At 39.6% G+C, this 144,179-nt stretch overlaps 4 protein-coding genes across 15 annotated transcripts; 3 read left to right on the plus strand and 1 right to left on the minus strand.

Moving 5' to 3' along the window:
* The first annotated feature begins 11,987 nt into the window (after positions 1 to 11,987).
* LOC6505400 (caltractin) lies at positions 11,988 to 13,196 on the plus strand. Of its 2 annotated transcripts, none has more exons than XM_032453259.2 (2): positions 11,988 to 12,364; positions 12,428 to 13,196. In XM_032453259.2, the coding sequence occupies exon 2, from the start codon at positions 12,458 to 12,460 to the stop codon at positions 13,010 to 13,012; it is 555 nt and encodes a 184-aa protein (XP_032309150.1). In that variant the 5' UTR covers positions 11,988 to 12,364; positions 12,428 to 12,457; the 3' UTR covers positions 13,013 to 13,196. The 2 variants fall into 2 exon arrangements, with proteins under 2 accessions (XP_032309150.1, XP_001966893.1); XM_001966857.4 differs by having other exon boundaries at positions 11,989 to 12,369.
* Positions 13,197 to 33,738: 20,542 nt separating this feature from the next.
* Positions 33,739 to 104,007, minus strand: LOC116655386. Of its 11 annotated transcripts, none has more exons than XM_044716079.1 (5): positions 103,740 to 103,904; positions 103,299 to 103,595; positions 70,193 to 70,850; positions 65,806 to 66,328; positions 33,739 to 37,049 (listed from the first exon to the last, which is right to left on the minus strand). In XM_044716079.1, exons 3-5 carry the CDS (start codon positions 70,763 to 70,765, stop codon positions 35,158 to 35,160), a joined length of 2,988 nt encoding a protein of 995 aa, XP_044572014.1. In that variant the 5' UTR covers positions 70,766 to 70,850; positions 103,299 to 103,595; positions 103,740 to 103,904; the 3' UTR covers positions 33,739 to 35,157. The 11 variants fall into 11 exon arrangements, 9 of the variants coding, with proteins under 9 accessions (XP_044572014.1, XP_044572013.1, XP_032309135.1 ...); XM_044716078.1 differs by lacking the exons at positions 103,299 to 103,595; positions 103,740 to 103,904 and adding exons at positions 83,445 to 83,585; positions 83,643 to 84,373; XM_032453244.2 differs by having other exon boundaries at positions 103,303 to 103,904.
* LOC6502487 lies at positions 41,091 to 47,950 on the plus strand. Its single transcript, XM_001966856.3, has 2 exons — positions 41,091 to 41,121; positions 46,564 to 47,950. Exon 2 carries the CDS (start codon positions 47,367 to 47,369, stop codon positions 47,886 to 47,888), a length of 522 nt encoding a protein of 173 aa, XP_001966892.1. The 5' UTR covers positions 41,091 to 41,121; positions 46,564 to 47,366; the 3' UTR covers positions 47,889 to 47,950.
* LOC116655387 lies at positions 80,973 to 83,019 on the plus strand. The gene is made up of 3 exons (XM_032453248.2): positions 80,973 to 81,063; positions 81,123 to 81,510; positions 82,727 to 83,019. Exons 1-3 carry the CDS (start codon positions 81,021 to 81,023, stop codon positions 82,845 to 82,847), a joined length of 552 nt encoding a protein of 183 aa, XP_032309139.1. The 5' UTR covers positions 80,973 to 81,020; the 3' UTR covers positions 82,848 to 83,019.
* Positions 104,008 to 144,179: the final 40,172 nt, after the last annotated feature.

The raw sequence follows: 144,179 nt of genomic DNA on the forward strand, positions 1-144,179 counted from the left end.
ATATTAAGACTTTCCAGCTTATAACTTTGATTTTTTGTATTTATAGATTTGTGATTGCATCCCAGATTATTTCTATAGACGTTAAGGTATAAAGGTAGTATTTCACTTGGTCTGACAAAAGCTTTTTAGTGTCACATGAAGTTGAGTTTTTAGCAGATTTTTTAAAGAATTGTACCTTTTATTTCCCGTTGCTTAAAAGTTACTTAATTTCTGGAATAACATGAAAGACTTTTTTATTCACTTTATTTAAAAGATGATTGATACAATGAATATTGTAGTTGTTCCTCAATGCGCTAATTATGTTGAAACCCCGATCAGTAAAGATAATTGGTTTGTCTTAATCATTTTCACAATTAAATTTCCGCAATATATTAGTACTTTACTTAGTATGTAAAAAATATAAAAAAGTAGTGTATTTTACCTGTGGCTGAGGCACTTTTCATAGACTGCGAGCAAGCGGGTGAACATTGTGCCTTCTCTAATGTAGTGAAACATACCTTACGTTTAAATGGAGTATCCAGAGTTTCTTGCATTTATCATTTCTTTCTTCAGGATTTTCAGTAAACAGCTTTTTTAGCCTACTGTGCTAAATTGTATTGAATGGAATGGATAGTTTTGAACTTTCCATTCTATGACAGCTTCAATAATTTGCTTCTTTACTTGAGAGTTAACAATATGTTCAGGATCAGCGGAAGATCGTACAATTTGTATATTTAAGAATCGTACGTTGTGAGGAAATTAAATCTCCCACACGCCAAGACAGGTGGCAGATAAAGTCCGGTGCTTTGCGCTAAATATGAGTCGTGGGCCCAAGGGGAGCAAAGGGGGTAAGAAACGGAACCCATCAATGGGAATGCGACGGGAGTTCTGGAAATAAGGATTAACGACGAGAACAGAAGCCAGATTTACAATGATTAACGGACGTCTCTGGCGCTGTATAAGGAGGGCCAATAGAGCGAATCAGGACCGAGTCTTCTAGGGAAGCTGGAAGTGTTGAGTGGAGGACCGCCTTTGGAGAGTACGAAATTCAAGCAGGAGAGTTTTCTTATCGGAATTATCTCGTGGGTAAGTCCGACAGTCTCAAGTGCGGGATTTAGAGCGAATGCTCACGGATCTGTGATCCGTGGCACAAGAACCCCCAGTGGGTAAGTCCGCCGGCTGTACGCGAGTCATAACTCGACGATCGAACAAGGAGCGAGTGTGAAAGGATCTTGGATCCTCGGCTAGTCTGAAGCCCAGTGTAATTCGAGTCGGGGTGGTGCATTTCCCGGACACGATAGGTACTCTGCTGTCGGATCATAGCGACAGATCGGTCTGGCGTACGCCTTATCGATTCCTGACCGCCATGTCCAGGTGTGATCCTGTAAAGCGAGGGGTGATCAGCTCGGGAACTCAAGCCCACAGATAAAACCAATCAGGAACACCCCGGTCAAGTCAAAAGACTCCTGATCCAGGATCGTATGCACTGCCATTACCTGGAGTGAAAGAGGTGCGACGCCCAGACTCTGGTCGGCCATAGATCCTGTGGGGCGTATGCACGCAGGTGTTTGGTGGCGAGAGGCGAACGCAACCGAGGGTGAGTCCTGTCTAGGAAGGCCTTCGTGCCTTGATCCGGCTGCCAGGCTCCAAGAAAGCGTATCCTGCCTGGCGTATGCCTGGGAGGTGTGCCGATTAGAGGTGGAGAACTATCGATAGTCGGCGCCATCGATAGCCGGCGATTGTTTTTCTTAAACCCTCGATAGTGTCGATAGTGCCATCGATAGTCACCGGTACTATCGTCCATTATTAAAATCTTTTTTTTCAAGGCATTTGACAAATTTTTGGCCGTCGGAATTTTTGAAATATTTCCAAACATGTGAAATCTTACTCCTTTTTGAGTTACTCTGCTTATTGGGAACAAAATCCTTTTCAGAGTCTGTGCTGGTGCAATCGCAGTCTTGCTTTTATGGACTTGGCGCAATAGGCTTTGCGGACCTCCGACGTGTACCTTAAATTCGCCACGTCCATCAAAATACTTATGTAGAATACATTAAAAATACCTTTTTTTTAAAAAAAGCGATCCATATTTATTAGTTCCTTTTTAATTGCCGTCAATTTTACACCAAATTATTCAATTTTTACACAAGCGAATGTTGAAATTATTTTAGCGAGTGAGACGCCATCGATAGTGGTTGGGTCACTATCGAACGTGTCTGACACTATCGATTGCGGCTCGATAGCGGCCAACCATCGATAGTTTCGATAGCGCCATCGATAGTTCTCCACCTCTAGTTTTAATAGGATTGCTTAGACAAACAACTTGTCTAATAAACGAGCGTCAAGAATGCAAAGCTATAGTGTGATAATGCGTTCATATAATTGGATAATGGGTAACTTACCGTCTGACCGTTTACATCGTCCATGGCCATCCATGACCGTCCATCGTTTACAGTGTGCAACGCAGTAAAGGAGACATCTCCGACCCTGTAAAGTATATATATTCTTGATCAGGATCCCCTCCTGATTCGATATAAGCATGCCCGTCTGTCTGTCGGTTTCTACGCAAACTAGTCTCTCAGTTTTAAAGCTTTAACTTTGCACACATCCTTCTTTTCCTTGTAGGTAGTACATAAGTCGGAACGGCCGGGATCGGGCGACTATATCCTATAGCTGCCATATAACTGAACGATCGAAAATGGCACAACTGCAAGGGTATATCAAGGGTTAGGCTCCGCCCGAAGTTAGCTTTCCTTTCTTGTTTTTTATTATACTATTATTGAACATATCATATAGCAAACAAATTTGTATGCTGTCCAAAAGGATGGCTCTGTCTTCGTTTCGGGCTCCAACCTCGGGTTGAAGGTCATCCAGTCACCCAGGTACTAAGCCCAAGCTCGTCCTCTGTTGACATTTTTTGCCAGTCGGGGGCAGCCATCTGTTTTGCATGACTTTGGTTTTGTCTGCTTGATTGGCCTTTTTTCCGGCAGGCAACCTCAACTTTGAAATGCCAAGCTGCCAGATTGCCAGGTGACAGCTTGAGGTTGTTCGCCAGCATTCAGGGCATTGGTCCTGTTATGTTTATCAAGATTTCTTGGTCGCCGGGCCCCTTACAAAGGGTTTTTTAAAACAACGCGACAAACAGAAGTCCAGAATGATTTCCACTACGAAGAAGTCATAGCATATGCTACAGCTTTGGAAATCTGCCGTCAAGTCAAACACTTGATCGGAGGTGCATTGCTCAAGAAGGACAGGAAACAATTATCATCCAGATAGAGTAAGTGCTAAATTTGAACCCCTAAATGTCGCCACCAACAATACCAGCGACGGGGACATTCTGACGCCCGCTCACTTGTTATTCGGAACCGCAGCTACTTGCAACAATGGCAGCTCGTGTCTGCGATCAAGCAGAAATTGGTCACTTCCTCTTGAGTCTTCAGCAACGCGCAAAATGGACAATAGCGAAAGATAACCTGAATCACTAGCCCAAGTTGGTTTTGCCTTACCGGCAATTTGGATAAAGTTTATCATTAACATAATCAAGGTGCTTACTGTTATTAACATTTTTTAAGCCACAAAATATGTTATTAAGCACCTAATAAAAAATCAGCTTTTTTACAATAAAGACAGGCTCCAACTATAACCGAAAGAAGTTCATTTATCAATGCCTTCATGTACGGTACTTAAAATATCCTCAGAGTGCCGATCCCGCCAGAAACACCACCAGCAGGATCTAAGCTAGCCTCATATTCCTGTTCCCGCCAAAAGGACCACCTGCAGGATCCCAATTAACCTCAGAATGCTGCTCCCGCCATCAGGACTACCAGCAGGATTAATAATTGAAACACAATATACGCACAATCGAGACCAGCTATCCCTAGCAGGATCGCACGCCTCCACTCATCCTGGCCTCAGCGAGCCATACCTAACTGAGAGCGGTTCATAGGACAATCCAGGAAAATATTAGTCAAGACTTAAAGACGTAACCAAGATGTAAAAATTTTTCCGTAGAAAAATTTCTTGACCAGATGTTAAAACAAGTTTTTTTCAGTTGTTAATCCCTTGCAGAGCGTATTCTAATTTTGGTCAAAAGTGTGCAACGCAGTGAAGGAGACATCTCCGACCCTATAAAGTATATACATTCATGATCAGGATCATATCCTGAGTCGATATAAGCATGTCCGTCTGTCTGTTTCTAAGCAAACTGGTCTCACAGTTTTAAAGCTATCGAGTTGAAACTTTCCACACCGATGTGTGCACGGAACGGCCGGGATCGGTCGACTATATCCTATAACTGATACAACTGATGGATCGGAATTGGCATAACTTTGGTGTTTTTTATGTTAGAAAGATGGGCCTTGGCACAGATTGCATTTGGGGCAATATAATCCGGCCAAATCGGCCCAATTTCATAAGGAACGGCTTATTATATCCCATAGCTGCCATAGACCTGAACGATCAAAAATTGCACAACCTTGCTATTTTTAAAGATTCTTGAAAAAATAAAAAATATTCATTCATTATTCATAAGTGATTTTTAAATTTTTTACTCAGAATTTAATGGTTATTCTTGATTTTTGTTTTTTTTTCAGAACATAATGAATATTTTTTATTTTGCGCTCAGAGAATGAAAATTTTTTAGCTCAATTTTTTTTTAGCTCAACGAATTGTGATCTGAGTGAAAAAATTCAAATCAATACATAATTATTATTGTCGCCGCTTGGCCGATCACGGGGAATGCCTTTAAAACAAACACTCTAGTGTTGGACAATAGTTATTGTAAACGTTTTATTCTGGAAGAGTTACATTGATTACTTAGCTCTTACAACTACTTAGTTTTTAACCTACCGCAGTTTCTCTTCCCTCTTATTGTGATGGCGCAAATCGGTCTAATTCCGCCAAATTGTTTTCATCTGTTTACCCTATTTAGTGGGACCGAATAACCTGAACTTAAATACCAAAGCTATCGATACATATAATACTGCGGCGCTAAGTTTAAACTTGACTAACTATCGATAACCCTAATCCATTCCGCGACAATTATTTTGCAATTTTTACATATATTTAATAAAATAAATTATGGTCAGCGCAAGTACACGGGCTTACATATGTAATACAAAATACATACATATGCTAAAATGTTCTTATTTTTCTTATTGCCGTTATGTTTTAGATAAATTTATATTGTCGGCCTGTATTTTTGGAAGTAAATCAATTGAAAACAAGAAAGGAAAGCTAACTTCTGGCGGAGCCGAAGTTTATATACCCTTGCAGTTGAGTCGCAGTCCGTGTATTTCGCAAGATTTTTAACTTTTTTTGTTTTAAGTTTTTTCCCAAACTACTGTAACTATTTCTTTTATGACCTGTGTGTGTACATTTTCTGGATTTCCCCATGACAGGTATAAGTTGAAAATTTTCCTGTTGCCCATTCTGAGCATAGATTTGTTTGTAAAATTTTTAAGTTTTAAGATTAGGGCCTTGCTGAGCATTGATTTTTTTGTCAAATGTTTAAGTTTTAAGATATTGGCAATGGTGGCATGATTTTATTTATTACATTTTTAAGTTTTAAGGGATGGGCAATGGTGGGCATGATTTTTTTTGTAAAATTTGTAGGTTTTTAGATGTGGGCCATGATGGGCATAGATTTTTTTGTTATATTTTTAAGTTTTAAGGGATTGGCAATGATGGAAATACAATTTTTTTTTTTTTAATTAATATGTTTTAGGCTATGGGCCATGATAGTCATCTTTTGGTTTTTTAATTTTTTTATTTTTAAGACTTTGAGAATCAAGTATCTCGGAAAGTAAATGTTATTTTAAAATTTTAATAGATGGTCATTGTCGGGTCAAGCAGCCGACGGAAAGAAGTTTGGCCGGCAATAATTTATTGAGTTCGTGACGTCACTTTTATATTTATGTTCCCGTCGCCCGCTCTCGTGCATTCGATCGGCCACCTGCATCTGCCGTCCTGCACTAGCGTTTGTCTCGCTCTCTCCCGGGCTCTCTCGATCGCTCCACAGCATCAAGCGTTGAGCCGCGCTCCCGCGTTTGTATTCAAGGAGGATTGTTGTCCTCCTTGAAATCAGTGGAGACATTTCCGGAGGCGATGTTAAATGTGCGGCTCAGCGAATTGGAAGGAATCGTTGCGGATTTAAAGAGCACACATAAGGAGCTGTCCGAGATGGATGTTGCAGAACTCAGGAGCGAGCTGCGCGTCAACTTCAACGATGCAGCGAGGGATCAGGAGATTATGAGGCGCTCCAGTTTGTTGCCGGCGAGTTCGACGCTGATCAACGCATCTTCTGCCACCAATTTCGATCCATCGTTTGGCAGAACATTTCAGGCTTTGCCGCCACTGCCACTGCAGTCGATCTTTGGAGCTCACGGACAAAAATTATGACGTCGCATTGGAGCTGCTAAACAAAAGGTTTAGTAATCGCTGGCTCATTTTTCAAGCTCATGTTAATGAGATAATAAATCTGAGCGCCGTAGAGTCCGCATCGGCGACGAGGCTTCGCGAGCTTTCGGACAAATTTAATTCGCATATGCGAGCCCTGGCAAGCATGGGCACGACGAAGTAGATTGCTAGCTGCATCATTATCCAAGTGCTGTTGCAGAAGGTTGATGATGCCACGCAGTCTAAGTGGAAGGAAATGCAAGCTGACTCGGGTTCCTTGGATTCCATTCCAACGTGGGAGTCCATCGCCAGTTTTCTTGAGCAGAGATGCCGGACTTTGGAGAGCATAGATTTGCCGACGACATCGTATGCACCAAACCTTGCGGTAAGCCGGCGTAGACCCTTTTGTCCAGGTAACTCTGCTCGTCCACATGCATGATTTGTGATGGCCATTCTCATATAATAAACTCATGCCTAAGGTTTTTAAGCTTGTCGCCTGAGGATCGTTTAGGCGAAGTTAGGCGATTGGATTTATGCCGGAAGTGGGCACCTGGGCAACTATCTCGGCATTGCAATTCGTCAAGCTGCCGTGCTTGTGGACGCAGGCATCAGTTTGCTGCATTTGGTGGAAATTCGCCAGCTCAAGGCCAACACTCCTCTCCCGAGGTTTCTGCATCTAGCGACGCTGTTTCTCGGTCAGCGTCCGCTCCCGTCAATTCTCTTGTAGCCAAGGATCGTTTTGGCGATGTGGTGCTGCTAGCCACTGCCAATATTTTGGTCAGGAACCGCTCCGGAGTTCCAGCCACCTCAAGGCTGGCAAATCAGCTGCAGCTGCGGAAGATAAGGTCTCCGGTTTCTGTATCCGGCATAGGTGACGCAGGGTTTTCCACTGATGGGTTTTCTGTGCAAGTCAGCTTGCAATCCCAATGCTCTGACTACTCGGCGCAAGTAACTGCGATCGTAGCCTCCAACGAGCCTCATCACGAGCTGCTTTGTGTCGGGCAAATTCATTTGTCGCCTGGTTTGCCCTCAATCCAAAAAACTTGGCTCGGTTGGGTTGTTTGTGGAGGCGGAGGTCCTGACAATGGCAAGGTTCTCAAAGCTGCTGAGCGGTCGGGACTGATCTGCCCAAAGGGGCCTTTAGATGAGCGGCTCGATCAACTTCTTCGACAGTTCTGAGAAGTGGAAACCTGCACCGATCCGATTGTGAAGGCGTCAAAGGAAGAACTGGATGGCGAGAGTCACTTTGTTAAAAACTTCGTGCGGTTAGAAGGTGGTACCTATTTAGTCAGGTTACCAATTAAACACAACTCCGGTTTATTGGGTGATTCGTACTCACAGGCTCTACGTCGCTTCCAGTCGTTGGAGAGGAAACTGTCCCGAACTACGCACTCAGTATTCGGCCTTCATAAAGGAGTATCTTAACTTAGGTTATATGTCTCTGGTTCCGCCGGAGTTGCATCGAGATTGCAAATATTTTCTGCCACATCACTGTGTGCTAAAGAAGGACAGCACCACGACGAAACTTAGAGTGGTGTTCGACGGTTCCGCTGTTACCACCTCCGGTTATTGTTCGAATGACATATTAATGGCTGGGCCGGTCATCCAACCTAAACTTTTTCACATCCTGCTGAGGTTTCGTTCGCATCCTGTAGCGCTGACTGGCGACATTTGTAAGATGTACCGTTGTGTGAGGATGGCTTTTTCCGACAGCTTCTTGCAGTAAATTCTGTGGCGAGATTCCCCTCTGGATGAGCTACAAACATATAAATTGGACACTGTTACATATGGAAAGCCTGCGTCCTATCTATCCGTGCGAGCGATGCACCAATTGGCTAAGGACGAGGTGGAAGACTTTCCAGTGAGATCCGAAATCTTGCTTCGAGATTTTTACGTTGATGATCTCATTTCTGGTGGCAGCTCCAAGGAGGAGGGTGTTGGCATTTTAGGGCAGATTTCAGCGCTTTTGTTCAAGGGCGAATTTCAGCTGCGGAAATGGTGCTCCAATATCTCTAGCGTGTTGGACGGCGTGCCTAAAGAGGATCGGAAGTCTTATCTAACTTTTGATGACGGCAGCAACATCACGAAAACGTTAGGATCAGCTGCTGCTTTCGTTTTCTTCTCTTCAGTCCACTTCGAAGCCGTGTCCACATTCTGTCCTGTCATCAATAGCACGGTTATACGATCCGCTGGGCCTTGTTGGTCCAGTGGTTACGAAAGCAAAAATATTCTTTCAGAAGCTGTGCCGAGAGCATCTTTCTTGGGGTGAAAGCTTACCTCAGGGTTTTTACACCGAGCGGCATGAGATCTGCCGGAGCTTCAGTCACACCCAACGTGCAGAATTTCCTCGGCTGACACTTACGTCTGGAGCACTTGTGGAGATTCATTTGTGACGCCAGCTCAAAGTTTCCAGATCGCCAGAGGCTGAGAACCGCCTTCTATGTGCGAAATCTCGAGTATCGCCTCTTAACTCGTTAACTGTGCCGAAGTTGGAGCTGGCTGGAGCTGAGATGTTGGCGAGAATGATGGCAGAGGTTCATAGTCTAGGCGCTTACAGAGGCAAGCATTTTTGTTGGTGCGACTCTTTAACCGTGTTATCGTGGATTCGAGATGAGCCTGCCAGGTTTAATGTTTTTGTCTGACGAGTTCCATGGAGTGGCTATATGTGCCTACGTTGGAAAATCCAGCAGATATCTTGTCCCGTGGAGCCATTCCTACTGAGTTGATCGGATCCAGGTTATGGTGTCAGGGTCCGCCCTATCTGTTAAAGACACAGGAGCACTGGCCTGTGACGGTTACAGCGTTAGAGCTTCGCCCTTCAGTTTTATTGGTGAAGTCGCCATATACAGACATTGTGGCGACATGCAAGTACATTAACTCATTTTCAGCTCTTCAGCGAGTGTTTGCTTACGTCTATAAGTTTGGCAGACGAGTTCGGCATAAAGAAATTACCGTTCATGATCTCAAGGCGGGGACTCGCATGCTTTTGTGGGCAGTTCAGCGCGCTCATTTGGGTGAAGAAATAAGGATGTTGCAGACAAAAGGAATGGTTGCCTCCTCCAGTTCGCTGGCTTCGAATTCATCCTTGAATTGCGATGATCGTCATCCAGTAATCTTGCCCAGGAGCCATCCTGTAACGCAAAGCATAATCCTTAGCTTTCATGAGCGCAACCTGCACGCTGGACCTCGATCGTTATTGGCGATGATACGTTCTCAGTATTGGCCGATTGGGGGCAGAAAAACTGTGCTCAAGGCGACAAATAAATGTGTGAGATGCTTTCTGACGAAACCTCGTTTTTTGGAGCATGTAATGGGCGATCTTCCGAAGGAGAGAGTGGAAGGTTAACAAGTCTTTGATGTAACCGGCATCGATTTTTGCGGTCCTTTCTTCTATAAGTCGGAGGTTCGCAACAAGGCTCCCATAAAATGTTACATTAGCGTCTTCATTTGTTTCACGACACAGGCCGTCCATTTAGAGCTGGTGAGGGATCTGTCCACCGCCCCCTTTCTGCATGCACTGAGGAGGTTTATTTCTATCAGGAAGAAGCCTCGACAGATCTGGTCCGACAACGCCACCAATTTCGTTCGAGCCAAAAATCAGTTGAGCGAATTAAAGAGACTATTTCTTAGGGACGAGCTAATCCATTGAGTGGAAGTTTATCCCTCCCCGTTCTCTCCCACTTTGGCGGCTTGTGGGAAGCTGCTGTTAAGATCGCCAAGTATAATTTTTTATAGAGTCGCGGGCTCGGCTGTACTAAAGACCGACGATTTGCAGACGCTGGTGTACAATATTGCTGGAGTGATTAATTCGAGGCCATTAGTCCCTCTCTCTGAAAATCCTTCTGATCTGGATGTCCTGACTCCTAATCATTTTCTGCACGGAGGGCCTCCTTCTAGTTTCAGTGAGCCAGACCTGACGAAACTCAACATAAATCGGCTAGATGCTTGGCAACGCGTCGTCTTTCTTCAGCAGTGTTTCTGGTCCAGATGGAAGGAGAATATTTAACCCTGTTGCAGCAACGGTCCAAATGGCGCATCCCTGGTCATGGTATAGCAGTAAATGACATCGTGCTGGCGAAGGACGAAAACTTGCCTCCAATGAAGTGGCCCCTGGCGAGGGTGACGGAAATGGTCGTTGAAGATGACGGAGTGTGTCGGGTGGCGCTGCTGAGGACGGCGCCCACAGCTACGAGACGGCCCGTCAACAAATTGTGTCTGCTGCCCCTTCATGATGCTGTTGAACGCCCATCTTCTAACGGGGGGAGTATGTCGGGTCAAGCAGCAGCCGGAAAGAAGTTTGGCCGGCAATAATTTATTGAGTTCGTGAAGTCACTTTCTTTTATATTTATGTTCGCGTCGCCCACTCTCGTGCATTCGATCGGCCACCTGCATCTGCCGTCATGCACTAGCGTTTGCCTCGCTCTCTTCCGGGCTCTCTCGATCGCTCCGCAGCATCTAGCGTTGAGCCTCGCTCCCGCGTCTTGTTTTCTAATTCGGTCTTTACCCCCTCGCAGTCGCATCTATCCATATATCACTTTGTATAAAGCCAAAACATTTTAAATAAATTGTATGAAATTGAACTGTGCTTATTTTTACTAAAACCAATATTTAGAACATTGAATATACATAGCTCCCGAAAACGCTTGGTAACTAAACAGTAATTGTTTATCACCCTAATGGAAAACGAATTCATGAGTTTTTTTTGAAATTTTTTTTTACCTCTCCAAAAAATGACCAAAACTAAAAACTTAAATATTTTAAAACCGAAAAGTTTTTTCAAAATTCTAAAAGATGACCATTTGTGGTCAATTGCGTTTATTTCGATATTGAAAAAATAAATTCAAAAAGTAGATTTTATAAATTTTGAAAAATTTTTAACTTTGTTCAATTTTAAATAATTTCGAAACGGTAGGTGGTCATTTAAAAATATTGATGGTCATTGTTTATCACACTATTGGAAAACGATTTCAGTAGTTTTTTTAAATTTTGTTTTACCTGTGAAAAAATGAGCTTAACTGAACACTTAAATATTTAAAAAACTACAAGTTTTTTCAAAATTCTAAAAGATGACCATTGGTGGTCATTTTGGTTTATTTCGATTTAAAAAAAAAATTCAAAAAGTTTCGAAAATTTTCATTTTTGAATATTTTCATTTGTGGTCATTTGTGGGAAATCGATTGCACCCTGTTTTTCCAAAATATATCATTTCACCCGACCCAACTTCTTATAGCTCGGACATGCTCATATCGACTCAGGAGGTGATCCTGATGAAGAATATATATACTTTATAGGGTCGGAGATGTCTCCTTCACTGCGTTGCACACTTTTGACCAAAATTATAATACCCTCTGCAAGGGTATAAAAAAGTGACTGGCTTTGGGTGTTCCGTTTCCACTGTTCTAGATCGACTCAAGTTATAATTGCTAATGTGACGGATGTTGTTTTTAATGAAATTTGCATTATTTTTAGTGTATACTTTTATTCAGTATTTATGTTCAATATTTTATCAAAAGTTATTACATTTTTCTTATGGAGATTGATTGAAATCTATTGATCTAAAATACAATTTATGATATTTCAAAAATCCCGCTCAGAAGCATTGTATATTTTAGGCTGTTATCGAAAAACGGCCATTCTCACCTCTAGTTAAAATAACAAATATGGCAACACCGCAAAAGTAAATAATGTAATAAAATGTACATTTTTTATAAATTGTAAAGCGTACGAAGTTTGTATGAAATCACAGGACAAAAATCGATTATATTTAACTTCCTAAATGTTGTTAAATAAAAGTATAAAGAGCTGTGAAAACCACTATGCCACTACCCTACAACGACAACACAACCCTGAAAATATTTTTAAATTTTTCCAAACCTAGTATCTATTAGAAACAATATTTTGTTCGTTTACAACTAGTAAACAACTACTGAAGAAACAACTACTGAAAGTGTGGCCTAGTGACGGAGAATTAAACCTTCAGCTCAATATTAAAGTTACGTGAGTACATAAACTTAAAAAAAAATTATCTGTAAAATCTTTATTTGTCGTATTTTAGTTAAAGAAAATAATTCGTTAATTTAAAAGTATGGAGTCAACAACAGTAGCTTCCACCGTTCCCAGTGCTCCAACAGCTGCCGCGAACACTAAGCGCAACACACAGCAGGGTCGAAAAAAGTCTGGACCTAAATTTGAATTGTCAGAGTCACAAAAATCTGATATTAAGGAAGCGTTCGACTTGTTTGATAATGAGTGCTCTGGATTTATAGAGGTAAAGGAGTTGAAGGTCGCTATTCGAGCCCTTGGATTTGAGCCCAAGAAAGAGGAAATTAAGCGTATGATTGCTGAAATCGATAAGGATGGCAGTGGACGTATTGCCTTTAATGACTTCTTGCACTTGATGACCGTAAAAATGGCTGAAAAGGATACAAAAGAGGAAATATTAAAAGCCTTTCGGTTATTTGATGACGATGAGACGGGAAAGATTTCATTTAAAAACCTTAAACGTGTGGCCCGCGAACTTGGTGAGACGTTATCAGATGAGGAGCTGCGCGAGATGATCGACGAAGCCGACCTGGATAACGACGGCGAGGTAAACCAGGAAGAATTTTTGCGTATTATGAAAAAGACTAGTTTGTATTGAAAGTTTGAAATATCCTTTTCTGAAATTACTTTGTATACCACAGGCAGAATTGTATACCACATGTATTTATTTTGCTTCTGTGAGCGGTTTTTATCTTTATGTTGCTCATAAAGTTTTTTATTTATTTCCAAGAATAATAGTATTTTACCTGCAATCAAATAAAATAAATATATATATAAATGTACACATATTGGTGTGTTTTGTTAAGTATTAGAGAGGCCTGCAAATTCACAAAAATGTTCTTATTTTCCAAATGAATTGAAAGTGTGCTACGCAGTAAAGAGACATCTCCGTTCCCATAATGTTATACATTCATGATCAAGATCACCTCCTGAGTAGATATAAGCATGTAGAGGAATATATACATATATTCATTATAGGGTCGGAGATGTGTCCTTCATTACTTTTAACTAAAATAATAATACCCTCTGTAGGGTATAAAAAAAGCCACGTGCAGGTTTGACATCGGTATTTTACCTCGTCAAATGGTTTTTTGTTTGATTTGTAAATCAAGAAAGGAAAACTAACTTCCAGCGCACCTTTGCATGTATTTCAGATATTTATCGCAAAGATCGGATTTAGTTGGTCAATCCCGAGCCTTCATTATAAAATTGATCACTTTTTATAAAAGTAATTCTGAAAAGAGTCAAAAATACTTAAATACCTGTGAAACTAGAACGAATTATAGAACGCATTAGTTGGCCAAAAATAGAATCTGTGGAAAGTCACATATCATATAAAAAAACCTCTTGACGAGGTAAAGTACCGGTGACGAACCTGCATACGAAACCCAAAATATCTGATATCAATTTTAGTGACGAAAATATGCTATATAGGTTCACAAAATTGCATATAAAAAATATTCTTGTTCGGCACGTGACTGATTTTTTTTTTTCTTGCACGTGCCGAACAAGAATATTTTTTATAATTGTTTCGTTGTTACCAAATTGTATTGTATAATTGTTGTTACCAAAATTGTTTCGTAGTTGTGGGAAACCAAATTTTTTAAGAAACAAGAAAGGAAAGCTAACTTCAAGCGAAGCCGAAGTTGATATACCCTTGCAGGTAAGCAGAAGCTTATATTATTATTATATATATAGGATCCTATATAGTTGTCCGATCCTTATGAGAATTTCACCATCAACAAAATTTCTAATAAAAATATTGGAAACAGCCCCAAGCATCTTTAAAAATAGAAAGATTGTGCCATTTCCGATCTTTCAGTTATATGGCAAGTATAGGATATAGTTGGCCGATTCTTATGAAACATAGGATTATATTGCCCAAAACGGAAACCATAGATAGTCCCATCATTCTAGCTTCAAAAACAACAAAGTTAAGCCAATTATCCTAATAAAATTTTGCAAATCGGATAAGATTGCTCAAAATGCAATCTGTACTAAGTCCCATCCTTCTAACTTATAACAAAAAACAAAGTTATGGCATATCCGATCAATCATATAATAAACATGTATTATATCTAAAATAAATGCGCAAAGATAAAAAATTAAAAAAAAATTTATTTTGGGTGTGTGATATAAAATAATAAATATTAGAAAAGTATTGGCGGAGTTGGTTTGCCTGGTTTTTTTTTAGCTTTTAATCCATGATTTGGCCAAAAACGGTGGTGGCTGTAATTTAAGTAAAGCAGAGTTTTATTTATATGCATTATATGCTCAGTGGGGGCATATGCATATAAAGCTTTCTACTCATAAAATTTTGCATTCTTCGCATTAAGACATGAGACACTGAAACACAAAGCAGAATTACATCAAAAGTTGCCATCAAGCAACAAAGTTTGAGGTTAGCCGAGTGGAGAGCGTCGTGGTTCCTAACACGGAGGGCGCCTGGGTTCGAGTCCAAGTTGAGTCAATGTTTACGTTTTACTTTTTAAGCCCTTTTTTATTTGGATTTTATTTTTAAATAAATAAACTAAAATCTGAATAGATATACTCCATATTTCTTGGGGTATTGACCAAATATATGCAGACTCCAAAAAGCAAAGTTGCCAATCAAATACACACACATGTATAAGTAAATGCAAGCTTCACAGGAGGCTGTACAAAATGGGTAGCTGCACTTACAGGACTATATCTTGAGTTAACGGATTTTGCCAGATATGAGCGATATATCAAAAGTTGCGTCATCTCAAAAGCTATCTTCACGTGCAATATAAAAAGGATCAGTCGACCAAATTTTGAAAAATAATTTTTTTTCTTAAAAAAAAGTTTATTTTCAGTGTATTTTTTTTGTGTACTATATAGACGTTTGGTCTCAAAGTAAGTGAAATAGATATTTAAAAAACCATTTCAACGGTGTAAAGCTCTTTTTAATATCTTTCTTAATTTTAAAGTTATGAATTTCATTAACAAAGTTTTTTTTAATTTTTTGACGTAAGCTTAAGGTATTTCAACATTTTCCAATTTTTTTCAGGATTTTTAAGAAAAAAATAGTGAAAACAGACAAACCGACAACTGGCTTCATTTTGAAGAAGAAGAAAAAATCGAATTTTTCGAAAAACTTCTGAATGAAATGTCGGATCGGGTCGACGCGTATTTAGCTCTAGAATGCGAATATATAAAAATATTCTATCTGGGGACTAAAATGTGTACACCACCCCCACTTTAGTGATTAAAAATTTTTTTACTTTCACCCTAATTTCTCCCAAACCAAATTACTTTTGGAATATGTTTCGACAAAAATTATCTAATTGAAACAATACCTTTCGATTGGTATATCATTCATTTAGATCGGTTGCCTACAGAAAATTTTTAATTCTTCGGCTATATATAGAGTTTCCTCGCGTACGCCTAGGCATGCAGGACTTCCGTCCACAGTGATTTCGAACTTAAAAGCAAACAAAGTCATGGCATTTTTGATAATCTAGTTATATGACAGCTGTCGTTTTAGCCGTTTTAGTGTAATGGGTAACGAATAACAGGCTCGATGTTGTCCTCCCGATATGACCCGCACGTTACGTGGTTCCGGCTCTGGCTCGTCGGTGGCGTGGTGTTAGGGGGTTTGGCCAATATCGGGTGCCTAAAGAAACGTGCGAACAAAATAGGACGAAATAAGCTACCGGATGACCTAAGACCGTAAACTGAGACATACTACAAGAAGAACAAAAGAAACAGAAGACACAAATTTGTAAAGTCGGTCCGAATCACTCCTGGATGTTTTAGGAGCTAACAATGCCCTCCCTTCCGTGATCATGACTTTTCCGCATTCTTAAGGGTTTTTCCACGATCCCTTGTTTGGCAAGCGCTACTGAGGCGGGTTTAGGAAATCAAAAAAATTCGGTTTTAAGCAGACATTATAAAATAATTTATTACTATTAAAATGGACATATTAAAATTTTGAGGGTGCTTAAGCTTCTTCGCATGGAAAAATTTAAATTAATAAAATGATATAAAAATGCAAACGTTTATAACTAGGTTTTCAATCCAAAGGAAAAATCGTAAAAATTATGGTTCATCCTCAAATATAGGGTTTAAAAGGTAAAAATGGTAAAAGTGATCGCTTGCCAGGTAATATTAAAAGGGTTAAGGTAATATTTAAAGGGTTCAATGGGGTTATTTCAATTTAGAATTATAAATATAAAAATGTTTGGAATTATTGTTGGTTAAACAAACTCACTCATTTTCTGCATCCACCGTCGAAAGCTTTCGCTGGTTGCTGCGCTGTGAAAAAATGTTTATCGCACAAAAAATAATATTTCTCTAAAGTGAAAATAACTTTGTAACCGCGAATTCCTGACTTAGGAAATTTTTTGTTGCTTTCTGGTTTTTATCTCACTCCACCATATTTACGATTAATCCCTAAATTCACTGTTGGGCCAAGCAGCCACCAAAGATTGCATATAAAATAATAATAATATTCTAAGCTGCAGCTGTTGTTATCCAGTTTCGCATGCGCTTTATTGTTATTTGTAGCGTATGCGCTTTGGGGAGCTTTGGTTGAGCTTCTGCGCAAGCTCTTGGTTTGGCGTTTGTTGTGATTTGGAGGGTTAAATTGAACTCAAAATAAATATATTGAAAATATAATTTGAAACGCGTGTAGTTATTTGGCTGCTTATAAAAACTATTAATAGCTCAACATTCACAATATTTCTTTTCTTTTAAAAAAATAACATTTTAACTTAATATAAGCTCATTTCAGCTATTTAGCAAATTCTTATGGCTATCCCTTTCACCACTCTAACTAGAGTTCAATGAACCCTGGGGAGCATTGGGGAGCTATGCTCTGTCACTCCTTCTCCTCGGTGATTCTCCACCGCGTGTTATCGCCTTTTCGCTTTTTTCCGCAAAAACTGCAACGGCTCCCTCGCTACCTCTGCCTGTCTCCCTTACTCCTTCACTTAGGTTAGGTTAGGTTAGGGCGGCGATGCAAGGGGGACATAGAAGACCCCCTCGCTTCCACTTGAGCCGCTAGGGCTCCTTGTGCTGCCGCTGGAGCAAGGGTTTCACCGAAATGCTACCCCCCCCTTCCTGTCTACCAGGGTGCATATATATGCCTATACTATCTGTGGCGGTCCATGGTCCCAGCCTGCTTTTTTTATGAAGGCAACCAATCCACGTGGAGAAATCTCTGAGAGATCGTTAAGGTCCGAGAGTTCTTCGGACCCGAAGTGTTTGAGTCTGCTGCGTCGGAGTGCCGGGCAGTAGCATAAGAGGTGCGTTACCGATTCTACCTCCTCTTCATCCTTGCAGCTCCTGCATAAATCATTGTGGGGGACTGCAAGCCTGGCCGCGTGTTCGCCTATCAGCCAGTGCCCAGTAATTGCCCCAATCGCTAGGCTGCATTCTGGTCTGGTGAGAGCAATAAGTCTCGCCGATCTTTTCTGAGAGCGTGTCGGCCAGATCAGACGTGATGTTCTACAGGTCTGGAGATAACTCCATTTCCTATTGGCTGCCAGGTCGAAAAACTCGGTGCACTTTAGCCTGCAAGTAGCCAAGGGTATGCCCACAAGTTCTTTCTCCGGTAGGAGAGGGTTGGTAGTCTCTGCCCTAGCTAGTTCATCTGCAGCACAGTTTCCCTCGTGGTCCCTGTGACCGGGAACCCAAATGAGGTAGATGTCATGCTGTTCAGCCATCTCGTTGAGAGATCTGCGACAGTCATTGACTGTTCTGGAGTTGGATGAGAATCCGTCAAGTGCCTTGAGCGCTGCCTGACTATCTGAGAAGATACATATTGTACCCCTATTGCCCCTTAGAGCTGGGGATTCCAGTGCTTCCTTAATGGCTACTACCTCAGCCTGGAAAACACTACAGTGGTCGGAGAGTCTGAAGCACTCCTTTAGGCTCAGATGCTCACAAAAGTAACCGCCTCCCACCTGGCCGTTAAGTTTTGATCCATCTGTGTAGATATGAATGGAGCCCTCCGGTCCCGGTATCCGGGCATCCCATTCCTCCCTCGAGGGGATTAAGATTTTGTAGTTAGTGGTGGGTTGGTCGACGGGCCCACAGTAATCCGTACCCACCTCAGGCATGAAATGATTTAGGTCCAGTCTGGTATGACCGAAACTATTCTTGCTCCATAGATTTGCCTCTCGCAGTCTTATTGCGGCCAGAGTGGCTGTCTTTACCCCCATCAGTTCCACTGGTATTAGGTTGAGGTTAGTGTCTAGGGCATCACTAGGCGTAGTGCGTAGACTGCCTGTTATACAGACTTCCGCCATGCGCTGCGACTTCCTGAACTTTTCCCTGCATGTGGAGTTGTCCAGGGCGGGCCACCAGACCACAACACCATAGAATAAGATTGGTCTGATGATCGTTGTGTATAACCATCTGACCATCTTGGGGGACATTCCCCATTTCAGGCCTACCGCCTTGCGGCAGGTATAGAGTGCTATTGCCGCTTTCTTAGTCCTATCTGCGGTGTTCAGCTTCCAGTCCAGTTTCCTGTCTAGTGTGATGCCTAGGTACTTCGCACTATCACTAAGAACTAATGTTTCTCCTAGGAGCTTCGGAAGTTTTAGGTTAGGTATTTTGTACTTCCTGGTGAACAGAACGAGCTCTGTCTTGGACGGGTTGACTCCCAGCCCGTTCTTTTGCGCCCAGGCCGACAGGACTTCGAGCTTCCCTGTCATTAGGTCGCATAGCGTCTGTGGGAATTTCCCTACGAAGCCAATAGCAACATCGTCCGCGTATGCAATGATCTTACAGTCGCCACCCTCTAAGGATCGCAGTAGGCTGTTAACCGCCACGTTCCAGAGTAGTGGTGAGAGTACACCTCCTTGCGGGGTGCCTCTCTTGACGTATCTTCGAATAGTCGAACCTCCAAGAGTAGCCTCGACACTCCTGTTAACCAGGATCTGCCGTATTAGGTGAGTTGATCGATTGTCTATTCCAAGTCCCGTCAGTGCGTCGATTATTGAGCACGGCAAGATGTTGTTGAAGGCCCCTTCTATGTCTAGAAAAGCCACAAGTGCGTATTCCTTAGAGTTGATCGCTCGTTCGGCGATCATAGTGATATCGAGCAGGGCTGTTTCTGTTGATCGGTCCCTTTTGTAAGCATGCTGAGAGCATGAAATGTCATTTGGGTTAATGTTTAGTTGTAGATGGAGACTTAAGAGTCTTTCCATAGTCTTAAGGAGGAAGGAAGACAGACTTATAGGTCTGAAGTCCTTGGGGTGCAGTGGGATGGTTTCCCCGCCTTGGGTATGAATACAACCTTCGTGCACAGCCACGCCTTTGGTATCATACCAGTAGTGAAGACTGTGCTGAAGATTTTCTTAATCCATTTCCTTAGGTTAATACCGGCTCAGGATAACTGAGCCGGTAGAATACCGTCCGGTCCCGGAGATTTGAAGAGTTTAAAACTATCTATTGCCCATTTAAGATTTCTGTTCTTGACGACGAAGGTGGGTTCTGAACCTCTGTTACCCACTAGAAGCTTAGAGCTGAGGATAAAATCGAAGATTGACTCACCCCTCTCGTTTGTGTCAGTGCTTCCCCACTGATTGTGATGAGCATTGGCATCGCATCCTATTATTAGGTCGATTTCCTTCCTTTCGCTGTCTTCCACAAGCCGTCTGAGTAGCGAGTGCGGTGGAGGTCTTAAGTGGTCATGACCCATATATGCCGAGCATATTCTTAGATGGCCGCCTGGGCCCTCTATCGATGCGGCTACGTGATCTTCATTGCTGAAATTTGGTAGCAAGAAGGTATTAAGGCTTTTCTTTGCGAGTATGCATGCTCGCTTTTTACCTGTTACATCGGCTGTGTACAGCCTGAAGTCCGAAGCCCCCAAACCGAGCCACCTTGCTGTGATGGAGGTTTATCTGCAGGAATGTCAGGGACATCCTTTAGATTCTCCACCACAGTAACCTCCGCCTCGGTGTCGTAGCCCAGCAATGAGTCCTCTTCCATACCGACGCCACCAAGAGCCCTCGCCAGGTCACTCTCCTCTGAGGTGTACCCTTCCAGAATGTCCTCCTCCACATCTGACATTCCTTCTGGGCGGACCTCTTCGGTCGGTTCCTCCAAGTCGATGCCTCCAGGCTTACTTTTCGCATCCGACTTACAGATCCTCACCGCAACGTGCTCGAACCCGTATTTGATACGGCTACCAGCACCCTCCAGGATCTTCGCAGTCTCCTCAGTTAGAGTGAGGACAACCTGCCTTCTCAGTCCCACTGCTTCCTCCACCTTGGCGACTCTCCAGTCCGCCGTAGGGAGTGTGGGATTACACATTTTGAGCATGGCCAGAATGGTGGCAGGGTCCGCCGGCTTCTCTGTCAGCCATATGCGGGCCCTCGATGGGGATCTTGTCCCAGTCCACCGCCTCCAGACTGGCTCCTGGGTAAACCTCCCCAAGCGACGCAATCATTCGCTTGTAGAGGCTTACAGACCTCGCATCTTGGCACGCTATCACCTTGATGCTACCCTGGTACCACCCTGCGTCTTCGCAGTCCGGTGGAGGTCCTCCGCTCTTGAGCATCTCCTCCATGAAGCGCCCATGCAGCTCGTTCACCACCTTCCGCCAAAGCTCTTTGGGGATCAGGCCATCTTTGGAGCCATTATCAACGACCCCAATGATGGTCCTGCCCTTAGTAACTTCGGCGAAGGATCTGTTAATTTGCTGTGTCTGCACCTTCTTCTTCTTAGCTAGGGGCGCTCCACCGTCGGTCGACCTCTGCCTTTTCGCACTTTGTGCACTCTCCTTGGCAGAGTCGCCTACTCCTGTCGGCTTCTTTGGGTCCAATCTGGCCCCCGCTCTTGCTGGCTGAAAGTCAGGCAGGACTTCCCTCGCCCACTTTATTATTTCAGCCTGATCGGGATTGGATTCCGCCGATGGGTCTGCCCTCATCAGGATGAAGGCCGCTCTCCTCCTATCCTTATAGGAGCCCTTCTGCTGCAGGGGGCCAGCAGTCGTCGGACCGGGGCCTTCCTTAGGGGTGCCGCCGGTGCGAGAGGAGCTCGATCCTGGGATCTTGCCCCCCACACCGTTCGGTGGTCCCATAGTGGGCCCCGTTTTGGGGGCTCCCCCTACACCGGCGCCGCTCGCCTCCGGATGTTGTCCCTCAGTGGGGAGCTTCACCATCCCAGCATCTCTTTGGCCTCTATCTGCCTTGGAGATTGACGGATCCGTGATCCCATTTTCGGACTTTCTTAGGGAGTTCCGTTCTCCACTATTTGTTTTTGTTTTTATATTTTTGCAGTTCATTTTTGGACCCACGAGTCGTCCGTCATGACATAGCCCGCTTGTCATGATAAGCCTGATTAAAACTGAACGTCGGCCGGTCCCCCAGAGTCCGCATATTAACGTCCGTTCATCCCCCGGACATGCATCCCTCGGCATATGCTGTTCCACCTTGGATTGGGGTGATTTTAATAGACAGCTGTTACATTCTTACACTATTTAAATAACACGACTTAAACTAGAAATTCTCTAAATTTATATTCTAACACTACGTTGGGGACAGATTAGGTTGATTGAGAGTCACAAATTCCACTATTTAAAGACCGATTTTTGGGTTTTTTCCCCTTTTTTTTAACTTAGCTTAATCCAAAAAAAATTGTTTTTTTTTCCTTTCTCTGATAATCTTTCGCGGCGAGGCAGAACTCCCTGTACCCGCACCAGGGACCACTTCACTCCCGGGCTCACGCCGACTCCGTTGCCTTAAAATTGCGAACTGATCCAGTCCCGGAGCTTTGCTGCTTTGCCTAGGGTTCCTGACTTTGGGAGCGGTGTTTACTCCAACCTTGCCAAAGTACGCGGAATTAAAATCCTCCTCTCTTATATTCCCTCAGCTAACCCCCGCACGCTTACCTGCCGAGACTGCGCCAACCACACGAATTTCTATTACTTTGCACTAGGTAATATAATTTTACCTTTATAATTTTTTTCCTTTTTTTTTTTTTTTTAAATTACAACTGTTTCACAACTTGTCTTTTTTTCACTAAATCTTTTTTCCCTTTTTCCTGGGTTTAGGTCAAGGTACCTCTCTGGATGGTGTCCCGATGGGAAAAGAAAGGGCTTTCAGGCGAGAGCTACTAGGAACCCAGGGCCCGCTATTCGGGAGATTCTAACGAGTTTACCCGGTTCTAAATTTCTCCATTTCTCTCGCTGGGGAGCAGCGCTGCCACTAAAACTAGCCCGGTTCTTTGTGACAGTTTGACAATAAGTCGCTACAAAACCTCCTAAGCAAAACTATTTGCTACAAGCCTTTTTCATTAGTTATAGTCGTTTTAGCATACATATAAATTTGTTTAAAGGAAAGAAGATAACAAAGTCAATAGCTTTAAAACGGAAAGAGGAACCGACAGACGGACAAGCGTATATTGTCTTGCTGATCAAGAATATATACATATATAATCCTTTGTTAGGGTATAAAAAGTTTTATTAATTTTAAAGTAAGTATTTTTGAGCACGAAGGCTTATTACTATTACTTATCATTAAAAGCACAGGAGTCGGTAGATAGATTATTAACTAGTTCCAGATGCACCGCCTTGGAGTAAAGCATATAAACACGATGACATAACATTTTATGGAAGCTTTATCCCGAGCGTTCGGCTTGTAAAAGAATGGCCCACAGCGGATACCATGGAATACTTGGACATGTTTCATTGGTAGATCAGCTATGATATGATTTTGAGTGCGCGGCTTGGTGCGAAAATATCTGATACACTTGCTGACCGCCTTTGTCCTCTCAATGGGCCCATACGCTTTTAGCCAAAAAAATGAAGGCTGATATTACTGGGTGGCTTCGTGGCAAGATAATCGGATGCATTCACTGACTTCGTCGATGAATGGAGACAGTACGATGGTGTTTCACGATGGTGATTCAGAAAGCTTAACCGCAAGGTTTCCTCTGGACAATATGTCTACTGGATTGGATGGCGTGCCACTACATAGCCTTATTGAGTTCTTCAACGGCAGCAATGCATTCTGCGGCAAAGATGTTGGAGCAAGCCGGTTCATCTTGTATCGACGAAAGTACAAAAATCACACCAACAACAATATGCTCCATTACAAACCCCCAAATCGGCCACCTCGGCCATTAGTCTGGCTAACAACTTAATACCCAAATTCTCTTGCTTTGCGATGGTCGAAGTCTTTATTGGGGTGACGCGAGACTTTTAACACAATAATCGTCTTCGTTCCTTTGAAACTGTGTATATTAATACATAAGCGTTGACTGTCGCATGGCCAAATCCGTGAACCCGTCGCCAAATCCGTGAACATGAGTGAGTACTACATTTTTTTACTTTCGTCGATACAAGATGAACCCTTGTGACAAACGAAATCCTCCTACGTCTGCTTCATTATTTGACGGCTGAAATGAGGTCATCCTCATAGGACTACAGGAAACAAGGGAAGGTCACATCGAAAACCATCAACATGCTCCCTTGACAGATCATGATATACCACGATCAGCTCCAGAATGCGCGGCTAATACAGTTGCTGATAGCCTTTCTCCTCCCAATGGGCCAGTACAAGGATCTGATTTTAGCAAAAGACGCTAACGGGCCAGAATGAAGTTTCATTTCGTGAAAGTGAGTTCTGATGGCTGATGTCACGGGGGGGCTTCGTGGCAAGATTTTCAGATTCCTACCTTTAAAGTTTAATAAGGAGTTCCCAAGACGACCATCAATGCGGAGTAGCCCGACTTCGTTGATAAATAGAATCTGTGACGTAAGTGGGCTATTTTTTTTTTCTTTGGCGATCCAGAAGTCATCAATGCTCGTATGGGCTCATTCAACTTGTCTGACAACTCACGGAGGGTTGCAATGGTGCCGGGCCCTAATGAGGATATCAAAAAAAATTATGGAAAATTTATCGACGATTATTAAACCTTTTGCACAATAGATTAAAAATCACACCACAATCCTCATCTGAAATTTTGGAACGCGGACCGTTTAAAATAAAGAGTTTCGCAAGCAAATAAATAGCCTGCAAAGTTTCTCTATTTCCGTAAGCTGATGGTGCCTATCGGTAGCAGTCATGAACAGTGAGAAAACGCAACGGTGGTAGCAAAGCAGCGGGCTTGGACCACAACACACAATGGGGACGCATCGGCACCCTAAAGAAACTTTGTGTGTGCCGACAAAAAAAGGCAATAACACCTTTTCTTACCAGTGGCAAAGCGGTTGAACTTCCACAACAATGGGCTGCCGATTTTCCTATTAATTTGGTTCTTTCGATGTACCATGAAGGGCTGTGAATTTTGCGGTAAGAGTTTTCTCCAGCGGCTCTAGTGGAGGGAGCTGCGAATCCTTATTTAGTACAGCAAGTACCACTCGAGCATGCAACTCTTTCAACTCCAAACACACAGTTGCAGCCATCATTATCAAATATTGCTCCCTAAGCGGAAACGTCAGCAGCTCTAAGCTCAGCTCAGGCAGAATCTTTAATCTTAACCAATGCAAAAAACCAAAAAAGCCCGGGATTCAACATACGCGGTTTGTACTCCCCACCATTCTCCCTGAGCTCAGCAATTTGATGTCACACCGAAATTGAGAAGCTGAACATGCAGTAATACGACTTGTATTGTTCTTTGAAGCTCCCTCACACTTATGCCCTTATGACGGAGTCGATAGCAACCCTCTGCAGCGATGAAAATGAATTGCCGTACTTTAATGTGGCAGTGAGAAGAACTGACGAACAAGACACTGGCCCCTGACTGGCGTTTTAGCAGCATGAAGAAATTGAAAGTTCCTCTAAACAATATGTCTGCTGGATTGGATGCAGTGGGAAAGTAACGCCACTCTATAGCCTTATTGAGTTCTACAATGGCAGCAATGCATTTGGCGATTGTTGAAGCAATTCGGTTCATCTCGTATCCACGAAAATGCAACAGAAGAATCACACCAACAATAATAAGCTCCACTAAAAATTCCCAAATTGGCGATCCCGGTCATTAGTCTGGCTAAATTCTCAGTACCCGAATTCTCCTGCTAAGCCATAGTCAAAGTTGCAAAGTTGCAAACTTTTGCAAAAGTATGTTCGCACTATGGAAAACCAAATGGATTTCCCGGTTTGGCATGCGCTGGTCTGACGAGACTTTTTTTTTAAAAGGTGAGAGAAGAGAGTAGATGATGCGTGGCAGAATCCCAAGCGAGTCCAAGTTGTTGTTTATTTTTTTGTAACTAATAATTTTGTTCGAATAATTTTAGCATGGAACGTGTCACTTTACGTTTCATCTTCAGTTTTTGACAGGGACGATATTGCTGTAATAAATAATACTTAATTTAGCCAGTAGTTAGAAGAAATAGTTAGATGCAATTAAGGAAAAAGGATATAAATCAAAATTAAGAAATTTTATTTAGAATAATTTATTAATTGTCAAACGGAGAAGCAGCGGCTCAAAATAAAACATTGTAAATTGAATTGAAATTGAACTGTGAAATCGTCTATTTATTCGGCCACTATTAAAAAAAATGAACCGCGTAATACTTTGGTGACCCCGACGCGATTTCCGGGTTGATGTTTGTGATCAGCATTAAAAGTGCCTAAATTGCCGCTGTTTATGTTGTCACAAAGTTTCATTATAATTGCACAATGGAGTCGGGAGCTGAAGCTACTGGATCTGCTGCGTCAAGTATGGAGAGGATACTGTGGAGACGTGCAGAGGTGACGTTTCAGGAAATGGAGGTCCTGCATCGGAAGGTCAAGGTTGCGGTGCAGACCGACGATTCTACCATTCTGAATCAATGAAGAAGCGTCTGCGCGATCCATTGCTGCAGGAGTAATTGGAGGAGCTAAACTATAGTGAGATCGGAAGCGATTTATATTGTAAATTCTCTCAGCTGGTCACGGACGAGCACGTTGACATCCAGGTGGATGTGGCCAAGCGCACCATGAGAGTAGTTGCGTACTCTACGCTTTTAGATGGTACCAGTGGTGCTGGGATTTCACCTACTCCATACAGGTCTGTTCCCTTATTGCCCCTGTTGCCGATGCCAACATTTAGCGGCGGCTATGCCGAATGGCTGGATTTCTGCGCCCTGTTTAGAACGACTATTGACAGTCATCTGCACTTAACCAAGATGGAGAAGCTCAGGTGGCTTATTTCATGCCTGCGGGATTCAGCCCTGGAGACTGTAAGAGCGCTGGAGATTACTGACGCTAACTATGATGTTGCCCTTGATCTTTTGCGCAACCGTTTCAGTAACCGACGATTAATTTTCTAGGCTCACATCAACGAGATCCTACAGCTAAAGGTGGTTGAGCCGGAATCTAATACGCTTGTGACCCAACATTCTCGTCCGTGGCCGATCAGGAGCTTTTCTTCCTTGTCGAGCGCTACTAACCTAAGCTTTTCCATACCTCGCCTCGGTTTCGGTCTCACCTTGTAGCTTTGACTGGAGTCATTTGAAAGATGTACCGCTGCGTAAGGGTCTTTCCGGATGATAGTTTGATGCAGTGCATCCTCTGGAGCTCGACACCGTGACTTATGGCACAAAGCCAGCGTCTTTTTTATCTGTTAGCTCAATGCACCAGCTGGATGAAGGTGCCGGTTTTCCCGTTGGCTCACGTGTTGTCCTCCAGGACTTTTTGTCGACGACCTCATATCTGGTACCCCAACGAAGACCGAAGCGGTCGAGATAATAGCCCAGACATCGACCCTGTTGAACAAGGGTCAGTTTCAATTAAGAAAATGGTGCTCCAACATCCCAGAGGTTTTGGAAGGAGTACCCGAAGGTGATAGGGAGTCATACTTAAAATTTTAAGTATGGATTAGCTTTTCTTGGATGAGCATATGATCCTTCTGCTGTTTTCGTTAGAAGCTCTTCAGCCCACCGCCAAACCAACCAGTAGATCTATACTATCTTTCGCTCGGTTTTATGACCCGATGGCCTTGTAGGTCCTGTCGTCACCTGGGCAAAGATCTTATTGCAGAAGCTGTGCAGAGAAAATTTGTCATGGGATGAAAGCCCTCCTCAATCCCTTCTATCCGAGTGGTTTCAATTATGTTTCACTTTTGACTAAACTCAGCGAATTAAGTTTACTCGCTTAGACATTCCCTGCCATGAAAGGTTGGAGGTCCTCGGATTCTGCGACACTAGCTTGGATGCGTCTGTAGCTTGCGTATATGTATTGACAGGGTCTGATTGTCGGTTGTTATGGTCAAAGAGTCAAGTGGCACCCATAAAAACTCAGACAATACCGATGTTGGAACTATCTGGAGCTGAGTTACTAGAAAGACTAATGGCTGAAGTTGCTGATCTTGAAACATATAAAGGATATTATTATTGTTGGTGTAACTCCTCGGTTGCCCAATCCTGGATTCAAGACGAACCTACTGATTTAATGTGTTTGTTTCAAATCGCGCCTCTTTCATACAGGACCTCACAAAGGCAATGAAATTACGTCATGTTCCTACTGCGTTTAACCCAGCCGATCTAATGTCTCTTCCCACTGAGCTATTTAACTCCCAGCTTTGGTCCCAGGGCCCTATATTAAGGCCCTATCAAATTTTATGTGAGCGTATTCATCTGCTTCAGTACGAAGGAAATCCATTTGGGGTTAGTCAAATACCTTTCCACAGCTTCGTTTCTGAGCAGGCTCCAACAGTTTGTTTGTACGCAAAGTAAACCCAGACAGATATGGTCGGATAATGCTACCAATTTTGTGGGTGCCAAGAATGATCGAGTTGAAGCGAAGATTCCTCAGCCAGGATCACCAGACTTCTCTGCACGATTTTTTCCTGTCGGAATCTATCGAGTGGCGGTTTATTTCTCCACGCTCGCCCCATTTTGGCGGTCTGTGGGAAGCAGTAGTAAAGACGGTGAAACACTACCTATATCGGGCAGGTAGTCCTGCAATTCGAGGCTTGGAGGAATTAAGGACTTTGTTATGCCGCATAGCCTTAATCATTAATTCTAGAACCCTGCTAACACCGGCTAATTTCTAAATGGCGGCCCGCCCTCAACGTTCATCGAACCGGACCTTACTGCCCTAAGCTTCAACCGTCTGGATGGGTGGCAGAGAGTCTCCTTCTTGCAGCAAGTTTTCTGGACTTGTTGTAAGGAGGAGTATTGCAGCAGGGTTCCAAATGGCACACCCCTGGCCCTGTAGTTTCTGTTGGTGACACAGTCTTGGTGAAGGATGAGAATCTACCTGAATGAAGTGACCTTTGGCAGGATACTGGAGCTGGTTCCTGGGAGCTGGTGACGGAGTGAACGGTGTAGCCATAATTAAGACAGCGGTTGGAACGACTAACCGTGCGGTGTCAAGGTTGTGTCTGCCTGCCCTCAGGGATTCTGTTGAAGGTCCAGCCTTCAACGGAGGGAGGATGTTGGGCCAAGCAGCCAAATGCGAAGCTATTTAAAATAATTTATAAAATCTAAAGCGGAGGAGCAGTGGCGGGTTTATCAGCAGTTCTATTTTTGTTTTTTTTTTCCCCGTTCGCATGCGCTTTACTGGTATTTGTAGCGCATGCGATTTTGGGAGCTTTTTTTGTAGAGCTGCTGCACACTAGTTTATCGTGCATTTGTGTACGATCCCCCGCCTCGCCTCTTGCCAACGAAATGATAAAAAAATTCATTACTTGCAAATACTTGTATTTTTGGCACTGAATTGAGTTTAGGGTTAGATTGAACTCTAAAATAAAACATTGGATAATGTATTGAAATCGTCTATTTATTCGGCCATTATTAAAAAATATTAATAGCGTAACAATATAAGAATGAGGTGCTGTTTGTTAGTCTCGCTAAAACTCGAGATCGGCTGAACGGATTAATCTTATCTTAGTCTTGAAATGTTCGTTTGGGCTTAAAAAGGTTTAAAAGGTGAGAAAAAATCGAAAATTTGCGGTTAAAACAGTCCCGATGTTTCTCCCAAATGTATTATATCATTTTAAATAGTAAAACGTTGCTTTGTTGTCAAAATTTCTAAAATCATTTTAGACAGTAAGCCACTGCTTTACTGTCAAGCAAGTGCGAAATTTTCTCATTTTGATTACCCAGGCCAACATCAAGAAATCTCAGCACATAATTTCACCTGCTCCACAACCTTTATGCTCCACTGAGCCAAAGTCCTGAACAAACATAGGCTTCATCACCCACAGTTTCCACGGTACACCCAAGAGAAGAAATGGATAAAATTTTACCATATATTGAATTATGTAGGCCATGTAATTGCGTGACCATCATTGATTTTAGTACATATCATTTTTGAAATATATGTGTTCCAACTAAAATAAAAAAATTACATCTACCAGATTATTTGTTCGACTGTCGTCGCATGCAGACGTGTTTTTTATTGTGCTCCGGGAAAAAAATATTCAATAAAATCATAAAAGTGCAGTGACTGGTCTAAGAAATCTACATTAACGCGAAAATACGCTTTTTGCGATGAAATCGCTAATGTTTATATTGATTAATTAATTAACTAATTAATATAAAACACAACTCTTAAAACTCAAACTAAATCAACCTCGACTGCAACGAGCTTTAACGACGTTCGCACACAACGTCAACGTGAGCAAGACGAGAGACGGCTCTCAGTACAAAGAAACAATGCGTACTTCTCTTTTAAAGCAACCGAAAACCATGCAAGCTCTGATCAAGCGCGGTCAATTACCCCCAAATTGACCGAATTCCTAAACGTAGAGAGCGAGAGAGCGCGTTCCTGCTCCCCCTCGATACCATCGATGTCTCTGCAGCCAAAGAGTGCAGTAACTAGCACCTCAATTTCTTTGACAACGTCAACAGTAACAACAAAAACAACCGCAACTGTATCGACAGCGCGTTTAACGACGTCATCAGCTAGCAGCGCAAATAGTAATTCGTCCGCGCTGCCCGAAAACCAAAACAAAAACAATGACTATATTAAGCAGCTGTGCAGACTGGCTGGATCGCTACATCCAAATCAAAAGGAAGCTGAGCCCCCTGAATTCCAAACGCAAAATAAACCGTGGCAATGCTAGCCTAGCGGCAAAAGAAACGCCCACTAACTCAAACTGATTCAACAAAACAAAACAAAATTATTGAGCTTATTGGTAAGGATAACTTCCACATAATACCCCTTGTAAAGGGCAACATTCGAGAAACAAAAGTTCAAATGAAGTCTGAAGATAACTACAGAGTATTATCAAAATATCTTACCGAGAATAAAAAGAACTTCTACACGTATCAGCTAAAAAGCAGCAAGGGCCTGCAAGTCGTACTTAAGGGCATACAGCCCGAAATAACGCCTGCAGAGATAAAAAAGGCGCTACAGGAGAAGGGTTTTAGCGCCAAGACAGTCTTTAATATCCTTAACAGGGATAGAAAGCCGCAGCCACTCTTTAAGGTTGAGCTCGAACCAGAAACCAAGCTCCTGAAGAAATACGAAGTGCACCCAATATACAATCTTCAGTACCTGCTGCACCGCAGAATTACAGTTGAGGAACCGCACAAACGCAATGGCCCGGTACAATGTGCGAACTGCCAGGAATATGGCCATACAAGGTCATACTGTAAACTGCGCCCGGTGTGTGTAGTTTGCGGAGAGCTTCATGACTCCGCACACTGCCCAGCGAGCAAAGATGACAGCAACTCGAAAAAGTGCGGCAACTGCGGTGGCAATCACACTGCTAATTATAGAGGATGCCCAGTCTATAAGGAGCTGAAAAGTCGCATCCACCAGAAAAGAATAGCTGCCCGCACCCAAAATGGACAGTTCACGGCGTCCAGATCAAACCCTGAAGTCTTCTTCTCGACTGCAGCCAGATCCTCACTAGGACCCATTAACTCTGACAAAAATGTGACATACGCAAGCGCCTAAAATCAGGACTGGCGACACCTGCCTCAAGAAGCTCATCTCTGCAATCAGCATACCAAGAACCGAACACGGCTCAGCAACATCAACCAACAGAGCAGCCAAAAAGCAACTTTGAAGCTATGATATGCAGCCTACAACAAAGCCTGACGGAATTTATGTCATTTATGAGCACAACTATGCAAGATTTAATGCGAAACCAAAATCTATTGATTCAAATGCTGGTTTCACAACAATCCAAATAATGGCTTCCCTACGGATATCTACGTGGAACGCTAACGGCGTTTCGCAACATAAACTTGAGTTAGCGCAATTCCTACTCGACAATCATATCGATGTAATGCTGCTTTCGGAAACACACCTTACAAACAAATACAATTTTCAACTACGAGGATATTCATTCTACGGAACAAATCATCCAGATGGTAAAGCACATGGTGGGACTGGAATTCTAATCAGAAGCCGCATAAAGCACCATTATCAAAACAAATTTGCTAGAAACTACCTACAGGCCACATCTATAAATATACAACTAAATACTGGCAACCAACTTACACTAGCCGCCGTATACTGCCCCCCTCGCTTCAATATAGCTCGTCCTCGAAAAGCGGCGTTTACGTCGCGAGTGGCAATTCCACAGATCGCCATCTGCTAAGCAAAGCTTTAGACATGCCTCACGTCAACTTACCAAAGCCCTACAGCAAGAAGAAGCTTATGTCCACCGCCGCTATATAGAGCAATTGTCAACTTCTAGTACAAAACACTCACTATGGAAAGCTCACCCAACTCTAAGCTCACCGAAAGAAACCGTGATGCCTATTAGAAATCCCACAGGCGGCTGGGCGCGTAGCGATGCAGACAGAGCCAGCACGTTTGCCAATCACCTTAAAAATATCTTCCAACCAAATCCGGCCACTAGTGCCTTTACTTTGCAGACTTTACCATATGAGCCTCAGCTTCAATATGAACCAATCGATTTTCGCCCAAACGAAATCGCCAATATCATCAAAAACCAACTAAATCCGAAAAAATCACCAGGCTGCGACCTCATAACTCCCAAAATGATCATTGAGCTTCCATATTGCGCCGTCTGCACTATCACCCAACTCTTCAATGCCATCGCAAAACTTGGCCACTTTCCAGCGAGATGGAAAAAGTCAATTATAATAATGATAGCAAAGCCGGGAAAAGACCACACAATTCCCATGTCGTATAGACCTATAAGCCTACTTTCATGCTTATCTAAACTCTTTGAGAAATGCATTCTGACTCGAATAAACACATACCTAAGGATCCAGGAAGGAATCCCGTCACATCAGTTTGGGTTTCGTGAAAAGCACGGAACAATTGAGCAGGTCAACCGGATAACAGCAGAAATTCGGAATGCATTCGAAAAACGCGAGTACTGTACCGCAATATTTGTAGATGTCTCTCAAGCATTTGATAGCGTCTGGCTAGATGGTCTAATGTACAAGATCAAGACAATGCTCCCTTGTAATACCCACAAGCTTTTAGAGTCTTACCTTTACGACAGAAAATTTGCTGTGAGGTGCAACACTGATATATCTGACGAATTCACTGTTGGAGCTGGGGTTTCTCAAGGAAGTGTACTAGGACCAACATTATATGTTCTCTACACAGCAGACATCCCGACAAGCACACGACTAACAACATCTACGTTTGCTGATGATACAGCTATTCTTAGCCGCTCAAAATGCCCGATGCAAGCAACTGCGCAGCTAGCTCTTCATCTGGTGGATGTTGAAAAATGGCTATCAGACTGGCGAATTAAAGTAAACGAACAAAAATGCAAGCACGTTACGTTCACCTTGAATAGGCAACACTGCCCGCCCATTACGCTAAACAACATCCTACTCCCGCAAGCAAACGAAGTAACATATCTAGGAGTACACCTCGATAGAAGACTCACATGGCGTCGACACATAGAAGCTAAAAGAACCCACCTTAAGCTAAAAGGCAGCAGCCTTCATTGGCTTATCAACGCTCGGTCGCCCCTTTGCCTTGAACATAAAGTCCTGCTGTATAACTCGGTACTTAAACCCATATGGACGTACGGCTCCCAGTTATGGGGGAATGCCAGCAATAGCAATATTGACATAGTCCAGCGAGCTCAGTCGAAGATCTTGAGAACAATCACCGGGGCACCGTGGTACGTTCGCAACGAAAACATACATCGCGACTTAAACATTCTTCCAGTCAAAGATGTGATCGCAGAACAGAAGGAAAAGTACCTTAGCAAGCTATTGTCGCACCCTAACCACCTGGCGAGAGGTCTAACAAGGTTGAGCAACCAATCACGACTTCGTCGCAATGACCTACCCACCCAGCGACCGTCTTGAGGAACGTGCAACCAGAATGCAGTCTTAGTCTACTGTTAGTTAAATGTTAATGTTAAGATTTGAAAACTTATTGTTAGTCTCAAAATTAAGAGAAGATCCAATAAATAAAAGCAAAGTTTAATAAAAAAAAAAAACACATCTACCAGTTACCATATCTTTGGAATACTCACCCAAAGTTGAAACCTCGGATTTTCTACATTTATTTTTGTGCTTTTATGATTTTCCCTCAAAAATTTCCCAATGGGAGATCATTGTTTTCTTATTGAAATTATTAGTAGAATATACCATGTTTTAAATTTGGATTTAAGGGAAAACTCTAAATAATTTTATTGAATTTTTTATAGTTAGTTAAACAAGATTTTCTTCAAATAAATAGAAGTTTTTAATCTCATATCTGCAAAATCTGTAAAGTTTTATTGAACCTGCTGACACTGCAAGAGAATCTTTCGAACATAGAAACAGTTCTAGATAGCTATGACTTTTTGAAAATATCAGATTTTGAAAAACTCCTATTTAATTGAAAAAAATCTTCTTTAACTAACTATAATAACTATAAAATATATCATATATACTTTATGGGATCGGGGATGACTACCTCAGTGCGTTGCACACTTTTGACAAAAATTTTGAAAGGGTATAAAAATTCGATCATGTAAAAAGTTTACAACTAAAAAACCCACAAATTTATAAAGATAATCAGGGGTGCAACAGAAATCGTTGAACCTCGAGATTTCCCAAATGTCATTTAGCCCTGACAGCATTTTTTGCCTACAAGTTTTCAGCTACATGATTAAACTGTGATTCAGATTTGATTCAGTTGGCATACAATTACGTTAATTAAAGTTTGGGTGAAAGAGACCATACAGTTGGAATCTCGACTTTGGCTGTCCTGCCCTATCTTGTTTTTTTAATTAATTAAAAACATGGGAGAAAAGTGTGTTTTTTTTAATTTTTTGGGCTGCATGGTCTCTACGTTTTTTAAGCTCATCTGATACCGTACTGGCAGATTGGGCCACTTCGCAGAAAATTTATTTGTTAGATAAAATACATAATTTGTCGAGGATTAATAAGGGACAATAAAAAACTTAATTTTGTTGTATTTTAGTAATTGCTGTGCTAAATATATGAAATTTATTTTTATTATTTACTTTTTTGTATTACAATTTGTTCCCCTTTAAAAATGTTCTTATAATTTTGTTCAGTGAACGTGCATTGTTATAATTTTGTACAATGAAAACTCACGCAGCAATTTTTGATTAGTTCTACTGATCGGGGGTGATCATGAGCTAGAATTTTTATTTTTTTTAAGTTTTTATACTATTTACCGTTAGAATATTACGGTACATCGTTATGGGGATTTTAATATGACTTGGGTTGCACCCTTGAAAACTATCTACTTATTTAGCTACCAGGTATATTTTCTTAAAGTTTATGAACTATTGAAAATTTGCAATATTTTAAATGCTACTAAATATTTTTCTATTTAATTTATGTATAATTATACAACAAATAATTACATTTATTTATAAATTAAATTCGGTCTATAATTTTTTCTTCTTGAAAAAATTTGATTCTCACACAAAAGGTGCATTAAAGTAGATCTTCCGTTTGCAAGGTAAGGGCTTTATGCTCATGTCGGGTCCTTTAATAAACTTTTCGAAGTTTTCCATTTTTTTTAGCACTTGAGTTGTTACGGATAAATGAGTTGACGGTGCTTGAGACTTTGAAACTGTACCCATTAGGGGGTGTTCCTCATGTTGAAACTCCTCGTCCAAGTTATATTCGTCGGCGGGATTTTTGGAGCAGAGTTTTCTTCCACTCTTTGGTACGCATTTATCCATGGAATTCTTATTCGCTTTTGGTGTACATTTGTACTCGTCGTCTAGATTATACCAATCAAATTCCTCTTGAATAGGCAAAGCTCTTAAGGGGTCTGGTAGCTTATATTTTGTTGACTTCATTATAGGGATATCAAGGGTTTCTGAAGTAGTGGGTGTGCTTGGACATCTTGGCGTTATTATGCGCTTATTAATTTCGGAAGTGGTTCTGGGAACAATTTCTTGCTTGTAATGCGTATTGGGTTGGGATGTTTTTAAAGATTGGGAAGGCGAATTGAGGCATAGTGGGTCAAGGGTGGTCATCAAATAATTGGATGATATCTGTTTTGGTACAATAATAGCCGCCACATTGGGTAATTTTGGTATGTCGGCGAAAATCTCTTCAATTTCGTCAGTCTTTTGTAATTGAATATCGTCCAAATACCTACATTGTGGGTCTGTTTTCGTGAGATCTGTTGGGCTTTTCGGAGAAGGCGTTGTCGACTTTGGTTCTCGATGAACGTCTGCCATAGTTTGTACACGAACACTGGCCACACCCAGTTCGCAAATAGAGCAATAGTCAGGCTCGGAACTTTCCGCAAAGTCGCGATCATTTTTTAGCTGATCGACCGGGTGAAATAATTTCTTAAACTTAAGAAGGTTGGCTGGTTTGGGAGGAAGATCGGGTGGTATTTTCTGCGTAGATTTTAGTACCATATGACCGGCAGCTGCAGCAGACATATCCACGTAATGGTTGGAGGCGCTTTCTGAGCCAATGGGCTCATAATCATTGCTGTACACACTTTCGTAGTTAGAGGTATCAGCGACAGTGGGCAAAACATTGTAGAGAGAAATCAATGGCTGCGATAGCTCGTTATTACCATTAGCCTCTTCATTGTTACGCAGCAAGTGTACCATGCTGTTTTTGGTAGAAAAGTGAACTCGTCTACGCCCAGGGATAACGTTAGATCTGCATGGTCGGATAGATGTGGATCCAAAGCTATTATTCGTTTTGCACTTTGATGGCTCTTTAAATGTATCTTCCATAGATTGCTGCAAGAGGATTTGATTGACGCATTCCAAAACTGGATTCACAGCGCCTAGACTATAAGGTTTAGACGATATAGTTGATCCCTCCTGATCAGACGCAGTAGCATACCAGTCGTCACCAGTAGTCTCGTAAATCTCTTTCGGAGACGCTTCCGAGAAATCTGAACAGCGTTTTTTAACTGTCCCCAATTTACCTTGAATAACCTTTAGCTCCTGTGTAGAGTAAAGTGCACCATGATCTTCAAAGCCATTCTTAATTTTTGGAGTCACTAAAAAGTTGAGGGGCCCTTGCTGAGAGACTGGTTCCAAGTTAGTTTGCTCCAAATAAACTGGCTCCAGGGCCGAAATTTCACCGCGCGTTTCGTTCATAGTCCCGTTAGGGTGTAACTGTTCGTTACTTGTCTGAGAGTCTTCGTGACTAATGCTGCTGGTGTTTTCTTCCGAATGCTGCTCTAAAGTAGGGTCATTCATGTGTATCGACCGGGAACGTATATAGTCTCGGAAAGTGCTCGTCGTGCGTTTGGTAGTATAGCGCTCGCTATGTCGTGCTCCATAGAATGAAGATTCAATGGTGTCATCACTAGATGAGCTGGGATTGCCTGCGAGCAAATGAAATAAAAAATATTTTTAATTGTTATGTGATAATTAATTAAGTAAAAATGGTTTATGTAGACATTTTCACAATATTCGATAATTTAAATACCCCAGCAGAGCTAAACTATAGTTTTTTCTACATACCAAGCATACCAAAGCGGATGGTAGTCCGCTAGGTGGCGACACGCATGCCCTAGCTTTTAGCTAGCGCGTGAAGTCACCATCACTGTGGACGGCAGTCACCATCACTGTGGACGGCAGTTCACGAGATGACGACCTGCATGCCTTGGCGTGCGCGCAGGAGACTCTATATATAGCCAAAGAATTACAAATTTTCTGCAGGCAACCGATCTAAATGAACTATATATAGCAATCGAAAGGTATTGTTTTAATTAGATAACTTTTTCCAATCATTTTCTAAATGTTATTTGGTTTGGGAGAAATTAGGGTGAAAGTAAAAAAATTTTGAATCACTTAAGTGTGGCTGGTTGGCCCATTTTAGTCCTCAGATTGAATATTCTTATATATTCGCAATCTAATGCTGAAACTTACTAAAATTCTGTCATTTTTGCCACATATCAATATTGTCTCATTCATTCTGAATAAAACGAGACAAATTTCATCAAAAAATAATGAAAATTGGTGAAGTTATAACGCTTTTCCCAAAAAAAGTCAATTCAACCTTGCGTACGCTCCGGAGTACCTGTGTGTATAAGACAGGAATATGCACTTCTTCTTATAGTGCTCCCATGGTTTTATTGACTTTTTTTGGGAAAAGCGTTATAACTTCAACAATTTTTATTATTTTTTAATGAAATTTGTCTCGTTTTATTCAGTATTATTGAGACAATATTAATATGTGGCATAAATGACAGAATTTTTGTCAGAAGAAAGCAATATACTCTTATTTTTATACACATTGTTCCTCCGAAGCGCTCGCTAGGTTGAGTTGACTTTTCTTGGGAAAAGCGTTATAACTTCACCAATTTTCATAATTTTTTGATGAAATTTGTCTCGTTTTATTCATAATGAATGAGACAACATTGATATGTATCAAAAATGGCCAAATTTTTGTAAGTTGTACCGAAAAACTGGCATCAAAATCCGAAAAACACGAATAAAAGTCGAAAACTTCAGTTTCAGGTGTAAAAATTTTGTCCTTTTTGTTCACCAAAATCGAAGATATATTTTTTTTTCAAAAGCTACAACATTTAACTATTGAAAAACACCGAAAATTTTGAAATCGGTTGAAAAAAACGCGTTCAGGAATTTTTAAGCGCAAAAAAGTCCCGAAAAACGGTTTTTTTTAAATAAATAAAAATTGGAGGGTTCCAAAAATAAAAAAAAAAATATTTTTGAGTTCTCTTCGACCAGATTAACAACCTACACTATCTCGTTTCACAAGTGTTTTTTTACTGTCGCACCGTGTAATGTATAATAATGGATAAGCATAAGCCAATATCCAACTTACTAACCCGGCACTAGTCGACGGCACCGGAAGCAGAATCAGCATTATCAGCGGGAAGAATGACCGACTGACCGAAGCAAGCAAAAACCAGCCAGCGAAGCCGAAATCCGTGTGGAAAGCAGAACATGAACAAACAATCTGAGTCAGCTGATTCAGAGGTGGGTGACCCTGGCATTAACCTTAGTTTTAGCACGTCCATAACATTGACCTTGAATTGATGTATAATTTAGCGTCTTATATAAGAGTTGTTCTTCTGAAATAAAGACAGTTGCGAGATCAGAGTCAATAGTATCGTTACTCAGTGTTGAAACTACGGCACTTAAAATTGACATACTTCATGTGATCCTGTGTAAAACGATTCACAAAGTAGGACTCTCTAAAACCTATCTACTTCGCGTGGCTCCAGTGTAAACGGACCACAAGTAGAATCCGCGGCATACCAGTCTACTTCAAGTGTTGCTCCCGTGAAACGGACCACAAGTAGACCCCGCATTACCTAACCACTTCGAGTGTTGCTCCCGTGAAACGGACCACGAGGAGATCCCGCGGCATACCAGTCTATTTCGAGTGTTGCTCCCGTGAAACGGACCACCAGTAGACCCCGCGTTACCTAACCTACTTCGAGTGTTGCTCCCGTGAAACGGACCGCCAGTAGGACCGGCTGATAAGGAATCAGCCGAACCACCATACCACCGGTACTTGAGGAAAACCATCCCAGGACTTCAAGCATATCAACTCCAGCATGATCACAGCAAGCGTCTGGCCAATCCGAGCAGTCCCTTGCAGAATCCAGGTAAATTTAGTCAAGAATATTTACGGTCTTTGACTACGACTCCGGGACTTACCGTTACTCCCGTGAGTTCAAGTTTGTCGTAGTTGCCGCATAACGCTCTACGGACGAACAGAGTAAATACTTTCAATTTTTACTTTATTTGTCTATCGGACGACTATATTCTATAGCTGATTGATCGGAAATGCCATAACATTGGTTGTTTTTTAAGTTGGAGGGTTGGGACATGTTATTTTTGGTCCACAAATCTTATGGGCAAAATTCATAAGGATCAGCCGACTATATCCTATAGCTGTCATATATTTATGATGTGGCATGTTTTTAGAGTTAGAAAGATGGGACTTAGAACAGATGACATTTTGGGCAATCTTATCCGATTTGCAAAATTTTTTTAGGATAATTGGCTTAACTTTGTTGTTTTTGAAGCTAGAATGATGGGGCTATCTACGGTTTCCGTTTTGGGCAATCTAATCCTATGTTTCTTGAATGTCAAAATCTATGAAGTTAAAAAAAAAAGAGTTTTGGTGCTTATCCTAACAATTAAAGTATTGCTAAATGTATGAATCGCCTGTCCAGAGGTTACTTTAATATTCTATATATTATGTGTTCTTTTTTAAATAACACAGGCCAACAGCAAAAAAACCTCCACGCATAATTTCACCTGCTCCATAACTGTTGAGCTATCAGCGTTTTGATAGCTACCGAATTAATAAAGACTTCACAATTCAATTTCAATAATTTTATTGGGTCAATTTAACCCCAAAACAACGGCAGCGGCCGATCCCAACAAAACCGAATATACAAGTGCGTAAACCTAAGAGCTTGCGCAGAAGCTCCATCAAAGCTCCCAAAGTGCATGCGCTACAAAAGACAACAAAGCGCATGCGAATCTGGGAGAAACAAAGAATATGGAACAGCTGATAACGGGCCATAAGTGGACCGCTGCGGCTAGTTACACCGAGAGAATTAAATAGAAATAATTATGTTATTTGATGCTGGCACAAATCCTAACAATAACCTTTCAGCTCCCCTGAACCAAAGTCCAGAACAAACATAAGTTCTATCACCCACAGTTTCCGCGGGACACCTAAGAAAAGAAATTGATCCAATTTTACGATATATTGAATTATGTAGGCCGTGTAATGGCGATGACCATCATTGTTTCTAGTACATATCATTTTTGGAATGTATGTGTACCAGCTAAAATTAAAAAATGCTTTCTAGCAGTTACCAAATCTTTCGAATACTTATCCAAAGTTGAAATTTCAGATTTTCTACATTAACTTTTGGTCTTCTATGATTTTTCCCCAAATATTTTTCTATGAAAGACTTTTTGAAAATATAAGATTAAAAACCGAATAATTGCCGTATAAGAAAATTTTTTTATATGCAATTTTGTACACCTATATAGCATATTTTCGTCACTAAAATTGATATCAGATATTTTGGTTTTGCATGCAGGTTCGTCAGTACTTCGCCGGTACTTTACCTCGTGAAGATGTTTTTTTATATTATACATATATAGCCGAAAAATTAAAAATTTTCTGTGTGCGTTCACTCTAAATGAAAGTGTTCAAGCATTCAACACGATAAAAATTCCAAAGATAGAAAGTCAAGAGATCGGACCAATGGGAATAAGCAATCAACAGCATGGCTTAAAAACGATCTCCTGCAGTCTAAACAAATACTTATGTGGTGCACTTGAAGCACTTAAGAAAGGGTCACATAGCATGTCAGCGTGCAGTTGATAAGGAGTTTTAAATAGATTTAAGATTTTCATGTATCTTTCTTGTAAGAGAAGTGTATGAAATAAGTATAAGTAAGTATGAAAAAATTACTTTGGCTTGGGAGAGATTTACGTAAATGTAAAACACTTTTGATACACTTGAAATTGGAAATAGGGAGGATTGGTGTTACTAGAAAAAATATACACAGATTCTGCTTGAAAATACGCATCGATTCTTACCTTAACCATCCCGATCCGATCTATTTCTTTCAAGTTATTCAGGAAAAACGGAAATTTTTTAAAACGGAAAATTTTTAAAAATTTTCCCAAATGAAGGTGGTTCTAAAATTTTTCTCCGCGTTTGCCCTTTTTATTTCTTTTACAATTTTGAAAAAATTTGAGTCTATTTTTTACTAAAATACTATACAAGCAACGTTTGTTCTATAACACAGCCACACAAAAAAAAAAAATTTTCCGGGTCTGGAGGTCAGACCATGTTTACTATATGTTTTCGGGGTCGCTGAATCCGAATCCGAGGTCCAAAAAACCCCAGCACGTCAGGGTTCTGACATAACCTCAAAAAACCTCATACAAAATTATATTCGAGTCCGTGGGTCAGACCATGTTTATTATATGTTTTCAGGGTCGCTGAATCCGAATCCGAGGTCTAAAAAACTCCAGAATGTCAGAGTTACGACATAACCTCAAAAACATGATAAAATTTGTATTTTCCGAGTTCTGGGCTCAGATCATGCTTACCATATGTTTTTGGAGTCACTGAATCCGAATCCGTCGTTCAAAAAACGGGATATTTTAAAGGTTACGTTAAAAACCTGACATGCTGGAGTTTTTTAGACTACGGATTCGGATTCAGCGACCCCAAAACATATGGGGGATTGATCGGAAATGCCATTACTTTGGTTTTTAAGTTAGAGGTTTGGGACTTCCCATAGTAAGGCATACCTTTGGTGTTTTTAAAGTAAGAAAGATGGGGACTTGGTACAGATTCCATTTTAGGCAAAATAATCTGATTTGCGAAATTTAATAAAGATTGGCCGACTATATCCTATAGCTGCCATATAACTAAACGATCGGAAATGGCACAACCTTGCTATTTTTAAAGATGCTTGGGGCTGTTTTCATCATTTTTTGTAGAAAACTGATTTGAAACTTTCATAATGATCAACATGTGTGGAATGTGCGGTCCGATATATATATAATAATATGTATATAATAATAATACAATAATAATATAATATAATAATAGAAAGTTAGCTTTCTTTTCTTGATTAAAATTAATTAGGGTTTCCTTAAAAAATAAAAAAAACTCTTAAACTTAAAAAACGTGTAACTTTTAAACCAATGCACCTAACTTCACATGCTATAATTCGATAGAAAGGTTTTTTAAATATCTTATTCACTTTCTTTAAGATTAAATTTCTGAATCGTAAGAAAAAAAAAATTCACTGAAAAGAAATTTTAGAAAATATTTTTTTCAAAATTATCTCTAACGATTCTATTCATATTGCATGTGGAAAAACCTTTTGAGATAACGCAACTTTCGATACATCGTTCATATGTGGGAAAAGTCGCTTACTCAAGATATATATATACTCAAGGTAAAATCAAAAGAGTTTGGTAACATAGAATTTCTGCGCACTAAAATCATATTGTCCGGTTTTGTCTTATTGAGACCAGCTGGTAACTCTGGGTGTCTTTGATATCAGAGAACTAATGTGGTTTAATGTTGATAATTCACTGTCTTTATTATAATTTTGGAATTTTATTGGTCTGATCTAATGGCATTTGAAGATATAAATATTGTCTTACATAAATTGTATTACACTTTTAACATATTTTTCGACTACAAGGAACTACAAGGAATAAAAGGATCCTATTAAATTTAAAAAACATCAAGAATAGACTCTTATATAAATATAAAATAACTCTCTTAATAATTGTTATATAAGATACTTAGTAGCTGGGTCGAGCATGAAAGCAAAACTTGAACAAACAAATACAGGAGTCAATTAACCGCTGCCGGATTCAGTTTACTCAGGATCCAAAGCAGTTTTATACCTTTAACACTAAACTTCAATACATGTAGCTTAAACATTTATCAACTCCTCTTACGTTTGAAAACTTATCTGCGAAAACTGATCAGGCAATAACCAATCTTTTTGCAAAGTTTACAGACAACGTATTTACCTACCAACATTCCGGCTTAGCCTTATAATATCCAATCAAAATAAAAGTTTTTATCGGATCTTTTTAAAGTGAAAACCGTGTATTTCTCGCGTGAGAAAGGAATCTTACTTTATTCCTCTGGTTAAAAAAATTTTCAACAATTTCAAAGCTTTTTAACTAAAAAAATGCCAGCATGGCTTCATGAAGCGCCGCTCTTTTGGAATTTCCAAGCAATCCCAATCTTTGGCCCTTACTTTTTCACTGTTTATTAATGACTTGCCCCTTTTCAAAACTAGCTCACTGGTACTTATAAACGCAGATGACGGTAAAGTTAAGGTAATGCTCAATATAGACTTCAATCTGATTTAAAGAACTTTCTAAAATTATGTTTTGATAATTACCTAAAGATTAATGGATCCTAATGTTCACTCATGTTATTTTTTCGATCTACCCCAACCAGGCTATGTCCTATAAGATTTGAAACTTAAATTTTCTGACCATTTCAAACATGCTTACTAAAGCAGAGAGTATGCCAATTCCATAATTATTTTCACTCTCCGATCGCTTCGAGTGCCGAAATTAGACTAAACTTAGATACATATAAGAATAGAGAGAGGCGGTAATAGAGAGAAGAGCTGGCTTAGCATCTTGCTGGCCGGTTCCCATACATGGTTTTATAAAAAGATGGCTTACAATTTAAAATATTTAATAACCACTACTTAACCAAAACTTTATATAAATCTTTGGTCCTTCCGATACTTAAAAATGAAGTAAAAAACAACTTTTAACAAGAAAGAAAAGCTAACTTCGGGCGGAGCCTAAGTTGATATACCCTTCCAGTTAGGTAGCAGCTTATATTATTATATATATTTCGGATGGTATATATATAATATAGTTGATGGTATAGTTAGCCGATCCTTATGAGAATTTCATCATCAAATCAATTTTCTAATAAAAAAAAAATGGAGGAAACAGCCCCAAGCATCTTTAAAATTAGTAAGGTTGCGCCATTTCCGATCGTTCAGTTACATAGCAGCTATGAGATAATATCGCCCGATCCTTATGAAGTTGGATTGGCAGATCGATATGTCAGATCGGATCAAGTTGCTCAAAATGGAGTCGATATCTATCTATCTAGCTACAAAAACAACAATGTTATGCCAATTCCGATCATTCCGAGCGAAATAATAGTACAAAAATTAAACGATGGACAGCTTTCATCGAAGAACACGGTGTCAAAGTGTTTTTTAAGCCTGGAAAGGAAAATTTTGTCGCTGACGCCTTGTCCCGACAACATATTAACGCTATGCAAAACAAACCCCAATCTGACGCAGCCACTATCCACAGTGAACTTTCATTGACCTAAACGGTCCAATCTACCCTTGACCCTTAAACTGCTATAGGAATCAAATAATTCTGGAGGAAGCAAGGCTGTCTTTACGGCGACAGTTTATAGTTTTCGGAACCAAAAACCGACACATAATCCACTTCCATAACAAAGACTCGCTGTTCGAACTGAGAAAGCTGTTAACGTGGATCTTGTTAATGCTATTTACTGCGAATTCCCAGCAACCAAGTTTTGGCACTGCAGGAAATTCGTGAGTGATATTACAAACGCAAATGAGCAGAAAAAAATAATCACATGCGAACACAACCGCGCCCACAGGGCTGCCCAGGAAAATATAAAACAGGTCCTTCAGGATTACTATTATCCGAATATGGCCAAACTCGCTAATGAAGTAGTCATAAACTGCAAAACATGCACCACGACTAAGTACAACAGACACCCAAAGCAGCAGGAGTTGGGTGTCACAACTATCCCTTCATACGCGGGCGAAAGACTTCATATAGATATCTACTCTACGGATAAGAAACTATTCTTAACCTGCGTAGATAAATTTTCAAAATTCGCTGTGGTACAGCCATTTCTTTCAAGGGCCATAGTTGACGTAGGCAGTCCCATATTGCAACTTATACATTTTTTTTTCCAAACACTAAAGTGATATACTGCGATAATGAGGCGTCCTTTAACTCAGAGACCATAACCTCATTAGTGAAAATTCAGTATACCATTGACATTGCTAATGCGACTCCTTTACACAGCAGCTCCAACGGGAAAGGGGAGCGATTTCACAGTACCCTAACGGAGATAGATAGGTGCATTAAAATCGACAAAAAGATTGTAGACACCGTGGAGCTCATTATGAGAGCCATGGTAGAGTATCATAAAACATTACACTCAATAACAAAGCTGCAATCCAAACATGCCTTGCACTCAGCCAACGACGAGCAGATTTAGCGATAAAAGAATAATTCGAAAAGGCACAACAGGCTAATCTAGATAGGTGCAAACCTACTAGACAAAACCGAATTTTTGAGGTAGGAGAAAAGGTATACCTAAAAAATAACAAAAGGTTAGGAAACAAACTGACCGCCCTGTACACAGTAGAGCGTGTACAAGCAGACATGGGAACGTCTTTCCTTATTAGAGGGAGGGTGGTCCAGAACGACAACCTTTTTTTTTTTTAGTTTTTTCACATTATTCTCACACACACTTTACCATAGTTAGAGCCAGAGTCGCATATGCGAAAATTGCTAGACGTCGACACCGACCATTTAAGAAGCTTTTTGTCCGTATCAAAGGAACACCATAGGATCGCCAGGAGCCTAGACTTTCTAAGCACTGCACCTAAAGTAGTAGCGGGCAACCCGGATGCCACTGACTTTGAAATGTTAAAAATATCCGACTTACGTTTAATAGAATCTAATAATAGACAGGTGATCATTAATACGCAAAAGCAAGACAAAATTAATGAATTAACAGAGGCTGTTAAGAGGAGCCCCTTAAATAATGGTGTTACTCCAATGAGTTCCGTTTAAAAACTGTTTTTATTTCTTACAATTCTCTTACAAGAAACATACATGAAAATCTTAAATATATTTAAAACTACTTATCAACGGACTGCACGCTGACATGCTATGTGACCCTTTCTTAAGTGCTTCAAGTGCACCACATAAATATTTGGTTAGACTGCAGGAGATCGTCTTTCAAACCATGCTGTTAATCACTTATTCCCATGGGTCCGATCTCCTACATTCTATGTGGAAATTCTTATCGTGTTCAATGCTTGATCAGAGGCGGTTAACAAAATTATCAAGGCAAAGCAAAATAATGTGGTTGAAACTTGTACGGGATCCTTTTGGCTAGAAATAGAATATTAATAATCGCATTTAGCATTTAATGCTTACAGTCACTTTAGCTAAAGCCAACATTATAAATCCAACTATTTTTAATTACATTGATTTGAAGTCTGTATTGATTCTCCCATCATATTCTGACATATTTAGGAACAACGCTAAGCGTACCAGGCCAGCGCAACAACCGGAGAAATTACTAAACTACAACTAAATCTCCTCCACGGCACCCAGCAGATCAGACGGCTACATCGATGTCGACGTCTTCACCCCCTTCCCATCGGACTGCGGCGTGGGATCATACTTTTATTATAATTTATGTTCTTTAGCTTTCATAGCTGCCATACTTGATGGGTCGCATATGATAGCAGTCCCAGAACTAGTTTTCTACAGCGTGCGGCTCCCGTCAGAAAGACCACCAGCAGGATCTTTTACCAAAACACAATCAACACATACCCGAGGCCAATCATCCAGGAAAATATTAGTCAGGACTTCAATAGTTTTTCACTACGACACAGGAACCTACCGTTACTTCCGCGAGTCCAAGTTCGACGATACTGGTCGCAGATCGCTCTACTACGAAGTCTACCTCTCTAACTAACAATATACATTCTTCATTTCGGTTTCCATAGTGGGCAAAAAGATTGTGGAAGATAATTGCTTCTCCAAGTTACATTATTTACTAGAATGCAATCTCTATGAGAGTATTACTGATTACTGGGTATAATAACTAACTGAATTATAGGATTTTTTACGGAAAAATGCAATTATATTCACTGACAGTCCCATATATGTTAAGTTGTCTTGTGACCTAAAATGATATAACTTCGACCTACATTTCTACAAAACTCATTTATTATTTAACTAGTCACGTAACTCTCTTTTTATTTAAGGCCATGACAAGTCTAGGTGTATAAAACAACGAAAATCGAAAAACTCATATCATTGTTGTAAATATGGCAGTACAAGTATCTTTACTTTTCGCTTTTCTATTACTTACCAAAAGCATACTGAGTGACGAAAAAATTCCTTCTAAGCGACTTATTAAGTTAAATGAAGTCATTACGTCGAGGATAAATGAAACTTTGTTAGAGTATAGCCATGAGGATGTTAGCTCGTACTATAAGAATCTTGAAGCGGCTTTAAAGCTTCCAATAACTCAGCTCGATGAAAAAATCATGGCTTACAACGTCTTCGTGTCAAAAAAATATAAGGGTTCTTACCTTTATGAACAAAATGTGATTCAGCTCGGAAACGAATCTTCCTCTCGGGAGAACTATACTAAGATTGAAAAAAAACTTCTTAAACTTCTCATGAAGTTGGGAATTTATGATGACTTTGCTGTTCGTGTGTTTAAAGCAATTTTTAGTGATGAGGAACAATTAAAAAAACTAAAAATAAAACTTGACGAATTGGGTGAAGATGAAATCAATTCAGAGAATGATTCTTTATGGGATTTTATTTTTTATTTATTTTAACAGGCAGTTATAGATACTTTAATGTTGTGTTTAAATAAAACTTTGAAACTTTGACCCCCAGACTGACTGGCTTTTTATATAAAGGGGCTGAACAAAGCAAATTAAGGTTTCTTTGGATTCAACTTTAAATCATTTTATTAATGTCAGCTCACCATCAGCTGGGATTTAAAAACCAAAAACGGCCAGAATTCGAAGGAGCAGGGTATGTCAAGCCAAGTATAATCTCTAACTTTCATATTCAGATCCTGCATACTGGACCACAAGCTCTGTCAGCCATTAGCTGATCCCAATATTGACAAATCGGGAGAGGAAACCCGTAATTAAGGCGATTAATAAATGTGTAAGGTGTTTCCGGGGTGCTGGAGCCGCAGTTTTTCAGGTTTTCGATGCCATCAATTTTAACGGCCCTTTCTTTTAAAATCGCACTATGGCCCCTCATAATGCTACATAGGCGTAGTTGTTTGTTTCGCATTTGCCAAGAACCCCGCAAGATGTGAGGCGGGGGGCCGCATACAAATCGAAAACTGAGTACTTTCATTAACATTGACTTGCTAACCATGGTTAAGCCACAACATATATATGTAATTAAGAGTCTTATAAAAGATCACCTTCTACACAATAAAGACAGTCTCGACCTATAACCGAACGAGGTTCAATACTCAGTGCCCATAAAAACGGCACTTAAAAAATCCTCAACGTACTGCTCCCGTCACAAGGACCACCTCCTGCTGGTGCACCTCCTGCACACACCCAAAGCCAACCATCAGTAACAGGACCTCAGCTCTCATCCCGCACACTTTCCCTCATCCTGGTCTCAGCGACCCACGTCTATCTTCGTATCGTTAAATTAAAATTTGAAGCAATTCGGTTAAAACTGAAAGTCGATTTAGGAGTGGACTGGAAAGTATTTTTCTTGATAGTAATGCTGCCTTATCTGCCATTTTTGGAACTTATGAATAAGTGTATTTCAACATGAACATCATGTGTAAGTGTATTTCAACAACAACATCATGTTTAAATACACATATTCATAAGTTCCACAAATGACAGATTAGACAGCGAAACTATCAAGAAAAATACTTTCCAGTCCACTCCTCAATCGACATTTAGTTTAGGTCCTTAACGACGAATCTTTTTGTAGTTCTCCGTGCATTGGTGCTCACGTACAATTTTCTCGTCAATGAAATAATTAAAAGGGACATCAGCTCAAAGCGAATTTATAAGCAGCTCTGAGCCTGGCTTGATCCCTATTGGTTCCTCAAAAACACAAGTTAGCATCAAGTAACAAGTAAGCATCAAAAACAAATTGTGCCTGAGGCATATTCACTAAATTTGTTTTGGAGGTCTGTACGCACATTAAACATCGTTGCTTTCTTTGACTGCAGATCCATCCAATGGTCTTGCGAGATAAGATTAAATCGAGATCCGTAATCGATTACACTGCCCTGCATGGGTCTTGCGAATAAGATGGGAAATAGTGTTTGCGAAAGGTTTTTGTGCGGATCACGAATTAGGAGTCAAAATATTCCCATCACGTTAAGTGTGCTAAAAAATCGTGTTTGAAAAGTGAATAATTACGTTTTTGGTCATTTTTGAAAAATTTTACCTCAAAGTTCTGAAGTACTACGAAATTGACTAACTTTGGAAATTAAAGCTTGATTTGTGATCTTTAAAAGAAGAAAGGAAAGCTAACTTCGGGAGGAGCCAAAGTTGACATACCCATACCCATAGAAGCTTATATTATTATATCGGATCGTATATAGTTGGCCGATCCTTGTGAGAATTTCATCTTCGAATCAAGTTTCTAATAATAATGTTGAAAATAGCCCCAAGCATCTTTAAAAATAGTATGGTTGTGTCATTTCCAAGCTATAGGATATAGTCGGTCCTTATGAAATTTGGCATATCGAATAAGATTGCGCAAAATGAAATATGTACCAAGTCTCATCTTACTAACTTAAAAAACACCAAAGTTATGGCATTAACAGAAAGATGTGTGAAAAGTTTTAATTGGATAGCTTTAAAACTGAAAGACGGACATGCTCATATCGACGATGATGATGATCCTAATCAAGAATATATATACTTTATAGGGTCCTTCACTGCGTTGCACACTTTTGACCAAAATTTTTCGTTAATCAGATTTTTGTGTTTTATACCCTTGCAGAGGGTATTATAATTTTGGTCAAAAGTGTGCAACGCAGTGAAGGAGACATCTCCGACCCTATAAAGTATATATATTCTTGATCAGGATCACCTCCTGAGTCGATATGAGCATGTCCAACTGTCCGTCTGTCCGTCTGTCTGTCTGTCTGTTTCTACGCAAACTAGTCTCTCAGTTTTAAAGCTATCGAGTTGAAACTTTGCACACACCCTTCTTTCTGTTGCAGGCAGTACATAAGTCGGAACGGCCGGGATCGGTCGACTATATCCTATAGCTGCCATATAACTGATTGATCGGAAATGCCATAACTTTGGTGTTTTTTAAGTTAGAGGTTGGGACTTTCCACACATGTTATGTTTGACCAAAATATCTTATGTACAAAATTTCATAAGGATCGGCCGACTATATCCTATAGCTGTCATAGAACGATCTATGGTGTTTTTTAAGTTAGAAAGATGGGATTTAGTACAGATTCTATTTTGGGAAAAACAATCTGATCTGCCAATTTTCATAAGGATCGGCCGACTATATACGATCTTCTATATATCTAATAATATAAGATGCGTGGCGCCACCTAGCGGACTGCGACTGAACTGCAAGGGTATATCAACTTCGGCTCCGCCCGAAGTTAGCTTTCCTTTCTTGTTTAAGTTAGAAAGATGGGATTTGGTACAGATTCTATTTTGGGGAAAACAATCTGATCTGCCAATTTTCATAAGGATCGGCCGACTATAAGCGATCCGCTGTATATCTAATAAAATAAGATGGGTGGCGCCACCTAGCGGACTGCGACTGAACTGCAAGGGTATATCAACTTCGGCTCCGCCCGAAGTTAGCTTTCCTTTATTATTTCGATTGCTCTCATCAGATGGCCCATATCTTTGATGTTTGATACAAGCTTCCACTTTTCGCGACAAGCTACATATACTGTATCATTTTTGGAGTATATTTGACCTATATAGTTCATTGAACCATACACTTCGTAATTACAATATTATTCGTCAATATTATTTCTACCGCGCTTGAAGAATATTCATATATATACTCTCTTTCTGAGTTCTGAGTTGTTACTCTGAAGCGGTAATTCATGTCTACGGCGTTCAGCCTTACACGAATATCTCCTTTGTTACGTGTTCTCTTCGACTTGCCTGATCCGAACGTACCTTTCTACCACAGAGTTTCTAGCTAAACTTTTCTTGCTCTTACTACAGTGGACAAATCTCTTACAATAATGAGTCTAATTTGCACTGCTAAAAAATACGAGTTTGGAGGATCTATTACCTGTGACTCTTACCTATGGTGCCGGCTTTGCAATAACTGCACAAAAATTAAATATGCTGGTGGTGGACACAATGGACGGATGAGTGATCTCACAAATTGGCCTGACATGGTCTTGCATTGCTTGTATAGAAATTGAAACAGAGATGCGAACCTTAATGAATCAGACTGGACTGAAAATGGTTTTCTAGATGTCCGTAAGCAATTTTCTGCACTTAGTGAGAAATTTCTTTACACTTGACTCAATTTCTTGGACTCAAGTTATTAGGTGAATATATCAGGAAAAAAATTCCAAACCACAATCTGCTGGCGGTCAATTTATTGGGTACCCCTGCTTCTCACGCGATACATTCGGATACATGTTTAACGCCTAACACATCATCGCCTACTGATGTTCCTGTGGAAGTGATCCGTTCACCAAGTCAGTCAATGGAATTGTCAAGGAGTCTTGGTTCACCTATCGTCTTGGATCCTCCATCGTTGGAAAACCTGGAAGTTCTTGTTGTACCGTATCCTAGGCCTCTCACTGGTGTGGCGCTTGAAATAAGATCTTCTGGGCTTACGCTTACCGGTGCACAGAATTCATGAATTTTTAGCCACCTAATAAAACCTGGCTTAATTGCTCTTCTCTGATTATGACATTTTCAAAGTATACTGTGTTTCGAATGGATATGCCATCTTTTGCAGGAGGTGTCCTCGTTTCTGTTCGTAATGAATACTCAGCTAAACCAATCCCTTTACTGAACTGCACTACTACTGTTTGGAATCGAGTTCTCTGCTTTAAAAATTTCTGTTGGTCCGTCTCATATTTTTCTGACCTGTTCCTATATACCTCCATCGGTTGAGGATACTGTATATTTTCATCACCTTGAGGCTATTAAGTTTGTTTTCGGATTTGGTGACTCTGATTTTGTCCTAATTATGCATGCTGTTATCACAACGACTTTATTGATGAATTAATTGAATTGCTCTTTTCCAAATTAACCTCATCCTTAACACACTAACACATAGCAGATCTCTAGACCTTATTTTCTCCAATATATACCCATTTCCCATTTTCCCTTCCTGAGGACTTACACCATCCTACACTATTGGTTTCTGTGTTAATTGATGTCCCTAATATTCATGCTAACTATAAGGCTTAGCCTCGAACTAAATGTTTTCGAAAAACGGATTATATTGCTCTTCGCAATCATTTGGCTGGAATTGACTGGGAATATCTTTCATCTAACTCTATCGAAGCTGCGTTCTTTTTATAATGTAATTCACAACGCGTTAGACAAATTTGTTCCTGAAGTCTCATTGTCATCATCAATAAAACCGCCTTGGTTTAATAACCAAGACCATACCTTTCTGGTCTGAAGAACAGGATATCAAAAGCTTACAAAATTTTTCTTAAGTCTTTCTTAAGTTTTTGTTTCATCCGACAACATTTCTTTACATTCGCAAACTGTTTATCTCTCTTAATAATCAACTTTATAAGCGTTACATCGCGACATTCCAATTCTCTTTTAACCATGGATATCTTATTTTGTGCTGCTCCTGATAATGTCCCGAGCTGTATTCTATGGTACTGCTCCGATATCCTATGCTATCCTCTTACTACCCTATTCAATTTATCTTTGGACCTTTAATGCCTTCCCAAGATATGGAATGAATCTATTATTATTTCGCTTCATAAGAATGGTTCTAAAATATTTATAGAAAACTACCGCGGAATTACTAAACTTTCTGTGATTCCCAAGCTGCTCGAGAAACTGGTAACATCGCAACTGCAACATCTTTGCAAAAGCATAGTTTCAAGTTTGCAAGCATCGTTCGACAACCAATCTGCTTGCATTCTCTTCCATCGTCCACAAGGGTTATCTAAAACGAATGCAAACCGACGTTGTTTACACTGATTTTAGCAAAGCGTACAATACTGTAAATCATCGTCTCCTTCTCCGGAAACTGTATGTTATGGATTTTCCTTCAAATACCATACAGTGGATGACTTCATTACCTATCGAATCGTACGCAGCGAGTTTTGTTCGAGAACATCACATCGCAAGTTATAAACGTAACATCTGGTGTTCCGCAAGGCAGTCACTTAGGAGCCTCTTCTATTTATCCTTCAATGACTTACCTAGTGTCGTAAGCTATGCTATTATACTTATGTATGCTAATGATGTTAAGCTCTGTTTTTCTTTCTCTGACCACTTCCTTCATATACATCTGCAATTTGACCTTGACGAAGTGTTCTTGTGGTGCTCTAATAATCTCCTTTCACTTAAATGGTAAAAGTGCACGGTTGTGACGTTTAATTGTAGCATACCTCATGTCATCTCGTACTCATATGGAAATTACGTTTTAGATCGGGTTTCCCTAATGGAGTTCTTTTCGACAAGAAGCTGTCGTTTAATGAACATATTTCTATAACAGTTAATAAAGCCAGAGGATTACTAGCTTTTATCAAGCGCTGGTCACCACTAAAAAACTGTATGTTTCTCTGGTTCGACCGATCCCTGAATACTGTTCTTGCATTTGGAGTCGGCAGTACATGGTTCTATTCTATAAAGAAGTATCTATACAAAAATCTATCTATCTATACTGTCGGATTCAGTTCACTCAGGATCCAAAGCAGTTTTATAGCTTTGTAAACACGATGCGTATACATGTATCTTTTCCTTCCCTACTTACGTATAAAAATTTATCAGCGACTTCAGATGAGGCCATTGCCGAATTATTCGCATACTGTGCTAGGGCTCTGTGGAAACCTCTTCAAAAACTTTTCAACTTATCTTTGGAATCTTCGATTTTCCCCTTTAAATGGAAGGAATCTTTATTAATTCCTCTGCACAAAAGGGGAAAAAATCCGATGCTGCCAACTACAGAGGCATCTCAAAATTGTCAGCGATTCCAAAGTTATTCGAAAAATTAATAACTCCTCATTTGCAACACCTATGTCATCAATAATTTCTCCATGTCAGCATGGTTTCATTAAGCGTCGCTCAACCACCACTAATTTATTGGAGTTGACATCCTTTGTTTTAGATGGCTTCCAAAAGGGACTTCAAACTGATGTTATTTACACAGACTAGTAAGTTGAGTAAACTAAATCTTTTGGAATTCTCAACCGACGTGGATCTCCAGCTATTTAAATGGAAGAACACAGAGAGTCTTATTTAAAAATCAATACTCCCGCTTAGTCCGTGCCACATGTGGAGTCCCTCAAGGAAGCCATCTTGGTCCAAGCTTTGTCTGCAATATAAGTTCCCGTCTGCCTAAAACAGACTCCAGTCCGATCTCGACAATTTTCAAAAATGGTGTTTAGCTAATGACTTAATACTTAATGGATCAAAATGCAAACTTATGTCTTCTTACCATACTAGTCCCCACCAGGCTTCGTACTATCTCTCTGGGATTGCCTTAGAAAAATTAACTCAGGTTTATGATCTTGGTGTCCTTTTAGACATAAAACTTAAATTTTCCGACCACATTTCTTCAATGGTTAATAAGGCTAAAGGTGTTCTCGGTTTTATTAAAAGATGGGCTAAAGAATTTAACGACCCTATTACTACCCCTACGACCCTTATAAATAAGCATTTATATCCTTGGTCCGTGCGATACTGGAGTACGGTTCATGAGTCTGGTGTCCCCAATACGGTGTTCATCAAGACTGCATAGAATCCGTACAAAAGAAATTATTATTTGCTCTTAGAGGACTTGTGGAAGAAAAATTTTATATTATTGTTATTTCGAACAATTATCTCAAGTAATCCTGCTGAGGCCTCATTACCGCTCGTGTGTACATCTTGCACACGAAGTCTACTTTTGGTCGCTGCAAAGCGGTGGCTACTATTGTGGAGTAATCCAATAGCGATAATTAAGACAAAAAGAGTGTTGGTTTTACGGATGGCGTAAGCGGGAGGTCGTTAACAAATTATTCTGAACACTTTTGGTTCTAAACTGAAAACTATTGATATAATGGAAGAGTCATCTGCTCGCCCTCAGCATAGCAACAGGTGCGATAAATTTGATAAGATGAGACAAATAGCTGACGCAGACCCTAGAGAAATAAGATCCCAAATCCGCGACCGGTGCTCAGATCTATCTGCCTACCTTACAGGTATACCTGAACAAACAGCGACCACCAGCTCAATGGGGACAATTAGCAGTAACACTACTACCAGTGTAACCTGCACCATTTCAAACGCCAATACAAGTTTGGGCAATACTTCTACGTACACCGTGGCTGCAACTACAGCCAGGTGCATTTGTTCAACTACGTCTCCGCTGGCAAAAGCATTACCTTCGCTGGTGAATAAAACAAGCAATTCAAACTGTCTGTTTCAAGCTCCTGGACGAAATGGCAGCCGAAAACGCAAAGACGTGACTCAGGACTTTAAACTTCAATTAACATATTTCATAAATAAACTTTATCTAAAAAAGGCAAGAATGTTATTCGGAATCATCGGAATCATCAGAGAGAGGCATATCCAGATGTTTTATTAGAAGCAAACTCTTAACATCATCATGGGTCGACAATATCGAGTAGATGAAGGTCTATTGTTTTTCCATAAAACTTTCAGTTCTTTCTGCACTGTCAATGGCACTATACAAATTTAAAATAAATATTGATCTATCATGTTTCCATCAAAGTCATCAAATTTTTGTCTGTACGTTGAATGGCCGCTGCTGCCATCACAGCCCCATTTGTAGGTAGCAATTAATTGGGTGTCATTATTGTTTTCAATATGGGTTGGAAAACTTTCTGGGTGTGCTTCAATAATCCTAGCAATCGTATGGTCCAATAAGCTTTGTAGTGCTACCTCAGCGAAATGATCAGTGACCGTTAAGACACTGGGATAGCATTTTTTTTTTCGCACAACGCAGTTTATCATAACATGGATATAAATCAGCGTTTTGCCCTTTGGCAGCTATTTTTGACAAATTCCATGTGTACTTGGTATGTCCAACATCTACAAATAGGGCCAGTGCCTTTTCATTTTTTTTGTCGGTCAATTTTGTCGGTAGACGCTGTGGGGTAGTCAAGGTTTTCATTATATTTCCGGTAAGCTCTTCGTCGGCGTTTACCATTGAAACCAACTGTGAAGCACTGCGTCTTCCAGCTTTATACAAGCTGCTACTTGCAGCTACCAACAATGCATCTGATGGGATATCTTCAGTAAGGTCTGACAATTTGTTGACTTGCTTTTTTTTGCAACAATTTTTTACCAATCTCGCTCTGCTCTGCCAGAGTAAATGTAATGTTTTTAAAAACAGTACCAAATACAAAGTTTTCCATGGCAGCAAACTTCTTCGTTGGGATGACTTCTGAGTGCCATTCCAAAAAAAGCAACCTTATTGCTACTGACATTTTTCCTAAAAAGTACCATAGTTTGAGGGCTAGCAGGTAATAGCAGTTGATATTACACATTTTGAACGGCACTGATTCACACTTTCGGCTAATAAAAGAGTTTGACTGAATCCACTTGAATCCGGTAAGTTCTACTCCACGAAAGACAGGTGTACGCTAATCCGGGCTAGTTGTTAATACACTGAATTACCACTACGTTTTATGAGCTACACATTTATAGACCGGTCACGAATATTGACTTTTTTTGTATTACATACCTTGAAGATAATAAAAAGCCAAACTTAACTAAAATTCAATGCGCGCAAAAAGAAAAAATTGTGTAAAGCTCTTTGCAAAATCATATGATGTGTTTGACCGCTCACAGTTGATGATCAGCTGATCGTAGAGCTTTTAAAAAGCTTTTAAAAATCTAATCAAATCATTTGCTCTTGATTTGTTAAAAATATTAACGGTTTTTTAAATTTGAAAATTTGAATTAAATGCCGCTAGCGAGACCAAATCGCCAACTGTGCATCAGCTTAAAGAAGATAAGGCATACAGAGTTGTGTTCAAAGGAATCCATTCAAACGTACCAAAATCACAGATTGAACAGCGATCTACTGACAACGGCTTTTAACTAGGCAAAATTTATTTTTTGTCTACTTAAAGCAGAGTGCTAATGTAGCAGAGTCCCTAAAAATAACTCAACTTGGGAAATACTGTCGAGCGTGCTTCTCGTAGAAAGGATCTACTTCATTGACAAAGATGTGTGGTAAATGTAGTGGCTCCCCTGATACTGGCTCCTTACTCTGTGTAAGCGATACATACTTGTGTATAAACTGTGGCGGTAACCACGTCTCAACATGATAATAACTGCCCAGTCAGAATAGATAAAATGAAAAACTAAAACCAAGGCCTAGACTCCCGATAACCAATGATCCACGACAAAAGTACCAGTATCTTGGCTGCCACATTTGCTTTGCATGCATATCTGGATGCGTTTCACCAATGGGCCATGAACTGGAACATCCGAATAAATGCGGACAAATGTGCTAATGTAACATTCACTAATTGTAGAAGTACCTGCCCTGGAGTCAATCTCAACGGAATTTCAATAAGAGCTTTTCCTGCGTATAAATACCTCGGTGTCACTTTGGATAAAAAACTTACTTTTGGCAAACATATAACTTGTATTCAAAATTCTTTCAAAAACAAAATGGTTCGGATGGCTTGGCTACATGCACCACACAATAAGCTTACGCTAGGATGTAAGCTCCAAATTTATAAATCAATTTTAGCGCCAAGCCTTTTCTACGGGTTACAGGTATATGGTATCGCTGCCAAAACCAATCTTAATAAAATCCGGGTTTTGCAAGCAAAAACCTTTAGAAGGATCTCTGGAGCTCCAAGGTTCATCCGAACAAGAGACATTGAACGTGATATCAACGTGCCCAAAATCGGAGACAAGCTCAAAAAACTTTCTCAAAAATATATGCAATGTCTAAACGATCACCCCAACAGCCTAGCCAAAAAGGCACCGCTGCTATTAGCAGCGCCGATCCAAGAACTAGAGTCAGGAGAAGACTAAAACGATTCCACCCTCAAGACCTACCAGACAGGATTTTGACATAATAATTTCATCAACCACATTTAATTTCCATTTATGTAATCACTTCTTGCCCTAAGCATCGCTTAGACGTAGTTTTATTATTAAATTGTTAAAGACGATTAGATTAAGGTGCCATTTGGGTAGCAGTGCTCTAATCATAAAAATAAAATTTCTACATATATAAAAGTAAAAACAAAAAAAAAAAATGTCATCTATAGAGGTTGCATCTGGCCACCTCGTTTACCGATCCATGACGGTGGAACAGTACGTGTACAGGCCAGATTGAATAAGATCCAGCTTGATGACCATAAATCTTCGATAGTGTGAATGGTTGAAGATGTAAAAGAACGATGATGATTTTAAATCTTTGGCAAATAATGCAGTGTTTTACAAACTCAGTAGATCATAGCATGTTTTAATTTTGGATTAAATTTTTGGAAGGGAAAACTGTTTTAATCTACTGATTTCAATAAGAAAATAAAAATCTTCCATAGGAAAATGTTTGGGGAATCATAGAAGACCAAAAATTAATGTAGAAAATCTGAGATTTCACTTTGGATGAGTATTCCAAAGATATGGTAACTGCTAGATACCATTTTTTAATTTTAGTTTTTTTTTAGTACTAGAAACAATGATGGTCATCGCCATTACACGGCCTACATAATTCAATATATCGTAAAATTGGATCAATTTCTTTTCTTAGGTGTCCCGCGGAAACTGTGGGTGATAGAACTTATGTTTGTTCTGGACTTTGGTTCAGGGGAGCTTAAAGGTTATGGAGTAGGTGAAATTATGCGTGGAGATTTTTTGCTGTTGGCCTGTGTTATTGACTGTTGTGTGTGAGGAATATTTACTGTTTTGAACTAAAGTGAATGGGTGATGTAATTGAGTAGTTTTTGGAGTTCTGGGCAGCTGTCCTGGGCATTGATTATTGATTAATTGATTAAAAACAATGCTATTTTCTTCGACGGCTTCGATGCGGGAAAGGTTGCGGTTGGGTTTTCATCACCTGCTACATACATGCATTATGGATATAGTGAACCGTCCTATCCAATGGCGAACTTGTCGCTGGAATGCTTTTTCAGGTTTTTTATCGAAGGCGTAATTTAAGTGTTTGTGGTCAGTATAGATGTGGGAAATCCTACCAGCAGCATGTGGCGAAAATGTTTTATAAATAGGTACTATTGACCTATCAGCGTCTTGATAGCGGCTGAATTAACAAGACGAGGTTCAATTTTTATATTAAATTTATTATGGGTCAATTTAACCCCAAAACAAATTCCGCGGCCGATCCAAAACAATGTCGAATAACAAGTGCATAAAACCTAAGAGCTTGCGCAGAAGCTCCACCAAAGCTCCCAAAGTGCATGCGCTACAAAACAACAACAAAGCGCATGCGAATCTGGGAGAAACAAAGAATATGGAACAGCTGATAACGGGCAATTAGTTGACCGCTGCGGCTAGTTACACTGAGAGAATTAAATAAAAATAATTATGATATTTGATGCTGGCACAAGTCCCAACAGGTATATTTCTAAAAGTTCCGGTCATATGTGCTATACTTTCGTTGCGATTCTGAGAGCTTATGTTGAAAAAAAAATCATAAAAACTATAAAAGTTTATGATCGCGATGAAAATTCGTAGTTCCTTGGCCACTTTGGGTGGGGAAAAATTTATGACGGATCTAACCTTGGTATGCAGAGGCTTAATACCCTGGTGGTACACTGCTGGAACAAATAAACGATCTCGTAAACAATCCACCCGACACAGATCCTTATTCTACATTATAGGAAGCGATCCTCTTAAAGTTTATTTATTCGGATATGGTACGCTTGGACAGAGTCGCAACTTGAATTCAACTCGGCGATAGCCACCCAAGCCACTTATTCTACCAAGGTAACCAATGAAGAAACCGTAGTACGATGCTACTATATCAAGCATCTGCATCCTCCTGTACGCGCGATGATTGTCGGCATGATAGGAAGCTCACCGCAGACCAAATTCTCACAACTGGCAACGCAGCCTATGCAGTCATGGACTAACAAGCAAAACAACAACGATAAAACTATCGATAAAAACGCGTCATAATACTAACCAAAATCAACGTTCATAGAATTACATACTGCCATCGACTTTTGTTACGAATCGCCCAATCCGAATTGGCCCAATTCAATATTGCACACAAGTGTATTTGGAAAAAAAAGTTTTCCTAGATCGGTATCCGCTTCCAAACATTCAAGATTGCACACACGTGTATTATGGAAAAAAGGTTTTTCCTTAAGATCGATTTCAACCCCGCAAATAATTAAATCCTAATAGATCCCAAAAACGGTCATAGCAACTACATTTGTTCTGTTCACACACATGAAATTTGGACTGTGTAATGCAACTTTGAACTATGTAAAGCATACATAGAACTAGACTTCGTGTTTGTCTACGTCGATGATAAAATCAGTTAAATCGGCCAACACACAAATATAGATCAGCGCAAAGTTTGTGATAAACTGCGGAAGTAACCCCTAGCAAATGTACCGTACCGTAACATAGACCGTTAGATCCGTCATAAATTTTTCCCTACCCAAAGTGGCCAAGAAACTACGAATTTTCATCGCGATTATCAACTTGTATAGTTTTTATGATTTTTTTTTCAGCATAAGCTCTCAGAATCGCAACGAAAGTATAGCACATATGACCGGAACTTTTAGAAATATACCTGTTGGGACTTGTGCCAGCATCAAATATCATAATTATTTTTATTTAATTCTCTCAGTGTAACTAGCCGCAGCGGTCCACTAATTGCCCGTTATCAGCTGTTCCATATTCTTTGTTTCTCCCAGATTCGCATGCGCTTTGTTGTTCTTTTGTAGCGCATGCACTTTGGGAGCTTTGGTGGAGCTTCTGCGCGAGCTCTTAGGTTTTATGCACTTGTTATTCGGCATTGTTCTGGATCGGCCGCGGAATTTGTTTTGGGGTTAAATTGACCCATAATAAATTTAATATAAAAATTGAACCTCGTCTTGTTAATTCAGCCGCTATCAAAACGCTGATAGCTCAATAGTACCTATGCATAAAACATTTTCGCCACATGCTGCCGGTAGGGATTTCCACATCTATACTGACCATAAACACTTAAATTACGCCTTCGATAAAAAACCTGAAAAAGCATTCCAGCGACAAGTTCGCCATCGGATAGGACGGTTCACTATATCCATAATGCATGTATGTAGCAGGTGATGAAAACCCAACCGCAAATACGCTTTCCCGCATCGAAGCCCTCGAAGAAAATAGCATTGTTTTTAATCAATTAATCAATATTCAATGCCCAAGACAGCTGCCCAGAACTCCAAAAACTACTCAATTACATCACCCATTCACTTTAGTTCAAAACAGTAAATATTCCTCACACACAACAGTCAATAACACAGGCCAACAGCAAAAAATCTCCACGCATAATTTCACCTACTCCATAACCTTTAAGCTCCCCTGAACCCAGGTCCAGAACAAACATAAGTTCTATCACCCACAGTTTCCGCGGGACACCTAAGAAAAGAAATTGATCCAATTTTACGATATATTGCGTAGTGTCTTAAGCATCAGCGAAATCTTCGTTTTCCGCCAATTTGTGTATCTTTTGAAATGTTTGAGCGTAAAAGAACTTTGGCGTGTTTGGCAGTTGTCCTAATTGTCCTAATTGGACAATTATTTAAGGTATTTAAAATTTTTGTTAAGTACGGGTCATTAAATTCTTTTAAGCATCGTTCAATAAAACCAAGCACACCCATTTCTTTATTTACCATAATGGATATATGGTCGGTAAAATTAATTTTCAAATCTAATAGGACACCCAGATTGTAAACCTGAGTTAATCGTTCTAAGGCGTTCCAATAGAGAAAGTACGGAGCCTGGTGAGGGCACATTTCGATCCATTGACCATGTGCTAAGCACCAATTTTGAAATTTATCCAAGTAGGATTGAAGTCTAGATTGGACACTAGTGAATCGATACTGAAGACAAAGCTTAACGTCATCAGCATCAGTTGCGATTGCCAAAGGACTGAGTTTACTTAAAAGACGTGAATGGTTAACAGAGACATTCGACGTTTAGTGAAACCATGCTGGCATGTTGATATTATTGAACTACATGGTATTACAAATGAGAAGTGATAAGTTTTTCAAAAAATTTTTGAATTTCTGACAATTTAGAGATGCTTCTATAATTGGCAGCGTCGGATTTTTTCCCTTTTTATACCCTTGCAGAGGGTATTATAATTTTGGTCAAAAGTGTGCAACGCAGTGAAGGAGACATCTCCGACCCTATAAAGTATATATATTCTTGATCAGGATCACCTCCTGAGTCGATATGAGCATGTCCATCTGTCCGTCTGTCCGTTTCTACGCAAACTAGTCTCTCAGTTTTAAAGCTATCGAGTTGAAACTTTGCACACACCCTTCTTTCCTTTGCAGGCAGTATATAAGTCGGAACGGCCGGGATCGGTCGACTATATCCTATAGCTGCCATATAACTGATTGATCGGAAATGCCATAACTCGTTGTTTTTTAAGATAGAGGGTTGGGACTTTCCACACATGTTATATTTGACCAAAATATCTTATGTACAAAATTTCATAAGGATCGGCCGACTATATCCTATAGCTGTCATACAACGATCGGAATTGGCATAACTTTGGTGTTTTTTAAGTTAGAAAGATGGGACTTGGCACAGATTCTATTTTGGACTGAAATAATCTGATTTGCCAAATTTCATAAGGATCGGCCGACTATTTACGATCTTCTATATATGTAATAATATAAGATGCGTGGCGCCACCTAGCGGACTGCGACTGAACTGCAAGGGTATATCAACTTCGCCTCCGCCCGAAGTTAGCTTTCCTTTTTTGTTATGTATGATTCCTTCCACATGAGGGGAAAGATCGAAGTCTCTAGTAATAGATTAAAGAGTTTTTGGAGATATTTTTCCACAGTGTATCGGCTCAATTTTTCAAGATACAATCGGGGGCCTGGCGAATACAGGAGCTTAACCTTAAACCACTCTTATCAAAGGATAGGCAAAATTTAAGGTTGGCTGATTGATTACTATAAGTGTAAGGCTGAGCTGGAATAGTGCTAGGTGAATAAGTTTTTTGAAAAAACTGTGCAAAGAGATCGGCCATTGCCTGATCAGTGTTTGCTGATAAGTTTTTAAACGTAATCAAAGGGGGAAAAGATGTGTTTACAAAGTTATAAAACTGCTTGGATCCTGAGTAAACTGAATCCGGCCGCGGCGATTCAGTTCCCCCCTAACTCCCTTCACATTTTTATACCCTTGCAGAGGGTATTATAATTTTGGTCAAAAGTGTGCAACGCAGTGAAGGAGACATCTCCGACCCTATAAAGTATATATATTCTTGATCAGGATCACCTCCTGAGTCGATATGAGCATGTCCGTCTGTCCGTCTGTCCGTCTGTCCGTCGGTCCGTCTGTCCGTCTGTCCGTCTGTCTGTTTCTACGCAAACTAGTCTCTCAGTTTTAAAGCTATCGAGTTGAAACTTTGCACACACCCTTCTTTCCTTTGCAGGCAGTATATAAGTCGGAACGGCCGGGATCGGTCGACTATATCCTATAGCTGCCATATAACTGATTGATCGGAAATGCCATAACTTTGGTGTTTTTTAAGTTAGAGGGTTGGGAGTTTCTACACATGTTATATTTGACCAAAATATCTTATGTACAAAATTTCGTAAGGATCGGCCGACTATATCCTATAGCTGTCATAGAACGATCGAAATTGGCATAACTTTGGTGTTTTTTAAGTTAGATAGATGGGATTTGGTACAGATTCAATTTTGGGAAAAAAAATCTGATTTGTCGAATTTCATAAGGATCGGCCAACTATATCCTATAGCTGTCATATAACTGATTGATCGGAAATGCTATAACTTCGTTGTTTTTCAAGTTAAAAGCATGGGAGTTTCAATGGATTCCTCTTTTGGCAAAATAATTCGATATGCCAAATTTCATAAGGATCGGCCGACTATATACGATCCGCTATATATCTAATAATATAAGATGCGTGGCGCCACCTAGCGGACTGCGACTCAACTGCAAGGGTATATCAACTTCGGCTCCGCCCGAAGTTAGCTTTCCTTTCTTGTTATGTCTTTACCTCTTTTAAAAATCATTTGACTTGGTTGATTTTTGTTTTGTACTTATAAATTAGGCATTGCAATAGTCCAACCCACTGGATCTTCGTGGGTACAAGTCTTCATGAAAAATCTTATAAATCTACGTCTTATAGTATCTAAGATCCACGCATTCATACAGACAGACACACAGAAGGACAATAAGACAAACGAACATGGCTATATCGACGCGTCTGTTGATGCTGATCAAGAAAATATGCCTTTATGGTGTCGGAGATGATTTCTTCTCCCATGTTACATACACGAATACAATATACTCCTGTACTCTACGAGCACTGGGTATAAAGAAACATTTAACAATGCAGCTAATGGTATGGACAGGGACAACACGCATATCGATAATACATTAACTCTTTTAAGCCAACATCGCGCAGGCTCAATCAATCAAATATAAATAAAAACTTAACAGCCGAAGGCCTCGCTACCACTGCTAGACCCATTAAGTTTCTTTAATTTTGGAAACTTTTCTGCCTTTGAAAATAAAAATATTTTATGACACAGTGTACATATTTTTAGATCCATTTTAATAGGTTTTTCTCGGATCGGGCGACTGTGTATAGTTTACCTAATAAAAAGTAATCTCGGTCGATGGTGGGCACACACATTTTCCCATGAGCGATCCTGGTGTTTGCAGTGTTATTGCGATTTGAACAATAGCTGAATGGCTAATTCCGCGTTAATAGGCTCGGAATGGCCCGGTTTCGACTCCTTGCACATTCAATAAAAATCAATTCAATAAAAGACATTAAAATAAAGAACCAAAAAATATAAAATAAAAAAAAAATTAGGAGATGTGAATAAAAAAATATCATCTTTTATGTAATTTAGGTAATTATATTTCTTATGAGAAGAATTTGTCCCAAAATTCGTTCTCAAAATTCTTGAATTCAATAATGTCGTTCTTGGATGACTTTCAAGTGCGATCCTACCTGGTACTTGGTAGCGCAGTGAAGAAGATATGTCTCCTCCAATTCAATATGCACGCAGTATAAAAGCCTGGATTGGTCAACTATATCCTATAGCAGCCACATAACTATTTGATCGAAAATGCCATAACTTTGGTGTTTTTTTACAGGGTTGAGGCTTTCCACAAATTATTTTTTTGGCCAATATGTCTTATCTACAAAAATCCATAAAGATAGGCCGACTTAACTGAATGATCTGAATTGACATAACGTTTTTTAATTATATATGATCCGATATATGTACATATATTTAATAATATTAGCTGCTACCTAACTGCAAGGGTATATGAACTTCGGTTCAGCCCGAAGTTAGCTTTCCTTTCTTGTTGTTTTATAAATTCGGAATTTTTTTTGTCAACTTACCGTTTACGCTTAGACTTATCTCCTTAGGAAAATAAAGCTTGTTCTCATTGAACTCGACTTCATAAAATTTTTTCCGACATGTATTACATTGCAATGCTTCTAATACCATGCAATTTAAGTCATCCTGATCCTGGTTGGCGATTTTAGTTTGTTCCTGATGATGGCTTTTAAGACGTTTTCGCAAAGCAAAATTTAGACGAACTAAGCGACAAATTTCCATATCTCTCTCAAGTAGCCTTTGCCTAGCAGTTTTCATGTCCTTTTTTAGCTTCGTCTCAAAAACGAGAAGTGAATCGATCACACAGTTCAGCTCAAAGGTACGTCGGCGCTTCTCATTGGCCAATTCTTGGTGCAAAGACTTATTTTGTTGGTCATAGCTAGATATTAAATTTAGAAATCGACGTTGCTGCAAGATCTCGAATGGTGTCACCGATTTTATTCTCTGATTCCCTCCTTTTGTAATGACGGGCGAAAAGTTTTGAGCCTTAATTCCTTTAGTGGTCTGAGAAAAACGGCCTGAGCTCTGTAAGATTCCAAAAATTTCAATCATGTTTTCATTTTCTACTAAATATTTCTCTTTAAATTAATGATACCAATAAAAAGTAAGTTACTCATTTTTTTTTCAAGAAATAAACAAACAAAATAAAAAGCTAAGTAAGAACGAATCCTGCTAAGGTTTAAACTCGCGCCACCGCGTTCAAACCGACCGCGAGTCGGATGCTCTAGCCACTCGGCCAGAGAAACCGTGGTTATTCTTATTTAACTATTTGTTTAACAAATAACTTCCTAAGAAAACACTTTGCATACCTTTTAGTTTGGCATCAGTTTAAAACATATCAATTGTCAAAACTTCTCTCAAGATCGCCGGGAATTGTCTAATTTGGCTAATTTGTCTAATTTGGTAGGAAGTGGTTATTGAACTTGTTTTTTGAGATTAGGCCATTAAAAATTTCTCTTTATCCAATTTTTCGTATTTCGTATTACATTACCTCTCTATTGATCCTAATGACCCACTTAAATTCATCCAAACTAAACCAACAACACACATACTTAACTACATACAGCAAAGTCTTGAAAGGGGTCTATGAGAGAAAAAAGTTTGGGAACCACTGCACTACACATTTGATAGACAAAGCCGTCTATTCTGAGGATACTTATTGAAATGTGTGGCATTGTCTGAAGTTGGGAAGGCCAAGTTCAATTATTGAACTTTAATAATGAGACCGAAAACAAAATATCGGAAAATATCAATATTTATATATTGATATGACCGCTTTAAAATATCATGATAAAAATATTAATTTTTTTCAAAAATATATCAATACTTTGACACATTTTCAACATCCCCAGCAATGATGCCAATTTGTCCTTTTTCCGGAAAAATCTGTCCTGTTTTAAACGCTTCATCCGGAAAAAATTAAAAATCAGCCGCATACCAGAAATCTGTTCTTTTTTTTAGATTTCCCATCCGGAAATTTATCCTTTTTTTAAATCCAATAATTATTCTTCCAAAAAGGAAAATAATTCAAAATTTTGGTCAGAAGTGAAGGGGTATCGGGATTCTGCAGGCTATGAGGACCTGGTGAATTTTGCTCTCAGCCTGCTTTTATTGCCATGGTCAACTGCTGAGGTAGAGAGAGTTTTTAGAACCTTTTTTCTATTCTTTTTTAAATTTTTTATCATATTTTTCCTGTTTTTTTTTTTCTCAATCTGTATTTTTTTCGAAATAATATTGACATCACTGATCCCCAGTGTTATGGAAAAAGGGAGATGCGGGCACATTAGCTGCAGAATTGGAAAGTCAAACCTATGTATATCTTAGAACAACTTTCGGTGCGTATTTGCATCAGAGAGTTGGAAAAAGCCGCACGTGTCCTTAATCTGAACCCGATGCAATGTTTGTCGCTAGGGATCCGCCTCATATGAGGAACAGCAAAATAACATATGATGTACGAAAAGGTTTCGTTAAGGAAAGAAATGAGCGTAATACTCAAATCGGTGTTTGAAAACCGCAACTCAAACCCCAAACAATAGGTAGCAATGAGACTGATGCACTATTTCATCACAATGCGGAACATCGCCCAGTAAGGCAATTTGGACGAAATGGATGTCGTCAAGTATATCTTTGATGGATTGGAGGATCGTGCTGACGAGCATCTCCGCTGTACAACTGTGTTGGATGCGCTGCGTCAAAAGCTGATGCGGTATCAATCTGTACGTCTCGAAAGGAAACGTAACGTTGCTCCTTCGCTTCCTCGTGGGGGAGCTTACGACACAGGGCATTAGATACTTTAACTGCCGACAAATGGGGCATACCGCCATGAAGTGAAAAGACCGGAGGACGGATGTTTTATCCGTTTAAGGTGGTCTATGAAAATCGCCAGTGCCCCAACCTTAGGCTCAACATTGCCGGAACCCGAAGGAACCGTGGAGGATAAATCGTTTATACAGTTAGTAAGCCAGTTAGCCAGCAACATTATTTGACCTAGTCAGTCTAAATACGCCTCCCCTATCGTTCTCGTTAGGAAAAAAATCGATGCACCTCCGGTGAGATCCGGAGGTGCATCGATTACCGAAGGTATAAAAATTAAAAGTTAGAGACAACTTTTCTTCGCCGCTGATTGAAGATTGTTTAGAATATGTCGAGGGAAAAACTGGTTTTTCCGTATTGAACTTGAAGAGTGGGTTCCATTGAATTGGAGTGGATCCGAAGTCAGTAAAATATACCGTATATAAAATATACCTTTTATAACACCTAATGGAATGCCATTTGGAGATGCAAGAATTATATCCAATGTAGTCCGTAAGCTCATCCAAAAGCGTCAGATTTTCGTTTGTATGGATGACATTATTCTAGCTACCCGTTCAGTAGTCCGGTATACAATGACACCCATATAAAAGATATCAGTGAAGATCCCGAGGCTCCAAACTGTATATCTCTTCATTCATTCTTAGGACTATTTTCATATTTCCGCAAGTTTGTACCATCCTCTTTCTGCATTGCCAAGCCAGTTTATGATCGACTCAAAAGGGGTGGTCTCTTCCTGATGAGGACACCTGAGAAAAAGTCCTTTATTAATTTAAGAAACGTTTTGTCACATTGTGCCACCCGTCCTAGCTCTATATAATCCCCAGCGCGAGTCCGAATTACCCAACGATGGAAGTTCCCACGGATAATATACGCTCTTCGTCGTTTCTGTGTGTATCTAGGGCATCCTGCGATTCTCTCGCTCAAACGCTGAACAAGAAATCAAACAACCCGCGAATTGCCCGGTGGTCTTTGGAATTATAATTCTACAAATTAAATTATAAGTGCTACATAAAACACCGACTTGGTTCCCGCATGACAAAACGAATTATTAAGTTCCGTTGAAGATGACGTTTCCTTATGTTGCCTCGACAAAGCCGAAATTCGTGGTTAGCCGTTTCAGTGAAATGATGAACTCTTGTGAAACCACAACACCGGTAGGAACAGAAAACCCTACGAATCCGTGTGGAGCCGTAACACTGTTGGAAGACGTATACCCTATGAATCTGTGTGAAACCGAGGAATCCGAGGGAGCGAAATGTCTCCGAAGATCGTACCGTTGTAAAAAATGCAAGGAAGAATGCCTTGACCGAATCGGATGCCACTTGTAGGTATAGTTGGACCTAGTCCAAAAGATTTAATTTACTGTTGCAATCCGAACAGATAAGAGACTCAGAAATTGTTGAACTCCGGGACAACCTAGGAAGAGATGCCGTCGAACGTTTTGAGCTTGTTTATGGAATAATTAACTGTAGGAATCACGCCGGAAGGTTATAATTGTATGTCCCCATAAAAGGCCTAGCTTGGTGTTGATAAAAGCGTCAACGATCTTAAAGATATTGGTAAGATATTAAAGTATTGGTTTCTTGGTAATGAGTAGGGTTGATTAATTTCTCTGCCTTTCTCAAGGAAAAAAATATAGAGTATAAAATATAAAGAAGCTGGCTAAAACACAAACTCGACCTGCCCTAAGACATAGGGCACCGCCGCAAGAATACCGCTGTAAGAAATTCATGCCAAAGTATCGTGGACCTTATAATATTAACCGTGTGTTACCGAATAATCGATACGAGGTTACAGACATAGAGGATTGTCAGTTCACCCAGCTACCGTATAAGGGAATCCAGGAAGCAGCTAGACTTAAACCTTGGGTGCAATCGTGTATGAAAACCGTTAATTTATGTAGTTGAATAAGTTAAAAAATATCTATAGATGCGGGAACATTAAAAGTGATTGGCAACGAGAAAGCGCGTGAATTTTTTTGAATAAAAACTAAACTGAATAAAAACTACATTATTATATTTGTGGTACACATCGAGTACAAAGGTCTATTTAATTCATCATAGATTTTTTGCCTACCTCGGTTGAGTTCTGGTTTTTTAGATGGTCTCCTTCACAGAGTGTCTGCAGTGCTGTTGATGTACCACTTATTTTTTTGTGGCATTTTTGTGGAATACTTTCAAATTCGTTTATGAGAAAATTGCACTGTGAGCGCTTAGCTTGTACCATCTCGTACATTTCCCCGTCGCAATGGTGACGCCCTGAAGGATTACGGCTGTGAAGGGAATTAAGGCCATTCCTGTCCGTTTGCCAGTTTGTATAGATCGGAATACTATCCGGTAGGAACTTCTCGTTCGTCGATGTCAACTTGCAGCCTCCCCTTTGACATTTTAAGGAATCGTATCCACTCCGTAGATCGTTTCGGAAGAATTTATCGATGAACTTGGTGGGTGACTTAGAGCTGAGGTGCGTAAAGAACTTGGGGTTTGTTTCGTTCAGGTTACCTGTTGACCAACGATACCGAAAATCACTTAATGACCCCTTATTGATGTGTGGCAATGTGTGACTCTTTTTCTTATTGCCACATGAATTCTTTTCTGCAAGATCTGGTATTAATTCATACATTTGAAAATTGTTTCGCCTCCCGATCATATTATAAAACTAAATTGGAAAAGTTTAATGTGCCATTCTCATTGGATCCTTGTTGATATCTGCTTATCTATATGTGGAAAAGTGTCTGAAAAAAATTTTAGAAGGTTTATATGTTATTATATATACTATAACAACAAGAAAGGTAAGCTAACTTCTGACGGAGCCGAAGTTGATATTCAGTTCCAGTTAGGTAGCAGCTTATAATACAATATTATATTATCGGATCGTATATAATTGGCCTATCCATATGAGAATTTCACTATCAAATCAATTTTTTAATAAAAATATTTAAAACAGACCGAAGCATCTTGAAAATTGGGTAAAAGTGGGTAAGCAACTCAAAACCCGATCAATAGGTAGCAATGAGACTGATGCAATATTTCATCACAATGCGGAACATCGCCCAGTAAGGCAATTTGGACGAAATGGATGTCGTCAAGTATATCTTTGATGGATTGGAGGATCGTGCTGACGAGCATCTCCGCTGTACAACTGTGTTGGATGCGCTGCGTCAAAAGCTGATGCGGTATCAATCTGTACGTCTCGAAAGGAAACGTAACGTTGCTCCTTCGCTTCCTCGTGAGGGAGCTTACTACACAGGGCATTATATACTTTAACTGCCGACAAATGGGGCATACCGCCATGAAGTGAAAAGACCGGAGGACGGATGTTTTATCCGTTTAAGGTGGTCTATGAAAATCGCCAGTGCCCCAACCTTAGGCTCAACATTGCCGGAACCCGAAGGAACCGTGGAGGATAAATCGTTTATACAGTTAGTAAGCCAGTTAGCCAGCAACATTATTTGACCTAGTCAGTCTAAATACGCCTCCCCTATCGTTCTCGTTAGGAAAAAAATCGATGCACCTCCGGTGAGATCCGGAGGTGCATCGATTACTGAAGGTATAAAAATTAAAAGTTAGAGACAACTTTTCTTCGCCGCTGATTGAAGATTGTTTAGAATATGTCGAGGGAAAAATTGGTTTAAAAACTGTTTACCATGGTACCATCCTTTTCCTGCATTGTCAAGCCAGTTTCTGATCTAATCAAAAGGGGTGGTATCTTCCTGTGGAGGGGTGTTCTCTACCTGAGAAAATTGCCTGTATTAATTTAAGAAACACTTTGTCACATTGTTCCACCCGTCCTAGCTCATTATAATCCTTAGCGCAAGACCGAATTGCTCACCGATAGAAGTTCCCACGGTTTCGGAGCTTTATTGTTACAACATTAAAGTGATGATTAGTTTCACCCAGTCTGCTTCTATGCCCGGAAAACAGCAGCTGACCGAAACTGCCAAGCTGTTTTCCCGCAGTAGTCCATTGCGTCCAGTAACCACCCAGCCCATAATAGTGTATTTTGGGCAATTGGAAGGCAGTGACCTAAATGGATTTGTCCAACTGACAAAAGCTGAAAGAACAGGCTGGCTCCAATTAGCAGGTCCACACCCTGCGGTCTGTGAAAGTTGGGATCAGCCAGAGCAACGTCGTGAGGAATCTTCCATCCGAGACCGACGACCGTTACACAGCATTTGGAGCGACGAAGCTGAAGTTGACTTGCCAGCCGCGATGAGATAAGGTTAACTTGTGAAACAGAATCCAATAACACTCTGCATTGCAGGAAGGCACCTGATCGACCACGGATGAGGATATTTGCGGTTGGCAGAAGCACTTCAGTATGGCGATCCTGAGTCAAGACGGTGTTGATTGACTGGCTGAATGTTGGCATCGCTTGTATGGCATGGGTGAGTCACCGACACCGTCGAGAAGTGTGGAGTGGGCAGCGATTCTCATTTAGCGCTTGGTAACCTCCACCTGTATGTCCCCCTGCATATCAGTCGCCAGCTGCGAGAATCTCCAATACAGCTCACTCCCGATCTCGCTGAAATTAAGCTCCACGCAAACGCTTCTCAGCACCAGCGACTCTCAGCGGAGTCTCAGCGACTCCAGCGCCATAATTGTGCAATCCTCATTCCGCGCCGCAGCCTTCACCTTCTAATGCAGCGCCTCAATTTTTATTTCAATATTTATTATGGGTCAATTTAACCCCAAAACAAATGCAGCGGCCGATACAAAAAAATGCCGAAATAACAAGTAAAAACAAGAGCTTTGGCACAGAAGCTCTTCCAATGCTCCCAAAAGCGCATGCGCTATAAATGACCACAATGCGAAACTGGGAGACAGAAGAAAGGATTAAATGCAATTATCAATATTCTAATCGGCTTATCACGTGGCTGCTTAGCCCAACATGCATTATTTCTAATTTATTTGTTTTATATGTTCGCAAGCTACAAAAAGCAAATCCGCAACCCAATAAGCTTATGAAATGCTATGAATATGTACCTTAGCTTCACAGCCAGCACCATCGGTAGCTCTACTTATCGGACTCTATCAGTGTATTTTTTTTCTTACGATTTAAAAATGTGATCTTAAAAAGGGAATAAGATATTTAAAACCTTTCTATCGAAGTATAGCATGTGAAGTTAGGTGCATTGGTTGTAAAGTTACGAGTTTTTTGAGTTTAAAAGTCTTTTTAATTTTTTAAGGAAACGTAAGGTAATTTAAAAAAATCGTAGAACAAACACTCCAATTTTTTCAAAATTTTAAGAGAAAAAATAATGTTGGACCGGGATGGTCGAGATCCGACTAATGCATTGGACATTGGACATTGCAATGTTCAAATTGGAATGGTCAAGAAATGTCGGGATGGTACCAATTGACGCATATTTTCGATTTTTGGATAAAATCCATCTAATAAAAAAAATATCTTTCATTATATGGATGGTATATCACTGATTCAGATTGAATGCACACAAAAAATTTTTAATTCTTCGGCTATATATTCGGCTAGTTTCTTCACGCGCTAGATGCGAGGGCATGCGTGTCGCCACCTAGCGTACTGCCATCCGTTGTGATTTGGGAATCTGAATTAAAATCCTAAAACATTTTTAATTACATTTAAGTTTAAGTTGATCACCATCCTGGTGACAAACCTAGCAATGACAGGTTTCTGTTATAAAGCCAAGTTTTTATTATCCTGGCAGCATGTAAACTATTATAAACTTCCAATGAACATCTTTTTATATGCTCTTGCAGTCATTCTGGCAGTGAAACCTTTTAAAAACATTTTCCTCATTACGCAAGCTATAATAAATAAGTTAATAAAAGTTGTATTCTTTAAGATAAAATTTCTTTTTATCCAAAATTATTAATTTGTTTTCTACAAAATGTAAGGCATTGTTTCTTTCGTGCGGCCTTGAGCGGTGTTTTTTTTTTTAATTTACGACGTTGTAAATTACTAATTCTTTTTTTTTACTGTGGGAAAACTTGCTTTTACCTCAAACTTTTCCGTAATTTTAAAGTTTTTAAAATAAGTTTAATAACACAGGCCAACAGCAAAAAATCTCCACGCATAATTTTACCTGCTCCATAACCTTTAGGCTCCCCTGAACCAAAGTCCAGAACAAACATAGGTTCTATCACCCACCGTTTCCGCGGTACACCTAAGAGAAGAAATTGATCAAATTTTACCATATATTGAATTATGTAGGCCGTGTAATGGCGATGACCATCATTGTATCCAGTACATATCATTTTTGAAATGTATGTGTACCAACTAAAATTAAAAAATGGTATCTAGCAGTTACCATATCTTTGGAATACTCATCCAAAGTTGAAATCTCAGATTTTCTACGTTAATTTTTGGTCTTCTATGATTTTTCCCCAAACATTTTTCTATGGAAGATTTTTATTTTCTTATTGAAATCAGTAGATCATACCATGTTTTAATTTTGGATTTAAGGAAAAACTCGAAATAGTTTTATTGAATTTATTATAGGTGGTTAAACAATATTTTCTTCAATTAAATTGGAGTTTTTAATCTCATATTTTCAAAAAGTCATGGCTATCTAAAACTGTTTCTATATTCAAAACGTATCTATTGCAGGTTCAGCTTGTTTAGTAAAGCTTTACAGAAGTTGTAGATAGCCATGACTTTTTGAAAATATGAGATTAAAAACTCCAATTTAATTGAAGAAAATATTGTTTAACCACCTATAATAAATTCAATAAAACTATTTCGAGTTTTTCCTTAAATCCAAAATTAAAACATGGTATGATCTACTGATTTCAATAAGAAAATAAAAATCTTCCATAGAAAAATGTTTGGGGAAAAATCATAGAAGACCAAAAATTAACGTAGAAAATCTGAGATTTCAACTTTGGATGAGTATTCCAAAGATATGGTAACTGCTAGATACCATTTTTTAATTTTAGTTGGTACACATACATTTCAAAAATGATATGTACTGGATACAATGATGGTCATCGCCATTACACGGCCTACATAATTCAATATATGGTAAAATTTGATCAATTTCATCTCTTAGGTGTACCGCGGAAACGGTGGGTGATAGAACCAATGTTTGTTCTGGACTTTGGTTCAGGGGAGCCTAAAGGTTATGGAGCAGGTAAAATTATGCGTGGAGGAAAAAAAAAGTTGGAAATTGTCGGCCTGTGTAATTGAACCACATATAATCAGAAATGTAATTAGGACACATTAGGAGTCGCAAATTCATTATTCATGTGAGCAAATTTTTTGTTTCTTTTTCGATTCAAAATGGAATCTCCGATTAAAAATAACGGGATTGTCAAAATACCTATTACTCTTCTTTTTTTAAGCAAAAACAGAATAAATAAGCAATAAATAAGATCTATAAGTGACACATTCATTTTTTTGTAAAGTAGTAGTTGGTATATTGATGTTAGAGGAAGTGTAGAAAGAGACAGACCACGACGTCCTGATGAAAGCTAAAAACATCTGAAAAAAGTTAATATATGCACAAAAAATTAATTTGTATTAAAAATGTAGGGTCGTGGGTTTCATTTTGTATATCTCGAAAAAAAATCGATATTTTATTTTGCTTCTTCTAATCTTATTAGGAAAATTTTTTGCTGAGCAGATCCAAGTCCAATACTCAAAACAAAGGAGGAAAATAAGCTTATGTGATAGTTTTTTTTTCTTTCTTTATTTTATTTACAGTTTATCTATCTAAAGATAATAAGTAAATTTTATGCTTATGTGATAGTGACCCTTTTAAGTGACCTCACCAATTTATTAAATTTATATATTAAATCTAAAGCGCAGACAAAAACGTGTTTAAACTATAGCTACAAAATTAGAAAGTATAGAGTAATATTCAATTAAAAAAAAACATTTTAGCATTCGAAAATTGTGACCTCAAAATTAAATCGTGTTTTTATCGGTTGAATGCCAGGCTGATATGAGAAGGAAAGGGAGAATTATATTTTTAGAATTTTATAACTTTGGAACGTTAGAATGTTAACACGTTAACATCGACCCAAGAGTCAGAGTTTAAGATCAAAGAGGTAAGCAATATCCTATAAAATCTTTACTGCATGAGTTTCTTCAGCCACTATGACATTGGCCTTAAGGTAAAATATTTCACCATTCAAAAATTAGTACGGAATTCCTTTTTTTATTATTTTTTATTACTGTTACAACGTCATTAGAGAATATTGAAAAAATTCGTTCGCCTATTTATTGTTAAATTTTTTTTTAATTTTACGACGTGATATCGCGCTTTGTTATTGCGATCGTTTATAGTTCTGTGGATAAAAGGGGTGACTTCTTGTTGTTCCCGACGCCTTGCACTCTTACGGAATTATGATGAAGAAGCTCATGTGGCTCATTTCTTGTCGCGGCAATCAGCGTTGGAGACCGTGAGAGTCCTGGAGATTACAGATACTAATTATGATGGTCCTTGATGTTTTACGTAATCGTTTTTGTAATCATGGCTTAATCTTCCAGGCCCACATCCATGGATATCACACATCTTATTAGATGTGAGATCCAGCTACGCGTCCCAGGGTCAGTGACTACTCTTTGGGAGTTATCTGACCGTTTTAATAGTCAAATGCGGCTCTCATGAGTTCTGGATCACGTGCCGAGATCCAAGGATGCCTGCTTATACAGGTAATTTTCCAGAAGCGGGATTCTACAAAAAAAGCGAAGTTGGACGATTTTCCCTTATGAGTCTATGGGTCGATTTTTGGAGCAAAGATGCCGAACGCTTGACTTTACTTTGGTTACTTAGGCTAACTAGGCGGGCTGATGTGGATCGTATACCAACCGATGTAATATTATTACGGGAATCGACGGCGTCCTGTGCTAGAAAAGAGGATGAAATTCCCTATATAGGAGGATGTGAAGTACAGAGGAATCGACGTTTCGGCCCTCATGCGCTTGTTACGGAATTGAATTTGACCGGCTTTTTTATTTTGCGATTAAACTGACCCATTAATAAAGATTTACAATTTGAGTGTACACAATTTCAAGTCGATCCGACGAATATGTTCAACTCTGAGTTTCAAAACTATAAACACGTTTTTCTCGAATCCGTGTTTTTTATTTTTTTTTCGAAACCTCGAAATTTGTACACAAGCTTCTAAAATATATTTTTCATAAATAAATCAAAGTATTTCCCCATTCGATGAAAATTTCTATTTTTTAAACCATTAATGAGTTTTAAGGCCCAAACGGGCCTTTGGCCAATATCCGTAGAAAGTATATATATACTTTATAGGGTCGGAGATGTCCCCTTCACTGCGTTGCACACTTTTGACCAAAATTATAATACCCTCTGCAAAGGTATAACAATAAAGGAATGCTAACTTCGGGCGGAACCGAAGTTTATACCCTTGCAGTTAGGCAGCAGCTTATGGCGCCACGCATCACTGTGGACGGAAGTCCACGAGGTGACGACCTGCATGCCTAGGCGTGCGCGAGGAAACTCTATATATAGCCGAAGAATTAAAAATTTTCTGTAGGCAACCGATCTAAATGAATGATATACCAATCGAAAGGTATTGTTTCAATTAGATAATTTTTGTCGAAACATATTCCAAAAGTTATTTGGTTTGGGAGAAATTAGGGTGAAAGTAAAAAAATTTTTAATCACTAAAGTGAAGCTGGTGGGCACATTTTAGTCCCCAGATAGAATATTTTTATATATTCGCATATATTCTAGAGCTAAATACGCGTCGATTGGTACCTCAATCGACCCGATCCGACATTTCATTCAGAAGTTATTTGAAAAATTATTTGAAATTTTTTCTTCTTCTTCAAAATGAAGCCAATTGTCGGTTTGTCTGTTTGCACTATTTTTTTCTTAAAAATCCTGAAAAAAATTGGAAAATGTTTGTTACTATCATATGAGCAACTATTGTTCTACAACTTTTTGAAATACCTTAAGCTTACGTAAAAAAATTAAAAAAACTTTGTTAATAAAAAAATTCATAACTTTATAATTAAGAAAGATATTAAAAAGAGCTTTACACCGTTGAAATGGTTTTTTAAATATAAATTTCACTTTCTTTGAGACCAAACGTCTATATAGTACACAAAAAAAAAATACACTGAAAATAAACTTTTAAGAAAAAAAATTATTTTTCAAAATTTGGTCGACTGATCCTTTTTATATTGCACGTGGAGATAGCTTTTGAGATGACGCAACTTTTGATATATCGCTCATATCTGGCAAAATCCGTTAACTCAAGATATAGTCCTGTAAGTGCAGCTACCCATTTTGTGCAGCCTCCTGTGAAGCTTGCATTTACTTATACATGTGTGTGTATTTGATTGGCAACTTTGCTTTTTGGAGTCTGCATATATTTGGTCAATACCCTAAAAAATATGGAGTATATCTTTTCAGATTTTAGATTATTTATTTAAAAATAAAATCCAAATAAAAAAGGGCTTAAAAAAGTAAAACGTAAACATTGACTCAACTTGGACTCGAACCCAGGCCCTCCCGTGTTAGGAACCACGACGCTCTCCACTCGGCTAACCTCGAACTTTGTTGCTTGATGGCAACTTTTGATGTAATTCTGCTTTGTGTTTCAGTGTCTCATGTCTTAATGAGAAGAATGCAAAATTTTATGAGTAGAACGCTTTATATGCATATGCCCCCACTGAGCATATAATGCATATAAATAAATGCTTTACTTAAATTAGCCACCACCGTTTTGGGCCAAATCATGAATTAAAAGCTAAAAAAAAACCAGGCAAACCAACTCCGCCAATACTTTTCTAATATTTATTATTTTATATCGCACACCCAAAATAAATTGTTACATTCAACAATTGGTTTAACTAGAAAAACTGGAAAAACGAAATTTCCATTTTTTTTTATTTTTTTATCTTTGCGCATTTATTTTAGATATAATACATGTTTATTATATGATTGAGCGGATATGCCATAACTTTGTTTTTTTTTTTATAAGTTAGAAGGATGGGACTTAGTACAGATTGCATTTTGGGAAATCTTATCCGATTTGCAAAATTTTATTAGGATAATTTTCTTAACCTTGTTGTTTTTGAAGCTAGAATGATGGGACTGTGTACGATTTCCGTTTTGGGCAATCTAATCCTATGTTCATAAGAATCGGGCAACTATATCCTATACCTGCCATATAACTGAACGATCGGAAATGGCAAACCTTTCTGTTAATTTGTTAAAATAATTTGGTTTCCCACAACTACGAAACAATTTTGGATTTTAAATACATTTTTAGGCAAATTTTTAATTAAAATTTTTAAACTAACCAAATTGCAAAACCTTTGTAAATTAAAAATACGTGTAACTTCAGAGCCACTCGAAGTTATCGAAAAATTCTTTACGTCTTTGGAAAGGTTTTTAATTATTCCACCTTCTTGAATGTCAAAATCTATAGAGTTAAAAAAAAAATGAGTTTCGAGGTTTATCCTTACAATTAAAGTATTGCTAACTGTGTGAATCGCCTGTCCAGAGGTTACTTCCATATATATATATATTCTATATATTATGCGTTCTGTTTTAAATAATTGAAGATCAATATATACAAAAAAACAACTGATATCATATAAAAAAACCTCTTGACGAGGTAAAGTACCGGTGACGAACCTGCATGCGAAACCCAAAATATCTGATATCAATTTTAGTGACGAAAATATGCTATATAGGTGTACAAAATTGCATATAAAAAATATTCTTGTTCGGCACGTGCAAGAAAAACAAAAAAAAATCAGTCACGTGCCGAACAAGAATATTTTTTATATGCAATTTTGTACACCTATATAGCATATTTTCGTCACTAAAATTGATATCAGATATTTTGGGTTTCGCATGCAGGTTCGTCACCGGTACTTTACCTCGTCAAGAGGTTTTTTTATATGATTATTATATATATGTCGTATATAGTTGGCCGATCGTTCTGAGAATTTCACCATCAAATCCAGTTTCTAATAAATATGTTGGAAACAACCCCAAGAATCTTTTAAAAGTCAAAGTTGTGAAATTTCCGATCGTTCAGTTCTATGGCAGCTATAGGATACAGTCGGCCGATCTCTTTGAAATTTTGCATAACGAATTAAATTGCCCAAAATGAAATCCGTAGAAAGTTCCTTCATTCTAGCTTAAAACACATGAAAGTTATTCCAATTCCGATCGTTCAGTTATATGACAGCTATAGGATATAGTCCGCAGATCCTTATGCAATTTGATACATCAGATTTCTTTGGACAAAATGGAATCTGTACCAAGTCCTCTTTCTAACTTTAAAAACACCAAAGTTATGCCAATTCCAGTCGTTCTATGACAGCTATAGACTTATATACTTATATACTGCCTGAAAACAAAAAAAGGATGTGTGCAAAGTTTTAACTCGATAGCTATAAAACTGAGAGACTAGTTTGCGGAGAAACAGACAGACAGACCGGCAGTTGGACATGCTCATATCGATTCAGGAGGTGATCCTGATCAAAAATATATATATACTTTATAGGGTAAGAGATGTCTCTTTCACTGCGTTGCACACTTTTGACCAAAAATAGAATATCCTCTGCGATGTTTATACCCTCTTGACGGGGTAAATTCCAGATGATGAACCCGCTGAAACGACAAAAATTTCGACTGTAGCCGTCCTTTTTTGTTTAATATATTTTAATTAAAAAAAAAAATTTTAACAAAAGCAACACATACATTTTCGTTTGGTAATTGCTAAGATTGAATCCTCGGCTCAGAATCATTTGTAAACTCTCTAGCAGAAACTTAAAACTGCAAGGGTATAGTAACTTCGCCTTCGGCAAAAGTTACCTTTATCGTTATTTTTAATGTATTTAAGTAAATCGAATTCATTAAAAAAAGTATCTCAATTAATATATACATACTTCTTTATAAAAAAATTTAATCTACAAGCAAGTTATGAATTTTGGAATAGTTTTATTTATTCTTATCCTAAAATCTTGTAAGACGATTTTTTACATTATACCTTTTTAAAAATAATAAATTTTATCGATATAAAAGGCGAAAGCAATGGAGGACTTAAAAGCCATGCTGAACTAATTCGACAAGCTACTAAGGCAGATAAAAAGATAATGGCTCTGGCATTTAACATCACAGGGTTTGCAAATAATAATTTACAATTTAAGAAAAATTATGAGAACTTAAAGAATCCATTAATAGAGAATTACACCAGTCTTCACAGCAAACTCATTCAAATTCGAGAGTTCACATTTTATAACAAAGAAAGGATTGACTTAGAACAGAGCATTGTGTTGGCACTTTTTAATCAAAAGCTTTCTCTTTTAAAACAATGCAATAAATTACATCAGATGCACCGAAAACTTTTGATCTCAAAATTAACAGATTCTAATTCAGCAAAACATGAGACTTTAAAAAAGATAGAAAATGAGTAAGTAAAAAAATAGTATTGTTTTGCTTGCTACACTATGCTATTTGGATCGGGTTATCTTGGATTCTAATTTAGGCTAACTGTTCCGATGCACCAAATTTCATAAGGACGACTATTATATGCTAAGCTGCCGTATAACTTGTCAATTGAAAATTACACAACTTTGCTGTTTTTGAAGATAGAAGGTTGGGATATTTCCGAGTAAATGCTATTATCCGATATTTTCGAAATATGTCCTAGGATATAACTACCACCTAGCTGCAAGGGTATATTAAATTCGGCTCCGCCCGAAGCGGTAAAATATCTTCATTCACATTCTATTCCATCTCTTTGCTTTTTATACCCTCGCAGAGGTTATTATAATTTTGGTCAAAAGTGTGCAACGCAGTGAAGGAGACAACTCCGACCCTATAAAGTATATATATTCTTGATCAGTATCGCTTCCTGAGTCGATATGAGCATGTTCGTCTGTCTGTTTCTACGTAAACTAGTCTGCCAATTTTTTAATTTAATTCTAGCTTAAGGTATCGAGTTGAAACTTTGCACACATCCTTTTTTTGCTGGCAGTGCTGGACCGATCTGGTTTGGTCGACTATATCCTTCCATATCTTCCATATAACTGAACGATCGGAAATTGCACAACCTTGATATTTTTAAAGATGCTTGGGGCTTTTTCCAACATTTTATTAAAAAATTGATTCGATGGTGAAATTCTCACAAAGATCGGCCAACTATATACGATATATATACAATAATATAAGCTGCTAGCTAACTGCAAAGGCATATAAACTTGGGTCCGCCCGAAATTAGCTTTCCTCTCTTGTTATACCCTTGCCGAGGGTGTTATAATTTTGGTCAAAAGTGTGCAACGCAGTGAAGGGGACATCTCCGACCCTATAAAGTATATATATTCTTGATCAGGATCACCTCCTGAGTCGATGTGAGCATGTCCGTCTGTCCGTTTCTTCGCAAACTAGTCTCTCAGTTTTAAGGCTATCGAGTCTTTCGAAACTTTGCACACGCTTTATACACAAAATAATTCGATATGTCAAATTTCATAAGGATCGGCAGACTATATGCGATCCACTATATAGCTAACAATATAAGATGCGTGGCGCCACCTAGCGGACTGCGACTCAACTGCAAGGGTATATAAACATCGGCTCCGCCCGAAGTTAGCTTTCCTTTCTTGTTTTAATTTGCTTTTATTTTGCAGTACTTGTGGATCGAATTTAGCAACGGCTGTAAAATCATCTCATATTATTGCTAATACTACACCGATTACTTTGAATTCTTCCACGATTATTGCCCAAGATCATTCATTCAACGACTTCTAAAAAGAAAACAACAATTGAAACATTTTCCACAGAGTTTCCTCTTACCATAAGTTTTGCAGATAAAGATGATGCGACGACGCTATCTGAAGTTTCTGATTCGAAGGAGGAATCGGTAATTTTTATTCTGTTATTTTATTCAGGAAAATATATAACAAATATTAAAATAAACTACTTTACTTTAAATGCTTTTCTTGGCATAAGTTTAAACGAAAAAAGCAAAAATAGAACCCGGGTGAGCCGGCTCCAATGCCCGACGCTCTTGTCGGCACAACAGCAAAAAGTGACTACCCGGGACGTAACCCAAAATCTAGTATATCAGCGGAAAGACTGACTGAAAGCAACACTTAACAGTTTTTAAGTTCATAGTCCCCGTCGACTATGTTTAAAAATTTATTGTGTGCCGAAATATTGTAAAATAATTTTGCATGTATATCGTAATTTCGATAAGAAGTGACACACAATATTTCTCGGAAAGGCAGATCGTAGTCCAATAACAGGTCTCCTGAAGACTTAGTAGGATTTTCCAAAATGTACCGCTCCAATTTTTATGAGGATTTGTTCCAAATGTCTTAGAATCTGAAAACCGTTAATTCGTACCTGTTCCGCTTTTCGAGAAATCGTATTTTAAGTGTTGTTTTGTCTAATGTGGAGTTGTCTTTAAACGGCTCCCCACAAACGTAGGTCCAATGAAAAAAGAGGCTTCAAGGGCCTATGGCCGTGGCAGACGGGCGTTTTATTCTGAAATTTCTTAATTAGTTTCACAATACAGAATCTTAATCTAAATCTTATTCTTACCGCAGTGTGCCCTCCTACAATAAACAAAACAATGAGAAGGCACTTTTTCGGCGGCATTCACTTTTCCAAAATCAGTAGGCCCGTACTTCAAAGGGCCAAGCTATCGGATACTTAAAAAATACTAGATCCTACCAAATACTAACTCTACCTATCAATCACAATGTTCGACCGTCGACATCCCCGACCCCGTGAAGAACCGCTTCACTTAAATCCAAAACTGCAAGTTTCGAGACGGGACGCAACATTATCCGAGATAAGACATTATCGTTCACGCGCACAGTGGCGCGTCTGACAACTCCATCAGCTCCGCTGTAGACTCCCTCCACGATACCCTTGCGCCACTCTCGTCTGGGCAAGGCAGGATCGCAGACGAAGTCCATATCGCCCTGGCGGATGGGCTCCGTTCTCCGGCACCACTTCTCGCGGCGCACAAGCGTAGGCAGGTACTCCATGACCCACCTCCTCCAGAAACAGTCTCGCAGCATGCTGGCAATCCTCATGCGGGCAGCTCCGCATCCAATCCAGGCGTATCCGGCAGGTTAGCTGCTCCCTTGAGCAGGTCGTTTGGCGTCAACGGCGCCTCTTGGTCCGCATCCACCGGCAAGTGGGTGAGCGGACGCGAGTTGACTATTTTTTCCGCTTCTATCAGGAGACTCTCCAACACATGGTCCCTCGGCGCGACTTCCTTCAGGGTATGGCGCAGCACTCGCTTGACGCACTGCACCATCCGCTCCCATACTCCACCCTCAGACGGGTTGGATGGGCAATTAAACACCCATTCAATACTCCTGCTGTATAACTCACTCTGTATCCTCTCCGTCTCGAACACATATCCAATCGTCTGGCCTCCCTGTCAGCTCCCACGAAGTTCTTGCCGTTGTCATTCCGCAGTTTCCGTATTGGCCCTCTACGGCAGACGAAGTTCCTGATCACTATTATGCAGGAATCCGTTGACAGGTTATGCGCCAGCTCCAAGTGAATCGCCCTCGTCGTCAAGCACGTGAACAGGGCGAACCCACGCTTCTCTCTGTGACAGGCAACAGTCACCAGCAGTGGCCCAAAGTAGTCCAGTACAGTATACTTGAATGGCCATCCCCGCTTCCAAGCGATCCTCTGGAAGGGGTCCCATTATTAGCGGCATCGGCCGCGTCCGTTGCTACTTGCACTCGTTGCACGACGAGATGACATCCTTCAGCAATCGTCTCAACTTCGTAACCCAGAATCTCGCTAGGATCTGAGCAATCGTCGCTGCCAAGTTTTGATGCTTCATATGGTCGTGGAAGTGTCTGTGTGACAGTATCACAGGCCTCCTCGCACTGTACGGCATGAACAGCGCGGCATCAACTCTGCCATAGACTCGCTGAAGTCCATTTTGGTCCACGTAAGGCGCCAGACCTCGAATCTCGCTCGAGCTGGCGACGTCCTTTCCGCGTTCCGCCGACCTCATCTCGTCGGGAAACGATTAAAGTTGGGCCTGCCTGACTAACAGGTTCTCCGCGGCCTCATACTCCGTTGCAGTCCATATTCCTCGAGCTCGCTTCTCTGTTTGCGGCACCGCCGCGCAAACCTCAGGACCCAGGCGGTTGCCAACAAACTGCTTGTATCGGCGGTGGGTGCTGCCGATCCATTTCAGCACTGTTCTTGAGTTCGTCCATAACACCGTCTCACTGATGTCCACACTGTGCTCCTCCTTGACAGTGTTCATCACTCTGGTTCCAACGACCGCTGCCTGCAGCTCCTGCCGTGGAATAGACATCGTTCTAACCAGCATCCTCGTACGTGGCCCTCCAATAGGCCACCGCCGCGAATGCAGATTGACTTGCATCCACGAACACATGCAACTCGATGGTTCGAACTGCTCCACGCCCAAAATAGTGGCGAAGTCATCGGAACTGTCCCACGGCGTCCATCTCTCTGGGCCAGGCAGCAAAGGCTCTGCCTATCTCCTCCGGCAGTGGTTCGTCCCACTGGATCTTCTGCCTTCAGATCTCCCGCAGCAACAGCTTTGCTGTAATCATCAGGCAGCAAAGGAAACCCAATGGGTCGAACGTCGACAACAGCAGGCTCAAATACTCCCTCTTTGTAGGGACTCGATCTCCACTTAGAACGCTTTTTGGCACTCGATGATACTCCACGTTGAACCTGAAGTCATCCGTTGCTACCTGCCAATGCATTCCAAGGATCTTCTGCTCAACCTCACCCCATCCGACGCTCTTGACCTGTCCAGGTGGTCCCAACGCCGCTTCCACGATGGGTGAGCTGGATGAAATCTGGCATAATTCGAATCCAGCCTCCGCATGTATCTCCTTCACTCGGGTAGATACCGCAATAGCTTCGCTCTCCGTAGCGAAACTGTCCACGTAGTCATCGACGTAATGGTGGTCGATGATGGCCTTGACCGCCCTCGGATCTGAATCCCGAAACTTCAGGGCATTCACCGTCTTCACGTAATGCGCAGTGCTCGGCGAGCATGCTGCTCCAAACGTCATTACGTTCATCTCGTACACATCCGGGTCTCGATCATCGTTACCATCTCTCCAAAGGAATCGTTGGGAACATCGATCCTCGGGTCGGATCAGCACCTGGTGGAACATCTCCTTGATGACACCGCAAACTCTGACTGCTCCTTCCCTAAAGTGGAAGAGCACGGCTAGCAAGGGCTTGTAGTGCTGAGGCCCCTTGTCCAGCGCCGAATTTAACGAGGTTCCTCCAACCTTGGCTGCAGCATCAAACACAAGCTGGACCTTACCGGGCTTGTTCGGGTTTTCGACACCAAAATGTGGCAAATACCACAGCTTGTCGCTCTTCACCGCGACCTCATCCGGCTGGAGCTTCCTTGCATGTCCTTTGGACACGTAATCCTTGATGATCCGATCGTATTTCAGCGCCAACTGCCCGTTGCGCTTCAACTTTTTCTCGACGTTGATCAGCCGTCTGTGCGCCATATCGTAGCTCCGTGGCAGCACAGCGCGGTCGTCCTTCCAGAGCAATCCCCTTCCAGTCTGGTAGCGACGCCCCACTTTCACCGTGGTGTCTTCGAGGATCCTTTGGGATCCGGTGGCGCAAGCTTCACACCAAAGCTTTCCATCTCGAAGTAGTCCTCCACCCTCTTTTCCATCGTATCATCCATTGACACGGCTAGAAGGCAGGACCTCGGTGACGGCGTAGTTGATTGTCCACTTACCGGCCCAAACACAACCCATCCAAGCTCGGTTGCGGCCGCATACGGTCCCTCTCTGGCAAACTGCCTCGTCCTAAGTGGCAATCCCAAATGTCCATGGTCCAGTCCGATGAGCAACTTTGGCACCACGTTGCTGTAGGGCCTTATCGGCAGTCGCGAATCCTTATGCACGCCCTGGACATCTCGTCGACATAACGTCTGCATCGGCAGACTCAAGCTCGATACGGCGTACACGTTCCTCAACGGGTGGCGAGTGGTCTGACTGCTGGTTTCCTCCGTTGTGGCGCCTGAAACCACCTCGCTGCTCCGGCCATCTGCGCTCTTCATCCGCTCCATGTAGGGCTGCCCTCCAAATACAGGCAAGTCCGGGAGCCTCCTTGGCCCATTCGCTCCTTGGGATCCATTCGGCGTCATCGATGCGAAGGATGCAACATATGACGATGCAGTTGAGCGTTGTGAATGCTCCCGCCCGGTAGCACGAATCCATGCGCTGTCTGCGCAGCATTTGTAGCGCACAGTGGATCCACAGGATGATTGCTACTCATTAGCAATGGCGGTCCACTCCAGGATGGTGGCAGCGTGCAGGCTGCATCGACGCCGCTATGTGGGACCGGCCCGACCCCGTATGTTGAGGCCTCACCGCTCGATGTGGCTAATGACGGTTCGCTCCAAGATGGCGGCTGCCCCGACGCTCCACTGATGGAGCCATTTGCGCTTGGGCCAACTGCGACTGGCGCGCGATCGGCGGTACTCACATTATTCAAGGCTTTAACCTTCTTCAGCTCGTTCTCCAACGCCGTGATCCTTTCCAGCAGGTACAACGTGAGTGGCTGGCCCACCTCCGGCTCCGAACTCGCAGCTGTGACAGCAGTACTCCTTGGTTGGGACGCTACTGTAGTCACCGTTGTGGCTGGGCGAGAAATGGCCGCCGCCGTGGTTATATTCACCTGCGGCCGGTTTCCACCACTCGCTGGCTGCTGATCCGCACGCGTTGTTGTAGGGGTGGCATCCCCTCCGTTCAGCCGGGAACTCTTCCTGGAGGACTGCTGCATCTCCAAATGGTCCAAATATGGCGCTGCCCCAGCGCTCCAAAATGGCGGACCTGTGCCTTCTGGCCGCTGATGCCTGGCGCTCCTTGCGCCTCCTGACCGCTGGCTGCGTCTCCCTGTCGCTGGCTGCGACTCCGTCTTTGCGGTGTTCGGCGCTGGCTGCGACTCCTCTACTCGTACGGGAATTGCGCTCCGTGCGCTCCTGGCAACTCTTTAGCTGGTCGTCAAGCCGTCCTGCGAAGGACTGCGAATAAAAGATGTTGTTTTGTCTAATGTGGAGTTGTCTTTAAACGGCTCCCCACAAACGTAGGTCCAATGAAAAAAGAGGCTTCAAGGGCCTATGGCCGTGGCAGACGGGCGTTTTATTCTGAAATTTCTTAATTAGTTTCACAATACAGAATCTTAATCTAAATCTTATTCTTACCGCAGTGTGCCCTCCTACAATAAACAAAACAATGAGAAGGCACTTTTTCGGCGGCATTCACTTTTCCAAAATCAGTAGGCCCGTACTTCAAAGGGCCAAGCTATCGGATACTTAAAAAATACTAGATCCTACCAAATACTAACTCTACCTATCGATTACAATGTTTGACCGTCGGCTTTTAATCATCGAAGCATTTAATCGAAAAAAAATTTGTTTTTTAAATGTATAACCCCGACTCGAAATTATTTTTTTAGAAGGATTTTGATACGCTGATTCCAAATCTGAACTCAGAATAGCTGCATCACTTTAGGTTTGCAAGATATTCTAACCTAATAGTGCAATGCAATGCAAGCAATCTAACTTATGATAACGTAAAACTCTTGTTTTATTTAACTAAGATAAACGATATTTCCTCCAAATTTGTCGGCGATTTCAAATTGTTGCTTCTTATAAACTGACAGGAGACAGCATCAGCCATGTATCCTTGTCCATACTGTTTTATTTCTCTCAATGATCTCAGAAATTGTAACGTACAAAAAGAAAACGATAACTGCGTTCCAAACTGTAGTTCTAATGTGGAGAGTTTGGAGAAAAACAATGTTTTGAAATTGAAAACATAAAATTTTAACTGTGCGGAAAAAATAAAAAATATGTTAAACAATGTCATAGTACCCCCCTTATTTATTGAACATGAATTGAATATTCTCATGGGATTTGTCAATTATATTTTTTGAAAGGGTTTAGTACCTCTTTTGGGAAGAGATAATGCATTGATATGGCCCCAAAAATTGAATCTGATTTCGAAAAATTATCATGGTGATTGGTTTGAGGGCAACGCCTGTAGAATACTCCTAAAAGAGGCGGACAAGCACATGGATCGCAAAATTTACAAAGATGTTGGATCTCTCTGTATGGTGCCTTTCATAAACGCTTTCAAAGCTATGAATCAAGTAGTTGATCTTTGTTTCGCATGCGGTAAAGTAGGAAAAGGATTAAAAACTAACTTGGAAAATTTCTTTTGATGCTCTGAATATAATCGAAGACATTTCTGAAACCTTAAAAATATATGTTCTGAGATCACACATTGAACTATGCGTTCAATTGATAGAACATAGAAAAGGACTGTGATATTGGTCGGAACAATGTGGAGAATCTCTTCACCGCGGATTTTTGATCAATTGGGAAAGGTATAAAGATTCTATTCAAAGTGAATCGTATGGTTCAAACCTTCTTAACGAAGCTGTAGAGTTTTCATCGCTTCATATTTAAACTGAATATTAATTGATTTCGCACTTTAACTTTACAAGCCAATCATAGAACACAACCATTTTAAAAAACAAAAAAATAAAACCAAAAAAAATTGATAAAATAAACTTAAAAAACAAGAAAGGAAAGCTAACTTCGGGCGGAGCCGAAGTTGATATCCGCTAGGTGGCGCCGCGCATCTTATATTATTAGATATATAGCGGATCGTATATAGTCGGCCGATCCTCATGAAATTTGGCATATTGAATTATTTTGCCCAAAGAGTAATCTGTACCAAGTCCTATCTTTCTTACTTAAAAAACACCAAAGTTATACCATTTCCGATCGTTCTATGACAGCTATATGATATAGTCGGTGCAAAGTTTCAACTCGATAGCTCCAAAACTGAGAGACTAGTTTGCGTAGAAACCGACAGACAGACAGACGGACAGACGGACATGCTCATATCGACTCAGGAGGTGATCCTAATCAAGAATATATATACCTTATAGGGTCGGAGATGTCTCCTTCACTGCGTTGCACACTTTTGACCAAAATTATAATACCCTCTGAAAGGGTATAAAAAAAAAACGAAAAAAAGGAGCTAAATAAGCACTACGTCCACGTCGTTGACTCTGGGTAATGCTGAATGCGGTACATATACCCTATAATATTGTTCATAATTTACGTATAAACACGGAAAAAATGTATATGCGCCCGAATATGCCAAAAAAACGTGTTTTTTTTACTTTTAGCGCACCAAAATCCTTCTAAAAAAATATTTTCGGGTTATACATTTTTCAAACAATTTTTTTCGGAAAAAAGCCTTAAAATTCGATTTCTGAAAAGCAGCTCAGGTACGATTTAACGGTTTTCAGATTCTAAATCTGAAAGACATTTGGAACAACTCCTCATAAAAGTCGGAAGTGTGAGCCGGTGCGTTTTCATAATGGAAGAGCACTTTTTTATATTCAAGTCAACATTATGAAATTTTGTTGATCAGTTGACCAAAAATAAAATTCCAGAAGCGACACACAGATCTCCGATTAGTTTGTTATTAAGAGTCCGCTATGCTAAGACGGAAGGTAAAATTTGCATCCCAGCTGAGTTCCCTTCATGATCGGACGAACCAATATGTATATAATATAATAATATATATATAATCTTTAAATAACAGGGATTTAAAAATCATAAAATAATGATAATGAATTGATTTGATTTTGTTAATGATTACTTTCTTTGAGCGAAAAAATAAAAATCTGGAATAATCATTATTTTGCTCAGGAATATCACTCAATTTAAGATTGCGGTCTATTATTATATATTTTACATATTAGGTCTATTATTATACATATTATATATTACATATAGGGAATTTAAACTTGTTTGTGCGATTAAGTCTTTTAATAAGACAATCTCTGCATCCATATCAATGACCAACTGAGATAGATGAGATTGATTCGCAGTTTAGTAGTCTTCAGTAAGAAATCCATTGTTAGTGATGTGCTTGTGACGAATAATCTTTCGCATAATCAGCCGACAATTATGCAGCCGCTCATATCTCTGGCCACCCCAAGGGCAGGACCTGGGAAAAATTCGGTTTACGAATTTCTCAGTGAGCAATTGTCCGATATATTCTCCGTGGCATCGCTCCAAGTGATACCACCAGACCAATTCGTTCAAACCCCCCTAAAAATCACCCAACGGGGTTGCAGTTTTAGTAACTGCGGCACCGAAACCCTTACAGGAGACCCCTCCATCGAAACATATATTTGTTTCCCGTCTTGCCCCTGATACTTTTGAGATCTTTCAAAATGAGCGTGCCCATGCAGATGTTCAATACGATTTGTTCTGTCATTTTTGGGAAGAGAACATTTTCGGAGAAGTAAGGTGAAAACAAAAGTGATTAAACCTGTGGCAGTGAAGCTCTTCCAAGCTCTATTCTGATAGTTCTTCCTTTGTGTTCAAGCATTGAACACGATAAAAATTCCAAACATAGAATGTAAGAGATCGGACCCATGTGAATAAGTGTTGAGAGGAGCCCCGTAAATACTCGTGATACTCCAATGAGTTCTGTTTTAAAACTGTTTTTATTTCACACACTTCTCTTACAAGAAAGATACATGAAAATCTTAAATCTATTTAAAACTACTTATCAACGGACTGCACGCTGACATGGTATGTGACCCTTTCTTAAGTGCTTCAAGTGCACCACATAAATATTTGGTTAGACTGCAGGAGATCGTCTTTCAAGCCATGCTGTTAATCACTTATTCACATGGGTCCGATCTCCTACATTCTATGTTTGGGATTTTTATCGTGTTCAATGCTTGAACATTCTGCAAAGGGCCACAAAAAAGGTGTACATTTTGGATATTTTTAAATTTGTTTTCTTCAATATTAGAAAACTATTATTATTATAATTGTTCGATGACAATATGTCGTTAATTATATCATTCTATTACATATTTTTAAATATTTTAACATTGTTTAAGTTATTTTATTAGCTCCCATGTTCAACTTAATGTTTGAACATCCTGCAAGGGGCCACAAAAGTGCTTGACTAATGTTTACATTTTTAAATTAATTATTATTTCTGTTCGATTTCTTAGTGGACTGTAATATATTTTAATTTTTTCTTTAGATATAGCTTTTCTTTTTTATTTGATTGATCACTTAATCATATGTATAAAACCATTACATTATACAATAATCATATAAAAACATTTTTTTTTTTAAACATTCGGCATTGGGGTTGGCAATACTATAGCCATCAATTGTCTTCTCGACTTTAATTTTCTTACATAGGATATAATCAGTACAGTTATGATTATAATTACCAAAATTAAAGAGCTATGACCTGACACATGATGAAAGTCGATATTTTTTAATTCTATATTTTGTGCTTTCAAATCCTCTATTTGTTTGGCCAGGTGAGCTATTTCCGCTGTATGATTTATAACAGGAGGCTTTAGAGGGCCCCAAGCAATTCTCGGAATCTCGTTTATTTCTCCTATATAAGGAGTTTATTTCTCCTATATTCTTGACTTTGGGCGGGTTGGATCTACTTTGACGTGCTTCTGCGTCATCTAGATCATTTACACTAGCTAGGGGGCATATCTTATTTAATGGTCTGGTTACCAATTTCTCTTGCTCCTTAAGCCTACCTCGGACTTTTTCGTCCTTTCCTTTATGGACTTCTTCAACCTTTGGTAGAGGCCACCACGCTGGATGGCAACTATCATCTTTTTTAGTATATTTTTTGAAATTAGTTTCATCTATTTTTGTTTCTAAGTCATTGCTATCCTCTTCTTCTACCTCCCAATATCGGTCCATTTGTTTGAGCTCGATACTGGTTGCAGCAATTAACTTACTACCCCTGGATTTCGTGCAACCTGACACTGTCCATCCAAAGATAGTTTTTTGCCCAAGAAGCATACCCTTTTTGGTTATCTCTGGCAGTAAAATTTGGGGATATAAATCCGCACCAATAACCAGGTCAATTCGACCAGGTTTATCGAAATTGGGATCCGCTAAATAGAATCCTTTCCAATCCGACTTATTTATAACAATGTTATTTGTGGGAAGACATTTCATTAGTTTTGGCAAAACAATTGCGTTTGTGCTCAATTCTTTTGAATATTTAGAATTATTTTTGATTGCCAATTTTAATTTGTGATTTGAAACACAGGCACCTGTTGCTGATACTCCACTTATTTCAGTGTGAGCTTTTATTTTTGGCAACTTAAGTTTTTGTGCCGCTTCTTCTGAAATTAGAGTGCTTTGTGACCCATTGTCAATCAATGCTCTAAATTTCCCGAATTTACCATCTTGACCTTTAATCTGAACATACGCCGTGGCCAACAACGCTGGTTCAGAGGTCATGCATGTATTTACATTCTCTTTGTTAAAATGTAACATGCTATGATGTAGTTTTTGACAATACGAGCATACTAGCTCGCTTGTACATTTTGTGTTTGAACTGTGCTTTAAACATCTATAACACACATTCAATCTTTTCACTATATTTGATTTTTCCTGTGGACTTAGTGCTTTAAATTTATAGCAATTAATTATTTGATGCCCGGGCATTTTGCACATCGGACAAGTTTGGCTATTTATGTTATTTTTTTGTACTATTTTTCTAGTTGGTAATTCATTTCCAACCGATGTCAACGAACTAAGCCGTTGATCTAAAAATTCTATGACATCTTTCAAATTTTGAATGTCATTTGACTTTTTAACTTGGCCCTCATATTGTTGCAGAGCCTCAATAGAAAATTTCTTTAAAATAATATGCGCAAAAATGCAATCTGATTCTTCAGTCAGATTTGCTTTAAGGCGCATCATATAAATTGATTCATTTATAGAATCAATTGTATTTTTTAAATGCCTATATGAGTCCAAATTTATTTTTGGAAGCTCAATCAGGCGATTTAATTGGTCTGAAAATATCTTTCTATTATTTTCATACCTTTTTATGAGCAACTCCCAGGCTGCATCATAATTATTGCCTGAGCCAAGCAATAAATGGGAGACCACATTTCGTGCTTCCCCTTTTAGAGCACTTTTAAGGTAGCTTAGCTTCAATGATGGACTTAAATCCATTCTTGAATGCACAAGTTCCTTAAATAACTCATAAAAATGGTCCCAATCTTTGGAGTTTCCAAAGAAACTGGGAACCTCAATTTTTGGTAGGGTAGGTAGTTCGTCCATTTTAGGATTACTACCTTCTACCTTTTCTAATCGACCCACTTCGATTTTATTGTTCATGAGCTCAATGTGTATTTCCACATCTTCTCTGAGCTCTATTATTTTGGGCATATATTTATTATTTAGCCCTTCAATATTTATAAGATCGGACACTGTTTCTACTCTGCTGAGAAACATTTTTAATTTTTTAATTCTTATTGGAAAGGTTTCAGCTTTCCTTTCCTGGATTTCGATATAAGTTTGCTCGAGGTAATCCTCGAGATTCTTTAAGGCACCCTCAAGCCTAGAAAATAGCTCATCCTGGCCAATAATATTTTTAATTTTTTCCTTAGCGGACTTGAATTTTGATAGCATGCTATCGAAATGTTTTTTAGTAAAATATTCGTGCTCTACAGCGCCAAGTTGAACCAAATGATTATGGTTCGTGCAGGCTCTAAGCTCGATGTTCTTAAGTGATTCCCTATCTTCTTCTACATAAGAATTTTTTGCGAGAAGCGCATCTACTTGCCGGGTGAGACGCACCTGGTCTTCTATTATCGCGATTTTTTCTTTTGTCGACATATTGGATTTCTTTTTTTTTTTTTTTAATTAATTAAAATAAAATAATTAAAATTATATTTAAGTTATAAACTAAAAGACCAAACTTGCCGATCAATATATTTTCTGCTGTTGTTTGTTGTCGCTGCGCTGTTGATGCTGCTTCTTCTTGGGGTGTTGTCACTGCTGCTGGCTGATGTTGCTGTTAACCTTGGTGTCGCTGCGGATGTTGCTTCTGCGTGGATGACTTGTTTCGGCCGATATTGCTCCTGATGTTGCTCGGATGTTGCTTCTGCGTGGATGACTTGCTTCGGCCGATATTGCTCCTGATGTTGCTCGGATGTTGCTTCTGCTTGGGGTGCTTATTTTCTGTTGATGTTGGTGTCGCCGTTTCTGTTGATGTTGGTGTCGCCGTTTCTGTTGATGTTGGTGTCGCTGCGGATGTTGCTTCTGCGCCACTGTTGCTGTTGCTAATGCTGATGTTTTATTTTTTTTTTTTTATGTTTTATTTTTTATTTTTTTTCGATTTAAAAATTTTTAGCGCCACTGTTGCTGTTGCTTATGCTGATGTTTTATTTTTTTTTTAAGTTTGTTTGTCCACAATTTACTTCTTTTTAAACTTTTACACGTTTACTCTTGTTTTAAACTTTTCCGATGTAGGGCCTCGGATACGCCAACACAAAATTTTTATATTTTAATTTTTATATATATTTTTATTATTCTGGTGTCGTTCCAGAAAACACACGATAGAAGGAAATATTTATTAATTTTTGTATTTCCTTTCTATTCGATTATGCTCATTGGCATTTATATTATTTTATTCTCTGTGTTCCTTACCTCTTGGGGGGAAACAACAGAGGACTACGATTTTTAAACTGAGCTCTTTTTTTACTCAGATCGCAGCCTTATTTTTTAGCTACCTTGGGCTGAGAATTTTTAATTTTTCTGCAGCCACTTCTAGGTGCCAGTTTTTTAAACCTGAGTCTCTTACCACAGGGGGGAAAACGTCAGGGTGTCTCGATGGACCAAATGTTGAGAGGAGCCCCGTAAATACTCGTGATACTCCAATGAGTTCTGTTTTAAAACTGTTTTTATTTCACACACTTCTCTTACAAGAAAGATACATGAAAATCTTAAATCTATTTAAAACTACTTATCAACGGACTGCACGCTGACATGGTATGTGACCCTTTCTTAAGTGCTTCAAGTGCACCACATAAATATTTGGTTAGACTGCAGGAGATCGTCTTTCAAGCCATGCTGTTAATCACTTATTCACATGGGTCCGATCTCCTACATTCTATGTTTGGGATTTTTATCGTGTTCAATGCTTGAACAATAAGTGATTAACAGCATGGTTTGAAAGACGATCTCCTGCAGCATAACCAAATATTTATGTGGTGCACTTGAAGCACTTAAAAAAGGATCACATAGCATGTCAGCGTGCAGTCCGTTGATAAGTAGTTTTAAATAGATTTAAGATTTTCATGTATGTTTCTTGTAAGAGAATTGTAAGAAATAAAAACAGTTTTTAAACGGAAAAAAAAAAAAAAAACTGTTGTTTCCTCCCTGTGGTAAGAGACTCAGGTTAGGCTGCGATCTGGGCAATAAAGAGCCCAGTTTAAAGTCGCGTAGTCAAACATAAAAAAAAAACTGTTGTTTCCCCCCAAGAGGTAAGGAACACAGAAAATTAAATTATAAAAATGCCAATAGGCATAAGATGAGGCTGCAATCTGGGCAAAGAAGATCCCAGTTTAAAATCGTAGTCAGGAAAAAAAAAACTGTTGTTTCCCCCCAAGAGGTAAGGAACACAGAAAATTAAATTATAAAAATGCCAATGAGCATAAAATAAGGCTTTGATCTGGCCCAAAAAGAGACCAGTTTAAAGTCGTAGTCAGGAAAAACTGTTGTTTCCCCCCAATAGGTAAGGAACACAGAAAGTAAAATTGTGTAAATCTGGGCAAAAAAGAGCCTAGTTTAAAATCGTTCCTTTCTATGGTGTTTTTCCCGGAACGGCACCGGAATAAATAACATATGAAACTATAAAAAATAAAATTATAAAGGTGTAGGTGTAAAAAACATCAGTCAAAGCAGCAGTGAGCACCCCAAGCAGAAGCAACATCCGATCGACAGCAACATCAGGAGCAACAGAGGCCAAAGCAACAACGGAATTAAAAGCATCGGCAAGAGCAGTAAAACAACATCAGCAATTATAGTCATCGGCAAGTTTTGTTTTCGTTTTGGTTCAATTTAATTTAAATTAAAAAAAAAAAGTTTTCAAGATGTCCACTAAAATCAAAAAATTAAAAAATATATATAATATTACAGTCCACTAAAAAATTGAATGAAAATAATAATTAATTTAAAAATATAAATACAAATCTAGCACTTTTGTGGCCCCTTGCAGGATGTTCAAACATTAAGTTGAACATGGGAGCTAATAAAATAACTTAAACAATGTTAAAAATATGAAATAGAATGATATAATTAACAACATATTGTTATCAAACAATTATACTATTAATAATTTTCTAATATTGAAGAAAAGAAATTTATAAAAACAAAAGCATACATGTACAGTCCGATATCAAGTGTTATCAAAGGACAATGTAATGAATCTAAAATATATAAAATGTACACCTTTTTTGTGGCCCTTTGCAGAATGTTCACGCATTGAACACGATAAGAATTTAAACATAGAATGTAGGAGATCGGACCCATGGGAATAAGTGATTAACAGCATGGTTTGAAAGACGATCTCCTGCAGTCTAACCAAATATTTAAGTGGTGCACTTGAACCACTTAAGAAAGGGTCACATATCATGTCAGCGTGCAGTCCGTTGATAAGTAGTTTTAAATAGATTTAAGATTTTCATGTATGTTTCTTGTAAGAGAATTGTAAGAAATAAAAATTGTGTGCGTGGAGTCCCTACGCGCGAAAGAAGTGAAACTTCTTAGCGATATTTTACGCTCTCGGTACTCTCTCTGATATTCCGCAGCTGTTTTCCTCTTCCTCGATTGACCGCCAGCTATCATCTCCAATTCCACCTTTTCCCGTTCTGCTTTCTTTCGTGCTCGGTATTCACGATAATATTGTGCTCTGTTCCCTCCTCTTAAAACACCGGCTGCACTGTCTTTTTCCGCTGTAAAATCAATTCAAAATCAAACCATTAAAATTTTTGCCAATCCAATTGATATTAATTTCGAGATGATATGATCCACAAGGTGCATCTGTTATGGACAATTGAAATATTCAAGAGAAACGTACCACCACATAACCTGGAATCCGCTGTGTTATGCGTATTTTCACTGTCACTCATTTTATTGTTTGTTTGAATCACTATTCACTGTACTAATACTACAAGTAGTGCGTCAATATTATATAGAACACGAATTAATTATGGGAAACACTTTAATAACAAAATACGAGATAAGAATAAGAAAAAGAATTTTCGACACATAGGACGCTTGATGCACTCACGCATAGGCGCTAATATTAGTCTAGGCAGCTGTTACGCGCTACGTGTATCGCCATAGCAGCGCATGCGCCTGGCGATACTTTACTCTCATTCACTCTCTCTCTCTCTCGCACTCTATCTTTCTCTTTTCAAGATAGAGAAGCGTTCAACGCTATTCCCCCTCCACTGGAGCGTTAAACGTTTAACGCAACATTTTCCGGCGTCGTATAAGAAGTTTCACTTCAAAAACAGTTTTAAAACGGAACTCATTGAAGTAACACGATTATTTACGGGGCTCCTCTTAATAAAAGTATATATATTCTTGATCAGGATCACCGTCTGAGTCGATATGACCATCTGTCCGTCTGTCTGTTTCTACGCAAACTAGTCTCTCAGTTTTAAAGCTATCAAGTTGAAACTTTGCACACATCGTTCTTTTGGTTGCATTATATAACGGTCGACTACATCGTATAGCTGCCATATAACTGTTTGATCGGAAATTCCATAACTTTCGTGTTTCTTAAGTTAGAGTTGTTATATACCACATACGTAATATAACACATATATTTGGCAAAAATATCTTATGTACAGGATTTCATAAGGATCGGCCGACTATATACTATAGCTGCCATAGAACGATCAGAATTGGCATACCTTTGGTGTTTTTTAAGTTGGAAAGATGAGTCTTGGTACAGGTTCCATTTTGAGCAAAATAGTCTGATTTGCCAAATTTCATAAGGATCGGCCGACTATATCCAATAGCTGTCATATAACTGAACGATCGGAAATGGCACAACCTTGCTATTTTTAAAGATGCTGTTTCCAACATTTTTATTAGAAAATTGATTCGATGGTGAAATTCGCATAAGGATCGGCAAACTATATACGATGCAATATATATATTATAATATAAGCCTATTATGATACCTATCTGCAAAGGTAAATCTTTTTTAAATAAAAATCTTAACATTAATCATTATTTACGGTCCCGGGTTATTAAATTTTTTGACTATATTTTAATAAAACCAAGCCCAAGCTAAGCCCCAGCTTTGAAAGTTATTAATACTGAAGCACCATACTGAAGCAAAGCTTAACGTTAATAGCGTACAGAAGTAAATTTATGGATTTTTGGATTCTTCTCTGGCGGGCACCAAATGTGATGGGTACTAGAAGCGATTGAACATCCCTAAAAGGACGCGTTGGGTTCTTCCACTTAGATCGAAATCCAAGTCAGATGTGTTGGAAAAAAAGACTTACTTAAAAGGACCGAGTGGTTAATAGAGACAAATGCTTTACTGAATTCAGTGTAAAAGACATATGTTGAAAGCTATTCCGGAATACATCCATGACAAAAGATGACATATGCAATAAGTTGGAAAATGTGGGGCGGCGGAAACGTTGGCTGGATAACCGGAGCTAAGCAGAAGATCCATCAATAAAAAATTGTGTGCGTGGAGTCCCTACGCGCGAAAGAAGTGAAACTTCTTAGCGATATTCCAAAAAATGCATATTATTTCGTATAAAAGAAAAATAGCGGGAGGGAAAGGATAAAAATAAGGTGGAGTGACCAACACTTTCTTCAATTCACATTTTATAAATTTATTATAAAGCAAAGTCCAAGTTCTGCTTTCTTTCGTGCTCGGTATTCACGATAATATTGTGCTCTGTTCCCTCCTCTTAAAACACCGGCTGCACTGTCTTTTTCCGCTGTAAAATCAATTCAAAATCAAACCATTAAAATTTTTGCCAATCCAATTGATATTAATTTCAAGATGATATGATCCACAAGGTGCATCTGTTATGGACAATTGAAATATTCAAGAGAAACGTACCACCACATAACCTGGAATCCGCTGTGTTATGCGTATTTTCACTGTCACTCATTTTATTGTTTGTTTGAATCACTATTCACTGTACTAATACTACAAGTAGTGCGTCAATATTATATAGAACACGAATTAATTATGGGAAACACTTTAATAACAAAATACGAGATAAGAATAAGAAAAAGAATTTTCGACACATAGGACGCTTGATGCACTCACGCATAGGCACTAATATTAGTCTAGGCAGCTGTTACGCGCTACATGTATCGCCATAGCAGCGCATGCGCCTGGCGATACCTTACTCTCATTCACTCTCTCTCTCTCTCGCACTCTATCTTTCTCTTTTCCTCTTCTCCTTCCGAGTTGCGTTAAGCGTTCAACGCTATTCCCCCTCCACTGGAGCGTTAAACGTTTAACGCAACATTTTCCGGCGTCGTATAAGAAGTTTCACTTCAATAACCCTAAGCTTAGTAGTTGAAGTTTCCTCTTTTAAAACACAGTGAAAGGAAGGAAGTATTGGCAAGTGATGGTTGCATTAGCCGGGACTGGAGAAGCACAGCTTCTTTTCGAGAAAGAGAAATCGTCGCACGGCTTGGAAGTAAGATTTCCCTGACGACTGTTCAACGAAAGCTTCACAGAGAAGGCGCCTGGGTCGAGCCGAGCAGAATGTTGCACGAAATGCGCTTCGCAATCAACCTCTTCCTTCGTACTCTTCACAACTGGCTCGAAGCAATCCTCTATTTCCCAGAACTGGCGCAGCAGATAATTAGCGTTCCTCAAGTGGGCTATTTTTAACATCCTTAGAAGCAGTAGCCACAAGTGACCTTCTCTCCACATGTGAAACACAAACACACAAATCGATGCGCTGGGGTCGGAAAAACTCTGGATCATCCAAGCTAAGGTTGCCCGAAATATTCCAGCTGGAAACATCCATACTGAAGCTAGGCTGGAGGTCCATGATGTGGGCGGCAATTACAACGTTAATAAGTGCCGAATATTCAGAGCAGTGAGATTGCAGGAGCTCATCAACAGAGGATCCATCTGTTGCAAAGCCGGTATCGGAAATTGCGGACACTGACTTGAGGGATTTGCATCTGCGTAGCTGCAAGTGAGTAGCGAGTTGGGAAGTAATCTCATGTACCTGCAATAACCCAGAAAATAGCACCCTGGGGTGGAGTGTGGGCACCTTTGACTGTTCCGCTAGAGCTCATCGCCACGACCGCTAACAATAATTAAAAATGGAAGCAAGTTATGGCGATAATAAAAATCTCACTCCAAATTTTATGTACGCGCAACAACCACGATTTGTTTCACTGTGCAATCTGGACCGCAAGTCGAAGTGTGGAACGAATATAAGTAGCTTATGCGCACTAGTGGGTTCCCTTACTAGTGGGTCGTATGTATGTATGTACCATAGGTACATAACGGACCGGATAACAACTGACGGCTGTATTGCATAATTATGTGTTTATTTAAAAATGCTTCTTTTCCAGCCCCTGATGCACTATATACTGTGTCTTCGGTTTATTCAAAAATGTAAATGCATATGGTCAAACAATGTTCCTCGAAAAAAAAGTCGGCTTGCGACTACAATAGCGATAAAAGCAACTGATAAATGGATTAAATTATAAGTAGGCAAACCGACTCTGTCAAGCCTAGAGGCAGTAGACGGCAACTGCAGAATTAAATATCTTTATAAGTTAAACAAGAAAGGAAAGCTAACTTCGGGCGGAGCCGAAGTTTATATACCCTTGCAGTTCAGTCGCAGTCCGCTAGGTGGCGCCACGCATCTTAAATTATTAGATATGTAGCGGATCGTATATAGTCGGCCGATCATTATGAAATTTGGCATATTGAATTATTTTTCCCAAAATAGAATCTGTACCAAATCCCATCTTTCTAACTTAAAAAACACCAAAGTTATGCCAATTTCGATCGTTCTATGACAGCTATAGGATATAGTCGGCCGATCCTTATGAAATTTTGTACACAAGATATTTTGGTCAAATATAACATGTGTGGAAAGTCCCAACCCTCTAACTTAAAAAACACCAAAGTTATGGCATTTCCGATTAATCAGTTATATGGCAGCTATAGGATATAGTCGACCGATCCCGGCCGTTCCGACTTATATACTGCCTGCAGGGGAAAGAAGGGTGTGTGCAAAGTTTCAACTCGATAGCTTTAAAACTGAGAGACTAGTTTGCGTAGAAACGGACAGACGGACATGCTCATATCGACTCAGGAGGTGATCCTGATCAAGAATATATATACTTTATAGGGTCGGAGATGTCTATATAATATTTTTTGTGTATGTTTTTCATCCTGTTTTTCATTATTAGAATTTTTTCGTCACCAAAACTCGATAGGTTTTTATACCCTTGCAGAGGGTATTCTAATTTTGGTCAAAAGTGTGCAACGCATTGCAACGCAGTGCAGGAAATCTCCGACCGTAACAGTCGATATAAGCATGTCCGTCTGACAGTTTATACGCAAACTAGTCTGTCAGTTTTAAAGCTATCGACTTCAAACTTTGCACACATACTTCGGGATCGGTCGACTATATCCTATAGCTGTCATATAACTGAACGATCGGAAATGACAAAACCTGCGTATTTATAAAAATACTTGGGACTTTCTCTTACATTTATTGTTTGGTAGAAAACTGATTTAATATTGATATTTTCTAAAGGATCGGCAACTAAATACGATCCGATATATATCTCATAACATAAGGTGCTACTTAATTGCAAGGATATATCAACTTGGGCTCCGCCCGAAGTTAGCTATAACGTTTAATATGATTTTAAGATATTTAAAAAAAAAAATTATTTTAATGCCCTTTAGACTTCTGTGCAAACATGCTTGAATAAAATTTAAAGATTCCGAAATAGAGTACAACATTCTGTGTATATCTATGTTATGTTTTTTCGCGTTTCTTCAACATTTATTAGGGCCCTGTACTAAATTTTTCCACTTTTTTCATTTTTTGTTTTTCCTGGGGCTGTACAATGTCGATTAAGAACAGGTTTTTTCAGTTTACATTTTGTTTTTACTCGTTTTCGAGCAAATTATTCTTAGCATTAGTCAAAGCCTTCATTTCAATAAAAATATATCACTATAATTTTATTGTTAATGGTGGCCATGGTTTTCAGTTGCAAAAATTCAATTTTTGAACTTAAATAGAAATATGTGTATTATCTAGCTATTTATTCGATCTTACCTACCAGATTAACACTTTTTAGATTGAGTACTGTTAAGTACACAACTTTGTGACGCGAGCTGTGTTTTGCTTTTAAATTATTAAGAGAAAGCAGTTTGGAATTTTTACCACCATTCACCGAATTTTCTCTTAGTGTTGCTTAATTCACCTTTTTTTATAATGGTATTTAGGTCCGATTTTTTCCTTTTACTTGCCATTAGAATAAGTGGATTAGGAGAAAAATCCTCTTACTGTGATTTCGAATTAAGTTCTGAAGCTAGTCATACTATTATTAATTTTGTTTTTTACATTTTATAACTACAATTTTATATGGAAATATCAAATTTTAGATATTTTTAAGGGAAATATTTTGAGACGTTGTGACCTAGTTTTGGTCTCAGACAAATCACGTTAAGTATTTAGGGTATTTTCACACTTTCACTAGATTTTTGATGGTACTACTTCAATCGCGCGTATAAAATAGCTTTCATAAACATCATTTGCACATTTTACAGATACAAATAAAATTGATTTAATATAAGATATCTTTAATATATGGCAACATGTTGCCTTTTGCGGACTTGAGTACGAGTGAGAGATCATAAATGCGGTGTACGCAACTAGTGGTGTCATTTCAGCTTTTTTTCCGTCACATTATAATTTGCTGTAAATCTGAGTAAAATTTAAAAACACAGAGAATTGAAATTTTTTTAGCAATTTAAAATAATGAAAATAGTTCCTTAAAAAAGAAAAGAAATAATAAAATTCTGTATGGCTTGTAATTGTGCTGGCCAGACACTTAGACGCAGTAAAAATTAACTATGAACTATATGTACTCTAATTTGGATTCTACTCTGTGGAACAAACTTAATTAAAAAAAACTCCTTTTTTAAAAAAGAAAATAAATTTTTTAAATTTATTTTTATCTATTTTAAATATATACAACTTCTTTTCACTGGAACTTCTATTACACAGTTTTTTTTATCTTGGAAAAATTTGCCACCACTGTAAGCAACATGTTGCGTGAAATTGTGTGGTCCTACTTTTTTATGTGGATCTCATCTCTCACTCTCTTTTGCTTTTAATATTGTTAACTGCTTAACCCCGTTTATAAACAGCTGTTCATTAGAATCCAAAATCATCGAATTGTTTGTTATACCCTTGCAGAGGGTATTATAATTTTGGTCAAAAGTGTGCAACGCAGTGAAGGAGACATCTCCGACCCTATAAAGTATATATATTCTTGATCAGGATCACCTCCTGAGTCGATATGAGCATGTCCGTCTGTCCGTCTGTCCGTCTGTCCGTCGGTCCGTCGGTCCGTCTGTCCGTCTGTCCGTCTGTCTGTTTCTACGCAAACTAGTCTCTCAGTTTTAGAGCTATCGAGTTGAAACTTTCCACACACCCTTCTTTCTGTTGCAGGCAGTATATAAGTCGGAACGGCCGGGATCGGTCGACTATATCCTATAGCTGCCATATAACTGATTGATCGGAAATGCCATAACTTTGGTGTTTTTTAAGTTGGAGGGTTGAGACTTTCCACACATGTTATATTTGACCAAAATATCTTGTGTACAAAATTTCATAAGGATCGGCCGACTATATCCTTTAGCTGTCATAGAACGATCGAAATTGGCATAACTTTGTTGTTTTTTAAGTTAGAAAGATGGGATTTGGTCTGATTTGTCTGATTTCATAAGGATCGGCCAACTATATCCTATAGCTGTCATATAACTTATTGATCGGAAATGCTATAACTTCGTTGTTTTTCAAGTTAGAAGCATGGGAGTTTCAATGGATTCCTCTTTTGTCAAAATAATTCGATATGCCAAATTTCATAAGGATCGGCCGACTATATACGATCCGCTATATATCTAATAATATAAGATGCGTGGCGCCACCTAGCGGACTGCGACTCAACTGCAAGGGTATATCAACTTCGGCTCCGCCCGAAGTTAGCTTTCCTTTCTTGTTTTTTTTTGGATTTGGGCCAGACAGTATATTATTTTGTTTCAATGCTATTTATTTATTTATATTCTGGTTGAGATGTACTTGATAAAATACCACGAAGCATCTCTCCAGAGGGAGAATCTAGGTATAACATTGCAGATTTGAAGCTACATATAATTTTGGGACTTAGCACAGTCTTTTCTTTATATAAAGAGTTTTAAATGAAGTGATAAAAAACAAGACTGGAAAGCTAGCTTCGGACGGAGCCGAAGTTTATCCCTTGCAGTTAGGTAGCAGCTTAAATTATTATATTATTATATTATATTATTATTATTATTCGGTTCGTATATAGTTGGTCGATCCCTATGAAAATTTCACCATCCGATCAATTTTCTAATAAAAATGTTGGAAAAATCGGATTAGATTGCCCAAAATAGAATCTGTCCAATATTTCTAACTTAAGAAACACCAAAGTTATGGCATTTCCGACCAATCAGTTATATGTCAGCTATGGGATATAGTTGACAGATCCCCGATATAGTCGACCGGTTTTTCCGACTTATATACTGCCTGCAAACAAAGTTTCAAAGTGGGAAAGTGGAAAGTTTCATCTCGATAGCTTTAAAACTGAGAGACTAGTTTGCGTAGAAACAGACAGACGGACATGCTCATATCGATGCAGGAGGTGATCCTTTTTCGGGAAACGAAATCCGATTTGCCAAATTTCATAAGGACTATATCGTATAGCTATTTTTAAAGATGCTTGGGGCTGTTTCCAAAATTTTTTTTAAGATTGATTTGGTGGTAAAATTCTCTAAGGATCGGACAACTATATACGATCCGATGTGTATATAATAATATAAGCTGCTACTTAACTGCAAGGGTATATTAACTTCGGCTTCGCCCGAAGCAGCTTGTTTTTTTTTTAACAAGAAATATCGACTTTTACACATTTATCCAAGACGATCATGTGGATTCGCAAAATTGCTAAGGAGTTTGCATAAAATTTTGATCGGTGAAAAATGAGAGTTTGAGTTACTCACTCGTCGCAGATCAATCAGTTCGGTGGGCGCCCACCATTATTTGATGAGAGAGGTAAGAGGCACATAAATTCTAGCTTTTAATAATAAAACTAGCGCCTCGGAAATCCAAAGCCAATTGGATTTTCGAATGTCAACCCGACGTGTGCAGCAAATTGTACTTGTTATATGAAAGAAACACCTGAAACTCCAATTGCCCGGCCCAAAATTTCAAGATTTTAATTGCCAATAAATGCAAGTTTTGGGACTTTGTTTGAAAAGTATTATATTTATCGATGAAAAGAAGCTTAACTTAGACGGTCTAAATAACTATTCTCGGCTAAAAAAATGCATGAGTATATGCCATAAGGCATGCTTAAGTCTGTGGCAACCCTAAGTGCTTACCATAACACAATCGAACTCGATATCTTATGAGAGTATCGATATCGCCGGAGGCCATCTCTAGAAACACAACTTTTTCTGTGCCTCTCAACATCGACAGCCGCATCCGCAGCTAGCAACGCTTTTGTTAATTTTCATTAGTTTTAAGCAAATATATAGTGAATAAATGAACATTAAATTGGTGACCCCGACGTGATCACTATATAGACGCAAGTACCGGTGCTTACAATGGCAAACAACGACACCACACAAGACGACGCCGACGTCTTTCACGATACCGTTACTCGCGGTTCCGACGTAGTTATTAACCGCGTGGCGGTTAAAATTCCGCCCTTTTGGACCGAGCACCCAGAATTATGGCTGTCGCAAATCGAAGCCCAATTCGTTCTGGCAGGAATAACTACAGACGACACGAAATTCAACACGATCCTGGCGTCAATCGAAGCACCGGTACTGGCCCGAATTGCCGACGCCATCGTCAACCAACCAGGCACAGGCAAGTTCGAAAACTTAAAGTCGTGCATTTTGGAACGCTTCTGCGAAAGCGAGCAGAAGAAAATCCAGAAGTTGATTTCGGAGACTGACCTTGGTGACAAGCGCCCCACACAACTGCTTAACGAGTTAAACGCACTCGCCGCAAACAAAGTTGACGAAACTTTCTTAAAAGCACTGTGGCTGCAGCACCTACCAACCCAAGTGCAAGCGATCTTGCAAGCATCGGACGCCCGCCTAGCAGATTTAGCTAAGTTGGCAGACAAAGTCATGGAAGTCGGCGATTTTCACCATATACGCACCGTTGACGCCAAATTGGCGCCACCCAGCAGCACCGTTTTCGACGAACGTCTAGACCGCATCGAGCAACAAATCAACGCGCTGTTCAAAAACCGTTACCGCAAGAACAGTTCACCCACATTAACGGATCGCAACAGCGTCCCGACTTCAGGCTTGTGTTGGTACCACAGCAAATTTGGCAACGCCGCCAAGAAATGTCGCCAACCGTGCTCGTTTTCCTCCGAACCAAAAAACTAAAACAGTCTTCGGATTCGGCGGACAAATTCGAAGAAAACCACAACACAATTGCCCGCCTCGCCATCAACGACAATTACTCCAAAACTCAATTTCTCATCGACACCGGCGCCGACATTTCAGTGATGCCACCCTGCAGAATCGAAAAAACTATGCTCACTCCAAAGCTTCTTTTCGCCGCCAATGGTTCGAAGATACAAACCTATGGAGAAAAACGCATAACAGTGTCGCTGGGATTGGGACGAAACTTCGTTTGGACCTTCGTATTAGCTGACGTCAACTGCGCTATCATTGGAGCTGATTTCCTTCAACATTTCGACTTACTCGTCGATATGAAACGACGCAAACTCATCGATCGAGCTACGCTGCACGAATCAACATGTCACGCGCCTCAACGTAAAATCAACGCGATTTTATCCTACGACACGAGCAACCAATACGCTAGGTTGCTTCACGAATACCGCGATCTCGCAACGATCAACTCGAACCGGCTGCCAGCAGAGTCCGAAGTAACGCACTTCATCTCGACCAACGGCCCGCCTACTCACGCCCGCGCCCGACGACTAGCGCCCGACAAACTCAAAGCCGCACAGACTGAGTTCTCCTACCTCATCGAAATAGGAATATGCCGCCCCTCAAAAAGCCACTGGTCCAGTCCATTACACCTGGTAAAGAAAGCAAACGGAGAGTGGCGACCATGCGGCGACTACAGAGCACTAAACAGCGTAACAGTGCCGGATCGATACCCTATTCCGTACATACTGGATGTAACAAGCATCCTACACGGTAAAAAGATATTTTCAAAAATCGACCTGCAAAAAGCATATCACCAGATCCCTGTCGAACCGCAAGATATTCCCAAAACAGCAATTATCATGCCTTTTGGGCTATTCGAATAATTGTTCATGACATTCGGCTTACGCAACGCAGCGCAAACTTTTCAGCGTCACATAAACAACGTAATACAGGATCTCGACTTTGTTTTCGCATACATCGACGACATTCTGATCGCTTCAGAATCCGCGGAGCAGCACGAGACACACCTCCGTACGATCCTCGACCGCCTTCGAAAGGCACATCTCACCGTGAACTTCGAGAAGTGCCAATTCGGTAAATCACAACTCACGTTCCTGGGACATGACATTAGCCAGCACGGTTTGAAACACATACTCCAGACTCTAATCCAAGGCAATAAAAAGAACGACAAGACCCCGATACTCTGGTCTACAGAAGCCGACCACGCATTCGACGCCTGCAAGAACGAGCTTGCAAACGCAACGTTGCTGAACTACATGGCACCTAACTCGCAATTAACACTAACTACCGATGCCTCCGATGACGCCATGGGTGCCGTGTTACATCAGATGGTCAACGAGCAGACGCAACCACTGGGTTTCTTCTCCAAGAAATTCACACCGACGCAAAAGAAGTACAGCACCTACGATAGAGAGCTGACTGCCATCTATCAGGCCATTTTGCACTTCAAGTTCGCATTGGAGGGCAGAAACTTTATAATTTTCACCGACCACAAGCCGCTGATGTACGCTTTCAATCAAAACAGCGAGAAAGCATCACCGCGACGCGCGCGCCAACTGGATTTCATCAGCCAATTCAGTACCGATATCCGGCACATCACAGGAGAGGAAACCAACGTGGCTGATCTTCTCTCACGCATCGAAGCCATCAAACACATCGATTTCGACGAGATGGCACTGGAACAGGAAAACGACGACGAACTACAATCGCTACTCAATTCTGATCCAGAAAATACCATCTCACTAACCAAATTATCTCTTTCAGACTCAAACAAACAATTGTACTGCCACGTCGCCAATAACCAGATACGCCCGTTCGTGCCCAGATGTCTACGCCAAACCGTGGTTCAAGCCCTGCATTCGCTGAGCCATCCAGGAGTTAAGGCGACGAATAAATTGGTCGGCAAACACTATGTTTGGCCCCACATGGCGAAGGATGTGGCCAAAATCGTACGCTCTTGCATCCCGTGTCAAAAAGCTAAAATCCAACGACACACAAAATCGCCACTGGGAGAGTATGCCGCCAGCGACGCCCGTTTCGAACACATCAATATCGACATCGTTGGCCCACTGCCATCATCGAACGGATACCGATACTGCCTCACGTGTATCGATCGCTTCTCAAGGTGGCCCGCAGCAATCCCTTTAGTCGACATCACAGCACAATCGGGGCCAACGCTCTGATTTCGGGCTGGTTCGCTCTGTACGGAATCCCTCTTCACATCACAACAGATTTAGGTCGACAATTTGAGTCCACACTTTTCCAAGAGCTCGCCAGAATTTGCGATTTTAAGCACCTGCGCACGACGGCGTACCACCCACAAGCCAACGGGATGATCGAACGCTGGCACAGAACATTAAAAGCTGCCTTGAAATGCGCCGATCCTATTAACTGGAGCAGTTCCCTGCACTTAATCCTCCTAGGCCTACGTACAACAGTTAAAAGCGACATCGGGTTGAGCCCAGCTGAAATGGTTTACGGCACCGCTCTACGTGTCCCTGGCGGATTTTTTACACCAAACACACAAAAACATACTGAGTCTGAGTTCGCCGAGGCTCTTCAAAAAACCATATCTCAGCTACCAACCACTAAGCCAGTGCACCATCATACACCGCAGGAATTTGTGCACCCGGATTTAAACCATTGTACCCACGTCTTCGTCAGAGTGGATCGAGTCAAAACCCCTCTAGAAGCAAACTACGAGGGTCCGTTCGAAGTGCTAGCAAAGCACGACAAGTACTTTACGCTCAAAGGACATACAAAAGACAACAAGGTGTCTATCGACAGACTTAAACCGGCATACATCTTCCAAAACGAACATCCCTCGACTCAAGAGAAAACGACAGCGCCAACTGTCCAGCCAACCGATCAGTTATCAAGATCAGGACGACGAGTCAGATTCCCAGCAAAGTATCTTTCCTAACAGGAACTCTAGGAGGGGGGTACTGTGGCAACCCTAAGTGCTTACCATAACACAATCGAACTCGATATCTTATGAGAGTATCGATATCGCCGGAGGCCATCTCTAGAAACACAACTTTTTCTGTGCCTCTCAACATCGACAGCCGCATCCGCAGCTAGCAACGCTTTTGTTAATTTTCATTAGTTTTAAGCAAATATATAGTGAATAAATGAACATTAAAAGTCTTAGAGGGTTAACTTTCACTGGGGAATGGAAAGTCTATGTTCTGTGTGTTTCATAGCGCAAAATTATGAACTCACAAAACTATGTGAGCCCCTAGAAAGCGTTTTAGTAAAGTTTAGGAAAGAATTTTTCGGGGAATTGGCCTTTTCAGCAGAATAACGGTCCTGTACACACTGGTGCTAAGAATTTAATTATATTGAGTCGTTGGGAGTCAATGTGATCCTTCCATCTGTAACTTTTGAAAATAGTTAGACCGATGATTTTAGAGCATTAGTTTGATTTAAAGGGTACATTGTATAATTCAAATTGTATTCACATTTTTTCCCACAAATGTGAAGATGTTTTGATTTGTTAATGGATAAATTTACAGCTGAATAATATCCCTAGTTCCTAGAATATCCCTAGAATATAACTTTAAAAAAGTGGGTTGATGGTTAAAGACTTCATTTTATTTTTTGAAAATTGTGAAATTGTTTGCATATGAAAAAAAGGAATTTTTTTTTTGGAAGATAAATGTATGGAAATGTTTGTTATATGTAATGAGAAATAAGATGATTGATAGTGGAGAACCTTGAAGAATACCATTTTATAGAGCTGGGGTGCCCAAGCACTGTTTATGACAGCAAAATCCAATACCGATGCACAAACTCACAAATACATATGTGCGACAATATATGTGTACAACAACAAAATGCCTTTTCACTAGGCCGAAAAAAGTGTTCACTAAGTTCAGTGTTGTTAATCTATGCAAATTATATGTTTTAATTCCCGATTTAAAATAAAAAAATAAAAATTAGGATTTTTATTTTATAAATTTTATTATTAAATTCAAGAATGAGTTATAAAGATATCCTATTGGATTGATCGTTGATTATAAACTGATTTTACAAATTCAATTTTCTTATAACTATAGCTTTTATCGGTGACAGCGACGCTGGCAGCATAGATGGACTTTGGTTGAATGGTTTTGATTGGTCAGAGCTTTATGCTGACATGTAGGTTCCCAGGATGGGCACTTGTTTATGAATTTGGAGCAAAAGGGGTTTGATGTTTACGTCTACTGTCGTCGATAAAGGCGTGTGAATGGTTTATGTCTATGTTTATGTCTGGATGCCAATGATAATGCTATGGGAAAGGGTTTGTGTCTAGCCTATTTGAATTATTCCCACAGTAGGCTCTGGAATGTTGTTTATATACGATTTGATAGGTATGGCAGGGTATACTGGTTTTATGGGGGATTCGTTATCTAGGGTATTTGCAGATACATTAAGTGTATCTGTGGATACACTACTTGCAAAATTGTTATTGTAATTTTCCTGTCCTATGCTAGGAGCAGCACACGTATATGACTTTGATCTACCCATATGACAGTAATCGGACTGGGCATCCCTTGCATAAAGGTTAAGTTGGGAGTGTTTGTTCAGTTACCGAGCGTTTTCGGGAGCTATATTAGGCTTTATACAAAGTGATATATGTATAGATGCGACTGCGAGGGGGTGAAGACTGAATTAGAATACAAACGCGGGAGCCCGGGAGAGAGCGAGATAAACGCTAGTGCATGACGGCAGATGCAAATGGCCATTTAACATCGCCGTTGTGCAGAATTTGTAAGAACAAGGAGGACAGCATCAGTGTGACGTCCCCTGAAGGTTGTACCATTTTGAGTGTGTCGGCGTGGAAGACGACATGAGAGCAAGTACTGGAGTTGCGATTTCAAATAGCTGAAAGCTATACCGAACGATATTCCAACATTTAGTGAGGATCCATCGGAGTATCCGTTATTTATTAGCAGGTTCAAACATAACTCCTCAAAAGATACAGATGGAAGGATCACAACGACTCCCAACGACTCAATATAATTCTATAAAGGCAATATAGAAAAGGCAATGAAAAGGCTATAAAGGCAATTAAGGCATATTATTTGTTATTGAGCGCTTTTGGGGGATCATGGTAATCTCGTGTAGGGCTGTCTCTGTGGATCGGCCCATCCTATAAACATGATCATGAGACATTAATTTTTTAATAATACAATTTATTTTGTAACAAGAAAGGTAAGCTAACTTCGGGCGGAGACGAAGTTTATATACCCTTGCAGTTGAGTCGCAGTCCGCTAGGTGGCGCCACGCATCTTATATTATTAGATATATAGCGGATCGTATATAGGTGGCCGATCCTTATGAAACTTGGAAAATCGAATTATTTTGCCAAAAGAGGAATCCATTGAAACTCCCATCCTTCTAACTTGAAAAACAACGAAGTTATAGCATTTCCGATCAATCAGTTATATGACAGCTATAAGATATAGACGGCCGATCCTGATGACATTTAGCAGATCATATAAGTTGGCCCAAATTAGAATGCACAGAAAGTCCCATCCTTCTAACTTGAAAAACAACGAAGTTATAGCATTTCCGATCAATCAGTTATATGGCAGCTATAGGATATAGTTGGCCGATCCTTATGAAATTTGGCAGATCAGATTGTTTTTCCCAAAATAGAATCTGTACCAAATCCCATCTTTCTAACATAAAAAACACCAAAGTTATGCCAATTTCGATCGTTCTATGACAGCTATAGGATATAGTCGGCCGATCCTTATGAAATTTTGTACATACGATATTTTGTCAAACATAATATGTGTGGAAAGTCCAAACCCTCTAACTTAAAAAACACCAAAGTTATGGCATTTCCGATCAATCAGTTATATGGCAGCTATAGGATATAGTCGACCGATCCCGGCCGTTCCGACTTATATACTGCCTGCAAAGGAAAGAAGGGTGTGTGCAAAGTTTCAACTCGATAGCTTTAAAACTGAGAGACTAGTTTGCGTAGAAACAGACAGACGGACAGACGGACATGCTCATATCGACTCAGGAGGTGATCCTGATCAAGAATATATATACTTTATAGGGTCGGAGATGTCTCCTTCACTGCGTTGCACACTTTTGACCAAAATTATAATACCCTCTGCAAGGGTATAAAAATACGTAATTTAAATTCAAAATTTCCATGAAAAAATTTCAAAAACATTTGAAAATTAATGAGTTGGGCGCTATCTTGTTGAGGTCTGCATGAAAAACATGGTTTTCGGTGACCAATATTATGAGGTACTGGTTCATCTGAAACACAAAACTTGGTTAAGGTTGGATTAACTTTTCGATTTTCACAAAAAATACTATGGTTTTTAAACTTCGATTAATGACTGAATAGCGTCATGCGTACCGCCCTAATTTAATTTTTGAAATACCAACTTAAAATTTTGCAGACATGTTTCTAGGAACCTAAGCAACGAAAAAATTAAAAAAAAATCAAATTTTTTAAAGTAATAGCTAGCGTTGCCCCATAAAAGGTTTTAAACTATTTATCGCTCTTTTGAGATTCCTATTGCTACGGAAGTATTAAAGCGAGCGCTGGTATCCTTGGCTACGCATCTCCTGCGTTGTCCTTTCCACGGAGCAGCCTGAGTAGTGTGCGTTGGTAAGAGTCTCAAGGGATTTCTGGCTTGTCGTAGTCCACCGCCTATCCGGAGTCATTATTTAGCAACATAACCTGTATAACAATATCTGTAGGTGGTTCCCCTAAGGATCTATCTAGTATCTTTTTTAAAGAGCTCCCAGTTTGTCTTCCTAGGATTGCGTACTGCTAGCTTAGTTAAGTTTTCAAAGTTATCCGCTATCTCAACTTAGCAGTTATCTGAAGAGGAGTGCATATTAAGGATCCTCCAGCTGGTGACTGAATCAGCTAGGGAGTATTAGTAAAGGGTAATGTCAATGACTTCTGTCCTGTTCTTGACGACAAAGGTGGACTCTGAGTCAGCCATACGTGGGCCCTCAGTTTGCTGGGGATTTTGTCCCAATCTACCGCCTTCCATCTGGCTCCTGGGTAAACCTCTCCCAGCGACGCAATCATTCGCTTGTTGAGGTTACTGACCTCGCATCTTGGCACGCAATGACCTTGTTGTTACCTGGATACCACAATACGTCTTCGCAATCTAATGGAGGTCCTCCGCTCTTAAGAATCTTCTCCATGAATCACCCTTTCAGCTTATTGGTCTGCAACTTTTTTTTCTTCGTTAGGGGCGCTCCACCTTCAGTCGACATCTGCTTTCTGGACTTTGTATGACCTCCTTCGCAGAGGCGCCTAGTCCTAACGGCTTTTTGGGATCCAGTCTAATGCCCGCCTTTGCCGGCTGAAAATCGGGCAAGATCTCTCTCGCCCATTTGATAATCTCGTCCTGGTACAGCTCTGATTCCGCCGACGGGTCCGCCCTCATAAGGATGAAGGCCGCTGTCTCCTATCTTTCTGAGAGCCCTTCCGCTGCAAGGAGTGGTTTGCAGCCGGACCGGGGCTTTTCTTAGGGACATCGCCGGCTCGTGAAGGGCAGGATCCTAGGATCTGCCCTTTCGGTGGTCCCATAATGGGCCCCGTTTTGGAGGTTGATGCCTTGGCATACCCCCTACACCAGCGCATCCCACCTCCGGATGTTGTCGCTCTGTGGGGAACTTCGCCATCCCAGCATCTTCTTGGTCTCTCTCTGCCTAGAAGATCGACAGATCAATTATCCCATTTCCGAACTTTATTAAGGAGTTCCGTTCTCCATTGTTTTCTTGCTTGTATTGTTTGTTCTAATTCATAATTGGGACCCACGAGTAGGAGGTTGAAGCTGGAGGATTTTGTTTTAATATATTTGCAATGAAATTATACAATATTTTCATGAATTTGGCAAAGGATCGAATGTTTTCGCCATTATTATGCAGTCTAAGAGACAATAAGGCTTTGTCTTCTTGGCTAATTTCTTTTGCAGCGAAAAAATCAAATGGCATTTTATGCGTCCATCTGCTCATGTAGCATTAAATGTATTCCAACACAAAGAAAAGCAACATCGATCGTAAGTAAGTTGAAGCAGTTGGGTTGATTCAACGGCATTCAAATATCGGTTTTTTCTGGTCTGGTGAACGCAAGATTCAACGAATAATAATGTAACCAACTTCATTAACAATGGAAGGCCTTTCTGCTCGGATGCTCTGGATGTCAGTGTCTCTAACCCAAACAGAATGATTTTTAAAATATGCTATCAATAATCGCAAAACGCCCAGGAAACAAAACAAGAATTTAATTAAAAACAAGAAAGGAAAGCTAACTTCGGGCGGAGCCGAAGTTGAAATACCCTTGCAGTTCAGTCGCAGTCCGCTAGGTGGCGCCACGCATCTTATATTATTAGATGTATAGCAGATCGTATATAGTCGGCCGATCCTTATGAAATTTAGCATATCGAATTATTTTGCCCAAACAGTAATCTGTACCAAATCCCATCTTTCTAACTTAAAAAACACCAAAGTTATGCCAATTTCGATCGTTCTATGACAGCTATAGGATATAGTCGGCCGATCCTTATGAAATTTTTTACATAAGATATTTTGGTCAAATATAACATGTGTGGAAAGTCCCAACCCTCTATCTTAAAAAACAACGAAGTTATGGCATTTCCGATCAATCAGTTATATGGCAGCTATAGGATATAGTCGACCGATCCCGGCCGTTCCGACTTATGTACTCCCTGCAAGGAAAAAAAAAAAAGAAAAAACTTTGCGTGTGCAAAGTTTCAACTCGATAGCTTTAAAACTGAGAGACTAGTTTGCGTATAAACCGACAGACAGACGGACAGACGGACATGCTAATATCGACTCAGGAGGTGATCCTGATCAAGAATATATATACTTTTTAGGGTCGGAGATGTCTCCTTCACTGCGTTGCACACTTTTGACCAAAATTATAATACCCTCTGCAAGGGTGTAATGACCACTAGCGAAAAGAATGCCGTTACCGTTCGAACCCTCTTCCTTACATATAATTTAACATCAAAAAGAAAAAAAACAAAAAAAAGGACAGTTACAGTTGGTTACAAAAAGGTTAAACGTGGAAGAATAGTAGTCTTGTAATTCCGGTGAATATGTATTATTATTAGATCGTCACTATATAATCACCAACATAGAAGGTCCTAGGTTGGGCGGGTAACAACAGCCGGAGATAAACAACATCTAAGACTCTGTGATGTAAGGTTTTCTATTATTTTACCACTGTTCCCCTCTCTTTTGGTCTGAAAGTCGAGCACGTGCGTATACAGCTCTACCGCTGTACAGCTGCACGGCACAAACAACATGCCCGGTACTATAGGATTCCACGTTTGCTAGAGCTCCCGAACCATAACTTCATCTAGGTTTGGCATGGACGATTCCGTAATAAATGGTCCATCTGTCCAGCCCCTACAAAGCAAACATTACACAATCTTAGCGCCCAACGTGGAACGAACGATCTTTAACGGGAAATCAGCTCCTTTCGTAGACACAGTATAATTCCGCATTTTGCGTTGTCAGAGAAAACCAAGTTATGATAAAGAGCTTCCCATATTATTTGTCTAGGACGTTGTACTAGCTCTGGCAATAATAGCTCACTTTTTTTCATACCAAAGGAAGCTATGTATATAAAAAAGGGAGATGGTACTGCCGCCCTTTTAGTCTGAAAGTCGAGCACGTGTGTAAGTTAACAATGCACCGGTGATCTGAGTTAACAGCGGACGACGGACGGCACTCGAAGTCTTACGACGGGCGCTGGTCGGCGGCCGTGATGATTATGATTAAGCTTTTTTCTTAAATAAGTCACTTCTGGGCTGACAGCTGAATAATAAAGGCACCTTATCTGAGACGGGTGTTTTCATCTTTGTCAACCGCCGCGACAGTATAGCTGAAGCTAAGACCATGCTATCAGCTTACTAGGAAAAGTTCAGCGGCATCATCATCACTGATCGTGGCCATCATCACTGATCGTGGCCATCATCACTGATCGTGGTTTTTCCCGGACTAGATTTTCTATATAGGAATTTGTGGCGGAGTATGGAGGTTTTTCTGTGGTCGCAGGAGTCGAGAGCTTTGCTGCTGAGGTCATGTCTTCCAGGTGGTTGACTGCATCTTGAATGTCCTTGCTACAGTTAATTGACGGTCTTATGTTTATGTGAGAGCTTATGTACTTTTTGTAAAGCCATAAGCTAAGCCAGTTTGTCCTTTTTTGATGTGAGATAAATTTGATTATTTTGTAATTCGGCATGTTGAAATAGATGAAGAAGGACAACTGAATGGTCAGACGATAGGTCATCCAAAGGTTCGGCTCGAATGATGCTTCGTGGAATTTTTCTAGTGATCGCAAAGTCAATTAGGTCTGGCTTCTTCCGTGGGTCCGCTGGCCAGTATGTAGGCTTTCCCGGTGATAGAAAGTCTAGTTTATTTCCTGGCTGTATCAAAGCGTTGTATAGTTGTCTACCCTTTGGGTTGGTTAGGCGAGAACCCCAGTGAGGGTGCTTGGCGTTGTAGTCGCCGCCTGCTATAAAGCAATCGTCTAGTGTATCAAAGAATTGCATAAACTCCATATCAGATATGCAGAAACGTGGTGGGCAGTATATTGCAGCTAGGTTTAGATGACCTCCCCGGTCTGAATTCGTATTGAAGTTGACTGCAAGGAATTTGTAGCAACTCGTTGGAGGGAATGGTGTTTTATGCGCTGCTTTATGAGGATCCCGGTTTCTCCATGAGCCTTCCCATCTGGATGATGTATTGCATGAAATATAGATCCCGTTAGATAGAAGTTGTTTTTGTTCGTTAGGTGGGTTTCGGAGAGGAGCATAATATCGATATTATTATCATCAAGAAATGTCTTAAGTTTATTTTTGCGCTTTGAAATGCATGAAGGTTGGTTGCGCTTATGAGGTTCCTCTACCGTGATTCTTGTATGCAGAAGATACTGTAGTTTGTATATGGGATGAATCATATTTTTAGGAGTTGTTTTCGTTTCAGGTTGCAGCTCAACTTCGAACATAGACTGGGGGACTTTTTGTCTGTTGATGATATTAATGGCTCCCTTAACTTTAAAAACTGCGCTTGAAAGGGCTTCGATGATTTCATTTATTGGTACCGACGTTTCAATACCCATTATGACCACTTGAAGGCCCTTGCTGCTTTTCAATTGGTAGGTGTAATATTTTTTCTGGTTGTTGTATAGGTATTTCGTGGCTAAGCGATGATTTTCCTCCGTGTAGACTTGGAGCTTGGTCTCCCGTATATTGCTCTTGGTCAGTGGCATTATATGAAAGTTGTTATTTCCAATTAGCTTAGCGAGACAGTTTACCATATCGCTGCAGTTTTGATTACGTATGTAAATGGGTGGGGGCTTTTGCTTGGCTTTGGGAACTTCCGTATTCTCTTCATTATTACTGTCTTCGCTTAATATAGAAAATCTGTTTTCAGACAGAGAATTAATCGGTTCGTCTTGATTGTTGACTTTCATTGCTTTTGTAGCGTTAGCATTTTTTTCGGCTGGGGACTGAGCTTTCGTTTTACTTGGATATATCGGTCAATGCCCGTTTGGATTATTGCTCGGGGGGCCTGAGAGACAGCTACCTATGTTGCTGTTGTGGTTGAAGTACACGATGTGGTAATCGATGTGATAGTGCTGGGGGGGTGCAATGCGCACTCCAGGTTACTGCACTGCTTGTGCCGGGGAGAGCGGACATGCTCTCCCGCTCTCCCATGCACGCTCTTCGTTTGTGACGAATGAGAAATAGTCATTGGAAGATCGTCTACGCTCTGTTTCTGGGACAGGGAGCTTACTTTCGTTCATGTTGTTGTTGCTTATGTTAGGTACTGCAGGCAGGGGGGCCGCTCTTATTTCTTTAAATGAATGTGCACAAGCTGTTGGTTTAGTTTGTCGTGATAGCATTTCAATTTTTGAATTTCATAAATTTAGATTTTGTGTTAGTTATTGGACACTATAAGCTCGAGACTTATGTGTGTCCAAAAGCGTTCTTTCGCGATTTCTAGAGCACACCACCTATTTTGCTTTTTCACTGAGTTTTCTTGTTTTGCAACCAATATGAAATATCTCATAACCCCAAAATATCAGTTCGTCTACTCGGCGTTTACGCTATGTCTCAATTAAAACCCTTTTAAACACAGGCCCCTAACAATGACCAAAATTCTCAAGGTACTGGATACAAGTCAGAGCCCAAATGCGACCACGCAGGTAATAGATAGACGAAGAAGAGGACGTCCTTATTTTTTTGCGCGGTTCCCACTCCATACGTACAGCCCACCTCCCGTCCAACCGACCGAGGGACGCTGCCGCGTGACGTACGGCTCGAATCGCGGGAATAGATCCGAGATAGTTAAGCGAAAAGTAGGAGAAAGATATCACGAGGAAGAGTGTTGCACAGATAAGGCGGTTAATATAAGGGATTTAAGATTGTTAGTAGAGCAAGGTGACAAGATGTGGTAGAGACCATTGTAGTCCGAACATAATACCCTGAACGGATCGTGTTGGGCATATGTCGAACTACAATGGCTGAGGAGTAGAGGACGAAAGTTTCTAGTCCTTCTACTAGGAACGTTAAAATTTAAGCGTGTTAGTAAATGCTGGCTGTCTATATTTCCATAAATAAGATTGTATAGAAACATGACACCCAGCATCGTTCAACGGTTTGTTAATGATGGTAAGTTGATTAGTAAAAGTCTACTACGATAAGAGGGGAGGTAAAGATTTGCATCCCAATTAAGTCCCCTAAGCGCAAAAGTAAGGAAGTTTTTTTGTACAGATTCAATGTGATCTTGGTGTACTCCATATTGAGGACTCCTGGCACACGATCCATACTCAAAAATCGGACGGACCAGTGATGTATATAACGTTTTAGTTATGTACGGGTCATTAAATTCTTTTGACCATCTTTTAATAAAACCAAGCACACCCATAGCGGTAAGTTTAAGTTTCAAATCTAATAGGGTATGAGTAATAAGTCGCGAGAGAGAGTGGACGTGTTTCTGTGCTGCTCCGCCAGCAGCTATGCAAATACAAGAAAACTCAATGAAAAAGCAAAAGAAGTGGTGTGCTCTAGAAATCGCGAAAGGACGCTTTTGGACACACATAAGTCTCGAACTTATAGTGTCCAATAACTAACACAAAATCAAAATTTATTAAATTCAAAAATTAAAATTAAAATGCCATCACGACAAACTAAACCAACAGCTTGTGCACATTCATTTAAAGAAATAAGAGCGGCCCCCCTGCCTGCAGTACCTAACATAAGCAACAACAACATGAACGAAAGTAAGCTCTCTGTCCCAGAAACAGAGCGTAGACGATCTTCCAATGCCTACTTCTCATTCCTCGCAAACGAAGAGCGTGCAAGATCATGCTCTCCCGCTCTCCCAGGCACAAGCAGTGCAGTAACCTGGAGTGCGCATTGCACCCCCCAGCACTATCACCCTCTGGTCTATCAACTCCGTTATATTTGCCTACAACGAGCACTACTACATCCATTACCACATCGTGTACATCAACTACAACAGCAACATCGGTAGCTGTCTCACAGCCCCCCCGAGCAACAATCCAAACGGGCATTGACCGATATATCCAATTAAACGAAAGCTCAGTCCTCAGCCAAAAAAAAATGCTAACGCTGCAAAAGCAATGAAAGTCAACAATCAAGACGAACCGATTAATTCAAGCCAAGCAAAAGCCCCCACCCATTTACATACGTGATCAAAACTGCAGCGATATGGAAAACTGTCTCGCTAAGCTAATTGGAAATAACAACTTTCATATAATGCCACTGACCAAGAGCAATATACGGGAGACCAAGCTCCAAGTCTACACGGAGGAAAATCATCGCTTAGCCACGAAATACCTATACAACAACCAGAAAAAATATTACACCTACCAATTGAAAAGCAGCAAGGGCCTTCGTCGGAATCGTCGGTACCAATAAATGAAATCATCGAAGCCCTTTCAAGCGCAGGTTTTAAAGTTAAGGGAGCCATTAATATCATCATCCGACAAAAAGTCCCCCAGCCTATGTTCAAAGTTGAGCTCCAACCTGAAACGAAAACAACTCCTAAAAATATGATTCATCCCATATACAAACTACAGTATCTTCTGCATAGAAGAATCACGGTAGAGGAACCTCATAAGCGCAACCAACCTCTACAGTGTTCAAACTGCCAAGAATATGGACACTCAATGTCGTACTGCACCTTGCGTGCAGTCTGTGTGGCTTGTGGCGGCCTCCATAACACTGCCTTCTGAACCATAAATAAAACCGACCAAAACTCTAAGAAATGTGGCAACTGCGATGGAAATCATACTGCCAATTACAGGGGATGTCCAGTTTATAAAGAGCTACAAAATCGTATGAATACAAAAAAAAAAACGCCCGTTTGCCACTCACACTAACCACCAAACCACCACGGCGTCTTTGACTACACCTGGAGTTTCTTTCTCTAGCGCTCTACGATGGCCAGGACTATTAAATAGCGTAGGTTCAGCACCACTGGAAATTGAAACTGTAGGATATCTACCTCCGCCTACGGGTACTACGAGGGAATGAGTAGGCCAAGAATCTGAAACCCCCGAAATAAAGGGTATCGAAGGAATGTTGTCCACACTTATAAGTCTAATGGTCACAATGCAAAATAATATGCAGGAGCTCATGCGAAACCAAAATCGACTAATGGAGCTTTTAGTCAAACAAAAATCCAATTAAATGGCTTATTTGAGAATCTGTCTATGGAATGCTAAATGCATTTCAAAGCGCAAAAATAAACTTAAGACATTTCTTGATGATAATAATATCGATATTATGCTCCTCTCCGAAACCCACCTAACGAACAAAAACAACTTCTATCTAACGGGATATATATTTCATGCAATACATCATCCAGATGGGAAGGCTCATGGAGGAACTGGGATCCTCATAAAGCAGCGCATAAAACACCATTCCCTCCAACGAGTTGCTACAAATTCCTTGCAGTCAACTTCAATACGAATTCAGACCATGGGAGGTCATCTAAACCTAGCTGCAATATACTGCCCACCACGTTTCTGCATATCTGATATGGAGTTTATGCAATTCTTTGATACACTAGGCGATTGCTTTATAGCAGGCGGCGACTACAATGCCAAGCACCCTCACTGGGGTTCTCGCCTAACCAACCCAAAGGGTAGACAACTATACAACGCTTTGATACAGCCAGGAAATAAACTAGACTTTCTATAACCGGGAAAGCCTACATACTGGCCAGCGGACCCACGGAAGAAGCCAGACCTAATTGACTTTGCGATCACTAGAAAAATTCTACGAAGCATCATTCGAGCCGAACCTTTGGATGACCTATCGTCTGATCATTCAGTTGTCCTTCTTCATCTATTTCAACATGCCAAATTACAAAATAATCAAATTTATCTCACATCAAAAAAGGACAAACTGGCTTAGCTTATGGCTTTACAAAAAGTACATAAGCTCTCACATAAACATAAGACCGTCAATTAACTGTAGCAAGGACATTCAAGATGCAGTCAACCACCTGGAAGACATGATGACCTCAGCAGCAAAGCTCTCGACTCCTGCGACCACAGAAAAACCTCCATACTCCGCCACAAATTCCTATATAGAAAATCTAGTCCGGGAAAAACGGCATCTCCGCCGTGAATGACAGGCACACAGATCCCCTTCTTCAAAGGAAAGGCTAAAAACAGCGACACGAAGGCTCACAAAGGTCCTACGGAGCAGAGAAGAACTTGCTCAAAAATCATACATAGAACAGCTTTCCCCAAAAAGTACCAGGTGTCCTCTATGGAAAGCCCATCCTAACTTAAAGCCGTCCATAGAAGGAGATATGCCCCTTCGAAAAACAGATGGATCTTGGCGCGCAGGCGATGAAGAAAAAGCAAGAATCTTCGCTAGTCACCTTTGTAAAGTTTTTACTCCAAATCAAGCAGCCTCTCCTTTCATTCTTCCAGAGCTACCAATTCCAGATCCAATTTCCAGCTATAGAATTTCAAACAACTGAAATCACTAAGGTCATCAAAGAGCACCTCAAGCCAAATAAGTCTCCAAGGTATGACCTCATTGCGCCGAAAATGATTATGGAGCTCCCTACGTGCGCTATCAATTATATAAAAATTTATTTAACTCTATTACAATGCTTGGCCACTTCCCCCAACAATGGAAAAAATCCATTATAATAATGATACCGAAACCAGGGAAGACAAAGCTTTGGCCTCTTCATATAGACCAATAAGTCTACTTTCGTGCTTATCAAAACTTTTTGAGAAACTTCTACTGCTCCGTATCACGCCTTATATGACTTTGAATAATATAATCCCCGAACATCCATTTGGCTTCCGAGAAAAGAATGGCATGGCATGGTATCACATCTGAAATCCGAACCGCCTATGAACAGCGAGAATACTGTTCTGCTATATTTCTGGACATATCCCAGTCTTGGACCGAGTCGGGCTACAAGGACTTATGTATAAAATAAAACTATTACTCCCACAAAACTGTCCATGAGCTGCTCAAAACATACCTGCTTAATCGGATGTTCACTGTACAAAAAAAAAACTTTACAATCAGAGAGGCGTCGTAAAATTAAGGCGGGCGTACCCCAAGGAAGCGTCCTCGGACCCACCCTATATCTTCTAAATACAGCAGATATCCCAACAGACCAGCGTCTAACTATGTCAACATTCGCCGATGATACAGCCATACTAAAAAGATCTAAATGCCCGCTGGAAGCATCCAGAAGCCTCTCCTCTCATCTTGCACTAATAGAAAAGTGGATGGCGGACTGGCGTATAAAGATAAACGGTGAAAAATCTAAACACATTACCTTTACTCTCAACAGACAAAACTGTCCCGCTCCAACTCTAAACAATACCATAGTCCCCTCTGTGAATGAGGTCACATATCTCGGCGGCCACCTGGACAGGCGTCTTACATGGAAAAAACATATTGAAGCGAAACGGGACCAATTAAGACATAAATCCAGAGGAATGCACTGGCTTTTCAATCCTCGTTCCCCACTTCGACTGGAATATAAAGTACTACTCTACAATTCAGTCATAAAGCCTATCTGGAAGTATGGCTCCGAACTTTGGGGCAATGCAAGCAGTAGCAATATAGACGTTATCCAAAGAGCACAGTCCCAAGTGCTCAGAACCATCACTGGAGCTCCATGGTATATTCGCAATGAAGATATCCATAGAGACCTAGGTATACCTCTCGTCAAAGTCGAAATTTCTCATCTCCAGGAAAAATACAAAAGGAAACTCTCCACGCACCAAAATCCTCTTGCCAGATCGCTAAACCAAGTTAGTCAACAATCCCGATTAAGAAGAAACGACCTTCCAGCCCGTTGACATGTATTAGATGAAGATTTTTAAAATTTTTGTTAGTCTCTTAATAAGAGAAGATCCAACAAATAAAAGATAAAAGTATGAAAAAAAAAAAAAAACGAATAGGAAACCTAAATCGTTAACCTGAGTTAATCGTTCTAAGGCGTTCCCATAGAGAAAGTACATAGCCTGGAGAGGACTAGATCGGTAAAAAGACATAAGTTTGTCGGATAAGTTAAGCCTTCTCCTCGCGGGGTCTCTGGATTTCTTTGTTCGTTCCCCTGGTGGTGTTCCATGCCATGTTCTGGCTGATGCAGCGAGTCCTCGTTGCCTTTGTTGCTCATCTTTTGTCAAATAATGTTAGCAGTAAAGTCCACACGTCTAGCTCAATACGAAGCAGAGATGAAAAAGAAAGAAGGACCAGATCTAGCAACACAACGAAGCCACACACGGCCTTAGTTCGCAAACTAAGTCCTCATCATACCAGGACTGATATATTCCTACTCGACCAATGGTCACACCTTAAAGTCTAATGTCTAACAAGACACTGAATTACCTCCTCTCCGACACGGCCATCCTGACATATACACGTCCTCGTGTCTATAATCAACATCTGAATTTCATTCCACTTTATAATTTTATTAAATGCTTTCAAAGAACTTAATCACCTAATCTTAACTTCATATAATGTTCATTAACATAACTGAACTTCTATTTTCGAAATATCTCTTATGTTCCCTAATAAACCATTTCCATACAAAGAATCAATAAATCATTTTCAAATTATACATTAATCAGTTAAAATAGTTACTTCGTAATCCAAAATACATAACTAAACTTTTACAAGCCGATTTTTAAATTCTTCACCAAACACATTGGCTTCACACATTTTCTAACAAATTAAATTGTCCACAAATTCATTAATCTCATTACTCGTCCATCGCCCAACAGTTGGCTTCACGAATTCATCAATCTCATTTCTCGTCCATCGCCCAACAGTTGGCTTCACGAATTCATCAAACAAATCTTTCGTCCATCGCCCAACACTTGGCTTCACGAATTCATCAAACAAATCTTTCGTCCAATACCTCGACCACCAAAAAGGGTCCTCTGAACTTAGGATCTAATTTAGTTTGCTGTCTCTCGCTGTTTTTAAGCAGCACAAAGTCCCACACACAGAACCTTATTACTTTAGCCTTATTTTTATCAAATTTTATCTTCTCATATCTAGCGGCGTCCTCCATGTTCTTAGCGGCCAACTCCCTTGATTTAATCTTGTCAATTTCATCTTCGGTATCACTAATAGGTATCAACCCTAGTGGTCGCCCAACTTTACCAATCAAAAGTTCTAAAGTTCTAAAAGCGTCGATTTGTACAATAATATATTCCTTACGATCGCTTTTTCCGTTCAATTTACCCGATATATCCATGTGAATAGTGTGCCAAGGAATGCTTATTTTTGGAATTGGGTGTAATTCCATTTGAGGTTTTCCTGACAAACCCTTAGACACTCTGCATGTAATGCAGTTTTCCACGAATCTTCGAACATATTTTGCCATACCTGAAAACCAGTAATGATCATACACTTTATCAAGTGTTTTCTCCCAACCTGAATGCATGATAGACTCAAGCACCTGATTTATAACTGACCAGTGAAAAGTACGAAGAACTACAGGTAAACAACGAGTTCTTGAATTCCTTTGAATCTTTCTATACAAAACATTTGATCTAATTTCCCATAGTGGCAACTAATGCTAATGGTAAATTGTCATTCTTCAACTTAGTTAAGATTTCTGATATTTCTGGATCCTTTTGTTGTTCCACCAGTATCCAGTTCCCGATATTTCTATTAAGTCAATTCGTTTTTCTTCTACTTTATTTGATATTGATTTATTTTTTTGACACACCGGGTTCCTAGATAAAAAGTCAACGTGTGCCATACGTTTACCTTCCCTGTATTCTACTTCGAATTGAAATGTTTGTAGAAACTCCCACCAACGATATATCCTAGGTGACAACTCGACTTTATTTTGAGAAGATTTGATTGAGTTGCAGTCATTAAAAATTACGAATTTTCTCCCATGTAGATAGTAACGAAAATGTTTTACTGCTTTCACAACGGCCAACGTTTCCAATTCATATGATGTATATCTGGACTTGCAGGGGCTAGTTGCTTTGCTAAAGTATTCAACCACATGGGGTTTAGAGTTTATGCGGTGCAAAAGGATGGCACCATACCCGATAGAGCTGGCGTCGGTATGCAGTTACTTATGATTTTACTGCGAATTTGTTCATGTTGTGTTTGCTAATCAAATCTAATCTTTTCAGATGTAAGAAAATATAAAGGCTTCATCAGTTGAGAAAACCCAGGGATGAATTGACGAAAATAAGACGCTAGCCCAATAAACTGTTTTAAAGAAGTAACTGACTTTGGTGGGGGCAACACCACTAGTGATTCTATTTTGTTAGAATTTGGACGTATCTCCCCCGCTTGTATCTCATAGCCCAGGTAGCGCACTGATGTTCTCAAGAAAAGCACTTTGAAATGTTAAAAGTGAATCCTGCCTTCACTAAAACGTATAATACAAGTTTCAAACTTTCATACGCTTCTTCCTTCGTTTCTGAAACAATTAATATGTCATCCATATAAACAATTACAAACGAATGAGCAAGACTGCCGAGTGCCTTTAATAAAAGATAGGTTGAATGGTTTCACAAATGTCTACAACTTTAGATTGAACAATTTTAAAATTATCATAGGAGACTTCTACTGTAAACCCTTGAGCCAATATTTCTCTGCCGATTACAATATTTTTTTTCGTACATTCGTCTGGTCATGATGTTGGATTCAGCTTGTGAGGTACTATAGGTATTGGCATTACCTATCTCCTTTAAAGAAATAACGTCATGAATTCTCTTACCAGCTAACTTATTAGAAACGCTTTTCTTAATTAATCAGCTCCCGAATCAAATGTAATTGGAAATCTCTCACCATTGACCAGCATATTCGATTGAGGCTCCACTATAGCGCATAGGTCCACTCTTTTTTCTGTTCTGACTCCCAATCCAGCGTTCTGCACTTTTTTTTGACAATTAGTGGCTATGTGGCCCGGCTCCTGACATCTGTAGCACGTTACGTTAGTCCTTCCATGACAGGGCTGCGCTGACCGCCACTCCTTTCCAGTTGTCGAAACCTGGGATCCGGATCTACAGTCTTGCTTTTTGTGGCCTAGTTTTCCACACTGGTAACATTTGATTTCCGCAGTTTTAGCTCGCTTCGTCTCTGGTTCCCAGTTCGTTGCATTAGGGCGCTCTCTTAGCGCTGAGAATACTTGCAGCTCCGCTTGCAGTTCTCGTCGATTGCTAACATGCGTTGTGTGTATCATTCGCTGCAAACGCCGGTCGAAATTAGCCATGTGCCCAAGAACCAACGCGATGGAAATTTGTTCTGAACTCAAATTGCGAAGTTTTGTGCACAGTGACGTCACACAGCGACTTGCAAAAACAGGCAGGCTTTCGCCATTGCTTGGACGGCAATTAAGAAGATTTAAAATGACGGCGGCCGGCGTCTCTGAAGTCTCGTATCGCTGCTCAAACAATTGCCGAAACTGTTGCCAAGTTATTCCCGGGTAACATATTTGGGATAACCATAGCGCCGCTGTGCCTTCCAAAGCTTCACTTAACGCTAATATAAGAGCGCTGTCACTTAATGGTTTTTCTCGTAAGATGATGTCGACCGTAGCGCACCACTGCGTGGCATCCACACCAGCAACGTCCGGATTATATTTCGGCAGGCAAATCTCGCTAGTCGGTTGCAACTCACTCGCCAGCATCTGTAGCCTCTTAACCAGTTCCAGAAAGTTCCGATTTTGTTGTTCTAACAGAGCGAATACGTCTCTAGAAGTAGTTTGGTTAGGGCCGTATCCCACTTCTGATGTCGGATAAGTTAGGCCTTCTCCTCGCGGGGTCTCTGGATTTCTTTGTTCGTTCCCCTGGTGGTGTTCCATGCCATGTTCTGGCTGATGCAGCGAGTCCTCGTTGCCTTTGTTGCTCAACTTTTGTCAAATAATGTTAGCAGTAAAGTCCACACGTCTAGCTCAATACGAAGCAGAGATGAAAAAGAAAGAAGGACCAGATCTAGCAACACAACGAAGCCACACACGGCCTTAGTTCGCAAACTAAGTCCTCATCATACCAGGACAGATATATTCCTACTCGACCAATGGTCACACCTTAAAGTCTAATGTCTAACGAGACACTGAATTACCTCCTCTCCGACAAGTTTACATTTCGATCCATTAAGCTTTAGGTTATTTGCTAAACACCAATTTTGAAGTTTATCCAAATCGGATTGAAGTCTAGACTGGGCGCTAGTGAATTTATACTAAAGACATAGCTTAACGTCATCAGCGTACATAAGTACAAGTGAATTAGTTAAGGCAAGGGCCAAGTCGTTAATAAACAGTGTAAAAAGTAGGGGTCCAAGATGGCTTCCTTGGGGCACCCCAGATGTGGCGCGGACTAAACGCGAGGTAACATCTTTAAAGAAAACACGTTGGGTTCTCCCAGATAAGTAGCTTGAAATCCAGATAAGAAGATCAGTTGCGAATCCCAAAAGACTGAGTTTACTTATAAGAAGCGAATGGTTAACAGAGTCAAATGCTTTACTGAAGTCAGTGTAAATGACGTCTGTTTGTAAGCCATTCCGGAAGCCATCCGTGATAAAAGATGTTAGCTCCAATAAGTTGGTAGTGGTGGAGCCGCGCTTCATGAAGCCATGCTGGCACGGAGTTATTATTGAACTACATAGGTGTTGCAAATGTGGAGTGATAAGTTTTTCAAAAAGCTTTGGAATTGCTGACAATTTAGAGATGCCTCTATAATTCGCAGCGTCGGATTTTTTCCTGGCGAATACACGGGCTTGACCTTAAGAAGATCCAATAACACACCACTTTGATCGAAAGATGGGCGAAATAAAAGATTGGCTGATTGGATATTATAAGTGTAAGGCTGAGCTGAGCTGCTGCTAGGTGAATACTTAGTTTGAAAAAACTGTGCAAAGAGATCGGCCATTGCCTGATCAGTGTTCGCATAAGAGTTCTCAAACGCAAGCAGTGGGGGAAAAGATACATGTTTACGCTTAGTGTTTACAAAGTTATAAAACTGCTTCGGATCCTGAGTAATTCTGCGTTATGCACGGTGAAATTGGACCTGGCTACTAAGTATCTAGAATAACTAACTGTACAGCCAGATAATCTATGTTTATTCAAAAGTCTACTCATACTATTCTTTAAGTTGTTAAGATGCCTTGTATACCAAGGCGGATTCGTTGAAGCGGACGGATATTTTCACGGCACACAAACGGCAAAAAAAAGAGTTTACAGTGAAATAAAATTTTTGTAATGCTAAGTTTATATTATCGCATGCCAGTAAATCAGACCAATCAAATTCCGAAATTAACTTATTTCATTTCATAAAGTCAGCCCTACGAAAGAAACGAACTTTATGAGATTTAAGTGTAGATTTAAGGTCAATTAAGGAGTTGTTTTCAATTGAAAGCTCAAGAGTGGGATGATATAGATCCTCAGGGTCAGAAAGGGGCAATGTTCTGGAAAGAGTAATTCCCTCAGGATCAGAAACGAAACATAAGTCCAGCAGCCGACCTAAAGAATTTCTAACGTGGTTAATTTGCCCGAGTGAATTTTCAACATTTGACCATATAAGTTCTGGGATACTAAAGTCACCCAGAGCTATCAGCTGGTCACCATCAGACAGACGATCGATAACCAAGCGAATAGCGGCCAAATGTTGCCAGTATGTTGGCGGTTCGGACGAAGGTGGTATGTAAGAACAGGTAACATACAAAAATTGATCGGACAAAGTGATTTTGATGCAAAGGAATTCAATGTCACCAAACTCTTGTGATTTTACCTCTTCAGAAGCGAGTTTGGAGTCTACAGAGATTAACACTCCTCCTTCCCTTCGCAGAGTTCTATCACATCTAAAAGTGGTTTACCTACTAGGAAAAACTTCGGAGCTTAAGATCTCCGGCTTTAACCAAGTTTCTGTAAATACAATAATGTGAGATGCAAAGAAAGAACTATCAGAATACAGTTTGGGAAGTTTACTACGTAACCCTCTTGTATTCTGATAGGTAAGTGTTAGAGAAGACATTAGTTTTTTGAAACAGAGGAAGATGAAGTGGAAGGTTGGTCAGTGGCCGTAACATGTGGGAGTTTTACACCCACAGGTTTGATTATTTTTTTTTCACCGTACTTGGATGATTTTCTTGAACGAAAATATTCTCTGGCCAAAAGCTGGCGGAAAAAATCGTCTTGAACATCTGAAAGGGCACATGTTGAAAGATGACGTGTGCCTGGTGTATGAATATTTAAATTTTGTAATGTCCACCACCTTTATGTCGACTTTTGTTTTGGCTTTGATGTAATCCGAGATATCATTCTCAGAAGTATCAGAGGCAAGTCGGGAAACAAAAATATGTTTCGATGGTGGGATCACCTGCAAGGGTTTTGGTCCGCCGCAACTAGTACAGCGGCATCAGTATGTACCGGGGGTCTTGACGGTTGATTGCCCTGTTTGGTGACTGTTACAGAGGTTTGAATTATTGGGTCTGGGATCACTTGAAGCGATGCCACAGAGGACATATCGGACAATTTCTCATTAATCCTGAGATATTCGGAAGCCGAATTTTTCTCAGGTCCGGCCCTTGGGGTGGCCAGAGATATAAGCGGCTGCATAGTTGTCGGCTGAGCAGGCTGAAAATTATTCGCCACAAGCACATCACTAAAAGAGGATTTTTTACGCTTTGGAGACTTTGGAGTAGTTGAAGACTACTAAACTGTGTATCGAGCGCACAGAGTTGGTCATTGATTTTTCGAAAACCACTAATCAACTCCTTGAAACCGCTTTTAGTCTGCCTCATGAACGATCTCATTTCGTCCTGAACAGCACGACAACTGTCACAACACAAGTGGAGACCGGACCTTCGCGAGATTGCATCCGAAACTGAGGCCGTGAACCCGGCACACTTAGCGTGTAAAACGTTTTCACAGAGCCAGCAATGGATGGTAGGCTGGGAAGACGAGATTGTCTTATTACAAGACTTCAATGCACAGACCAATTTAAATTCCATAATTATTAAGATTCAAAATAATTAATTTATTAAAAATTATTAAAATTTCAATAATTAATTTATTAATAATATTGATGAACACCACTGTACCAGGAAAACAAAAAGGGGAGATTGAAGAGAGCAGTTAGTGCGAGTTAGTAAAATGCAAAGAATAGAGATAAGAATCTCTATTGAGCGAGAAATAGGAGCAATAGAATAGAAGCAACACCGTAAGAGATGAAGAAGAAGAGCAGGGCTATGTTTGGAAGAAAAATTTATAAAATTATTATTTTACCTCCAAATATATCACTGCACAATCGAAGCGATACGGATTTATGAATTGCAATATTTTATTATTTTCATTTTTTTAAGTGAATAGAAATAAATACCGATTGTTTATGCAAATCTAATAAGCAAATTTTATGACAACGCAGTGCGCACAAAAAAAACACGTCCGTCCGCTTTGAGATAAAGAGAAGAAGTGAGTTTCCTGTCCTTATCGCACAGGAAACTCTTAGGACAGACCCTTTATTGATTATACCAACATAAAAAATATGATAGAACATACGGTAACCCGAGTAAGGTCGAATTTGGCTATAAACGATCATGCCAAACCCGTTTCATTACAACCGTTAGGTAATATAAATGCGTTTGTACCCCATAATAATGCCAGAAATTCAGGTAGAGTGCTAGATGTAATACAAAAGTGAAATTTTTAATTCGATGAATATAACTTTTTTATATATTTTTTATAAAACAATTTATATATAGGGTAAAAACCTTAACCGTCACGACGTTCGACTGGGATTTCAAAAGGGATTGGTACTGAAGGTATCACAAGCAAGTGTCTGAAATAACCTGCGAGGATTTTAGCGGCGCACTTAAACTACAATATCATGAATTTCATTCCGAGTTCTGAAACAAATAAAAAATTCGACCCAGAAAGCAGAAACAGGGAGAACAGTTTGCTAATTTTTTCAATGCTGTAGTTTTCTTAGTGGATAAACATTTGGAGGTCGTTTGGAAGTAAAAAGTAAAATTTCCGTAGAAGAACTTATCACTAAAAAGGGTAAGAGGAATTCGAAAAGAAAGATATTGTCAGCCATTATTAGTAATAAAGATCAAATAAGTTATGTGGAAGAAGGATTCCTAAATTACAATGAGTTTAATTTATTTAATTTTTTTTTGTGACCAGCATTTGCATGCAGACGTGTATTTATTGTGCTCCGGAAAAAAAGTATACAATGAAATCATAAAAGTGCAGTGACTAGCTTAACAAATCTACAATAACGCGAAAAGACGCTTTCTGCGATAAAATCGCTTATGTTTATATTGATTGTAACACCCAGCTTTTCAATGCCATCGCGAAACTTGGCCATTTTCCAGATAGATGAAAAAAGTCAATTATAATAATGATAGCAAAGCCGGGAGAAGACCACATAATCCCAAAGTCGTACAGGCCTATAAGACTACTTTCTTGCTTATCGAAACTCAATAATAAACAAATCAATTTGGGTTTCATGGGTTGGGTTTTCAGGTCAACCAAATAACATCAGAAATTTGGAACGCGTTCGAAAAACGAGAGTACTGCACTGCCATATTTTTTGAGGTCTCTTAAGCATTTGATAGAGTCTGGCTAGATGGTCTAAGCCCTACATCCCTACAACACCCACAAGCTTAGTATTTCCTTTACGACAGAAAATTTGCTGCGAGGTGCAACACTGCTACAACTGATGATTTCACTATAGGAGCGGGAGTTCCTCAAGGCAGCGTGCTAGGGCCAACATTGTATGTCCTCTGCACAGCAGACATCCCGACATTCCATCTCATCCCCGACAATCCATAGCCTTGAATATAAAGTCCCTCTGTATAACTCGGTACTAAAACTTATATGGATGTACGACTCCCAGTTATGTCGGAATGCCAGCAATAGCAATATTGACATAGTCCAGCGAGTCCAGTCGAAGATTTTGAGACCAATAACCAGGGCACCGTGGTACGTTCGCAAGGAAAAAATACATCGCGACTTAAAAATTCTACCAGTCAAAGAAGTGATCGTAGGACAGAAGGAAAAGTACTTTACCAAGCTATTGTTGCATCCTAACCACCTGGCGAGACGTCTAACAAGGTTGAGCAACCAATCACGCCTTTGTCGCAATGACTTACCGAACCAGCGACCGACTTGAGGGATACGCAACCAGAACGCAATCTTAGTTTACTGTTAGTTAAATGTTAATATTAAGATTCGTAAACTTATTGTTAGTCTCAATATTAAGAGAAGATTCAATAAAAACAAGAAAGGAAAGCTAACTTCAGGCGGAGCCGAAGTTATATAATTATATATATTTCGGATTGTATATATTTGGCCGATCCTTATGAGAATTTTACTTTCTAATCAGGAATATAATCGCCCGATTCTTATGAAATTTGACAGATCGGATTAAGTTGGAAATTGAAAAAATTGAAATTGAAAGATTGAAAGAATTGAAAAATTCCGATCGTTCAGTTATATGGGAGCTATAGGAAATAGTCGTTATGAAATTTTGTAGATAAGATATTTTGGCTAAGTATACCATGTGTCTAAAGTCCCAACCTCTTATTTAAGAAACCAAAGTTATGGTGTTTCCGATCAATCAGTTATATGGCAGCTATAGGATATAGCTATATATATAGCCCGATTCCGGCCTTTTCGACTTATATACCGCCAGCAAACAAAAGAAGGATGTGTGCAAAGTTTCAACTCGATAGCTTCAAAACTGAGAGACTAGTTTTCGTAGAAACAGACGGACAAACGGACATGCTCAGATCGATTCAGGGGGTGATCCTGATCAAGAATATTTATAATTTATAGGGTCGGAGATGTCTTTTGACCAATACTATAATACCTACTGCATGGGTATAAAAAAACGACGAAAAAAGAACAAAATGCGTCCACTCGGCTGTACGTTATTATTCCATCTGTTAATGCTACACCGGCCCCGTTGAAGACCTCTATCCGGATTCAACCAACTGCCAGCCTCGCCAGCTTGTGAACGTCTATCTTAAACACCGCTCCAGAGCTAGACCTCACCCTTCACGACCCTGACCCTTCCGTCCGTGCCGGCTTGAGTTTCGACGGAGATCCATTGTTGGGGCGGCTGGTGATCCTCTGCGACCAGGACTAGATCGCCCTTCCCGATGTCTTCCTGCTCATCATGTCATTTCGCATGTCACACCGCACCTGTAGGCCCAAGACGTACTCCCGGGACCATGGCTGCCAAAACAACCGCGGTGCTGGTGGGGCCATAAGCGGCCCGCCTGAAAACAAGCGCCCGGGAATCAATACCTCGCCGTCGCTTCGGTCCTGCGAAGGCCCGTGAATCAATACTTGCTAAGCCCAGTTTTCTCCTCTTTTTTTGCCAGTCATTTCAGATGATAGGTGCTGTCAATTGTTTTAGACAATAGACGATTTAATATTTTTTCGAAATCAGACCACAGCGAAAATTTCTCATAATCCAGTGACTCTTCCCATTTTTCCCTGGATCTACTCTACTCAAAACTAAATGTATAATCATTGAGTTTGCAGTTTGAGTGTCATCTCCTATTGATAATAATGATTCATAAATCGATGACACAGTGTCGATGAGACCCCTCAACGACTTCGGAGACGACTGTGAAATATTCGGGAGGCTGAACAATTGACTTATTTGGTTCGCAAAGATGAGACATTCGTTATCATAGACTCTGTTTAAAAAAAGCTATCGCTACTTTTTCATAATTATTCCCGGTGATCTAGAATGCCTAGATAGTTCCTAGGGTTTCACCAGAGAGCCAAGAAATTAAATGATTAAATTTCTCGATAACAGGATGTTATTGCTAATTCTTCTAACTCGGCTCCAAATTCATCCATTTCGTCTAATTGGTCGATCTGGTCTTGCAACTCATTTGCTTTAAAAGTTGTTTCATCTAAAACCTGACGCCTGCACTCTAGCTCGGTCTTTTCTAGAGGAAGTGATCCAGTTTCCAAACGTTCCTCTAACCGGCGAATGCTTTTTACTTTAACATTTAATCTTTTTTTTTAATCATTAAGGGTCGTGGAATTAAGTTTCGGTTTATTTTTTATTTAAATATGGTTTATTTAATTTAATTAAATAAATTTTAATTTTAATTTCGATAAAAAACGAAAACGAAAATAATTAATTAATTTAATAAATATTACTTTTATACTTTTTTATACTTCTATTTTAATATAATACTTTTATTTTAATATAATAAAAAATTATTTATTAATTTAAAAAACGAAAGCGAAAATAATTAATTAATTAAATATGAAGATGAATCCTTCCAGTTGCTAAAAGTTGCTGAATAAAAATTCTGCCAGTTGCTGAATTAAAATGTTGTTTTGCGACGCGGACTTTAAGTTGTTTTTCTTTTTCTTTGTTGTTTTTAAAGTTTTTAAACCACAACCGTACATACAATAATACGAGTACATAGTAAAATAATATGAATACATTTACCCAGTGACCGGTCCTAAAGCGCAAGTTCGTTAAATTATATTCTCAAAGCAATGAATGGTATCCACCACACTTGCAAACATTTTTTATCTAAGAGCTAAAAAAAATAAATAAAATAATAATTTGTTTCACAGGACTTAAATAATTTGTTTTTCCTTAGTGTTAAAAAATTGATTTTAAATCGTTTTTTGTATCTTCGAGGAAATAAATTAAGTAAAGGTTCCGTATCTACTAAGTAAATACCGAGGTCACAGAAGCTTAAAGGCTAAGTATAAAAGTTCCGTAGATGCGTCAATCGTCCTCCATAATTGACACTATTACATTTATAATATGTCCCTCAATATATAAATAATTGCTAGGTTCCTTTTGCATCCTTGTCTATTCTTCAATAAATCTGCTGTACAATTTTGGTTGGCTTCCTGCCAGCTTTCGCTAGCTTATTTTTTCCAATTTTTATTGGAAAATTTCCAACGAAAAGATCCAACATAAGATACACTGACAGGTTGCCAAATTTATTTGTCGGTGATATGGCAAGCGCAACGCTTTATACACAATGCAATAATATAAAAGCATCATCCTTAAAATTTAAAAATTCAAGTTTATAAAGAAATTATGTAAATTCAGGTCCAGTCACTTTCCAGATACAAATTTTTATACCCTTGCAGAGGGTATTATAATTTTGGTCAAAAGTGTGCAACGCAGTATAGGAGACATCTCAGACCCTATAAAGTATATATATTCTTGATCAGGATCACCTCCTGAGTCGATATAAGCATGTCCGTCTGTCTGTCTGTTTCTACGCAAACTAGTCTCTCAGTTTTAGAGCTGTCGAGTTGAAACTTTGCACACATCCTTCTATTGTTTGCAGGCAGTATATAAGTCGGAACGAACGGGTTCGGTCGACTATATCCTACTATATCCGACTATATCCGACATATAACTGATTGATCGGAAGTTCCATAACTTTAATGTTTTTTAAGTTAGAGGGTTGGGACTTTCCACACATGGTATATTTGGGTTTTATGTTCGAACTACAACGGTCTGTATCGCATTATTTCACTTTCATCCATTTTAAATATGTAAACCTCAATTTTAAATTACCTACAAGAGCACACAAATTATTTTTGGTTAACTTTATAATCTTTCTATTTACATTTACTAACTCGAATTTATTCCGGCGATTCAAACCGTACGTTATGCGGCAGCAGCCGCTCGGTCGATTGGGCGGGAGAGGGGCAGTGGGAACCGCGCGAAAAAATATCACGATTCGTAAACTTATTGTTAGTCTCAATATTAAGAGAAGATTCAATAAAAACAAGAAAGGAAAGCTAACTTCAGGCGGAGCCGAAGTTATATAATTATATATATTTCGGATTGTATATATTTGGCCGATCCTTATGAGAATTTTACTTTCTAATCAGGAATATAATCGCCCGATCCTTATGAAATTTGACAGATCGGATTAAGTTGGAAATTGAAAAAATTGAAATTGAAAGATTGAAAGAATTGAAAAATTCCGATCGTTCAGTTATATGGGAGCTATAGGAAATAGTCGGCCAATCGTTATGAAATTTTGTAGATAAGATATTTTGGCTAAGTATACCATGTGTCTAAAGTCCCAACCCTCTTATTTAAGAAACCAAAGTTATGGTGTTTCCGATCAATCAGTTATATGGCAGCTATAGGATATAGCTATATATATAGCCCGATTCCGGCCTTTTCGACTTATATACCGTCAGCAAACAAAAGAAGGATGTGTGCAAAGTTTCAACTCGATAGCTTCAAAACTGAGAGACTAGTTTTCGTAGAAACAGACGGACAAACGGACATGCTCAGATCGATTCAGGGGGTGATCCTGATCAAGAATATTTATAATTTATAGGGTCGGAGATGTCTTTTGACCAATACTATAATACCTACTGCATGGGTATAAAAAAACGACGAAAAAAGAACAAAATGCGTCCACTCGGCTGTACGTTATTATTCCATCTGTTAATGCTACACCGGCCCCGTTGAAGACCTCTATCCGGATTCAACCAACTGCCAGCCTCGCCAGCTTGTGAACGTCTATCTTAAACACCGCTCCAGAGCTAGACCTCACCCTTCACGACCCTGACCCTTCCGTCCGTGCCGGCTTGAGTTTCGACGGAGATCCATTGTTGGGGCGGCTGGTGATCCTCTGCGACCAGGACTAGATCGCCCTTCCCGATGTCTTCCTGCTCATCATGTCATTTCGCATGTCACACCGCACCTGTAGGCCCAAGACGTACTCCCGGGACCATGGCTGCCAAAACAACCGCCGTGCTGGTGGGGCCATAAGCGGCCCGCCTGAAAACAAGCGTCCGGGAATCAATACCTCGCCGTCGCTTCGGTCCTGCGAAGGCCTGTGAATCAATACTTGCTAAATCCAGTTTTCTCCTCTTTTTTTCCCAGTCATTTCAGATGATAGGTGCTGTCAATTGTTTTAGACAATAGACGATTTAATATTTTTTCGAAATCAGACCACAGCGAAAATTTCTCATAATCCAGTGACTCTTCCCATTTTTCCCTGGATCTACTCTACTCAAAACTAAATGTATAATCATTGAGTTTGCAGTTTGAGTGTCATCTCCTATTGATAATAATGATTCATAAATCGATGACACAGTGTCGATGAGACCCCTCAACGACTTCGGAGACGACTGTGAAATATTCGGGAGGCTGAACAATTGACTTATTTGGTTCGCAAAGATGAGACATTCGTTATCATAGACTCTGTTTAAAAAAAGCTATCGCTACTTTTTCATAATTATTCCCGGTGATCTGGAATGCCTAGATAGTTCCTAGGGTTTCACCAGAGAGCCAAGAAATTAAATGATTAAATTTCTCGATAACAGGATGTTATTGCTAATATTGCATTTCGTCTAATTGGTCGATCTGGTCTTGCAACTCATTTGCTTTAAAAGTTGTTTCATCTAAAACCTGACGCCTGCACTCTAGCTCGGTCTTTTCTAGAGGAAGTGATCCAGTTTCCAAACGTTCCTCTAACCGGCGAATGCTTTTTACTTTAACATTTAATCTTTTTTTTAATCATTAAGGGTCGTGGAATTAAGTTTCGGTTTATTTTTTATTTAAATATGGTTTATTTAATTTAATTAAATAAATTTTAATTTTAATTTCGATAAAAAACGAAAACGAAAATAATTAATTAATTTAATAAATATTACTTTTATACTTTTTTATACTTCTATTTTAATATAATACTTTTATTTTAATATAATAAAAAAATATTTATTAATTTAAAAAACGAAAGCGAAAATAATTAATTAATTAAATATGAAGATGAATCCTTCCAGTTGCTAAAAGTTGCTGAATAAAAATTCTGCCAGTTGCTGAATTAAAATGTTGTTTCGCGACGCGGACTTTAAGTTGTTTTTCTTTTTCTTTGTTGTTTTTAAAGTTTTTAAACCACAACCGTACATACAATAATACGAGTACATAGTAAAATAATATGAATACATTTACCCAGTGACCGGTCCTAAAGCGCAAGTTCGTTAAATTATATTCTCAAAGCAATGAATGGTATCCACCACACTTGCAAACATTTTTTATCTAAGAGCTAAAAAAAATAAATAAAATAATAATTTGTTTCACAGGACTTAAATAATTTGTTTTTCCTTAGTGTTAAAAAATTGATTTTAAATCGTTTTTTGTATCTTCGAGGAAATAAATTAAGTAAAGGTTCCGTATCTACTAAGTAAATACCGAGGTCACAGAAGCTTAAAGGCTAAGTATAAAAGTTCCGTAGATGCGTCAATCGTCCTCCATAATTGACACTATTACATTTATAATATGTCCCTCAATATATAAATAATTGCTAGGTTCCTTTTGCATCCTTGTCTATTCTTCAATAAATCTGCTGTACAATTTTGGTTGGCTTCCTGCCAGATTTCGCTAGCTTATTTTTTCCAATTTTTATTGGAAAATTTCCAACGAAAAGATCCAACATAAGATACACTGACAGGTTGCCAAATTTATTTGTCGGTGATATGGCAAGCGCAACGCTTTATACACAATGCAATAATATAAAAGCATCATCCTTAAAATTTAAAAATTCAAGTTTATAAAGAAATTATGTAAATTCAGGTCCAGTCACTTTCCAGATACAAATTTTTATACCCTTGCAGAGGGTATTATAATTTTGGTCAAAAGTGTGCAACGCAGTATAGGAGACATCTCAGACCCTATAAAGTATATATATTCTTGATCAGGATCACCTCCTGAGTCGATATAAGCATGTCCGTCTGTCTGTCTGTTTCTACGCAAACTAGTCTCTCAGTTTTAGAGCTGTCGAGTTGAAACTTTGCACACATCCTTCTATTGTTTGCAGGCAGTATATAAGTCGGAACGAACGGGTTCGGTCGACTATATCCTACTATATCCGACTATATCCGACATATAACTGATTGATCGGAAGTTCCATAACTTTAATGTTTTTTAAGTTAGAGGGTTGGGACTTTCCACACATGGTATATTTGGGTTTTATGTTCGAACTACAACGGTCTGTATCGCATTATTTCACTTTCATCCATTTTAAATATGTAAACCTCAATTTTAAATTACCTACAAGAGCACACAAATTATTTTTGGTTAACTTTATAATCTTTCTATTTACATTTACTAACTCGAATTTATTCCGGCGATTCAAACCGTACGTTATGCGGCAGCAGCCGCTCGGTCGATTGGGCGGGAGAGGGGCAGTGGGAACCGCGCGAAAAAATATCACATAGTTTGGGCTTGGCCTGCGTATTCACCCCGCTATTTTATCTTGTCATGTCCCTTATATTATATGACACATTTATTATATTATTATAGAAAACATATAATGATTAAAATACCTTACCTTTTTTGTTTCAGACAAATATTGATGACTTTGTTTTTCTCCAAGATAAAATTATATACTATTTAAATAAATACCATAATTCCGAAAGTAACAATAATGAATTTACAATGATGAAAGATAAACTTAAGCTAGCCAAAAAGTTAAAAATAAATCAAATCCAAAAACTTTCCAAAACTATATCAAATTTTGAAAAGTATGATAAGCAACGTTTAAGATTGGAAGAAATTATTAAAGAACGTATAGATGAACTTGATAACCTTATACCTTATGAAGAACCAAGAAGTAAATGTCAAAAGTTCTATTTACTACAGCAACAAAATCTCAAACGGGCCCATGTACTCTTTAATGAACTCAAAGAAAAAAAATTAAAGAAAACTCCAAGAAGTGTCCCTTCAGTGATACTTATGAAGACGATGGTGACGATGAATACTCTATTGAAATAGCATAAATATATTTTACTTTACCTGTAAAATCTTTAAAAATTAATCGATTCTTGTAATTTTAATCTTATTTCCTAATATTTCTGAACCAAGCCGAATCTTCTTCGTCTTAGCAGCTCCTACAGGATTCAATGTAAAAATAAAGAGAATCTGGTTGTGTGTCTACCTATCCTAACCTGGTCTTAGCTTCTTTCCAGGGAGACATTTTGCTTCACCACAAAAACCTCCGTCTCCGCGTTTTAAGATGTCCCCCTCCGATATCATATCCGGGCATCTTTCCTCGACTAGCTCCTCCTTTTAAGGATCTTACTTCAGCTTCAGATCCATTAGCATCAATTGTATGGTATAGAAACGCTTTTGGACCCGTACTTGATTCGACCGCCGATGGAAGCCAAATACTTAACTATGTCGTTTTAATTGAGAATGGCTTGGCTCCTCAGCGCTCCTCTACATTAGTTACTCTCCAGTCTGCCGTTGGCTAGGAGGTGCTTTACATCCTCAACATTGTAAAGATGAGCAGTCCTTATTCGTGTTGTGCTTAGTATTGAGCAAAGGCAATGAATTCGCCTAGCTTTAGAAGAAAGGTAAATTCAGCTATCAGAATAGCGTCCGGCCTCAGAACGGTCTCTGAAAATGCTATAATGGTCATTGCGGGGATGAAACACAAATGGAACGAGCACTGAAGCCCAATCCAACCAAGTAATATTGTCATGCTGGAGACCTAGAGGCTTTGGAATCCTTTGTGGCATCGATAATGCAGAGGTTCAGTGAGGAGACTAACGGCCTGTGGCGGGCAAATCAATGCCTAAAGTATCGATGTTCTTTTCTTTAAGATACTGTGCCAGAGCTGGCCGGCCAACTGTTTTTTTGAGGTGTTTCTTCTTTTTTTGACTGTATTGGTATACCAGTACCATCCAGGTAACCCTGTGACTGAAAGTAACTGAATGAATTTTCCTGTGAAAATGATTGCAACGTCGTCCGCTTACGCCACAAACTTGCAGCCACCCTCTTCCATCTTACATATCATCGAATTTAAAGCTAAGGTGAGAGAACTCTTTCTCCCGGGGTTCTTCTGCAGACGGCCCTTGCAAAGGTTGATGTACCTAGTGAATACATCATCATCCTGCAGGCTAGTAATTGATCATTACGTACCTCCAAGTACCTCAAGTAAAGTCAAAGGGTCGGTAATGATGTTTGGGAGTACGTTGTTGAATGATCCTAATACGACTAAAAATGTCAAGAGGGCGTTACCCTTTTTATAACCACATCTGTGCTTTTTTTTCAATAATCCAAACCCCTGGAAAACAAACTGGTCATAATATTTCCAACTCCTCTAAAATTTTATCACACCAGACACCTGATTATCCTTAAACCGTGAAAAATGAAATCATTCTGGTGCAGAGAATTACTCAAGGCTGCAATAATTCCATCAAAATGGATTGCCCAAAATACAAACCAAAAATTAACAAGAAAATCTCAAAGGTGGTTAACAAAACTAACTACCATCAAAACGGTATGGAGAACTAGTTCAATTTAAGTACAATTTTTGAATTTAAATGTCAACACCTATTTCAACTGATACATTCATTTGAATATTTTATATCGATAAGAATTTTAATAAAATACACGCTTGAAGGAAATCTGATGAACGAATCTGATGACCGCCTTTTTGTGAAGCAAACCTTTATCTGGGATTTGGAGCCAGGACCGGTCTAGGAGGTTCGGAATAATTTAATAATTGACGCACGAGCAGGGGCCCTTAGCAAGGGTTCAGTCAGGAGACTTATAATTATCACACTTATTGACAAATAAATAACACAGGCCGAAAATTTCCAATATCCATTTCCAAGCTCCATAATCTTTAGGCATAAGCTTTAGGAGAAGAAATTGATAAAATTTTACCTTGAATACTCATCCAAAGTTGAAATCTCAGATTTTCTACATTAATTTTTGGTCTTCTATGATTTTTCCCCAAACATTTTCCTATGGAAGATTTTTATTTTCTTATTGAAATCAGTAGATCATAACATGTTTTAATTTGGGATTTAAGGGCAAACTCGAAATAATTTTTTTGAATTTATTATTTAACCACAAACATGATTTTTGTCAATTAAATTGGAGTTTTAAATCTCATGTTTTCAAAAAGTCATGGCTATCTCAATT

This window comes from Drosophila ananassae, chromosome 3R, assembly GCF_017639315.1.
Source record: "Drosophila ananassae strain 14024-0371.13 chromosome 3R, ASM1763931v2, whole genome shotgun sequence".
In the NCBI taxonomy this organism is placed as follows: domain Eukaryota; kingdom Metazoa; phylum Arthropoda; class Insecta; order Diptera; family Drosophilidae; genus Drosophila; species Drosophila ananassae.

What these genes read in the sequence shown, in the direction of transcription:
- LOC6505400 (XM_032453259.2), top strand. Translation starts at nt 12,458, where the DNA reads ATGGAGTCAACAACAGTAGCTTCCACCGTTCCCAGTGCTCCAACAGCT.
- LOC6502487 (XM_001966856.3), top strand. Translation starts at nt 47,367, where the DNA reads ATGGCAGTACAAGTATCTTTACTTTTCGCTTTTCTATTACTTACCAAA.
- LOC116655386 (XM_044716079.1), bottom strand. Translation starts at nt 70,765, where the DNA reads ATGATCGGGAGGCGAAACAATTTTCAAATGTATGAATTAATACCAGAT. An exon ending in AAAACCAGAACTCAACCGAG is followed by an intron (nt 66,329 to 70,192) that starts GTAGGCAAAAAA and finishes GGAATCTTACAG; the next exon opens with AGCTCAGGCCGTTTTTCTCA. An exon ending in GATAAGTCTAAGCGTAAACG is followed by an intron (nt 37,050 to 65,805) that starts GTAAGTTGACAA and finishes ATTTGCTCGCAG; the next exon opens with GCAATCCCAGCTCATCTAGT.
- LOC116655387 (XM_032453248.2), top strand. Translation starts at nt 81,021, where the DNA reads ATGAATTTTGGAATAGTTTTATTTATTCTTATCCTAAAATCTT. An exon ending in TATTCTTATCCTAAAATCTT is followed by an intron (nt 81,064 to 81,122) that starts GTAAGACGATTT and finishes TCGATATAAAAG; the next exon opens with GCGAAAGCAATGGAGGACTT. An exon ending in TTAAAAAAGATAGAAAATGA is followed by an intron (nt 81,511 to 82,726) that starts GTAAGTAAAAAA and finishes TTTATTTTGCAG; the next exon opens with TACTTGTGGATCGAATTTAG.